At 37.7% G+C, this 144,179-nt stretch overlaps 1 protein-coding gene across 1 annotated transcript; it reads right to left on the reverse strand.

The window, feature by feature from the left end:
• Positions 1 to 22,222: 22,222 nt before the first annotated feature.
• Positions 22,223 to 114,061, reverse strand: INSC (INSC spindle orientation adaptor protein; the record flags this gene model as incomplete). Its single annotated transcript, XM_084264203.1, has 12 exons — positions 22,223 to 22,351; positions 24,345 to 24,421; positions 25,078 to 25,233; positions 28,064 to 28,130; positions 39,400 to 39,578; positions 41,626 to 41,797; positions 71,792 to 71,917; positions 81,897 to 82,010; positions 84,425 to 84,548; positions 86,191 to 86,243; positions 86,701 to 87,046; positions 114,009 to 114,061. 12 exons carry the CDS (start codon positions 114,059 to 114,061, stop codon positions 22,223 to 22,225), a joined length of 1,596 nt encoding a protein of 531 aa, XP_084120329.1.
• Between the last annotated feature and the right edge of the window lie 30,118 nt (positions 114,062 to 144,179).

Consider the following 144,179-nt stretch of genomic DNA (forward strand, 5'->3'; position numbering starts at 1 on the left):
GGAAAAAAATTGGCCAGGTGGCAAAACGTGCTCAGTACAACCCATGTCAGATATTGGCCAAACAAAATAGTCCAATAGAAGCTGATTTTGAAACGCTTTATTAACCCTTGATAGCCTATGGTGAAGTTTTTTCTAGGAGAATACACACTTATATTCCTGAAAAGAGGAATAGGCATTAGCACTATAGATGCATGTTTTCCTAAATACGGTGCCTTTGTCTATCTTGGATGCCTGTCCTTGCTATACTGCACATTTGTATCTCCAGTTCTGGTGATAGTCACAGCCCAGGGACAGAGGCACTGTTTGCCACCTGAGGTGTGAGAGTCTATCTGACATGACATCATTGTCAATGCAGAGTTTTAACCCCAGGCTTTTGACCATGCTCTAATTTAAAACCCTCTGTCATCCTCATTTAAAAATAACCTCCAATGAGGACTGGGGGAATTTCCAGTCTGGGTAAACTCGTAGTGATCCCTACTCACTTTCCATGAATGAGAGGACATTTTTCTGATGTTGGAGTAAGGGTTTACCCTTGAATTTAAAACCATGGCATGCATGGAATTACACAGGACAAGGGATATCTAGGAGGCTAACTCGGAGCTCAGTTGTTTGACCCCATATTTGCTTTCTTGATCTCTGTGGAGAGACTGAAAAACAGATTTCTAGTAGCTCATCAAACCTCAGCCACTCCCAGACTGTTTAGGCATCTTATACAGAAGAGCCCCTATATAACATAGGGTAGAAGGGCTAAAATTGGTTACATATAGCACATTGGAAACTATGTAAAGTCAAGATTAAAGTTGAGAGGTTTGCACTGTATCTGACCTTTCATCATCTTTTGTGACTTCAGTTAGGCACACCAGCAGAAAGACAGCAACCTTGGTGTCCATTACATCCTCATATCAGTCAGAGCAAAAGATGTATTTTGATTCAGCTTCTTGCTTCAGCCTCATGTGTTTCTTTTCTCCCATCTTATACTGCATTTCTGTCTTCACCGTACTCATGCCCACTCTGACAGCTTTTGGAAGCATTTTACAAGGTTACACAGAGAGACAGAACAATCTTTATCTCTTGCTGATACCACCCATGACTACAAATCCAACTATGCACACACAGCAGGTAACAAGCACGTCTTGCCACAAGTTGACTTGATAGTGTTCCTGTGTGCTGTGACCTATGTTGCTAAAAATCCCTGTGTTAGAAGAATGGCTCAGCCTCTCTCTAATTCCTGATCCATTTGCTTTTTGTGTGTCTACAGAATATTACCATCTTGAAATGCTCTCTTACCATCCACTGCTGAAGGTGGTCCAGTCATACTAGTGAAAACACATCTGGTGAAGCTATGTCAAGCATTAAATGTTTTTTTGACAAAGGGCTATATGGGAGGAAAAGGAGAGCTTTCAGATACTTAGTGTCTCCATCGGTCTAGCTGACAAAAGAGGGGCCAATGGGACAACAGTGGATTGAGCCCAACATGCATAGCCAAATGAAACTGCTGAAAGAATGTGTGTAGGTTAAAAAAAAAATTTAAAATCCAATTACCAGAGCTGGAATCAGGCCAGGACACCTTCACTAACACCTCTATTCATGAAAAAAGAAAAAAGAAAAAGTGATCCTTAATGACCACAAATGATCACAGCCTCTGTTTTACATCTCTTACAAAAGCCAGTGCATTCAGCAGTGTTACATTCCCCAGAGCTAGATGGATAAAGGGGGAAATAGGTGATTGATATTTTTTTTTCCCTCCCAGAAATTCATGATACTGTTTGCCATAATTTCAACAGTACTGAGATTTTCAAGAAGAGAATCAGTCCTGTTTAACCTGGACGCTGACAGTGTTAAAAACCTAAGGTGTCTCACTCCTTGCTTGCTTTTGCAGAGGTAATCAGGGTCTGCTTCTTTTCAACTAGTACATGTAAAAAGCCCCTTAACCTTTAGACTGTAACAGAATGAAACACTCAGCCTCTCTGGAGGTAGCCCGTAACCTCATTCCAATGAGACAATCATCGGTCTGTCCCAAAGCCCACTGAAGTAGGTGGAAGGGTTTCTGTGTGTCTCACTATGTTTTACAGCCAGGTATGGGCACACATAGAAAAGACTTTGAGCTTTTCATGTCCACTAATGAAGCACTATCAGTTTACATGAATGCTAACTGCTTTTAAGGGTCACGCCTTCATAGGGCTCTTCTGATATACATCATTCCATCTCAAAATTTTCCTATTTTATACTCAAACCATGCAACCTATTGATCAACCTGCTATTATTTACCAAAACTTTGTTCTCTATTACTGTTAACTATCTCTTGGTATTTTTTCCTGCGTTCAACCTCCCCCTTAGCTGTGCAAGAGAGATGCTCGATCAGGCTAAGCTCAGCCAAACAGGATTTGAATTACACAAAAATTTAGTGTTACAGAATTAGCAACAGCCCATAACATACAAAGGCACGGTGCAGTACCTGGCTGCTAGATACTTAGCGCTATGCAGTGTACACATATAAGGCACCAAAAGAATTCCAAGTTCTCTTCAGTATCCATGGGGATGTTTTACATCTTAGTATCTTCCAATCATTTGAGCCACCAAGCTGTGTGGACAGAATGGCATGGTACATGGCAGCAGGAGACAGAATTGAAGAAGCTCTGAAGAATGTGGCTATTTAGTGCTCCCTGTCCGCAAGATAGCTGGATTTTGTCCAGAAATGAGTTTATGAAGCTATTCATTAATTTGATAAATATTTTCTGAGCCAGCAAGGAAAGGAGGTTTTTTTTCAAGTAAGGAACAAAATGTACGTGGAGTTTTGTAACTAGATGCCTACATAACACTTCAAAAATCAATCTCAAGATATACTTCATTATTTCAATGAATAACAGAATCAATGGGATCTGTCAAAGTCAGAGTTTCTACTCATAATTTAGGAAAAGAGAAAGACTTTACTTGCAAGAAGAAAAGTCTTTTCTTTTTGTGAGAAAAGAGGGAACATAAAATTTACTCTTTCTAATATGTAGCTTATGCTGTACTTCAATTCATGTAAGTTCAACTTTAAGGTTTACTTATTAAGCAGCATAAATCTGAGGTTTAAAATACATATACAAATACCTAGTGTCAGATTCTGTCTTGGATTCGATAGCACTCTGTATCGACCTTCTCTTAATCACACACAAGCACAGAGATAGATCCCATTCTTCTCTGTATTTCTATTTATTCAATTCCTTGCCCCCTAAAGCTTGAATATGCAGGAGTAAGAAGGACAAACTTGCCTTTACTTACCTATCCTCTCCTGGAAAAGGAAGAGAAACAAAGAATTGCAAGATTCTTTTCCCCTCACACACTTGCTTGCTGATCATTAATTCTCATTGGGATTCGGTGTCTTGCAGGATAGTTCTTGGCATGACGTATTCTTTTCTCCAATAATTTGCTCATGCTGTCACTTACTAAAAATCTCACTTTTATTTTGCACAAAAATTACTGAATTGAAACTAAGAGAACAGCTCCCATGGATCTACACATATTCCTCAGATTATTTGTTCAAAGAGAATGATATATTTCTGTTGTCAAACTTACAGTTGGCTTAACATAACTTGAAGCCTATAGTATTGCTCCAACATGTGCTACTGGTAAAGTTTGCTCTTCCAAAATGTTATTTTTCACTGCCAAAGCACACACCAGTCTTGTGTTTAGCTATGGAAACTTAATGAATGAAAGGGGGCCATTTCTGAACTCTGAGGAATTTATTTCATATTCTTTTCTTACATTGGCTACCACTCTGAAACACTTCTGCCACTTTAATGGGCAATAAAAAAAGGCCAAAAATCGTTGCTGTCCTTAGACCTTGTGGTGATTAAATAAAACAAAACAATACCCCAGTCTATGTAATGAGAAGGAACAGAGAGACTCACTTCAGTTACAAAAAGAGAAGGGTTTTTGCTTTTGTGCTTGCAAAGGAAGGTAGTTGCCATACCATCATTGGCATTTGGGTTACTGGACGTTCTCTCATTTCTGGACTTGCCATTGTTTGGGAAAAAATCCCATCTCGAACACCCTGGGTCCGCAGGAGAAGTAAGAAGCATGGGATCTCTTGTCAAGTAATTGCTGATGGGGTGACATCTTGTTGCTGCTCTACCAGGATGAATCTGAGCAAAATACTGGTGAATTTTGAAGTGAAAATTGACTGGTGAATTTTGAAGTGAAAACTGAAATGAAGCCCCATTCAGCCCCTTTTAGGTGAGATAGGGTGCTCTAAGATTGAGGTTTTGCTTCATATTTATCTACTTTTGTTTCCTCTTTTGTCAAAGGAACAAACAGCAGCACTGACCAGATATTCTTGTCTCTGATAACATGATCTCTTCCTCACCCTTTATTTACTTACAGCTCTGAATTCTGAATTTCATCTAGCAAAAATTACGTGGATTTATGGTCCTGTAAGGTGCTCATGGTGTTGCTTTTTCCCCCCTTATTATATGCCATTCATGGCATCTACACAAACTTGCTGTTTCAGCCATGGAACAAATCCATAAGACACCACTGTAGATGCAAACCATGTACCCAAATGAGTTGATTTTGGCACCCAGACTGCTGATGAAATTTATGCTTCATTAACAGATGCCTAATGTATATAATACACATATTTTAGAGTTGACCTCAACCTGGCCAGGGAGGCTGGCTGACCCCATGAAAATACAATTACCTAATGAGAGATTAGAGAGTTTTGCTTATTGTATTTACTATTTCTAGGAAATTACTTTGTGTCCCTGTAGTTGTGTCAGCCTTCTTGCTTAAAGTGTGTTTTAATGTTATTAGAGCTTGCAAGCTAAACTAGTGGAAAGACAGGGAAAGGCAGCACAATTTCCTTTTAGATCGGAGCCAATGTTTCCCCAAAACCTTAGCAGGCTGGGTTTGCCATAAGATCAATGCAGCTGAACACTCCACCTGCAGAATGAGCTCACTGTCTGTGCATTACGCTAGCCCTCTGCCAGTCCAAGTAGTAAGACTCCTGGGGTTGGTCTTGAACCTGCTACTCCCCACACAGGAGTGCTAAGCTCTGCTGCCAAGACACCAGGCCAGGTATTAAATGCATTCTTGTTTCTGTTCCTTTCCAGCACTCAGAGGACCACATTAGAAAGCCCTGAAAACTTAATTGGAAAGCAAGGAGAATGCAGAATGCTTAAAGGCATTTTACAGACAGGAATACACTCAAAAAACCCCGCCAAACCAAAACAAAATAACTCCTCATGGATGTAAATATTCAGCTCACCTTTTCCTTACAGAGACATCAAAATGATCAATCCTATTTGAAACAAGCAAACAAACAAGAGAATCAGGACTAAGTTAATCTTTATCACCATATTACAATTTTATTTGACCTGTTTATTTCAGCAGTGTAAGGCTTCCATCTTTTGGAGAAGGGGACTTTATGGACACTGTAGCTGAAATCCATGTGTAGGAACCCAGGGGTATGAACCCATCAAGGACCTCCAGTTCAGTCTCATGCAGGACTTTGGACGGGGCTTGTGCGCCCCATGAAAACCTTGGAAACCACAGTGAAGGGCAGGAGTGTTGCTTTTAATCAGAGTAAAACTAGTGAACAGTAAAGTGGGGTTCTCATAAAAGCAATTTGGCAGGAGGGTTTACCTTAGGCTTTATAGCTCTTATAAGGGCAAAATGAAAAGTCCGCTTGTGGTTTTCTAGTTGTGATTATTGGAGTTAAAAACTCAAGCACCTCAGGTTTATTGTTGTATAGATTGTATGCATGGGAAACAATGCACAGTAGAATTCAAGCACTACATTAAGCCAAGATTCTCACTTACAGGTTTTCCTAAAATCAAGAGGGCAACAAGAAGTGATTCAAAGATTTGACATGCAGTGAGTAACTCAGAAGCACATAGGCACTAGGATATGGTTTTTTCAATAGCTAAATTCCAATGTAGTTAATTGCTTAAAAAATTAGTAATTTACTGCTTTCTGAATCAGAGCTAAATTTTGGTCTTTCATTGTTTCACAAGAATTCTACTTTTAAGTGTTCCATTACAAGGAGCTTCCCTATTAATTATGCTTTTTACTGTATTCATTCTGCTAGCCAAACTCTGGCAAAGAAGAAAAGGAAATCCTTCCATTTGTAGCTGTATGTCCCAAGAGAAATACTTCTAGCTGTTTTAAGCTTTCCTACACATGACACTAGTCATATAAGTTGGGGATAAAGTGGAAGCAGTATTATAAATTTCTGCAGTTCCACTATTTACAATGGGACTGCACTGAATCATCTCTTCTGAGATCTTTAAAGCTTAACTGTGTTTCTGGATATGGTCAGAGAGAATTCCAGTAAAAAATATTTAGCATGTAAATAATAAACCTCTGAGAAATATGTAAATCCCCATCAAAATACATCTCTACTTCAGCAAACAAGTTTTCCATGCCTTGATTTGGGAGAGTTCTCCATCTTGAACTAGAAATCATTAACGAAGAATAATTTAGATGATGTTTTTGACAGCTGCTATTTATGTTGATATACATTCTAGTCACAGCTTTCTTTTTGGTGGCATGGCAATAAGGTAGTGGATCTGCATCCAGACTGGAAGACAATCATGTCTCATCAGAGTCCCACAGCATTAGTCCTCAGTACAGAGGGGAACAGTAACTTAAAGAAGATGTTAACATTTTTTAATAACTTACTTGATAATAAAAAGCATATTGATGAAATTTTGCTATTAACCCTAAAATATCCATCACATTTAATTTGTGCAAGAGTAATGAATCTGCTTTCTTTCTGATTTGGCTAGGAACAATGCTAAAGCTAGGAGTGTTTGCACATTAGTGCAAGTAGAAGGTAGTAGAGCTTCTATACACATTTTTAGAAACTATATCGTGTAAAGGAATAGCTCTTAACAGGATTGTTACCCCTGACTCCCTGTGTAAGTAGGGAACTATCAAGCAAGATCACTACACCATCACTGTGGTTTTGTCCACATACATGATATTAGTGAGGTTTTCAGATTTTAAAAAAATAAAACAAAACAAACCAAACCACCAGAAAACAAAAAAAAAACCACAAAGTGAAGATATTGAAATTGTCAGTAAGTTTAAAAAAAGTGAGATCACAAGCAACAAGCATACAATGAGAAATATCAGAAGCTATAGCTTCTTTATTGCATCCCTGTCAAACTTGGGTACGGGCAGGAAAGCTCTCTGTTAATGTAAGGTTTTGGATGTAGTATGACAAGATTCCACAGCTGAAGATTAATGACAGCTTCCAGCTGAATGAAACCCACATTAGAAATACACTGTTTTTTTCCTTTTCTTAAATAAAGATTGACATAAACCACTGGAGCAAATTAAGAAAGCAATCAATTTACTGTTAACCCTATAGAAGTTCTGTCAAACTAGGAGGATCTGCCTCTAAGAAACAGATATTCACTCAGGAGCTATAGGTTGGATGCCATGTCACTTATCATCTTCAAGTGGGAAGCCAGACTGGATCATCCCAAAGAATCCCTCCAAAATCCATGAGGCAAACCAAGAAAAAATCAGTTTAAATCAGTGGAGCTATGAAGATGATGCCCTTCAGAAAAAAGAGGAGTATAATAATTAAAAAATAAATCAGTCACTGGTTTTTTGTACTTGTGAAAAGAGACCCTGAAAAATATTCGTAAGCCTATTTACTAGGCAAGGGACCTCCCCTCCTATTCCGAGTATTATAGTGTTTAGATGCTGACAAATAAATTACATTAATTGCATTCATTCTAGCAACCACTTAAACACCATTAGGGCTTATGCATACAATAACCGTGCCATTAGTCAAATCTGGATACCTCGCTGCTGGTAATCAACATTCTGTCTTCTTCTAGTATAACTGTCTTAATTTCTTTCTGCAAGGCTCCTTCACCACCATTCAGCTTTTGGAACATTAAATTAAGGACATTATAGTTTACCTTAATAGCATTACATGGTGTTCTCTCTCAGAGTTATAGTCTACTGGGCTACTTGCAATTACTTAACAGAGAAAAGCTGAGAAGGTTTGCAGCCTATGCTGCTATTTATTGCTGTGCTGCAAACACCTGCTGCAATACCATCCTTTATTACTGTTTTAATTGTTGCTTTGCTTCTTTCTTAGTCTGGGGAAGAAGTAAGACCCATTTTCTCTCCTATCCTTCTCCCAGGAGACTGATAACCTAGACCAGGAGTGACATGGAATGTGAGATACAGAGGACTAAAAATTGGGAAATTTGCCTACCCCTTGTAGCGACTTTGAAATAAGAGAAAGTAGAGGGTGGAAGGGGTGACTTCTTGAAATCTGTTTTCCTTCCCTGCTCTCCAGCTGGCTATAGGAACTGCCATCAAGCCCGCAGAGTCCAGAGGTTAGCAAGCCAATTGCTTGCCAAAGCTGCCTCTGCATGCTCTCCCAAGAGTTGATCCAGCTGTAGTCAGCAGTCCCAGAGTACCTTCTCTTTGTCATCACTATAGCTGCCTCTGCACATGAGAAGCAGGGGACTCTGAGCCTTCTTGCAAAAGTTTTGGAATTTCACCAGTCCTGTGGCAGTCCATGATCACAACAGTGAGAAGATTTACTTTTCATATTGACACCAAAAACTCTTCTGTGCACCTGGGAGAAATTCCTTGATTATTTGAGTTAGAGAACTCCATTATATAATTGGGGGGAAAAAAATTAAAAGGCAGGGTAGGAGGCTGATTATTCAGGTCACAGAGATCTCTATTTTTATAATTTCATTAGCATTTGTTTCTGTTTGATCAAGGCAAGAAAGAAAATGATGAGTATACTCAGCATGGTATTTTGCTACTTCGGAAGTGTGGTTTGTCCACAGCTTTAAGTGAAGCTTTGTAATAAATCAGCAGGTGAATATTAGGAACAGCATCTGTCCCTTAGCTCCAACTCATATTTCCACAAACAACACCTGGCAAAGATTCTTAAATTCAGCATTGATATGGCATTGTCCTAAATGTAACAGTTGTTCATTAAAATCAAGTTCTTTCATTTATGTTCATTCTCCCCCCTCTTGTGGTTCATTATAAAATCACAATTGTTGCTTTCAGAAATGTTCCATAGTTGGGCTTTCGTACAGAAAGGATAGAAAAGGATCCACAAAACCAAACCAGGCAGTGCTTCTAATAAGCTCAACAAAATGCAAATATAGTAAATAATGAGCTTGTTATTCAGGGTAATTCTCATCGCTAATTTAAATGTTCTCTGTAATCGCTGATTGAAAGCAAATCTTGCCACAAATGATACGGAATACATTTCAGACAGATTTACCATAACTATTAATTGGATATCATCTGCTATTGTCTGGGGAAGATTTTAGCACTTGCACCCTCCATCGTTTATTTTCTTACAAGCTTAACATTGAGTATTGTATCTATAATGTCTTCAGCCAGATCTTCATCTTGTGTAAGTGGGTGCAACACTAAAATACTATGAACTTGTGCCAGACAGTATGCCAGTTCCTTGTACAGGCAACTTTTAGCATTTGCAACACACAGACATGTTTCCCCACCAGGCTGAGCACCCTGACCTGATTCAGCAAAGCATAATTATAAAAAGTACTAATTATGGAAATATACAAAGACTTTGTGTGCAGATCTTGGATATTCAAATGTCTGCAGTAAGAGTAGGTTTTAGCTTTGAAAATGGTTAGAAATGGATGTGGATATGTATACAGACTCAGGGAATCTCTGTTTAATTAAAAATGTGTTATTTGTGTCATGATAAACCTAGACAAACTTGTGAGTAGCAAGCCAGCTAAATAAAGTTGATGGCTTGGCAGAAATTTGTCAGTCTAGCAAATCAGAGACACAATGCCGGAAAGACAACATGTACTAGCAAAATTTGTTTGGAGGATTAAAACTTATGAATAAAGTAAAAAAACCTGTCATATCAGAGTATCTCACCATAATGCTAACTGACAGCCAAATAGTTCCAGTTTTATGGTAGGTGAGTTTGACTATCACACTTATAATCTCTTCAACCAGGCAATCTTATTTCCAGAGCACACTGCTGAAGTGAAACAGCACCCTTTATTAGAAAAGCTGTTGTGATTGGGGATCTACTTTGAGTCACAAGACGCAAGTGAAGGCTGTAGGAATAGCATACTACAATAGCTCCTATGTTCACAAGTCCAAAAATCAACATAAAATCTCCATGTATCTGCAACTTTCAGAATTAGAAGTAAGACTGGTGGCAGAACTGCATTTTGATGAATGACAGCAGATAATTTTCTTTTGTTATACCATACTAACAAATCTCTAACAGTAGAACATCCTCAATGCCACCTTGATGGAAAGCCTTACAGAAAGTTTTTCACAGGTTAGACAATTTTTAATTAAAAGGATATAATAGATTAAAAAAAACCCAAAACCTGGCACAGTAATGTGAACCAGCTACATTTATTATTTGAAACAGCTCTTAGTAAGAATGAAGAATGATGGTGGGACTTCAAGGAGCATCATTCTCCTTTTCTCCTGGGTATCACTTGTGCCTGCTATTCAAAACATTGTAGAAAAATCTAACTGCTTCAGGGTCTACCAATGATTAGCTTTTCTACTAGGAAAATGAGATTTACTCCACTAGATAATTTTGAGTCAGACACTGAACAATCATTTAACATTACCTACCAGAAATCACACAAATTATTTAGTCCATTACATGCAAAGGCTGAAAATGCAAAGTACCATGTAAAAGAGGGAGTTGCTGATAGCCTGTGGGTCTACTTTGGACATTGATGATTTGCCTTTTAGTTTAAGATGAGCAAAAATTCCTACTCCTCACATTTCATGATTTTCAATTGCATGATTGAATCGCACTATACAATCCGGTCATAAACTTTGTAAAGTTATAAACTCTTTGGATTTTAAGGATTAAAGATTAGGCACAGACTGAAGAGGATGGGATAGGTAAGTTGCAATAGCACACACATAATATTGGAAATAACACCTCAACAGTAAATCTCAAAGGCCAGTTTATCCCCTACATCTTCCTTTTCCCAGAGAGAATTATTTATCACTGGTTCACATTAGTAAAATTTGGGGAAAACCTGACTCCCAGCCAAGACCCTCTTGTGCCAAGAGGATTGTTTCATCTTCTGAAATCCCATCCCCCTTCCCTTTCCCACTGCACACTCCCTCTGAGGGGGGAGAGGAAGCAGATGTATAACCCTGCGGCTCCTGCAAGCCCATTCCCAAGGTCCAAGTAACCTACATCAGGACGCAAGAAAAGCCTCCTCACTCTTATCAGGCATGCAGTACACATCACAATCTAGCCCCAAGAAATCTAGAGATTAATGTTAGAACATGGTTTAAATGGATCTGAGTGAATAATTTTTAATGAATGCATTTAATGATGGATGAGCTTCCTTCCTTCTTTACAGGATATGTGGGAAGTGGGTTGCAGTTTCCTTCACATATTCCTTTCTCATTGAATTTTTTTTTAATTTCTTTTAAAGTAAGGGGTTGCCACTTCAAGCACAAACTCACTGGTCAATTGCAGTTGGTCCCATAAATCAGTTAATATTGTTTCTGTCCTCCAGTCTAATGAACATAACTTATGGAATCAGCTTTGTGGTACACAGGCTCACAGAAAGCACATTAAAAATTCACTTTTCATAGTATTCCTGTGTGCGTTTAACATTTATTTTCTGCCAACAGTTATACAATTAAAGTTTAATATCTCTATGAGTGTGTACAGGAAATGATACTAAACCAGCTGCAAGATGGCTGAAAATTTGCTTCCAGATTTGCACAAATATAAGCAGAAATTGTTTCTGCATAATTCATCCAACTTTAGACCTAAACCAAATATGTCTCGCTAGCAGCCTTGGAAACATATGATGAAGTGTTTTAAAATTCCAGCAGATGTCACCACTTCTCCCCCAGCAAGTCCTCAAGTACATCTAAAAGAAGTTTTTGAAAACTCGCTTTGCACTACATCATGACTTGAGAAAGCAGAAACTCATTTTGCTTTGGGTTACATCTATGTGTTTTGACAGAAAAAGAATATATACATTTTTCTAATCTGTGTCAATGAATTAATGAGCCTAAAGAATTCATGCCACTATTGTAAACCAAATCACATGCAGATTAGCTGTCAATTGTGGTGTTGTTGCTAATACAAAACTGTATCAAGCATTGTATTAGCTTTTCCCATGCCGTTTGATACTTCAAAAACACCAAAGTTTCCAATGATAGTTTGATTACAATTATAGCCTTGACTGTGACTGCAGTTGGTCTTCCAGCTAGAGTGTTCATATCTAAACCCTGCAACATCTGTTTGCTTTAGTTTCCTGAGTTTAAACAAGCCCCAGTAGTTTATCCTTCATAAACACTTGGATTTAATTCTTTTCAACTTTCACTTGGGGTTATCCACCCCTCTCATGAAAAATGAGACCTCATGCTTCAGTTCACCTGGTTTTCATGGCTACATTTTTCTCCACTCCCGTTGGGAACAAGAGGCCCATGAGGCCTAGATTTCCCACATTATGGAAGAGGCCTTATAGTCCTGATGGCCAGCTACATCCAGGCAGAGATTCCTGGTACTTTCCCTTCCCATTTGCACACTAAGTCTCCATGGGTACACATAGCTTTTAATAAATATCAGATTAAATTCAGGGCCAGATAAAATCTGGATCTTTAAGGAAAAGGAACATCAGTAGATATTGTTTATGCTGACCTTAACTCCTTGCATCTGACAGTTGTAGTATTTTTCATTGTTCTCTATAAAATGAATAACTTTTCATCACTTTATATTTATCTGCATTATGGAATAAAACAAAAATTTACTTACTCTGCACTTTTAAAAGAAACTCAAATCAACAGAACATGATAATTTAAAAACAAACCTAAGAAAACCTTATTCCTCTACAGAAAAATTCTGTAGTCTAAACTTCATTTTCTGAAGAATTTTTTTTTTTTGAGAGACAAATTTTGCCTTTTTTTTTTTCCAGAATATTGAAAGACAAAATTAATCTTCATCAATTCCCAGGGCAAGAAAATGTTTTGTGTGGGTTTTTTTCATGTAACCAGGTGGTCCCAAGAGAAGCTGGCTTTCTGGCTACATTCATCCCTTAATACTTGGAAGAGAATTTGGATGCATAGCAGTGCATAATGATCATATATATATGATGAGTTGAACTGTGATTTAAAGACTTCAGAAAGGTTCATTTGCGGGTCTGTAGATGACTTAATCTTATTGAGATTTCACCCAGATTAAAACAGCCAAACTGACTAGAGCCATTAGAAATGTAAGAAAACTTGGCTCTTAAAGATTTTAGGAAGTGAGATAAGATTCAAATGCATCAGTAAGACTTTTTAAATGTCCCTATTCATGTGACAGGGTCACTCGAACAAGTTCAAAAACTATCAAGCACTTTTTAAGAATATTTAAAACATTATTGTCTAAATTCCTTTCCCACCCAGCTGTAAAGAGGCCTCTGGATTACTATATTGTCAATGGGATTTGTAGAATAGCAGCCAGAACTAACATGAAGCCGAACAATAGCAGCGTTGTACTCCTCAAGAAAAAATAAGAATGCAGCCTACGGTAAAACCTCGGGGTACTACACGAAGAACGACTCTTTTACAAGTTTCTTCTTCTTCATTTTTTTTTTAAGTTTTTTAAGTTTTTGAAATCACTTCCTTGTTTAAAAATAAGTTAAAATTGAATAAAGACTTTTAACTTGAATTACAAAAGGCAGTTCATTGATTTGACTAAAAATATGTAACTGCAGAAGGATGAGTGACTGTCCCTGTCAAAATTGGCTAATTATTAACATTAAGTATTCCAGGCAATGTTTCAGTATTGCTAAAATAATACTGTCTTTACAAAGAAATATATTTGCTGCGCACTGAGTTTGATTGCAGTTTTCTAGATTTCAGAAAAGCCTGTGACAAGCAAACAACCAGTAAGAAAGATAGCTCTTTAGTAGGCAAGAGTTACAAATAAAGCGGAAAAAAAGAGGTATGCAGACAGAATCAGAATTATCCACAGGGCTGCAGCTCTCAGCTGTCCTGATGAGAACAGAGAGTAGTTACCACTCAAGGGGCTTTTTGAAAAAGTAAACAAGTCCACAGGATACTGAATGAAGGCAATAGAAACCTGAACTCATTAGGGGCCATGGAGCATTCTTTAAATGAAGACAACTCAGTTGAATCTTCCACAGGAGAAGGACCTTGCCTCTTGCTTGTATGTCATACCTTTCCTGACTCGTGGCCTCCCACGGGAAACAGTCCTTCCATTTGCAGGGTGGGACTACAAAACTGCTGCAAGTAAAACTATGTGATGTTTGTTCACTTCCCTGTGACTGAAAAAGTAGCCCCTGGGTGAAACTAGATTTTCATTTGTCCGTTGACACTGGAGTGTGGGGGCTTAAGCTAAATCAGGACATACAACCTCCAAAAGAAAACAAGAGAACCCATTTGGTTAGATTTTATGCAAAGGCAAACAGATTATCTAGAACTGCAGAGAGTCACTGGACAGTGAAGATCAGTTTCAGGACCTTAGGACAGTTTGTTACTGACTTTATTCGACTAGTGCAGTCACTAGGCCTTAGAAGAACTAAATTGAAACTTACAAAAATAAATACTTCATATTTCTACAATTTTTACTTACCAGCAGACATAATTTATTCAACTGATTACAGCTAACACCTGGAAATAGTTTAATATTAGAAAAAGTGGCCTCAGAATCTTAATAAAATGCAGTTTGTCTGCTGACACCAGAGAATGACCTGGTATATTTATTCACAAGCATCAAAACCCTAGAAAACAAAGCAATGGTTAAAGAATTTTGGTTTGTATTGTGGCTCTTCTCTAAAATAAGTAGTTTTTCTTTTCTAGTTAGCTTTTTAAAATAGCAGTAAGGGTCTATTTATGTTTAATAGAAACATTTTTAATTAAAAATATAACCTATTTAAGAAATATTTTTAAAGAAAAATGTGTCCATACTTTAGTGAAAGGTGTTTGACCTCAAAGGTATCTAGGAACCAATTCAAAACACTTAAAGTCTGAGATCCTGATGTCAGTAACACCTCTGTACCAAAAACATGTTTAATGATTTAATTTTGAGCAGCTTTTACAATTATTGCCCCTGCCAATTTACAACATTTAAATTAGAATTAAAACAGCTACAAAATTTCTCGTTCCCCCATCACATTTGTCCTTTTTTTTTTGTCTTTTTTTTTTTTTTGTGTGTGAAACTAGGTTGGAGGGAAAGTTATCTAATAGGTGCTGCTCTCAAATAAAATTTGAGTTTCACACCCAATATTTTACTTATGTAATTTTTTTCTTGGTTCTTCACCGCCCCCTCAAGATCCTGCTAAAGAGACTTATCCTTCTTTCACCATTAATATTTTGCCTCCCTGACAGAGTAAAGCTCCTCCCCACTATTAATAAATCCATGGTGCATTAATATTTTTCTTCTGCTCACCGTGATTCTACTACATGTGTTCTAGTTTCATGGTTAGTCAGATAATGCATAGTTAATATATGAATAGCATACAGTCCATTTAATGTTTCACAGATCATTCACAATAAATCACAGACAACTGCAAGAACTAAGAGGTGAGCTAAAGTTCTAAACAAAAGGGGGGGGTTGGGAGAGTTCAATGTATTTTTGATGCTATTCAACTAAACCCAGATGAGCTTGTCTGCTCCAGATAGCAATGTGATGAAATAAGAGATCTAATCAGATTAGAAAGATGATAGACATGTAGCAAACTTTATAGAGAAAATTCTAAATTTCTCATTTACCAGGCTTCAGTTGCAATACCAGCACATTAGCTTTAGCGGGGCTTGTGTGGAAGCTGGACCTGAAATTGATAGGTGGACTTTAGCATATGAAGATCTTTTACATGATTGTCAACAAATAAGCCCTTCAATATGCTTTACCATGCATAAAAATCAAAACTGTGTCATCAGAAAAATGTCAGATCTGGGACATTTCCTTATTTCCATGCATAACAAGAAAAGTGAACAAATTATGAAGGCAATCAATGGATAAGTGAAAAAAGGCTAAACTTCAACTGAGCATGAGAAGCAGCAAAAGTATTGCCACATGAAAAGGGCACTCATGAGCTTGCAAACAATAGTTTATCAATAGAAAACATGTTTGAATTCAGCTTTATTAGGAAGCTGTTTAATCAAACTCTTGTTCCAATATGTTTTTATGCAGGAATGTATTTGCAAAGAAAAATGTCTTCAAGTATTTCAAGCTCTGGCTTTGTATCTTTTTAGTATTTGTTCTTAATTTTTTCATCCCTCATTTATCTAACACCATACTTAGAGCTAAATAATTTGAGTTTCAAGGGGGAAAAAAAGTAACAATAATTACCATGAGATCTTTAACACAAGTGAAATCAAAGAAGACAATTTGACGGGTAAATACAAGGTAATACTACTACAGGACCATTCTAAAACATAGTTGGAAATGTAAGAGGAATTTGGTTTTCTCCTTAGATTCAGCTTGTTACTTTTTGGGAAAGAAGAGAAGCTGGGTTTGAGGGGGGATTTGTTTGTTTGTTTGCTGGTGAGCAGTAGTTTTCCTGATATGTGTAATGTAATTTATTAGCTCAGTGGTGCTTTGTATATTGGCCAGGATAACTCACTTTGGAGATCATTCTGAGTTAGTGTACTGTGATCTGTTTCCTTTTGCCCTCTCTTTAAATGCATGAGATCTTTCTCTAATAAGAAATATATAATCTGGTGTAATATTCTAAACTGGATGAGTTGGTCCAGCTTTTCCTTGTTTTACAAAAACAGAATTAATCATTTAGTGCATACCACACAAGAAATCATGTCTCAGTAATTTCAAAGGGAGAGTCTGATGCTGCAAAAATTTCTGTTCTGAGGGGAATTGTATTTGATATGTAAACAGCACATGAACAGCCAACTGGAAAAGTGCCTTCCTTTTGTCTTCAGACTGAGTCTGGAATTCATCTCACATGATCTGAACTAATAGTTACCTGTCGAGGTGTTTAGACATCTCTTCCAAACAAATCATCATCACTTTTTTCCACAGCCACAGGAAAAAAAAAGGCGGCTCTGTGGCATTATGTATACTCCCTGTCTTGCGCAGTCATCCTCAAAGAGAAAGAATTGCCCACTTATTTCTGTGGCCTACAGAAAGTACCTAAATTACTAGTCTGGCCCATACTTAGAGAATTGGACTTCCAAAGTGATAAGAGTTCCCCCCTAGAGTAAAGCACTGGATAGATTTCTTCTACTCCAGATATTCTAAACCAAAAACTAGTCTATCTCATTCCACAAAGTTTGTAGCCTTCTAAGGATGTGACACTCATGCAATGCTTCACAGTATTTAATCACTTCCCTGTTTATCCATCCCTAAAGATGGGCTACACTTTTGAAATCACTGGTTTGTAATAATTGCTGCTCTGAAAAAAGTGTGGCATTTTTAATAATTAAGCAGTACAAAAGAGCCATGACAAAGGGCATTGCACCTTGCTTTGGAAGTGGAAGCAAGCATGTGTAAATAAGCACTTTGCTTAACAAAGTACAAAGCATACTTCTTAAAATTTCATTTGTCACAAAAATTTACAAGTCATTTATCCTTAGCTTCATATTGTGAGATTTTATTTTATATTAGATCTCTACACTAATTCTAGCAAGAATCATGAAACCTGGGTCCTAGCTCTTGTTTACTGCAGTGAAGGCACACTGATTTACTGTAGCTTCAAAGAAGGCTTTCCTAGATGATTCGGGCCCATTCCATAATAATTCTTTTAATGTAATTGAAAACACAGATGGTTGTTTCCAGATCTTTTTAGATATATTTTATTGATTTATCATAAACTTTGCCTTACCTGATTAGTATACTTAATGGACTTATCTTGTTAAGTATATTCTTCCAGAACTACTCAAAAAGAAGACTTTTACATTAAATGGTAGAATAAAAAAATATTTTTAAAAAAAAATCAGACTACATTTTTATATACACCAAAATCAGTAAGTTACTTTGTAGACATGTGCATCGATACATCACATTCTAAAGGAGGACAAGTATAAAAGCTAGTTAAAAGCCAGTGGTAATATACAGAACATTTGAAGAAAAGGGTACCAGCAGTGTACCTTTCAGTTAGATATTTGTAACACAAGTCATCACAACAGTGATAGAAAAAGTACCACATTAGACACACTTCCTTCTTCACACCATTTAAGCCTTTTGACCCCTTCTAATTTATCCCCAAAGCAAATTAGCAGTATTATCTACTTTTTTTTTTTTGCACTGTTTTCCCCTAGGTTCTTTGGGTTCTCGGTGCACTTGAATTATTAAATCAAAAAGTCACTGACAGGCTGCTGAAAAGGAAAGAGAAAAATCTTTGGTTTCCTGGTGTTTTGCGTGTAGGTCTAGTAGTCTTCTTTTATTACTTTGGATCAGTGATTATTTGGCAGCAGACTGATTCTTAATACTTAGCACATCCGTTTGTAAAAGTACAAATACTTGGAAGTAGACTATTATAGATATGTTTTTCTCAAGTATTCTGAAGGATATGCTGGTTCTATCACCCTGTTGTGGGAACAATAAACATTTCCTTTTGTTCTAGATCATCTAGAGTACATACATTTAACAGGCTATTTTTGTTACTTAGTTTCTCAGCAAAACTTATCAATATATTAGCTATTAGGACCAGACCTTGGAATTTAATTCTCTTCTATTCAGGTAACTAGAAGTGTTCTTTGTAAAATTGCTAAGAGACAGAAATTTGTCACAGCTAGAGAGAGAAAAATTCAGACCCAAGGGCAAACTAGAAAGACAAATCCAGACCCAAGAGCAGAAAGTAGAGATAAAGATTTCTGTAAAGCATGTAAGTATCTAAAGTAGATGACCCTGGGTTGTCCTTGTTCCTGGTTCTTTAGTCTCTCAAGGGCTGAAGCTATTCGCTCACCTCCTTCCCAGCTACATACTTCCAACTCAAATGAACAAATTCACTCTAGACCTATATTTCAATACTCAATGCCATCTTCTCTCCCTCCACTTAAAAATGAGAACACTAGTGAATAATTTACAGTGTCTAGAGTGTTAGTTTAAATATATAAAATTTAATAAAAATTTAAACTGAAAATCAAAGCAGATTTCTCAAAATACAAAAGCCAATATTATTTTAACTGTTCATTGCTGTTTTTTAAAATGATATGGTCAACATACGTATTTGGAACCAGCCATACGAGATACCCGAATCAGTCTTGTGTTAAGGCAATGTGACACCCTACAGACCAAATCACATCTTCCGGACACTAACAGGCAACCCCAATAAACAGGTAAGATGTCAAATTTACCAAGATATTATTTTATCCCTTGTAGATACAAACACTATTTTAAACAGAACAGGTCAGAAAACTAACATTCCACATAAATGTTTCATGTATTAAGCACACAATAAACTGAGAAAAAAAATTATTCTATAAATGAAACATCTGGGCCCAAAATATCTTTAAATAGTGAAACTAAAGCTGAAATTTGAGCACAATGTCCAAAGTCACTGGGGTGCAAATCAAAGTTACAAAGAATCCTGTAGTTCACTAAGCATTTGCCTTTGTCTAACATTTATAATCTCAAATGTTCAGAAAAAATTAAATGAAACTACAATATTCCTGACAGGCATAATATTTAGTTTCCAGAGTGATTAAGCTAATATCTAATCTACATGCAATCTCTAGAAGTCTGTGAGTTCACATATATGAATTGATATTTAAATGTACTACACATACTCTCTATCTTACTGTTTATGTATATACACAGGAAGTCCAAAGATTGATCCAACAAAAAAATGTTTTAGTGAAAATCTTATTATATGAAATATTTTGTTTCATTCTACATTGAAATTAAATATGGTTAATCTGTCTTAAACCGTTCCTTTTGTTTTGGTTTAGAAACTGTAAAGTCAATTACACAGCAAACATTTTTAATCCATAATTCATTCAGAAGTAATGAGAAAATAGTATTTCAGTATTTTTAATGACTTTTTATTTCAAAGTTAATTAAAAGGAAAGGAAGAAGTGTCATTTTTTTCTCATAAACTTCAGCATATACAAAAATAAAGTGGACAATTTTAGGTGAGAAATTCAAAGCTAGCACTTTGATGTCACTGAGGTGATAACAGGTTTGATCTGTCTCTTTCATATATAATTCAGATATAATTTTCTACTACAAATATGAGACACCTAAATGTATTCTGTTTCTGTAATGTGAACAGCTACATTCATAATATGAAAACATGTAAAAGGACAATCTGGGCCTAGAATTATGGCCACATAGTTTACATATTTAGAGTATCTGTATTAAAATCAGTCGATGTGGATTCACAGTAAAGCAATGGGACCTTATTGAGTTAATTTTTAATGAGATTTATGAATTTATTGTTTATACAAAGAACGTTGATTTTATTGTTTAAAGAATCCATGGTTTATACATGCATTTCTGCTTAGTGAGGAAAGTGTTAAAGTCCATCACTGCTATAACATTTTTAAAGCTGTAGAGTACCATACATCTTAAGGATCTTAAAAGTTTAAGAAGCTGTCTCAAAATAAGCAAACAAAGCAGAATTCATCTCTGCTCTTACTAGAAAATTACATCTGTGAAACATCTGATTCAATGCTTATCTTTGAGTAGTTTCTTATGACAGAGGTCATTGTGTGTTTTCTAATGTTTTAAAACTTCAGTCAAGTAGAGCTCATAGTTAAATGAAGAGATCACAAGGAAAAAATTTTAAGGCAGAGACTTCTTAATGTATATACTCAAGGAGAGAAGAAAGTAGCCACCTTTTATGACTGCTTGAAGCAGGACAGATTTCTCAGACACAGAAAATGTATAAGGCAATCACAGTTTAGCAATTTCCTGGTGCCTTTCATCTAAACACCACATAACACTAAATAAACATTAATGAATTAAGCTGCTTAACATATCTACAAAGTAAGTACAGTAAAGAAGAAATGTACTTACTCTTTTGGCAAATGTCCTAGTACCTTAAAGCAGCTGAACATAAAATGATCCAGAGCAATATTTGCATGCCATCAAGACAAAAAAACACACATACTTTCATAATCTACAGAGTGCTTTGTGAGAAGTTTGAGGGGAAAACATTCTCAAGATATTGCTGGTTGAGTAATTTTAAAGTTAATATGGTTTCTTGATGAAAAGAAAAAGACAAGTTTTAATAGGAATGTGCATGGAAAAAAATGTACATTTTAAAATCATCTTTATTTTTTATATAATCCAGCGGTGAAGTCTCCTTTTGTCAACTCCAAGAGCTCTTGAAAGTACCATTTCCCAGATGAGTTAGAAAAATGGAAAAATGGAAATTCAAGTTGCAATTAATTTATTTCTTCTGTTTATTTAGTGGATGCATCTGAACGTTTCACAAAAGTCATAGCTTGAATATTAAAAATATGTCTGGATATGCTCACTTCCAGTTCTTGTAACGCTTGGGAAGGATGGAAAATTATCAGTGTTTAATGGTCTTAAATCTCATATACCTTCACATTGATTATATTAGTTTGATTTCATAAAGATTTTTCTGGAATTCTCTCAATTTCTTTAGGAAGTTTCTGTAAATGTAAATAAAATCTTTGCCTGCAAGTGTGTATCCTCTAATGGACCACATATTTATAAGGTTTAAGATTGTCCTCTAACATAATTCCAAGCGAGTATTTGAAAATTTTCTGGAAAAAAAAATCTTAGCTAATCACAATTACCTATTTTCATAATTCTGTTTAAAAAATAACAACAGTTAAGAAATGGACTCAGGCTGTAACATTCCTTTCATTTCAAAGTATATACCTGCAATTTTAAGGATCATTTTTCTTCTAATGCAGCAGATACATGAGACTAAAGTGTTTCTTAAAAAACCTGTAAAATCTTCTAACTGTAGAAAAACATCAACAAATAAACATTATTAGAAACATTTGACATCAGAGCACCAAAATCCTGGCTTCTTTAACTTGATCCAACTATATTAAACAAGACAACAACATTTTGTTAGATTGCAGTGATAAGGTCTGTCTTGGCAAGAAAATAAAATAAAAAATTACCTTTCCAAATCACTGAAACAAGTTCACTCATTCTATTTCTTTGCATCTACAAAGTCCATATATGTGGCTTTAAAATAAATAAGTCATAAATAACAATAGGACTAAAACTAAATAAAATTGTATACATACTATCTTATTGTATACCTGTCATCTTGATTATTTTTAAAAGGTTTTTGGCTCACATTTATACAAAACTCTCTTCCATATTTGTGCACAGGAGAAAGGAATCCACAAGTCTGGGCTTTACTAGCTGCTGAAAATCTGAATCTTCAAGTCCATCAGGATTCATAACAGCTAGTCTCCGTAAGGCTGCCTAGAAAAACAAAGCAAAACAATTGTAATACTGAGAAGGATTGACAAAATTTTCATTGCAGGAATGCATTATAACTATGTCTAAATAAGACTCAAAACAGAGCTGTGCAGGTCTATGGACTCTTCTACCTGGCTAATGTCTCGTTATTGTCTTCATGTGTCAGATGAATCTCCTCAAATGCAGCTATTAAATGACAGTTTCTTTGGGCACATTATTCTCAGAGCTGAGCAGCAGGGACAGCATGGTGTTAAAGAACACAAGAGGTGAGAGTCAGAGCAAACCTGTCTCTGATCTGCTGCACATCTCATGCTTCCTCTTTGTACACTCAACTCTCCTTTCAGCTTTGTCTTATTTATGAGAACTATAAGCCATCGGATCCAGAAAACATTTCCTATTGAAGTTTTATGCAATGCCCATAAGAGAAATCTTAGATACTAGTGTAGTAGAAAACCATATGGGAACAAATAGTTCTAATTATGAGGCTGCACAATACAAACTGCATTGCTGTTACTATTACCTTCATGAACTGTTCCCTTCTAAGAAGTTACCTGTTTTTCTCACTGGAGAAAAATATAGAACAACTACATACCTTCTATAACCTGACATGACAGATGCAACTGGAAAGCAGGCTGGCTTTCCGCGAGAACAAAAAGTGACTTCTATTAGTAAGGTGTGATAGCTGTGATCAGTCTATCTCTGTACTGTTTGTCAATTCAGTACTAACACAATTGCCTGCTACAAAATATACAGATAGTAGAGAACCAACCTAACAATACCAAACACTACAGGCCCTCAGACATTACGGACAATACCTGTCAGAGCCTGAAGCAGCTTATGTCTCAAGGACAATATTTTTGCCACATTTATCAGAAAAGTGTCATCAGGCAGTTACTAAAGTATCAGGAGAAGCAGAATTGTTGAATTGCTGAGACAGACAGGCAGGCAACATCTTGAGCAATAGGCATGAATTCAAAGAATGGACAGCAAAAACATCAATGAGACAGAAAAATCACAGGCTGGGTCACTGCTGGCCTCTGCTCTAGTCTCACAAGATTAACAAGCCTTCTTGCCAGGTGTAAAGCATTTCTTGATGTTCACATTCATACTCTCTTCCTAATGAATGAGTCCTGCTTAAACAAATAAAACTTCTCAGATGCTGCTACAGAGCTAGCTGTTAATCAAAGCTGCAATAACCAAGCTTTACTTTTACATTTAAAATACATTAATAATAAAAAGCATTGTCAAACAATATTCTTCATTCTTCATTCATCAAGACCTATCTCCTAACCCAAGATCCCACATATTCCCAAACCACTTTCATAGAAAAGGCTGGGTGAAATTACTCAACTCCAGCAGTTGGCTGGGGCTCACAGCTGGGATCTTTCTCCTAAGGAGAGAAAGTGTTAACTTTCAGTTGGTCACTTCTTGGCTGGATCCTATATTGTCTTGGAAACTCAAATAGATTAAAATGGATTGTTGTGAAAGCAAGAAATCTTTCTTCTCTTTGGCCACTTCACATAAATATTTTTATGCATTCATATATATATGAATAAAATAAAGTAGGGAACCTGCTTTGGCGGGCAGGTTGGACCCGATCTCTGGCGGTGCCTTCCAACCCCTACAATTCTGTGGATCTGTGAATATGTGCGCAGATAAAGGGCTGCTGCCCCTGTGATTCAAGGCTCATTTCAGCAAACACAGACTAATCAGAGAATGGAATTTAAGAATTACTGAAACCTTAAATTCTGGAGTGTTCCAGTGAAATTTTTAGCGCTCATTAATGTGAAGATGAAGCCATTTTTCCTTATGTGCTAAATCTTCAATCAGAAGATAAATAATGGACACTGTACAGGATTGTGCTTAAGAGGAAAAGCAGAAGACCGTGGCATGAAATTAAAACATTCCTGAAATACTTATACATTTTGAACTCTAAAGGGCTGGTTTTTCTGTGTTTTTCAGGCTAAGCATGACAGAAAGATTAAAATGTACCTACCAGACATGCCACTAAAACAGAATCACTGTTATTTCTTTCAGTTGGTGATCTGCAAAGTTTAATTAGGCGAGGAATACCTGAATGCACAAAAGAGTATCAGGAGAAATAATTTAGAAAAACAAACTCCTTATTTTCAGTTGAGGTCTTTTTATTAGATATTTCATATTTATCTCCCTTAGTAGATATGGTCTCTAATGCAAAGATGATGTGCAAATACTTAAGGGACTGCCTGTGGAGCTATGCAGTTCACAGCAGTCATAATTAATAGTTGTAAAGCATAAATGCACAAATGCATTGTTTTTACCTACTATTGCTGTTTCTGACTGGAAATTGTGACTTTCGTTGATTCCCTATCTATCCTCTTACACACCCTTAAAAAACTCCAGCTTCCTGTTAGATTCACCACAGCTTAACCCACAGGGGTCCAAGTTTTCTGTCCACTGACAGACCCTGCATAAGGGTTTAAATAAAGGTATGTATGGAGGAGGCAGCACTGTCAGTTGGCACAGGCTGCCACAGCTACATGTTGAGTGGACACTGCACCTCAGGTTCCTCTGGGAAAGGAGCCAGAGATTCATTTAGCACCACCTCCTCAGTCAGTCTCTGGACAGACTGTACAGGGAACCTATTCCATAAAGTATACCTAGTGAGGCTGAAAATTGAAAAAAGCTTCTCTGACTGGCAGTTCCTCCCTCTTTTTCAGTCTGCCATTAAGTTAGTGATACATCCTTACAGCTGAGTTTTACGGCTGCTTCTGCCACCTCAGGATCTCGGCTGAGTCGTGCCAGTGTAACTGCAGATTTCTGTTGGACTCGCTCACAAGCGGCAACTTCTGCTGAATTTCCTGAAGATGGTCTTTCAAAGAGCATTTCCATTAAAAGTTGAACACCTAGAAGGATGTAAGAGCCATTAGCATCCTCTCTCCAACAAGAAACAGTCAAAACAAGTAGAGGGGAAAAAGCAAGTTAGGTAAATACAGACCAATCACTGCTCAAACAGGGCATGAAGAATGCATAAATGTGGGCTACAATTTGGTCGTCAGCAATCAGGCACATTTGATCTACGCATAAGTCTATCTTCACTAGGAAGCTACAGGAGCTAGCAAAATGCACTAACTTCTTCATTCTCCAATTTCTTGGCTCCTCCACAATTTGATATTTTAGATTTTGCAAGTTTATTTCAGTCAAAAAGCCATTCTTTCTTTACTTCTAAACTTACCTGAAGGCAATCACAAACCTAAAAACCCGTAGTCACATACTGCAAGTCTCTACGTGAAGTTCTGCTCTAAAGTAAAACTTCCCTTCCCCCCAGTTTCTCTGTCTTTAAGCAAGCCTTTTAAAGTTCCCATCTCAAACTGTTTAAAAGTATTTAGAATGGAGAATCCTTTAATGGGGCAAATGATTATCTTCTGCCTCTTGAAGTTTACTGCACAACTATTTTCTTCTTGAAAAGACAATGTCATCCATATTGAAATGGTTTCTTTAACATATTATTGCCTGTAGGAGTTAAAATTCTTATTGTAGCAACACAAAAACAGGTGAGGCACTGCTGATTTCTGTTTTCTAGATTATTTTAAATGTAAGGACAATTATGTGCTATTAGACTCCATATGCTATTAGGCATTCAGATTACTTTAGGTAGCATCAGAGGATTTTAACTGTTAGAACATTTGCATAAATAATTAAGAGAATTAGCATCAGAATCATGCAGCTAAATAATAATCAATCAACATACAAAAAAGTCTAAGTTGAGAAGAAAATGTATCTAAACTCTCCAGGATTCAAAGACCTGTCTCAATTTGTGAACCTCTCTTCTGACCAGACTCTGATCATTACATTAGGTAGAGAGAAAAAGCCTTTATACACAAGGCTTATATTACCTGGGAGAAAATGCTTCTGTGCAAACTTCCATTATGGAACATATACACAAACTTTACTTCATCACACTGTGCTTGACAAGTCACAATAACATCCCTACCTACTGTAGTAACTAATATGACTTAGGCCTAGTTGGTATAGCTGGTAGTATAATTTCATGAACTTGAGTCAGCTTTCTGCTGCAGTAGAAGTAGATGAAATATGATCAAATGCCTGACCCAAACAACAGAACAGGTTTTGGTGAGTACAAGGAAATAATAGCCAAACTACATAGCCAATCTGTTAATCATAAGACTGCCAAATCTTCCAGAGCATCTCTGGACTATTAGTGCTAACAATAGCAAATCAGAAAACAGCAGCACAAGTCAAAACAGATGAAGCACTGACAGGGTATTCTCTACCCAATCTTGTAATTCCAGATGCCTAGGGTCCTAAGAAATGTCAACATCTTACCAAGAGTTTCTAGAAAAGATCCTGGGTAGGGAAACTCTATGTGCCTGCACTGAGAGGTCTAAAAACACCTCTCCAACCTCCAGGAACACGGGGAATTTGGACCAGAAACATTGCAGGAGCCGCCACAGAGACCTGTTCAACCTCTCTACCATCCCTCCCCATGCAACAAGGAGGTTGTATAAGAAACAACCAGGCTACCCTGCCGTGCTAATCCCCTTCACTGCACTGTCTTCTGCATGGGACAAGGAAGTCATGTAATTTGAAAAAATCATACATTTGTATTTAAATTACTTCAGTATCCTGATCCATTCAACCTCCACATTGTCATTTGGTCTCAAACTTCAACACAAGGACATCAAATACACACTACCACTGTGCACAGATGGATCACATCAAACTAGTTGTGCCTGATCCTTGCCGGTAGTATTTCTGTGCACAGAGCTCAAATTTTCCACTGAAATGCAAGAAACTTCTAAATCCAGTATTACATAGGAATTGACGATTTCTATTTCAAGACCTACTTCTATGTAAATGCTTTTTTGAAACCCCTTCTCCCCCCTACAATCAGCCATGTCTGAGATTCAAATAGATCCAAACTCAAATCACTGCAGTCCAAACCTTAATTAAAAAGTACAGAAGGCATATTTGTAGGACAGAAAAAGCAATATATCCAAAGCTTCACTGTAATTTAATATCTCCCATGGGGGTGAAAAAAAAAAGGAAAAAAAAAAGCTGTCTTACTGTATTGCTTGGCCATGAATTTGCTGGTAGGTGTATTAAAAGGCACTTACGTCTTCCTGTAACCTTATCTACAGAATTATTAACCTAATTTCCCAGACTTCTTCTGGGCCTGTAACACCTAGGGTTTTTTCAATATAATGAATTTCTCATAATACGGTGTTTAAAGAAAAGTGTGGGGGGAAATGGCAACTGCTGTATAGTAATAAAATCATAATGCTTCAAAATTTATAATACTTCTGAATAGATGTGAAAAAAGTGACACAAAATGCAAGTATGCATGGCTCAGTATGAGATGATGTCTTTCAATGTGTAAGGAATTATAAAATGTAATTACCAGAATAAAGGTTGTTGAAATGCTTTGTACTACCTTGCTTTGTTCCTGTGAGTAAGTCACACACACAGAGGACATCAGCAATGTGGTCATACATGCAAAGTTTTCTAAAGCAGTGGTAATTTATTTCAGTTACACAGAACTATCCCAAGGGCCCGTTTTGCACCCTGCAGCAATGTGCAATATCCAGCAGACAGGATGCAAAATGAAATATTATTAGTGAATAATACTTTACCTTGTAACCACTCCTTTCCCATCTAATCATATTCTCCACAAATAAATACAGAGTATGAATATAATTCAGCTAAAATACATACCATTTCCTTGAATTATTTCTGAAGCACACTGGTCCAAGACAGACATGTTTGCCAATATTGTTACTACCTGTTATTAAAAAGAGAGGAAATATGGAGTATAGCCCCGTGATTAAGTAATATTAAGCAGTACAGTGGTTTATAAAATTAATATGGCAGAAGTATGGCAAACCCAATAAAATTAAAAAAGCATTCTTGTACTTGAACAGTCTATTCCCACCTTTGTGATTTCTTTATCTTACATATATGGCTTCCAGATAAGAAAAAAGTAAAACTGCTTTTTCTCATACTCTTACATTCCTATGTAAATGACTTTCATATAGAGCTGTATGCAGCAGATTTGTTCAGTGGTCAAATTGGTAGAAGAGGAAGATAGACATTTATAAAAACAACAAAGCAGAAAAAATGTGGAGTCCTACAAAGAATTCAGCCAGGAGCTGCCCACCCTCAGGAACCTATCGTGCAGTCACATTCCAGCTCAGGTAGAGATCACAGCAAAGGCTAAGAACTAGGAAATGGTGTATGTTCAAGTGGCACTAAGTTATTGCTGCCTTTCTAATTCAGGGTTCAGCTGAAATGTTGAGAAATCCTCTCAACAGATTTGGAGCTTTGAGGCTTTCTTCAAAGGAGTATTTAAGGAATACTCTTTAGTTTTAAGTCATTGTGTGCACGTCAAAGCACTTTCCCAAAAAGAGCTGGACTTAAAAATCTGTTTATGGCTTTCCTGAGCTAAGGCCAAGATTAAGTTTTGTACCAACAGAAGCACATTTTGAGATCCTGATTTACAGATTTTCTTATCCAAAACAGTGCTAACAAGTTCTCAAGACTGAGTGTAACGCAGCTTGCTTAAAGCGATGCAGCAAGCCATTGACAGAGACTGGATCTCATGGAGCTGTTGACTTTCAATCACTCAGTCCATATTTTGATATCATACCCTTTCTCTCATACATCCTGCATGATATTATTATTACTTTACCCTTAAAAAAGCTTTCTCTCTGCATGCAAATACATCTCAATATTAACAGCTTAACTGAGTGACCAAACCATAAATGGTTCATTAGAATACAAAATAGAAATAATATTATTTCTTAAGAAGTTTTTCTCTATTCTAGTTGAGAAAACCTGATCAGCCTTAGAAATAATGATCAATTTGAGATCTGATTATCAGCTTTTTAATGGTACTGTGTCAGTTCACAAACAAGCAAACTTCCTAGATGTAAGTAGGCATGAGATCAAATCACCGTTCTGATCTCACTTTGCCATTTTGATAACAAGGATGACTCATTTTTTGATGCTGTGACATAAAGGTCTTCTACTTTTGAAGGTAGTGTTACAGTGTCATCTCTCTGAATAAATACACTTACTTAGGATGCAAATGAGTTGCTGAAACTCTAAAGAGTGACAGGTAGAAATATGGTAACTCAGTATATGTCTATGTATTTATTCCATATTAATTATTAACTGTGTTTCAGGCAGACTGTATATGTTTTCTCATTCTAAATTATATCCTGTTAATGAAAATTGCTTCCTCTATGCAGAATCTCTACCCCATGTGGCTCTCTAAGCCACAGATGAAGAATTCAATTAACCACAATTTGAATACATGCCAATTATTCCACTGCTTCAAGTTATTTTGTCTAATAAGTATTTTCATACAGAAAAATATTTTGTGTATATCTTTTGACACCAAAAATTATTTGACGTTACATCTATACTTTGCATTGATTATGTGGCCCCCTACATTTTGCAGTGTGTTTATGAAGTAGCCTAATGGGTTTATATGCACCCTTCTCCAGAGGGGTTTATAAAAGACCCTTATCATGAGAAGCTGCCAAGTTCTACCTACATTATCTTTTAAAATCTGTGTAGTACTTGAAAGGCACTTAAACTACAGCTTAGCTCACTCCATATAGATAGACTTTTCTTTCCCCAAAAAGTGACATTTTTCTGTGATGTAAACAGTGAAATAGCATAATGTAAACACATAATAGGAAAAGCTGAATAAAGAGTTGACTTCTAATGCTCTATTTGCCCTAAACTTGCGTATTTTAAAATTCAGTATTGACATAGCTTACACAAAAATTCTCTGCGATACAGAACAAAACTCAAGGAAGTTTAATACTAAAGATGAACTCTCTAGAGGAAAACTCATAGACTCAGTCTGTTTTGAAAAGCAACACTTCCATGTGTGCTGATATTAAAGAAACCTCATTTCCCCTGGATTTAGAATTGATCACAAACCATTACCAAAACTTTTCCAGTGGCATCACTCCCACTGTAGATTTTTTTTTTTTGGTCCAATAATACATGGGTTCATGCTGCAGTCTTTATCTTGGCCTCTTTTTTTTCCACTTTCTCACTTCAAATTGCATAAAGCCTCAGGTAATCTCTCAAAAATAACTCTGAAGTCCTATTGAATCAGCAAACCATTTAGGATGTTGTTGTGAGACATGAAGCACACAAAAAAGTCCAGATAAAAGTGACTGCCTAAGCCTCATTTCCATCAGGAAAATAGATTAAAATTACTGAAAAAAGAAAAAATACCAAAACCTCTTTCAGTAATTTTGAAAGAATTTAAAGACACAGAATCTCTACTATTCAGCTGCAGAATTTAGTACAAATTTCATTAATTGCTCAAGACATTTCTTATCAAAAGATTACACTCCAAGATTGTAAAGGACTGGCACTTGAAACAATTTGTGATTCTTGCAATTTTTCTGGATTCCTAAGCTATGCAATGAAGCTCCAGTCAACTCAAAAATACAAAAAGAATATTGTGAAGACAGGACACACGAGCTCTGATCATCTGCCAGTGCTATAACAAATCCACTTATGCACAGATGCACAAAGATTGTGCTGAAGCCATGCATAAAATCTGGAATTCTAGTGATATCCTGATATGACAAAGATTTTCCCGGAAAAAAAATAAGTTGCTTCACCATATGCGTAATTTTTTAATGAAACATCAATCTCACATTGCCAGACCTAATGCAGGATTACAGTGGACTGTCTTAGATACCATGTGCTGCAAGAACTGAGCCAATCCAGCATAATTCCCTGCTTCAGCATCTGTGTATGTACTAGACAGATCTTTCTGGAACTAGATCTTGATCCATGCACCTCCAACATCTGTATTTTATCAGATCACTCCACTAGACTAACCCAGGATATCCCACACTCTGGTCTCTGTAATCCAGATCCATCAAATATTGCAGGTGCTTCTCTACAGCAGGAGTCTGACAAACCCGGTGGCTGCACGTGTCTCTGTGGACACTGGCACCCCTAAAGCTGCTGTAGTAATGAACACTACAGAAAAATTGACTTGGTCAACAAGTAATGAACTAATAAATTTGTTTCCCAACAGATGAAAACTGAATTATAATTCAGTGATTTACCTTGCTTAAAAAATCCCAGAGGAACAGGTCTTGGGTTTATCCCTACACTCACCACCTACCTGTTAATATTTGCTATGCACTGCACACCTAAACCACATACTAGTGAGACACAGTGAAATGCAAAATGCCAGGAAGGGAATTCTCAGATCAGCACATGCTTTAGCACCTTTGAAGAGGCACCAACTTATTGAAATATTAACACACTGGGACTAGTAATATTTTTGATAAGGTTGAACTGAGACTAGGGAGTTAATTTTAGAGTTTTAGAAACCATACCCAAAATCAAGAAGCTTTGAAAGTTCATCTTCAGATGATTCCTAGTGAACTGCATATGAATAGATACACAGCAGGCAGGGTTGGGGGGGGATTCCCTTTAGTTCCATGGAAAAATTTCCTATTTAATAAACAAACCCCCTCAAAAATAATAGAGATATTTAATACTTTTCAAAAGTCAGCACAGCACCATGTTGCTTCTGTAAAAATTGCCCTGGATATTAATCTAAAGCCTAACTAAAAATCTGTTTCTATAAGCAAAATAAGTAAACAGTGAAAATAGATACTGCTCTGTATTGACAATACCTTCCATTATTGTAAAATTGGCTGTGTTGATGTGATTGGTAACTCTATTAAATAAAATCTATTCTTATAATTTGAAAAGCATTTTTAGTTCCACATAGTTTCCCTCCACTCACCCAGCCTTTCACAGATACAGAATTTGAGTGATGAACTTTCCTTTTCAGTTCTGTGGTATGCTTTGCACTGAACCATAGAAATTTCAGGTGTCAAGATTGATTTCAGAAAACAGGATTAATTAAGAACCTTTATAATAGCTTTGTTCAAAACCTCTGGAAGAACAACAGCTTGAAAATTTTCTTGCTAAGAAAATGTAATTGCTAGCACTTTACTTGCCCTTCTAAACTAGCGCTCGTTACCAAGCACATAAAGGTACTGGACATTTGTTGCAAAAGTGAAAACTAAATGAAAATGCATTTTTATGAAATAAGGTACATACACTGACAGCATAAATCTCACATGCTTTGGTAACAAAGACATTTAAACCTATAGAGAACATAAGAAACAGAAGGCTTCTTTGATAACTTTCCTGTAATGGCAGATTTAGGATGATCTAAGAGAACTTCTCATTATTGTGAAAGGAGCCACTCATTTTAGCCTGTTAAAAAGGCAGTATCTTCTACATTCAAGGGTCACTTACTTCACTAGGGGGAGTGGGACATATCTACAGAAGAGATGTGATGCTAATATACCTTTATTGACAATAAAGGCACACTGTTCAATAAGCTTTTATTGACATTACCGACACAAATAGAAAGACGTAAGCTTAAAATGAGAACTAACAAGTAATTTAATCAAACAGCAAAGATAGATCAATATGGAATTCCTAATTTTCTTAGTTAATTACTACTTTAAGGCTGATTCATTGCTAAGTGAAATTATTTTTTGCTACAATTTATAAGTCTATGTGCAACTCATTCCAATAAATGACACGGGGATAAATCAGAGTACATCTGAAAAGTTTCAGATAACCATCTTCTATTAACTAATCTGAAGCAACACAGAGTCTTTGTTTCTGTGTGTAAATTAAAAGATCCAAACTTCAAGATTCAAGATCAATCCACAGGGAAACAGTACATACAGCAGGGGTCAAGAACAGGTATTACTATCAGGTCTAGATAGAAAAATCTTTCAGGATACTATACATTGAGAGAAAAGAAATTGCTAAGAATGTCTAGAAACTACCTCTGGGACATTATATTGCTTAAAGTATAAAACCTAATAGTTTCCCATTGCTTCTGATAGCCCTTTCTGTTGTTGGAAATTGTTGCCTTCCTTAAAATAAAGAAAAAAATATATAATCTGATGACTAGGTCTTTCTGTCACCTGATTGGTAGAGGCAAACATCCCTGTAAAATAACAGTAGCAGAGGCAGGATCTGCTTGCAAAGTTTAGGTCTACTCTAAGACTGTGTCAGGGAACTATAACCTTGGAATGCTGAGGCAGAGCAAGAGACTAAAACTAAATGATACATACCTTCAGAATGAAGGATGCCTACTGCATTTTTATTTTCTTCACATTGCTGACTAACCTAGCTAACGAGTAGACAGAATAACCAGATTCTTTTACACACTTATTTTAAAGCAGCACATAGGAATTGCATCCTGCATGGGACACATGGTGAGTGGGCATGTCTCATAAACCAGGTCATGTGACTCTAGATTAGTGGTGGAACTTGAGTGTCTCTTCCCTCACTTCTGAGGTCACAGTTTTCCATGTTGCAGATGAAAATCAGGGGATGGGGGTCAAATACTCATCCCTCAGACTTCCTCCATGGTATTATAAAGCTTCTTAGGTTTTGAAACTGAGTCAATCAGCAAGACACCTAAGATACCTGGTGTCCCTAGAGCAGAGCACAATTTAGCCCAAACCAAGGCAGTTGTAGGAAACCACTTTGTTTCTCAAGATGGTCTTACTAGAATCAAGTTTCCAGTATGTGGGAGGAAATGTCATTACTCCCAATTCAGAGCAGGCAGAAAGTGCAGAGAACTGGTTCAACTGCCACTACTTCAAGCAGAGTGGTCAGGAAGTTGTTTCTGGTGCCTATCCTAGAAGCTAATACAGTTTCTTCTTTCTTTTTCCTCTTCAAGTAGAAGACTAATCTGTAGAAACACTGTTTATGATCCTACCTGGTCAGAACCCAAGACTGAAATCATAACATTCACCTAGGCAGTGATTCTGTTTTGGAAAAAAATGTTCAGTGACAAAACCCAGAGGCTGATCAAAATCTGCAGTCTCATTTTCTGAAGAACTGAAGACAAGACAAGAAATTCAGCCAAATGCATGCATAACCATCCCTGACTTACAGCTTTATGATTGGTACAGCCCAGCACCAGCCTGATTGTACTGTGAACCTGGCAGGCAAGGGCAGAAAATACAAACTCTAATGAATTGTGCTGACATAGCATGTTTCCTCTAGAGAGACTTTACACTAAGTGCACTATCTGCCCAACTTTACAGATGATTAAACAAAAATGCAGAGAAGTTAAATTGCTTCTTCAAAATCAGAGTACCAGCAATATTAGGAATTGATCCCAGGAATAAAAAAACCCCACCACACCAAGGTAGCAAAGAGTAGCAGAGTTCTTCAATAGACCTGAGATTTTACTCTTCTAATTACTCTGCAAGTTGGAGCACTTTGTCTTATTCTGTATCAAATCTAAATGTGAAAGGCATTTTGTTTCCAAAAAAAATGTAGCGTTTAAGAAAGTCAGTGTTGGAGCCCTGGAGTAACAATCCATAAGACTCACTACATAATGCCGGTCAGTACTGTTACTTATATATTTAAATGTTTAAATATATGTGCAAAGGCAAAGATAACCAGTTAAAAAGAACAAAAGGACACCAGGGAAATTATTAGAATCTTACATAGAAAACTAATTAGGAGAGCAATGACATAATGGCATGGTTAAATTTCACATACAGTTATGTGATTTTTGGCCTATTTTTGTATCTGTTACTGGCAGTCTTGTTTCTTGTGTAATTTCTTAAGTTTGTTTGGGTTTTTTTAATAACTTAATTATGTATTTTATCACCTCTCTTTTTAGCTATACGAGTTGAAAACTTTTCTCAGTGTGAACTAGTCAACACTGGGAAGGTTTGCACAATTTTACTGTATAGTTTATGAACCACAGTTCACAGCCAGAACCCTGAGAGGAAAGACAATTCTAACCACACATCTAGTCATCATTATACTAGTGTCAGAGCTGGATATTAATAGAGACCTGTGCAAGAATACTCTGCAGATATCCTTTTATGAACTATTTGTCCTTGTTAAAGACTTAGCATTGCATTTTTACCCACATCAAACCTACACGAGTGGGCTGAACTGTAGAAAGGATGTGTGAGAATGCAGTCGAACCATTTGAGACTGTTAAAAATTACTTGCAGCTGATCTTGAAAATAATTTTCAAGGACTAGAGAGTAAACCTAGGTCTACTGAAGTCAGACCTGACAGAGGCAGACCAAGCTTTGCTCCTCACCCTGTCACTGTCTGCTTGTGTAACATGCCATAGGTGATTGAGTCCCAAGGTACCACATGCATCTCTTCTCTAAGAAAGACCAGCTGATGGCTCAGCAGTGGTATTCCTCTACTGATCCAACCGGGAGAGTCAGCTTCCCCTTCCATACTTCTTTTGCTCAAAGAAGAGAGCTTTAAAAAGTATAAATGATAACTTGTCATTAACTGCCTTTCCCTTGACAAGCAACGATTTTGTCTAAAATTTCTTGTCAGTTGTAAGGAAGCAAGGCATCTAACACTGGCTGCACTGCTCAAACTCTACTGGCTCCCTGTTTTTGTTTGTCCATACAGGCTTCTATACATATGGGAAAATTTGGACAGCAATTTAACCAAATGGAATCACTAATCTCACAGTCTCCACAACAATAAGCAAACACAAAAATCGGTTGGCAAGGAATAATAAATTCCCCATTATTCAAGAAACTCAGATTGAGAAGTAATACTTCCTTTCAACCAGGCAGGAATTTTCAAAAGAAGTCTAAAAGACCTGTTAATACTCTTCTGGATAAAAACATTGCTCTCAAAGTCTTTGACTGAGTGTCAGGCAACATTTAGAAATCAAAACTTCTTAATGTTTAAATCACATCTGTCTCTGCTCACCTTTTGACACTACAATCTCCCATGTAAAAGAAAAAAAGGGAGGGAACAGACAATAAAAGGAAAACACAAATGCCCTGAAAGAAATGGAAGAGCAGGGAAAAGGGTCTGGAACCTAGCATAAAAACAGCACTAAGAGTTTTAAATCTTAAACAAGACAGAAGGTATCAGCTTCAGAGCCTGCAACATCTCCCAGACACCAAGAAAACAGGAAATAATTTAGCAGGAAAAAACCAGCAACTATTTCCATTTTCACCTTCCATCTTAAAAGCCTTTCTCCACCTCAAACTTTTTTGAAACATAATTCACTGATTTTATACCTAGAAATAACCACTTTAAAATTGATGTGTTCACTGCACATTAATTCTTTGTCTGCCTGAATAAGAGAAGATCAGAAGCTGTTAGAATCTACCTGCACAACTTCACAGCTAAGGTGAGAATACTAGCAACATTGAACAGACAAGTGGGAATGCAGAGAGAAAAAATTTATTATACATAAGCATACTGTGCACAAACATCCATATTTCATGTTTTTCTTTGGAGAGTCTAAGATGATGATTAAAGTCAAGAAGCCCCTGAGTGATAAATGTTTGGGCTAAACCCTTCTTTTGACAGTGCCTAAACTACATTAAGACATCTGATTGTATACATTACACTCCTAAATTTAGGCGTGAACCCTTCTGAAAGGATATTTTGATGCTCCTTTGCAGAAAAAAATTTGCGATCCAGAAAATAAGTATCTGCAGCAAGAAAAAGAATCTGGCACATGAATATCCATTTTGATCCAAAACTACAGGGTAAGGTATCTGGAAATCACCACTTTCTCTGATCACTTAGACAAAGTATTTTGTAATAAAACTAAGCAATCTCAATGTAATACTGGTCACAGAAGCAATACAGGCTTCTATTAAATTGACAATGATTATCCTGTTTATCAGCACTCTGTTCTAGATTTGTTTTACCTGACCTAATAATGATAGTAATATATCAAACAAATGAAAGAGGCAGGAGGTTGGTTTTCAGATAGTGAAGGCAGAAAAAGTTTGTTATCACCTGAACTCAAAAGCTTTTTAGAAGTCAAAAGACAGTACACCTTTAGAGGTGCTTGAGCAGGAAAATACTTTCTGCAGGCAACACACAATGCATCTGACATCCAAATCCTGAGCACAGCGTTATTTATTTATAAGATCATAAAGGGTAACAGCTAACAAGTGCTAGCTGTCCTTGGAAAGGCTGCATAGGACATACTGTGACTTTACCATGAGATAAAATGGCACAAGTGAAAACAAAATTCACTGTTCCTTTCTTGTATTTCAGTTATCTTTCTCCCATTTTTGGCTTAAAGTGAGCATGCTTCAGTCTGTTTTAGCAAATTACAGTTTTCTTAAATCAGCAATAATGCTAAAGTAGTAATGTGTTTAGAAATATGGGGTAGCTTTCCATAGAATTGTGGTGGTAGCTAAATTAAAGCTCTGTATTAAAAATAGGGCATTTAAGTTTGAGTCCTTTTATAACATTTTATGATAATTAGAGTATATTTTGTTGTATTTGCTATAAGTCTTATTCTTATTTTGTTTAATTGGTTCAACATTTAGTATAACTTCACTCTAATTCATCTATTTTAATGCCTGGGACAACCTGATCATTTGGAATAGATATATTCCACTGTGGTTGCATATTCCAAAATAACCTACTCAACTATAATCTATGTGTCCTAATCTAATATCTACTGTCTGGGATATAATAATATATATAATGGGAAAAGTGAGTAGCAATATAATATACCTAAACAGAACAGAAGTTTATGTATCAAAAGCCAAAACGACAAGTTAGGAAGCCATTCAGTTCTCTGTTCCTCTAGCTAATGAGATGTCCTGCAAGCTGCAAAAGTCCAGGAACTGGTCTGCTACCTAATAAAGTCATACATATTTAAATGTCTGCCTTCCTCATACAAAGAAGAGGCTTGCTATGCTTCCCACAGAGCAAACTTCAAACTCACAGCTGACAGCAGAATTAAGAAGAGGGCATAAGTAAATAACAACATCAAAACTACAAGCACATACAGAAGGAATAAAAAAAGAACATGAAGAATTATATGTCTGTAATAATAGTATATGGCCATATCAAACACCACAGTTGATGTCCTTGACTTTACCTAAAGAGCAGTATAGTAATTATGGCTTAACTCCATCTTTTCATAAGCACTCCTGAGCTGGAAAATTACTGAATGCTTTCAATGTAAGCTAAAGGAGCCCTCATAACTGCTCTAGAACACCAGCAATCAGTTTCTAATGTAGCTTCTGCCTTGATTTACATGGCTTGGCTCCTGTGGAAGGCTACACAGATTTCTGTGGCACTGCAGATCCCATGTCTACCATAAATCATCTCTTGCTCACTTTGAACAGGAAAGGGATAGGCCTGTGAGGCCTGAATTATGGAATTTTAGTTATTATTCACAATATTTCATAAACAGAAGTGGGTTTACAGAGTTGACAAGCAACATATATCCTTTAGTAATAGATAATGAAACCTTCAAGCCTCATACTTGTTATTCTGCTAAGGTGAAATTCATGACTGAGATGCCAAATAAGATGCCTCTGAGACATCTCATTGCATGGCAGTCCCTGGGAGGATCAAAAGAAATCCCTCTAACTTATCTATGCATTAACACAAACCTTTAATTTTCTGTATCTCTTTACTAAAAATACTGATAAAAAAAAAGGGAAATGCAGAAGTACTTCAGATGTATTTGCCAGTAAAACTTACAAACCATCTACCAAACAGTTAGAACTTGATCCAAAGCCCAGCAACGTCAATGGGCAGAGGATCAGATCCTTATTCAGCTTTTGGAGCTAACTGTATATTTAGAGTGCAGTCTCCATATATATCTTGTTTGCCTCAAACCTCTGTACAGTCAAGTTTTTAATACTTCCACAGACAGGAGATTTCACAGCCTCTCTGGCCTCTTTGTCACTGTTTGACAATCTTCATGATGAAAAAAAAATACCTAGTGTCTTAGAAATGTGGAACTTTTTCTTTTTTTTTTTTTCTTCAAAATCACATTAAATGTTGTCATATTTCATCATGCTCATGATAAAAAGGAAAAAAAGCAGATAGCCACATATTGAAAAGAAACCAGAATGAGAGAGATAAAAACAACTTAGATTTAATTATGTCAAAACAGACATAGAGTGGAAACCTGTTGACTTTTACACAAATGTGCTCAGATAGCATGTTGTTGAGAAACTGCTCACCTGATCTCGGGAATATGGAGTATCCACTATGTGTTTATCTGAACACGCTGCTAGAAGAATCTTCATTGCATTTAACTGGAGCAATATTTCACAAGCCATGGTATCAAAGAAAGTAATATTGGCAAGAGCTGCTGAAGCCAGCAGGAAAACTTCACCAGATGAGGCTTCTTGGCACAGCTCTAGGAATGTAGAAAATAAGTTGAATAAAAGTAATTCCTTCCTTGCAAAAGCATGTTAGACTTTTCAAAGCAATATTTAATATCTGCAACTTGCATTAGCAATCATAGTATCTAAGGCCAAGTTCAGAATCATCAAGATAAAAAGCAAGGCAAAACTAAGAAAATAATCTTAATTTTTTAAATTATGTATGTCACATTGTTATGGTGCTTTATAAATGATACTAACATTAGGCACCATCATTTGAATCACAAAAGCAGGGAAAGAGGATAATTATGAGCCTAGCCACAAAGTGTTTCTAAAATTCATCTAATTAATCATATTATCTACCTAGTATACCATTCTATAAGTAATATTCCACTGAATGTTATTCAACAGAAAGCTTGATATAACTAAATAAAATGAAATACAGGAGGTGGAAGGCTAACAGTAACTGATCCATAAGAGAATAATTGTGCTATATATCCTATTTTTTAGAGCAAGGTATGTTGTTGCTTATTTCTAAACCTAATTCTCTATAGACGAAGATCAGCCTCCATATTTTCCAGCTTCAATAAGAAGTGCTGAAGATACATCTCCCTTTTAATTCCTTGCATACATGTATTTTAACTAGGATCTGAATCACCTGGCAATTGGATTAAAAATTAAACATATTACAGTAATTCAATTACTGAGTTATAAATATTAGAAGAAAAACGGTGTGTGATTACTGAAAGGGCTCTTCCAAAGTTATACATGTTCTATTTTTAATGTTCACATTTCTTCAGCAGAATATATACTACTAAAATTCCTGTGGAACTTAAACAGTGACAATTAGGGAAATGTTCCACCTGCTAATATCTTCTGGATAGGCTGTTCAGATTTTCCCCTGACTGCAGTACACTGTAATAATATGGAAAACCATCTTAAATAAGTCAGGTCAGATGCTTTTACCAGTCTAACTACAGCAAAACCAAGTTCAGCACCACTTAATTCCACCCAATAGATTCAGGGCAGGTTCAGGGAAGAAGCTTCTATATTTGTAGCTGGTCAGTCTGGTCATCAGGAATAAATTGTTTTCCTGATTTATGCCCGGATAGTTTTGTTTGGGCATATTGAAGAATGCCTAAATACACCTCAGGTAATTCCCAGCCATGGTAATTCCCATTCCCATTGAAGAATCCTCAGGCACTGTCTTTTCTTATTTTATTAAAAAAAAACAAAAACCACCAACAAATCTACAACCCACAAAAACAATCAAAACCTCCAACTAACCAAATCACAAACAAAACATGCATGAATATTGCAGTGCTGTAATTTAACTGTAAAAAAATATCCAGAGGTACTAATCTGTTATACAATAGAAATCAAAGTAGATGACCCAAACTGTACTTTTTGATATGAAGCTCTGGGAAAGTCTGCATTTCCACGAAAAGAGACTGAAAGCTTCTGGTATTTGAGAAGGAAGGAGCACACTGCCAGACATAAGAGATTCCTCTCTTTAGAATGTCATGAGAAATATTATCTTATTTTTCTGAAGTATCTTCTCTGGCACAGGTTAAGGAAAACATTGCTGTTACCTTTACCTCATTTTACCATGGATCAGAGACTTTGACAATAAAGACAAATCTTTTATTTTCTTGCCCATAGAGTACACTTCACTGTACTCTTCCTCCAAAATATTGTACAAATGCAGATGCAGTGGTGAGCTTGAGCTCCAGCAAGTACAGAAAATACAACTGGCATAAATGTCAGCATCCATTAGAAACTGCTTTTTTTCCAGACAAACATGGGACAAGAAAACATTTTGCTGAGTCTTTTCTATGGCCCTAATGGTAGAATTTTACACATATTATTTTGATAAATATGCATAAATTCTATTCAAATATGGACTAGAGCGAAAAAATATTATGCAAAAGCAAAATGCTCTGATTCAGAGTTAAACATGAATGAGTTTATCTGTTAAAGAAAGAATGGCAAACATTATTAAGGGAATATTTCCAATGAAAGAGTCCATCCCCAACCTGCTGTTTTAAGTGGAAATACTCAGAAGTCCCATTAAGAACTTACTGACAAGTGCTGTTACAATTTCTTCCATGTTTTCCAGAAAGCTGCTGAGATGCTGGGTGAAGGTTAGATGTGGAGACGTGATCTGTGCAATTACTGCTGCTGCTTCTGCATGAGTAGCTTCTGAATGGGTGTTATCAGTAAGAATGTCAGCCAGACACAGTATTCCATCAACCTATGGAAAAATAACAGGTATAGGTTGGAAAAACTCCAGAAAATACTTTCACAACCAAAGATGAGTTTACAGTTCTCTCTTCTTGGCTGTGGTTATTCTACTCATTTATTTGAAAAATTACCTAAACTCAGTGGCATTTATGACATAAGAAGCTTCAATTCAGCAAATAGAAATGAGCTCAGTCTAAAAATTTGTTGAACAGCAAAATGTCTGGCATTTCCTTCTCCCTTAATGTTTCTGCTGAACTGATTTTAGTCAAACAAACAAGTCTTTTCTGACAGAGATCTCAAGCATTAATCCAAAAATAAACTCTAACGGGCAAATGCTAACTCCTACTATGCTACAGCCTCATTTAAACTACTGTCTGTGTCCTACTGTGAGACTCAGGCCTGAATGTGCAGTAAGTTCTTCACAGACATATTTTTTGGTTAATGTTTCTGAATTTGTCACAAAGCCAATGCAGGATCAAAAAATACTACCCAAGAAGAGACAGTGGTGAAACTGCGCCTGATGAAGTTGCACAGCTCTCACCTAGGTCCATATATCCCTTGCTTACTTGGAAGAAAAACGGGAAAATTAGTAAAATGTACATAGATTTTGCTTTTAGAGTGTCTGAAGTGTTCTAAGCTCTTTCCTTACACAGTTTAGGCAGATACATCATATATCCACATCTTGCTCTGGATTATAACAGACATATCCTAAATAATTCATCAGACTATCAAGATGATAGGCAGATATACTTGGAGACAACAGAGCATGGAGATTTACGTTATTTATTATGGATATGTTTGTGTCAAATCCATATAAATTCACTAAAAGAAGTTTTTATATAAATTAATGTAACTATAAAGACGACTTAAATCATAAAGTGCTTTGGGTTAAAAGAGACCTCAAAGATCACCTAGTTCCAACTCCCCTGCCATGGGCAGGGACACCTTCCCCTAGATCAGGTTGCAAAAAGCCCCATCCAACCTGGCCTTGAACACTGCCAGGGAGGGGGTAGCCACAGCTTCTCTGGCCAACCTGTGTCAGGGCCTCACCATTGTCATAGTAAAGAATTTCTACCCTCCTTCAGTTTAAAGCCACTACCTATCACTCTATGCCCTTGTGAAAAGTCCCTCTCCATCTTTCCCGTAGGCCCCTTTCAAGTACTGGAAGACTGCTATATGGTCTCTGTGGAGCATTTTCTTCTCCTGGATGAGCAACTGCAACTGTCTTAGCTTGTCCTCATAGAAATGCTCCAGCCCTCTGATCACCTTTGTGGCCTTCCTCAGAACTCCATCCAACAGCTCCATATCCTTCTACTACTGGGCACCCCAGAGCTGGATTCAGTACTCCAAGTGGTGTCCCATCAGAGCCAAGCAGAAGGGAAGAATCACTTTTCTTGACCTGTTGGTCACACTTTGATACAGTCCAGCATACGGCTGGTTTTCTGGCTGAGTGGAGATTGCTGGGTCACATCTATCTTCTCATTCACCAGTACTCCCAAGTCCTTCCTCCTCAGGACTGCTCTCAATCCGTTCTCCCTCCAACCTGTAGTCAGGCTTGGGATTGCCCTCACCCATGTGCAGGACCTTGTATTTGACCTGGTTGAACTTCATAGTGTTCACACAGGCCCACCTCTCAAGCCTGTCAAGGTCCCTCTGGATAACATACCTTCCCTGCAGTGGTGGACCACACCACACACTTGGTGTCATTGGGAAACTTGCTGAGGGTACACTCAATCCAACTGTCTATGTCACTGACAAAGATGTGATACAGTGTTAGTCCCAATACCAACCCTGAGGAACACCACTCATCACTGATCTCCGCTTGGACATCAAGCCATTGACAGCAACTGTTTGAGTGTCACCATCCAGCCAGTTCTTTATCAACCAAGTGGTCCATCTGTGAAGTCCTTGTCTCTCCAATGTGGACACAAGAACGTTATGTGGGACAGTGTCAAATGTTTTACACAAGTCCAGGTAGATGACATCAGTCACACTTACCTTATCCACCAACACTGACAGAGGTTTTAGAAATTTCACTAAATATCTGTTTAAAAATTGGCCTTATTTATTTATTTATTTATTTGTTTGTTTCAAGGTGTGAAAAAATGTGGCATCAATTGCCTTATATGTTGCTTGGACACTTTATAGATAAAAAGAGGAGTTATGAAGACTTAACACTGAAATATACTTTAGCAGTCAAACAAAAACAAACCCACATTTGTGCTGTACGCTCACCAAGTCTCTTAGGTCTGTTGTTCAGACTGCATTCTCTGTCTATTCAAAGCTTTCTCAGAACTGGCACTTTAGGTACTATCCATTTTCTTCACAAAGGAGATTTAGTAAATCCCTTACTTGCATTTTTGTTATTTATTAACATAGAATGTATTCTTACAATGTATTAATATGGAATATAATTTTAATTACTTACTCTGCAATGGGCATGAATTAAATTATTTGATAAGCACTGACAATTACTGTATTTTACAAGAAAAGCTCTGAGATTGATGGGAACAAAAAATCACCTCCTAGAAGATTATTCATTGGGATGCAGTTTTTAAGAGGTAATAGACTATATCATTTGGACTCTAATAACATAGATAAATACAAAAGAAATTATTTCTCTATTTTTTTCTCAGATTGCAAATGGGATTTAGTATAGAAGCTCAAGAACTGGCAAGAAGAGGAAGAATAAATTTTCAACATTAAACTTTTTCTTGACAAGCTTTCAACATTAATCTACCTACAGCTAAATATTTCCTCCTAGTTATGGCAGAATTCTACAGCTTGAAACAGCAGATTCACATAACTCACTTGGCTTCAAGGTATATTAATAGATCTCAGTGTCAAGAATTAATATATGTCCTCACAAGATGATTCAGTAGCCAAAGTGTGCTAGACAATATCATATGCAAAACCCCCCAACTTTGTCACCTTGAAACCTCCCCAGATCACACCTTGTCTAGGGTCCAAAGGATGCTAATAACAACAGTCAGTATAAAAAAAAAGTTAAATATATTCCAAGGCATTCAAAAAATACTTCACAAGAAACTTCTAAGATCTTGTAAAAGGATACAGCACTCTTCAGTTCTAAATTTACTGGTTAAATTCACTTGGCCAACTCTTATTCAATGACCTCAACAAAATTACTTTAGAGTAGTTTTATGCTATTTCAGAACAAGTAATGGCTTATGAAAGACAATTACAAGCACATGGCGAGACTCTTCCATCACCACTGATTGTTTATATCTACACTACAAAATACAAGCTTCTAACAATACAAGGGATGTATTCAATTTTTAAATTACATATTTATTTTTTTTTAATTTGCTAAGTAATTGTTTTTGGAAATTGGGAGTTGCTGAATTGTAAACAGAAATGTATATATGTTTTTATTCAGCATAAATATAAAATACAAATTTTGGATCAATGAAAGCCAGCACTAGCTAGTCAGAATAATGTAAAATACTAAGAAATTCAACCTAAAATTTGCTCTACACGCTTTTGCCTCCCATCTCAAATATAGAAAATAAAAGAAAATGCTACTCCTACAGGCAACCCCATTTATAAGTGTCTAGCAATAAATTTTAAAATGACAGGGGAACAATCTAATAAAAGCACTTTAACATCCAAAAAGAAATTGCTGCTCAAAGCATTTTTATAATTAGCTTTCACACTGAAAGGAACTTTGGATGGCTGCCCTGTTTTCTGTTTAATTTTGGTGAAGTAATCAGCTAAATGTCAAATCTGTTCATCACCTTGGCAATACAAAAGAACCAGTTGGCCAGATAATGCAAACAAATGAATTCCATGAATGCAACAAGATGCTGTGGAGACCCTGCATTTGAGGAATGGTGTTCAGTAAATGCTTGATTGCTAATATTTCAGTATTGATAATTGGGGAAATGCCAGGAACTCACATAGCCCTGTTACAGAAACTTAATCCAAGTGACAAAATAAATACGTGACTGCTTTACTGCATAATCAAGTCTGCTGAAAGGAAATAATTTCTTTTCTCTGTAACAGAAATGAATGAGTTCTGGGGCAGCCCTCTTCTTTCTTCAGTATATCTGTTCTTACTCCTAAAAATGTTAAATGAAACTAGGCATCTGTTAAAGATACCAATGCAGAACTTGGGACGAATTGCATTAATGACTTAATAATTTGAAATATTAAACACACAACTACAGTCTTAACTCTCTGCTTTCCACGAGGAGGTTAAAGGCAGACTTTCCATGCCACTCTACCCACTCTTAACACTCAGATGTTCTCTACATGTTGGTAAACTTTCAAGGAGATTTTTTTTTTCATTCTCTAAATTGATCTCTCAAGTTATTTTGGTGAGTTTGGAAAGTCTTACAATCCATTGGCTGATTTCCCTCCATCAAAGCCATGGATAACACTATCAGGTACAACCGGCTGCTTCTGATAAGTGGCACCAGTAGATTCCATGGAAAGCAGATTAAAGGGGATTGCCTCATAAACATTGTCTCAAGCTTTCCAGAAGGCTAGAGAAAGAATTCAAAAGCAGAAGCTGCTCAAACAGTTCAAGAACTGACAGATCAGAATTGTGTTTGTTTTATCCTTTCACACATGCTGTGTCATAGCACCTCAGACTTGAAACTAGGACAGGTTAACTATGTATGTGAAGACATGAACATCTGCAGACTAAATAGAAACTGCACAGCTGGATAAAAACCCAAACACGTTAAAATTTATGGGATGAGGAAGAGGAGACAGAGAAGGAAGGGAAAATTATATTCAGAAAATTATTGAATCCCCTACTTAGTATTCTTTGAACACAATCTACTTCAATCTCCAGACCATCCCATAAACCATGGAGTCACTTCACTGTTCTGCAACTCCATTGAAAATGTCATCCAGCGGAATCCACATACTATTATTTTGATCACTTATGACTCATGAAATGAATTCTTGATCATCAAGGCTGAGGTATATCCTGTGTCATCTTCTGTAACTTATTCTACACTTGTAGCAGTTTTACAAGTCTTATTTAATTTCTAGGTTGAAAGGAAGGGAAAAGGACAAAAGTAGTCTGTCTTGCACACAATAATCTTTCATATTTGAACAGCTGCCCTGCCAAGTGCTCTGCGGATAAAAACTGCTTTAGCTCCACTGAGAACTGTGCTGGTTTATACCAGATTAAGATTTGGTCAGATACTTCTGAAGTGAGATGATATATTAATAGAGTGATGCCATTAAAAGGTCCACAAATACTATTCCAAGTAATCAGAGCTACTGCAGCAATTCCATGGCAGCAGCAGCAACCAGTGAACAAAACTACAATGCTTTGTATAACTACTGCTGTACAACAGTAGCCATGGGATGTAATTTATAAGCCATTTTTATAATCTACAGTATAGCGTGGAGCTGAATAAAGGTTGAATGGTTTACATCTCAGTAGGCTTAAAACTTCTATCAGAAACCTTAGCTTTGTATCTAAATTGGCTGCATGTGGTTTGATTCATGACAACTTCAACTAAAACTTCCCTTTTAAACTTCCCTCCTAGAGAATGTGGTTAAAGTAATATAGAGGTATTTTTTCTTCCCTATGTCTATCCATCAAAGGGCATTGTATGGCACAAAAAAAAAAAAGAAGAAATCCTAACCTTCTTAAAAAAAAAAAGATGCAGTTGGCAATGCCTAAGTAGCAATCTTGTAGCCATGCTGCAGGAAGAAACAAACTGCAGAGCAAGACGAGACACAAGTTCCTCATCCTGGGCTAACTAGGAGTGGAAGGATAAACTGTATGCAAACCTTTTCTCCCCACGAAACCTACAGAAAGCAGTCAAGCGGTGACATCACGATGCATGTTCTATGCTTTTAAACTGGTTGCAGATAAAGAGTACAACTTTATGTCAAATATGTAATAGATAATAAAGAAAGGATGGGCAAAATCAATAAAATCAACATCCAGACTTCTTTCTTGTCTTCAATTCAAGGATAAGGGAATAACTGGCTTTGAACTTTCTCAGTTTTAAGGACTGATATGAAAAGTATGATAGTCTTTTAGTATTGTTTCTGTAGCTCATAAAAGAAGACAGAAAATACACCATTATTAGCCTAGCAACTCATATATTTCCACTTCCATAAATTACAGCTTACATGGTTTCAAACTACCCTCTACAGTCATAGGTGAACCACCCCCAGTTGCATTCAGCTTTCTTGACCTACTCCTCACACGCCTCCAACTCTACTAAGTGGCTACAAAAGGCAGGAGGAGAAAAGACTGTAAAGGAGTTCACTTGAAGTTATGTAGAAGCCATTTATAGTGTAGATTCTTCTACTCTACCACTGTTGGTGTTTATAGAATTGGGATGCATTGATAGAATGAAAAGTGCTGAGCAGGAAGGAGTATGGTGGCTTTGAAGAAAAAGAAACATTCGCAATGACCTTCTCACTCAGCATTTTTTACGTTCTCTTTCTCTTATTCTGTCATAGCTAAAAACAATCACAATAATGACTGTGTTATCTGCAATCTCAGGAGCATATAAGAATGGAGGAGAACTATTTGTGTTCACATATGATAAATAGTTAGCTATTAAATCTTCAAGTTCCATGTCACATGACAGAAGCCAAAGGTTTCTCAGATTCTATTGCCCTACATTTTGGAGGGTTGGATATACTGGCTTGTTTTTAAGTTGCAGGAATCTATTCCTGTTTGTAGGATTTGCTTTCTATCTGCATTACAAATTCCAGAAAGTATATGCTTGTTTCTTTTAAATAATGGATAAGGCTTTATATATTATACTTTGGGGCCTGAATTTCATTAAACTGAAGCCACACAGACACAAAAAGGACTCAGCAACAAGATGAGAGGAACTGTCATGTGTTATATAAGAATGCTGAACAAGATACTGGGACCTGACATCTGAATTAGGGAATGACCATACATTAGTAGTTTTCACACAGCCCTCATTTTTATTTACCCTGGGGGACAACAGTCTGAGAAAAGGGGGGAAACAAAAAAAATCCACCCCACAAAGAAAAAAAAAAAAGCCCACACCAACCAAAATACCTCAACTATACCTATAAACAAACAGGGGCTCTGGGGTTATGCATAACAGGGCACTCCAGAAAATGAGATGTGCTCACTGAGAAAAACATGCTCCGATCATCTAGTTTTAAATAAATAATGTCACCGACATTTCATTGCATGAGGGCATATTCCCAAACACCTGGTGTCTGATATTTAAAAAGAAGAACACTCTTTCAACATGTTTGATTACTTTGTTTCATTTAGGTGTTGGAGTGATACCATAGATTTTATTTTCAAGACATGTCTGTTAGTGTACCACTTCATGAGGAAAAAAAATCCTATGCACACCACATTTTTAGAGAGCTCTCTTCATCTATTACAATAATGAGAAAGTGCCTCTATCTAAAAAGAGCAGCATGGAGGTCACAGCCAGAGAATCAGTCATTATCAGCTAATCTAACTCTTCATAGTGTCTTTCTTCTCTCAGGAAAAGTATCTTCTAGAATTCTGCATCTGTTTATGTCAATACTTTCAAACCTTAACATGACAATGCTAAAAATTTTAATAAAAGAGCTTACTGTCATTAATTATTACCGTAATTTCACATACAATTTCTCCTCTCATCAGATTACAATTCTTGAACAGGTCATTACGCCATGAAGTTGGAGTCAAACATAACCCTACCCTGTGCTAAAGTATGACTATGAAAACACCACTCGAGAGTTACAGTAGAAAGTTAGAAAGAGTGAGGTATGCAGATAGCACGCGCGGTTACTTTTTGCTGCTGGTATAAACACAAGATTCTTCCAATGCATTCATGAACAGATCTTTATGGAAACAATTTCAGTTCTATGGTGTCAGTTTATCTTGAAAATTATCCAGAGTCTCTGACATGAAAGCCCTCTACAGTATTTGAATCACGTACTCTAATTAAACGCATTGTGCAGTAGGACATTTACATAATAGAATGTATTGAATATATACAGCAACTTGTTCAGAAAATAATTTTTATGTCTAAATTCACGTAATTGGCAAAACTGACTCAGTGCTTCACCCATGTTGTTCTTTCTAGAACTTTTTGTTGCTTTTAAGAAAGCACTATAAGGCACCAAGCGTTGCTATAGCTACATTCATTGCTTCGCAATGGCTGTTGAATTAGTTTAATAAATTAATTTAAATAAATTAGCTCCAGAACTGACCTTATATGTGCCAGATTTTATTGGCAGAGAATTTTTACAAGCCAGTTATAGAGCTTTATGATAGCCATTTATAATGAAAACACTCACAGCACTTTAGCTATAAAACTTTTAGTGAGCAACTCAATATGAGTCCATTCCTGTTGTAATAACAACAGAGGAAATTGCTACCCTTATTCAAACAAAAATGTAAAAAAAGTAGCAGTTTTCATCTGTTGAAAATTGATGGAACTTTACCAGCTGCGGCATACTCAAGCTATTTGGTCCTAAGATTCCTCTCCTGACAGTTAGGAACATATCCTTGGGTCTCCTACAAACAGTGATTTATTTCTATGACTGCAGTGGCAATAAAATAATTTCAGAACTGCTTTAAGCATGAGAAATTCAAGTTTAAGATCAGCTGTTTGTATGGAATCTTTATGAGCAGTCAGAGGTCTACTATGAGACATCAGGTAAAATGATCTCAGAAGTTTTTCTCTCCGTTAACACCTCCCAGTAGTACTCTTTGGTCAAATTTAGTTCCTGTATTGATTCTATACTAGAAGAAATAAGGACAATGCTAAGAGGCTGAAAAAATTGAATACTTTTAAAACATGAATTTGTATTTTTCTTCCACTCAATATTTTTTGCTACCTTATCAGGTCTCAACATAAATAAGCACCCTTATTGAGGATTACAAACATATACACACATATTTAAAATAAAGCTAGTGTTTGAAGGCTGCCTTTAAGGAGGAACAAAGCCACATATTTGGTTACATCTTCAATAGAGATTATTTTTTCAGTGAGCAAAGAGAGTTACAACATAGCACTTCAATACAGGGGCAGTTCCAACCTGCATTCAAAATCATATTTGCAAGTCAGACTCACGTTCATAAACTGATTTCACACCAGAAAACCATGTTAGAACTCCCTGAAATTTTAATTTACCTAGTGACAATGTTCCAGGTTCAATAGCCCAGGATCTTCTCTGGAAAAACATGTAAGCATTATGTTATGACAAAGTTAACATGACCTCACCATATTTTAGCTAAGAAGCTGTGTATAACTGGAGAAATACGCATGTTGCTCAGGCAAGTCCCAAATTCTTCTCTGATTCTGCCATCCAGTCACTGTCTGTTTCTCTAGTAGTGTCCCTATGAGTTTGTTCATTTTTGGAATAATACTCACAAGAGATGTTATGGCAGAAGGAACCTAACAACTAGCAAGTAAAATTAGAATTCCCCTCTCAAGGTTCACTTCACATAAGCAGTAAAAACTCTCATTTCATATTCCAAGTTAACTTCAGCCTCCAGATCTGTAAAGTCCAGGTCTGGGCTAGAAATGTCACACGATCAAGCCTCATCCTGCCACCTGCCAGACTGTAAATAGCACAAGAGCCACTGCAGCTCTCCATAGAAAAGTTCAGGGCTTCCCCTGGCTCCTGCAGTGACTCCCAGGATTAGGACCTTATCTCTTCAGTTTCAGATGGAGCAGAGATAATCACAGAATCACAAGGTTGGAAAAGACCTTTGAAGATCATCAAGTCCAACCATTTCCATCCTATGCTAAACCATATCCCTAAGTAAAATGTCATGGGAAGAGACTGTATCTAGGAAGAGACACTAGAAAAGTATGACAGCTACAAACAGGGGTATAAACATGCCACTCTGAAATCAGAATTGCCAAAGCCTTGCAGCTGAAGAACATAACTTTAGATGAGTAGTATACAAAACTTCTAGAAAGAGTTAAATTTCTGTTAAAGATCAAAGGGTAAAGGAGAAAGTGCGTGCTGTTTTAAAGAGCAGTGCCTTGCCAGACCCTAGAATGAAATAGTGGCTTAGTGGCTTCTCTCCTGAGCCTTGCTTGCAGTGCACTGTCCCGTTCCAGCAGCACTAACAAACAGAATAAATGTCATTTGCTTGGGAATCTATTTTAGAATATTTCAGACTGTAAACAACATAGTAAAACATAAATATTTTTTACATTTTTTTTGCCACTACAGGTGACAAAGAACAAAAGGAACAAATAATTGTGAACGTGTTTCCATTTAGGTTAGGATTGGGAGCTCTTTCAGCCACTTTTCCCAGAACACTTGTGCTCACCTTTATTGGGTAGCAAGCAAGCAGAGCCCTGGTCACATTCTTCTCATGTTTGGGAAAGTGTTACAACAAGACCTAGCTAGCACTGTAAACAATGATAGCAACTGCTAGGGAAAAGCCATTGCAAAGTCTTTGTTATCACTCCTACTTTTTTTTTACAAAGAGATGAGTTCAGCATATTTTAGAAATTAACTTTGACTGATGTCTGATGAAGAAGGTAAACTGTACAAACAAGACTCAATGTAAATTAATTATGCCAAACTCAAAGCCAGCAAGGGTCCTGGGGAAGAAAATGATGAGTGCAAATAATATTTAAAAATAACACAAACATTTTATTCTTGCATATCACTCCATTAGTAGCCTCCAAAGCTAAAGTTCAGGTCAGCATCTCAGATATTTTCTTTTGTTTAGTACGTTACCTTAATTAGAAGAAGAGATGTTCTAGTGAGGGTCATTCAAAACTTTGTCTTGGACTATTCTGGTGTGAACCAGACCACTGTCTCACTTTCCACGAAGAAAGAGCATGCTATAGGCTTAGATTCGCAGAAAATGTGTGAAATGTGCCTTGCAATTCAGGCACAATAATCATATGACAAACAGAAGTCTTATTGTTCCCCAGTGAAGTTAGGTGTCATCAATACAAGTCTTTCCACAGGATCAAGACCTAGTTAAGCTAAGAACTGTTCCATATCCTATATTGTCCCAAATTTCACTATAGGTTTTTACAGTTATCAATACTCACAGCCTGCCTAGACACATAGATGTTCTGTTCACAGTGTCTGCCCTAAAGTTCTGTTTAATAACCTAAACAAGAGTTCCTAGATTGAGCAAATGGGATTTTGTTTTAATAATATTTATAGACTTGTCAGTTCCTGAAGAGACTGCATGTGTGTCCATATAATAGTTAGCATTTTAGGGTTTTGATCTGATACCCAAATCAAATACCAATAGTATTTATTTCCACATTGTTCCACATCAAAATAATTTTGATGTTGCCAACAGCAAAAATAAACCTACATTGTTGGAGTATTCTAATCAAATGCTTTCATTCAATGCCTGCTAGAAGTTCTTCCTGAAAGCAAAGGACAAAAATTTGCCTAAACAATGTGAAATTTCCTTAACTACAAGACCTATTAAATCTCATTACATTTACTAGATTTGCGTTCACAGCCCCAAAACAGCTAGGCTATGTACATGACATTGCCCTTAAATATATACTCACTTTATATGAGTTTCCACCCTGCTTTTCTTTCCAGGCTCAGTTCTGTCATTCTTGGAAGTTACAATTACTGGTTGACAATGTTAAAGAGCATGACTTTTACATTTAACATTCAGTCCCCAAAGTGAAACATGTATATTTATAACAGCACCCAGGCCAGCAGAACAATTGGGGCGGGGGAAAGGCAGGGCGAGGATGTTAAATCTTTTTCTAAAACACTTTTTAAACTGCTTTGTAAAGCATCTTTTATCATGCATCCAGGAAATTTTAGAAACAACTAATTTGCTTCTAAATAACTGTTGATTTCCATTCAAATATTCCCAGGTCCAAAACTCCATTCACTATGAATTCTGAAGATTTATTAATCAGATCACTGAGCAAAAGTACTTTTATAGCAAATTAGATCCCAACTACCTTCTAGATGGTCCCTGTCATGGCACAAAACTAAGGCTTATCACTCCTTATGCACAAAGCCTACAGGGTGTCTATCTCCATTCCTAGCCATTTAGAGATATTAGCTGAGATTTTATCAATGCCTATGGCTTAGATCCTTGTTTATCTTAGTGAAGAGCATCATTAACTACAGGTAAAATACAGAAGTAATTATAAACCAAAATGAATAGGCAGCGTAAAAAAAAGACAGTACCTACTATAAAGCCTGAAGAATTTTAAGGGAAAGTGCAATCATATTTCTGTTCAGAACAGCTGGTCACAAAACATTCTGCTTTAAAAAAAGGAAAAAAGTTTTATCGGTCATCTTTTAATAAGCTTGAACAACTGATCTTTCTTAAATTGCAAATTCTAATCCATGTTACTGAAAGGGTCTTTGATTATTACATCCTTTCCTATCTCGCTATTATTTTATCTTTCCCACAACTCCGAAATACCAATTATTGGTATAGGCTTACCCTGACTGGCTTCTTTTTAGTATTAGGAGTCAGCACTCCCAGTTTGTTTTAAAAACTAAGAGGGAAAAGAAGGAACGAAGCCATCATCATCTCTACTTAAAATTACTTATTTTTCCACTGTCACTTTCAGCAACTGACATATTTTGTGTGTGTGTGTTTGGTTGGTTTCTTTCTGTGAACAAAATCAATTGTAATTACATTCCTGCAATTACCCATTCTTTGGGGGGCTAAAATTCTTAATCTGGTTAACTGGACTTCTCTCTCCTCATGCCTTCTCCAGTGCCATAGGTCCTAGGTGCCTTACCTTCTCGATACATTTTGTGGTAGAGTCCTTCCTTTTTACTAGTTCATACAAGACAGAAATCCTTCCAGCAAAGAAGTGGTAAAACTGTGCCAAAAAATAGATGTGTCTTCAAAGGGAAGATGAAACAAAGAGGAACAGCACACAGATGTTTTACTCAGTAAAACAGAGTAAACTCATCAGCATCATTTGCAATACAACTTAGATGGCAAAGCCAGTACAGTAAAGATGTAGGATGGTATTCTTGACCTAATCTGACACAGCAACACAGAAGTGCCATGGGTGAGAGAGTTCAAACACTGCCTGTTCCCTGGGGCACAACTCTTCAAAAATGCTCTTCTAAGTAAGGGGAAAAAACAATTTGTTACAGCCTTTAAACACATACAATAAATTCCTCTAACAGGAGTGGCATGTTAGAAGATATATGGCTTCATCCATGAATATTCTTAGGTGAGACCCTGTGACTGGTAACCCAGTTCATCCAGCATATAGGATGAGAGGGGAGCAGTTTTCAGTGAGTAAAAAAAAAAAAAAGGTGTCATGTGGCTTTTAATATTTTTTTCTCAGAACAAATCAAGTATCTAGCTCAAAAATAAACTGCAAATCTAGTCTTATAGCTCTCATTTGCCTTCTCTTTCACTATAATTCCTTCCTCAACCTAGACAGTAACACAAGATCATGTTTGGATCAGCCATGAAGTTCACAACATGCACTTGAGGCAGCTTTTTACTCTTGAGCGAGTAAGAAGCTCTCACACCCTGTGCTATAAAACGAAAATCTCCTTACTTACCTTCAGATAATGCTTGGATAAATGCCACTGTAATGATGCTACCTATTACCATTAAAATGAGCAGTCATTTCTCCAGAAATTATGAGTGCATATCTTACCCTGAATAACAACCTAATCAACAGAAAATCCTGGTGACTTAATGGGATGGGATCGCTTACTGATCTGCTTACAGTGACAGAGCATGACCTTAAAAAGCAGCCTCTTCCACCTTATGTTTTTGCACCTATAAGAACAATTCTAAAATGTGTAAATAAACTGGTCCAGCTTGTCCTTCTCCCTTTCTTAAACTCTTGACTGCAAAGCACCAGTAACTTGAATATGCACCAGTTACTTGAATATGCTTTCCAGACTCTCCTTGCAGACCTAAAATAATTCCAGCATGGCCAAAATGTAAAGCATTGGGTGCTTAAAATGAACTTTAAAAATAAATGCAAAAGAAAGGCACAAAGGATATCGGACCAGTTAAAAATTAACATTTTCTCGGAACTCAGATCATCATCCTCATTAATCATATTTTTCTGATAATATGAGACACTGAGTAGGCATGCAGCCTAGAACTGAAATATGAGCTCAATAGCACTAGGTACACAGAAATGTTATTCTAATCCGTTGACTTTGGTACTACAGTCAGTTTACCCAGATGCCTGTTCATCACAACATTTTTAATAGATGGCTCCTGAGAAAACAATAAACAGAGGGTGGCACATATAGCCTCATTCCCTGGGAAGCAGTGTGTTGACCAGCCTCATAGTAAATGATATATTCTTTAGAGAAATCTGGTATGCTATGTCCATTGTAACATATCGAGGACTCCACAATATAGGCAGGGGATCTGACCTGCTTAAAGCTTATTGTTAATGTCCATTTATTTTTGGTGGTGCTACTGTTAGCATTGCCTGAATTTAAAACATTAAAATATGCTCCTTAGAGACTTCATCCCACCTACATGATATATACTTGGCATTCTTCCTCGCTTCTCTCTCACACACCTTAAAGTCTATTCAGACTATTGCATTTAAGCCCAGACTATGACTGAATCAGGAGCCATGTTTCCCTTTTGTTTGCCCTTGCCTCCATCCACGTGTGCTGATTTTCACTTTCTCTCCAAGCTTTTGAGGCTGATACTGTCACTATTTAAGCAGTACTTTCAGAGCAGTAGGGATAGAGGGTGGTTTTCCTCCCATCCCCAGCATGCTCTTGCATTAGATGTTGCTTAAGGTTTTAGACTAATGCAACTAAAGCTGAGGCTCTAACATGTAGGGAAAAGGTCCTCATACTATCCATTGTTTGTTGTGAATAGACAAATAAATGTTCAGCTAGCCTAAAGCTTTTCAAATTAAAATCAGGTAAGAATCCTTGATTTAGGAGAACATCTAAGCTGCGCATAGCTTCAGTCCTCATAGACTTACCTTCTTGAATCAGCACCTAAACTCGGTAGGTCTAGGCAAACCTTACCCAGCAGCAACAGAAACTTTGCTGTAATTCCAGCCTCCACTGGGTGCCACTATTGCATAACGCAATGTGTGGGTTGTACTGCATGAGTCAACAAATCTGCGAATCCGACTTTCAACTTGCGCTTCATTCTCGTGAAGTTTTCAAACCATATTCAGAAAGTTATTGCTCATTTTTTATGCCCTTAAAATGTCATACGATAATCCTTTTAGAGCCAGAGATACAAGAAGGATTTAATTCTGCCTAGATCACTACAGCTAAAAGGCTCAAATGCAGAAGCACATGGATTCTTTCCTGATTTTGTAACTGAATGAGCCTTTTAGCCCCATGAGTGGATCTGTTTTTCCATGTTGACTGCTAATCAATTTAGCAAGCTATTTTAGCCTATCTTTTCCAAATTCTGAAGGGACAATAACCATATCTCCATCTAAAGTGCTTTGATGACAGCTTAACTACCACAAGGGTTAAATCTTATCATGAACCCATAGACCGTAACACTCACATAGCTGTGTGCACATCAGAACTATGGCAGTAACCAAAAATAACATTATCGGCCCACCTTTGAATTTAATAGCAATTGAGTATTAGTTTTATGGAATGCATGTAATTTCCTTTAGATGGTCAGTGGATATCTACAACTTGCTAGATACTAAATTAAACTCTGGTGACTTAATTTGGAATCCAAAAATACTGAAGTTTAACGCAAAAACTCACTTTCAAAAATTCTGGCCAGACATTGTATGTACTTTCAGTCTGTGTATTTCACAACATCCCTGCTCTTTGATTTTGCTTTATTTCCTTTTACCAGGCCCTCAATTAATCAATCAATGAAATCACAGTTTGATTTCAGTATAAAAAGAAAATCTTTCACCTAATGAAAGATTTTGAGAGCTTACACTGATCATTAAAAATACAGGCAAAAGACTGTTATAAGATTTCATGCTATAATTCCATGCTGGAACCATCTGTCATACTATTCATTTGACAGAACTAACAGAACCACAATTGTGTCAAGTTGCAGAAGGAAGGGGAAGCAGTGTCTCAGTGTTTACAAAGCTTGCCTTTGCAACATCTGGTCTTTTCTCTCACTCCTCTCTACACTCTTGTCTGGTAGACAGTGGGATTGGTAAGCACAGAAGTTTTTATAGCCATTGATCTTTGAGAGGATCTTAGCCTTTTTCTAGCAGAAATCCAAAATCTTTCTTGAAATTCTGCTAGTCTGATACAAATTTTCTTGCAAGTAGAGACTTATGTGACACTGACAACATCTGTTGTCATGTCACAGAAATTGGCAAAAAAGAAGATGTAAGCACTTGTCTGGCAGTAAAGGCTCTTCTATGAAAAAGATACAGCAGGAAGAAAGAAAGAGACTATAGGATAAACCAGGGAAATTAACCGAAACAGTAGCAAGTAGACTTAATCTGACACACAGGTTTTTTACAGCACGTTCAGTCTCTGGTACCACGCTGCAAAAAAGATCTGTGATGCATCTCTGGTGGCAACAGACAAGCCCAGTGCCCTGAAATCTGGCCTGCATCACTGACAAACTTACAAGTGGCTGTTTGTGGCTACAGATCAGCAATGCATTTGGTAAGGTAAATTGCTATCTTTAAGAAATTCATCCAAGACAGCAAATGGAAGTACTTGCAAAAGAAGATCGAGACAGGGGCAGCATTTCACTTTACTACGACAGCCCTGCTAGGGCTCGCTTCTCAGCATGCTGCCTGCTGTTTCGTCAGACAGAGTCTGCGGGAATGATTCTTACATAGTTGCTCCCATTATGTCTACTCACTGAATCATATTAAAAACAGCAACTAGATAAAACAACTGTCTACCTGCTCTTTAAATTGATATGTGGCTATTAGACATACGTGTGTGGACGTAAAGGAAACGTCACAGATGGGAAGATCAGGTTTGTAAATCAATTTGTGCTATCGCAACACTGGAGAACCCCTTTCTTTCCATTAACAGCTGCACTGAAAAAATTGCAGTAGGAGAAAGGTCCAGAGTTACTTCCAGGAATCTAGAACATGTATATTCTTCCCTAGCAAAAAACAACTCATAATTCTTCAGTCTCTCTCATGTTCTTCTGGAATACGACATAGATCAGGCTACTGGCTCTGTGGCATGTAATAAACTGGGAAATGGGTTGCAGGTTGGGGCAACATATGAAATCTGTGGATTGTAGTGACAACAGTTTCTCAGGCATACAGCAGCAATGACAGTTGAAAATTAACCTTGTGGGACTACAGCCTGTTCTGCTGATCAGTTAACATTCAGGTCAGAGAAAGAAGGCATACTTTCTCCTTCAGCTTCCTGGTAACATGCGTGAATTGGGTTCATTTTCATAACTGGTAGCACACAAACATATATTTTTAGCAAAGTCAAAGAATCAGAAATGTTCAAGTGGAATAACACACTCCAAGATACCAGTGTCCAGAAAGCATGGACAAAGTGCTGCTGGCAACATCATGGTAAGTCATGACAAGACTGCATGAAAGAGGGCTTTGGGATTCCAGTCCAGGTAGATGACCTGACTCTTAGAATGGGAATGAAATTGATACAAGGAGATGAACACAGAGAAGTCTTCATCAGGAACAATGACAGTTTATGACCTCTTCCTTCACCATCCACTCCTGTCTGTGTTACTCAAGTCCTTTTGTGTTGCGCTTTCTCAGTGTGCCTGTTCCATCCAAATCACTGGCTTTTTGCTCTCTCAGTGCTGCATTTTCATTTTCTGATCCACAGACTGGTCCTCTGGGGTTGGCTCTTCTGCTTTGCTGTAGCTCTCAGAGTGGAATCCAGAGTTCTCTGATATGATGGCAGGATCATCATCCTGGTAACAATAGCAGCACTCCTCAATCTTTGTGATGAAAGTCCCTCTTCATTGACGCTAGTTACCTTGTCCTTTCGCTGCACTAAATCATGACCTCCCCTTCTCATGGTGAGATCAGGTAGCAGGGTTTCATTGCACAGATGCTCCTCATCTTCCATTCTTTCTGCCAGCTCTTCTGCAGAGGGCTGGCTCAGGTCAGGGTAATCTACAAGCATCTTGTTTGTGCTTGAAGCAATCAGAACTATCATAAACAAGAGTGTTTTCAGCAGTCTCTGATTTATTGACACCTGTATGATGAATTTAACAGCTTCCTGACAACAGTGTTCTTTCTTCATTGGATTTTGTGGATGCTCAGAATCTGCTAAAAGCAACCGCTTTACTAGTATAGCAGAGCTTGACGCTAGGAGCATGGGATAAGTGATGCCAGAACAACTAGGTTTGTTTTTACAGTGCCCACCAGAGCTTGTTGCTCAGAAAATAACCTGCCTTTCTCCTTTTCTTCTTCATTTATATCTGCCTGGATGTGGTGAGTGAGAGCCCCTTTCAGCCTTCACGCACACAGCCACCATATAAGAGAAAACACCTAACGGGTCACTTAGGGGCAGGTTTATTGCTAAGCAACGTCACCGTTACCTGCTGACTGCCACCCTGCTCTGTTACCGGGCAAGGCTCTCCCCGTGTGCCGCTTCCCAGCCGTGCACTTGTCCCCAGGCAGAGGACACTGCTGCAGAGACGCGCACCGAAGCTTAGCAAAGAAACCCTAGAGCTGAAGCCTTGGAGACGCAGCCCTCCTGATGCTGAAGAGGGAGCTCCTCCTGAAGGCAAAGAAAGGCACCTGTGGCTCTTTGTGTTATTTGAACTTTTCACACGTTTGCATTGCGCACGATCACGCTTTTCTCTTACGCTTGCGCTGTGTCGAGCCCACAGCCCAGAAAAGGGAAAAGCACAGACAAACAAGCTGTGTGCACAGATGTGGGGTACTCCAGCCTGCAGGCAAGGCAGCAGGACGTGCTGGGGAACTGCAGGGGGGGGATTTCCTGCCAGAGAATTAGCAGGCGGCTCGGCATCGCTGAGAGAGAGGCGCGGATTTCAGGATTCGTGCACAGGCCCTGATGTCACTGCTTATATTGTGCTGAGCTTTTCAAGGCCAGGTTGGATGGACTTTTGAAGAACCTGGTCTAATGGAGGGTGTGTCCCTACCCATGGCAGGGGGTTGGAACTAGATGATCTTTAGGGTCCCTTCCAACCAAAAAAAGTCTATTATTTTATTATTTAAACAAAGCAAACTATGCAGAATCAGGCAAAAGAGACAATCTTCAGGTCTCCAGACTACTTCCATGTTAAAAAAAATATCACTAAAAACCCAGGTTAAGTTTTCAGCTCAGGTTGGTATCAATCCTGATTAATATGTGGATTTTACCTATCTACCAAAACACAAACTGGATGGGGAAGCCTGCCATTCTATGGCATGCAGCAAAGTGTCTCTGAAAATTGACACTAATTTTGCACATCATTATGCCCTGATCCATACAAAAGCTTGCTTGTCCATTCCCAGGGGCAGCAAAGGAAAGCCCTCTGAAAAGTAAAAGCTCTAGATAGTACTGAAGGGGAAGAAACAGTGAAAGAGCTATTGTCTGGAATCTTAATCACAGGCAAGAGAAGATAGAGTAAATATATGAGCAATGCTATTAGATGTTTAGTTTTTCAAAAACAGGAATATCATCTTAAATGGATGAGATCGTTTTTCCAACAGCTCTTTAAGTGTTTTCAATGATGCTTTATGAAATATGAAAGTTTTAGTATAAATCAGGCAGAGTGCCAGATTTCTAAGTGGTTTCATGCAAACAAGCCTAAGCAAAAAAAAAATTATACTGACGCACAAACATGCCTCTACATCACCTGCCATTAATTATCATTTAACCTTCACTTTTTTTAAGAAATACACAGAGACTCCTACAAGCCATGGGCAAGCTTCAGCTAAGGCACATGGCAGATTTTAGCTCATTACTGACATGAGTTAAGTAAAAACATATACAAGTAAATTCCTTTGTGTTTGTTAGGAGCATATGCAGGATACTTTACCTGAATTATTCAATACTTCCAGTCCTGACTTAAAATGCATGTCACAAGGAAAGGATACTGAGTTTCAGCTAATTAGTCAATTAGCTTACACTGACTGATTTCCTCTTTCCAACTAGCTCTGCGGAAAAAACTCAACTCCATCAAGAGTTAGCATTTGGCCCATGTGACAAAATCACTTCTCAGACCAACACTGACAGGAAAAATCTGAGATAGTTTTGTGTCTGTATAATGCTGGTTTGGGGAGAAAGTTCAACTGCCAAGCACTCATTTAAACCAAGCAAATCTACTGATAGAAAGTTTAAGTAATAGTGGCCAGTGCAAGAACTGTGCTAGATCATAAATAGTTTCCTGTATGTATTTTTCCCTTCTTTTATAAAGTGTTTTCTCACATTGTTACAGTGATAGCTACTGGAGAGGAGGAAATAGAAAAGAGGATTTGAACTATGTACTTTGAACATAATTGTGGCAAACATTGGGTGAAAACAAACAAAAGCCACAAACAACTGTATATGTATAAAATGAGATACTGCAAAATACAACTTCGTGAATTTCCCTCTCAGTAACAATATCCAGAATTTATACATTTGGGAGCACTGCTGGGACCTGATTTGCAGTTAGAAAAGATTCCCAGATTACACCTGCACTGAACCCTGTGTCACAGCAGGACTGTTACAGCCTCACTGCCTAAGCAAGTGTGAACACTGATAAATGCTGTGATGCAAGAGGCATATTAACCCCATTGCTGAACCCTAGAAAGGGTAGTAACCCTCATGAAGTATAAGAATTATAAGAGTGGTTTTGGAAAAGAGCCAAGGTCTAAGTTGAGCATAAGCTGAGGTTTATGTATCTTGTCAGTTTGAACTACTGCAAAAAAAAAAAAAAAACCCAAAAACAAAAAACCAAAAAAAAAACCCACAAGCCCAAGGAAGTAGTCAAGCTGAAAAGCCAACTCAGAATATAGATGCTCTTATGAGGAAAAACAATTTTCTGCAGTGCTCTCAAGTCCTGACTCTCACACCCCAATAGATGGCCAATACTCGATACCATATCAAAGTAAGCTGGTCACTTTTGTCTACCAGACCCCATCATGTTATCCTCATGTATGACTGAGATCAGCTCATTTAAGGACAAGTTGAAAATGTCAGAGGATGTGACATACAGAGCTATCTGTTTCCATATCTATTTCCATGCCACAAAGAAAAAAAATATAAATCGCCTAGAACCAGGAGAAAAAAATTTTTTTGAGGGTTTTGGTCATTCAATGTTTCTTTAAGTGCAGTTCTGTATTAGTGAGGAGTTCCATAGCTATATTCTCTTTTGCTTTTAGTAGCGTGTGTCTGTGAGAGTTCAGGCCTTCAAAAGTAAATGTGTGTAAAAACTTGAAAGTCAATGTTATGTAACCAAGAGTAGATATACAAGAAACCATCTAGAGCAACAGGAAACTCCAAGAGTCATAGTTAATTCAGGAAGGAAAATAAATGTGGCAGAAGACTAAGAAAAAATAATGTTAGTACAGAATTCTCAGGCTCCAAAGGCATTTATATAAATTTTTTTTATTGTTTAACAAAATCTGTGTCAATATACTTTTCCAGAAGCAATGTCTGAAATCAGTGGAGTTTTTAGGCAAGCTCAAAGTTCAGCCAAACAAGAAATAGAGGCTCTGAACAGTAAACTCTCTGGACTTGTCTAATGAGTCACAAAAACCATCAACAATACTGAGTCATGAAGTCTGCAGCAGGATGGGTCAGTTAGACTAACGTATCTAATTTCAGCTGAGATGGGGGAGCTATCTAATGTGTCTGTCTCATTTAATAAGTATTTTCACCCCATCTCTCCTCACACTTTATCATGGCTACAGCTAAGCTCTTTAATACGTAACACATAGGCACATTCAGGATGTGTATTTACATATGGATAGAAATTCAGACATGTGATGCAACGGTTTCCTGCAGTGTGAGAAGAAAAGAATTAAGAAAGCTACTCAGCTGATAGGTCTTTCTGTAAGACCACATCTTTCCCATTTCTTTTCTACTTCTATTCAGGGACAAGAGGAATATTTGAAGTCCAAAATAGCTCTCTCTCTGCACTCTTTTTAAATGCTTCAATTGATTCTCATTAATCTCTGCCTTAGGTTTAGGAGCTGACTAAGCTGCTTCTTTCATCTTAAAATTAAATTTGCTTGATATATTATTATTATTAGGTGGGGAAAACCCACCTGTCTTTTGATGCGTTGGCTTCTATTCCTTTAGACGTCATTCGTGGATCATTTGCTGCCCTGATCATGGTCATCACTTTAAGCAATATTTTAAATCATTACAGAAAAATCATCATCTGGTGATTTCCAAATTATTTTTCATTTATAAAATTCTCTTAACAACCTGGCTTTTGAAACATAAATCTAGAGCTATTTGGAGTGCTTTAAATAAAATACTTAGTGAAATATAAAATCAATATATAGCATAAAATACTAACATAACTGACTGCAAAACCCATGTGTAAATTATATAGGAGCCAAACAAGTGCAGAGTGGTAACTTGGCACCAGCTCAATTTTTCAAAATTAAGTTGGAGGGAATGGCAATCCACAGGCATTGCGCCAATTTGATCTTGCACATTGAAGCATACACCTCCATAACATGGCATAGTCTCAGCACTTTTCAGCTTTCAAAATCTGTTTCAATGAAATTTACCTGTTTAAAACCAAAAGAAATAATCTGAAGAGTCTCTCTTCTGGTCCTCAGCTAAAAAAAAAAAAAGAGCGGCCTAAAAGAGAGCTGAGGGATAGATGTGCAGAGATATTGTTCCTCCTACAGTGACTGCATGAGATAAGGGAACCAACTGCCAAGATATACTTAATCCTATCAGCTCTCACTCTGCACGAATGCTGCTCTGGAGCCATGAAAAAATACAACAGAGCAGTGGCAAGATTAACTCTCAGCACATCACACCTGACGGCCCCTGCAATGCCCTCTCCTGATCAGGTCTTAGTGAAACACGACAAAATCCAAATAAAACAGGGCTGCTTTGACTCTTGTGAAATTTTTGTATATGGGCATATTATCAGAGATCCATGCTTAAGCAAAGCCCACTTTACAAAGGGAAGAAAAGCATAAATCTATGGGTGACGCGTCTTAAAGTGTTCATTGTTAGGTTGATAAAAAAGCATGAGCTGTCTTCTAATGTATTGATAGATTTATATATAGATTCATAGATTCTCTGCTCTGCTTCTATTAAAAATACAGACAAAGTTTATCAGGAAGGTTTTGTACCTATTTGATCTGACTCTCTAAGTTTTGCTTTGTTCCCCAGCACTATGCATTTAGTGCTCGCCAAATTATTATCTACATTGTGAAATTTATTGTAGCCTGAAATCTCGGTCATGAACGGACCAGCAGACGTGCATCTCTGTTGACATTTTTAACAGGTAGTTTTTACTCTTTTTTTTAAATGAAATTAGTTGCATGTTTAAGGCTAAGTGCATGTTTGCAGAGTCTAGTCCGAGCCTGATATCGAAATAAGGATTTACTGATAAACAGTAGAATACGTGTCCTCCAAAGGCAGATATTCACCAACTCCTTAGCTAAGTCTCACATTGTCCTACTTCACCAGTGCTATCAAAATGTTTATCTTTAGTGCTACGTTTGCTGGCTCCTTTCTCCCTCTTCTAAAATCTATAATATGATTAAAGTGAAGCAAGGTTTGTAAAGAGAGGTAATATCTTTTATTAGAGCAACTGATACCTATCTCCTTAGACCATCAGTGCTACGACAACACAACCACTATAATTTAATTAGTCATTTTAACAGAATTGGAATAATGGCAGTGACCTCAGCCAAAGCATTTTGTGTATACTTTTTTCCCTACAGAGATCTAGCAATATCCCATAATCCTGCACTGACATGTCTGTCTTTATTCAATTCCATGTCTCTTGAATAAGTCCATCAAAAAAAACCCTTTTCTTTTTCTCTTTGCATGCTAAAGTGGGTACTATCATAAAGCAAACAAATTTTAGTCTGCTGTGCAAATGGCAGAAGGTTTTCACCAGATCAAATGACACTGCAGAGATTCATTTTGGTGTTTGGGGTTTTTTTGCTGTGTTTTTGGGGGGTGGGGAGATGGGAATAAGGTTTACTGTTTGGAAAGTAAATGTGCATGGGCAGGGGGAGTTAAACATGTTTTCACACTGGTTTTCAGTATTGAGAAACGTGTCCATCCCATGCTTTCCAAAGCATTTTGGCTAACAGCTGCAGCCTGTCACATGTGAATGTGGTCTGCCACAACTGAAAAATTCCTGATACCTTGCCTGGGATTGTACTGCAAGAAGCTGCATTTGCTAATTATGTATACATAACTGTATAATCAGGAGGTAAAATTTGAAACACCACCTAATATATATGAAGCCAGCAGTTGAGGAAGGGCAGTTCCTGCACTCTCAGATATGATTTAATGAATCTTGCTGGGGCTTTGACAGAAATGTAATTTGCCAAACCCAGCACATTTTTCACTGCCAATTAATTAAACAGCCTTACTGAGAAGAAGTGTCCAGTAAATTAAAGAGCTGCAAGCCTAGAACCTTACATTATCTAATTGTACCACAAACTCAGCTACTGAAATAGATTTGCCTGGTTATCCAAAATGCTATGTGAAAAGCAGCTTTAGAAAATGGTTGTTCCCCACATCATTCCTTTAGGTTGACATATTTCTGTCTCATTGCAGCTCTTTATCCTGTGACCTATGCAATTACTTGGTGACAACAGAGAGAGACAGTCCCTAGCTCCAGCTGTCAATGACACCAAGTTCCAGTGTGATGTGTACTGCATGTCAAAAGTTGCCTGAATTAATTTTTAAAAAGTTATTCTCCTCTCTCACAATTCAGAACAGAAATCTCTCTACCCATTCCTGCTTACTGTTTGTTACTTCACAAGTGTGATTTCAAAGCCTGGCTACAAAAGGCCATGGAAGATTAGCCAAAACATGCTCAGTTGGAAACAGTGCCTTATGTAAAGCAGAAGAGTTGACTCTCCAGCCAAAGGACCTCAACACTTGAACTCTTTCTATCTAAATCGTTGCACGTTCTCATAGCACACAAGCCTGTGTTCCATGGTTTTATGCATACAGAAAGTTTTCAGTCTCTTCCCAACCATGAAGCTTCAGGTGTTTTTCCTGAAAACAAGCACTACTTCAGGGAACAAATAAGAATTATGTTCCCCTACAATAAAATGCAGTTGACAAAGTGTTTGTCAACATGACCCATAAAAAACTGGGAAAGGGCTATGACTTTGCAAGTTACCCTGGTTTTGTGGGAAAGAGGACGGAGAAGGGCCCCTTAACAACTTCCCACCTTCTAATGACTTCTAAAAGTTCTTTATATTGCTATTAATACCCACCCTTGCCATATCTTGCTCAGGAGACAGAAAAACATGAAATTTTACATTCTGTGAATGTAAGCTAAATTTTGAGAGCCATGAGATTTTCTAAAATATTTTACTTTAAAAAGGAAATTTATGCTCTTGAATTCAACAGATTTTAGAATAAAATAGCTATCCAATTTTTATCATTTTATAGCTCATCTAATCACTTGTCCTAAAATGAACTGGGTACAAAGCCATTGAAATAAGGTATAAGAGTTTTCTTATATTCACCAGAAGAAAAAAAAATTAAAAAACAAAGAAAAAAATTTAACACAAAGCTCTTCTCTGAGAAGTGAGAGAGGCTAACTGGCTGAGGCATACCTCTGCACTTCCTGAGATTTTCTCATTGCTGGATGTCCTCTGAATAAGACACTGCTTGCCATAATGAAAATCAACATTTCTCTGCTTCTTAGAAAGGTCCACACTACTCTTGTCCACCTTAAGAGAAGCAAACAGCCTGCAGGCATGCTTTTAAATGTAGCAACCTATGAGTCTCTCCTTCCTAATCACTGGAAATCTCACACACCTTTTCTAGGAGACCATTACTAATTTTTTGCTTCCCCTATTATTTTGAATTTGGGATAGTCAAATATGAAGACAGCTAGAGAATTCATTCAGATCAGGCAAATGTGAAATTTCTTCTATGGTACAAATTATTTCCATCGTGTACCAGGTTTTATGAAAAAAACAACCTTTGTGACTGTGGAGCATTCATATGCTGTGGCAAAAAAATCCATGGGCCACCAGCAAGCTTTTGTGTTCAAATTTTAGATGTGGTGGCTATGCCCTCATTACCAGATCATCCAAGCTCTCATAATCAAACATCGCTCCATAATTCTATCACATCCTACAGCTTCATGAACCTTAGTGGGTTTAGAGGCTGAGATTTAAGGTAACATATACACTCTATCTGAAACAAATTTAGTCCCTGGTTTTGACTGACATTAATGTTTGAAACAAATTTCAAAGTGATAGAGCTGAATGAAGCGATCAGCAAATGCTATGCTCATGCAAAAGCTATGAATGAACTGTAGTTGTAGGTTCTGTAACAAACATTTCATTTAATTCCCACCATAAGCTTGTTTTTATATATACCACTGCAGACTACATCCCCATCATGCAGATATTATTATGTTTAAAATCATGGTTATTCTTAAAAATCAGACTGTTTTCACAGTGAACAACAGATTTTAGGTCGCTCATGTTTAAGAGGTCTTTGTAAAATTCATAGTTTCCAAAACACAACAATTGTACCTATTGTACTTGCTTCCCCCTTCTTCAAATTCTATTTTTCAAGAGGCAAGGAATTTGATGTATCGTGCTTTAAATGAAGGATTTATAATCTATACTTAGGCAATTTTGCTTAAAGCACAGTGATAAAAAGCTGTGTCATTTTTTAAAAGAGGTTTTATTAATTAAAGTAACAATTGTTGTCACCAGTCTCTCTGGAATATCTTCTCTTAATGAATTGATTCCAGGTGTCTTACTTTCTGGAGTAGTTTAAATAGTGTAAGTAAATATATACTGCACAGGGTTAATATTTAGGCAGCTGCTTAAATGACTATTTGTATTAAACATTATGGTTTTGTGGCAGCTGAGCCTTGATCTAGGCCCCAGTTGAGTTGCAGTTTTTTAATGTAATAATGTTCCACATGCATGGTAAAACTGTGGTGCATTACACTGTTTGCTATTTATTTCTAAACTAAAGCTGCAGTTCTTTTATTGCAGCAGGACATTCACCTCAGTGAAAAGGACACAACTGAACCTCAGTAAGGGGTAAAAATTGGAAAGCCGTACCTTCTAGCACCACTCAGCATGCATTCACAGAATTACAGAACATTAGGGGTTGGAAGGCACCTCAAAAGATCATCTAGTCCAACGCCCCTGCCAGAGCAGGATCACCTGGACTAAATCACACATCCAGCCAGGTTTTCAATGTCTCCAGAGATGGAGACTCCACAACCTCCCTGGGCAGCCTGTTCCAGTGCTTTGTCACCCTCACCTATCATTACAGAAGTTAGGACTTTTTATCTGACAGAAAGGGTGGCTTCTATTATCCAACTAAGTACCAGGATGGTGGTAAAGCATTTAATTTGCTCTGATGTGAAAATTGTTATGCCACTCTTACTTTCAAATTCAGTTAAGTACTTGCAAGTGAAATAATAACTATTCTAAAACTGGTGTTTTAACCAACTGATTTCGCATCGTGGTACACACAGCCAACCAGATTCACCTAAAAGAGTAAAAGCTAGTCAAAAGCAACAACTACTGATGAACATCATTCACATTAAATTTGCACTAATTATAAAGAAAGCCAAATATTCAGATATCTCAAAACCCAAGAAAAATGTTAAAATACTCTCTACTTGGATTGTATTCTGTTAACTGTTGACTTCCTTGCTTGCTTTGTGAGTCACTACTTACATTAACACATATGTTCATATTACTTTCCCATGCTGCTACTTAATTGGCAAGGTCAAAGAGTATTGGATAAATAAACAATATTCTAACGTCTTTAGTAATTATGCACTGCTATTATTGCAGAAGTTATATGACCCCCTTTTAGTTTACCTCCCAAATGTTCCATTAGAAAATGTCAGCTCTTGCTGCTTTATCTTAAGTGGTCTTTTAAACTCCTTATTCATAGGGAAATCTATTTGAAAAATAGAGGAGGGTGAGCTTTGTTTGAGTTTTGGGTTGTTTGTTGGGGTTTGTTTGGTTGGGGTTTTTTTAAATCTTTAATACGCTAATCTGAATTATTTGGAGGCCAAGTTTAATTGTTTGAATTAAGTTTCTGCCATTAAAAGTTGAGTTCAAATGCACCTTTGTTTTAATACAGAAGCAAATTAAATGTTTCACCACCATTCTGGAACTTAGTTGGATAATAGAAGCCGCCCTTTCTGTCAGATAAAAAATCCTAACTTCTGTAACAATAGAAATGTGAATAATGTTAACCTCCTTTTTTGTTCTTTGCAAGAGTACTCCAAATTTTAAAAGAAAAAAAAAAAACATTCTTATTTAAAGAAGACAATATAAACAGAGTACTGTGTTCACATCAAACAATTGATTATCCAACACATGCACTTTCCATTCATTCCCTGTGGTCAGAATATCTTGTTGCTTCTAAACAGGTATATAAGAAGGTTGAAAAATTTGTTTACTGTCCTTTCTCAGCTCTATAAATTGGCAAACCTTGGCTGTCATTAGCTGATAGATTATCTACATATGACAGCACTGTACTGGCCTATGTTGTTTAACCTCCATTAGCACTTGGAGGCATATTCACCTCCTTGTTGGGGAATTTTCTCTTTTTCTTTTAATACATGAAATATCCCCTTCTTCCCCACCACAAACCCAGGTGTATATCCACATAATATATGGTTCCACAGCAACATATTTTTAGGCGAAGAAGTTGGCAAAATTATAACCAAATAAAAACCTGTCTGCTCAGTCATGTAAGTAAGATTAATGCCCAGCCCCTCATGTTGCAGACTTAGGTTTTGCCAAAATTTGATTTAAGAATTGAAGGCCCAGGTGGAAAATGAACTACCAGAAGCAGTGGTAGGGGTTAAAAATCCTTTAAATGCTACTCCAATTCTAATTGTGACAAAGTTTTCCCTGAGCAATTTTACTTATGACCAACTTTAAAGTAAATCAAAAACGTAGAAGATTGGGAGTTAACACTTTTTCTAGGACTCCTGTTTTATCAGCTTTGATATGGGCCACATGAAATGCATGTTCACACTGCCAGGAATTGGACCAGGTGAGTTGAATCAATCTTTTCTATTTCTAACTATTAATTCCACTATTATAGTGAACATAATGAGAGAACCTTTTAAACTTATTCTGGTGTCCACCTGAACCAGCATTATGTCAAAAAAAATTTAAGTCATCTTCATTTACTGTAAGCTCAGAGACTTGCTTTTTTGCTGCAGATGTTCTGTCATGGTTTGCTTGAATCCTGAGCAGTAAATTACAAGATACATCAATGTAAAGTGGCACTGAAATCATTTATCATTAACTTGAAGAGGCCATTATTCAGCTGTGGAAGATGACTGTTTTATGAAATACAAAGGATGAGATCATGATTTAGTGACAAGAAGTGTTCATTTTCCAAAACACAACAGTGTGTAGTGAGAGTCAGAAAGCAATGGAGCCTAAGCAGTTGATATAATTTTATCTGGATAATGTTTTGATGTTTGCCATTCCCGGTAAAATTGGATTTTTGGAGACTTGTTGCTGATTAGAAGACACATTTTTTCCTATTGGCTAGCTGCTATATGTGTCCCAGTTCTTTTGGTGAAATTACAACCCTCACAAGTTACTGTAGTACCACAAGCAGGTGTCCTACCTCAGTGTTCAGGAAAGAATTTAAAGAGGTATAAAGCCTTCAGTCCTTTAAGGGTGATTCAAAACATTGGAGTTTCTGAGTCTATCTCTCTTCAGAGTCTGCAGAAATCATAATTTCCATAGGCTTTGGGGTTTTTTTGACATAGTCACTAACGTATTTACTTGTTTTATGAAAATTATCCCCACTTAGAGAAAGCTGATTTGTGCAAATAACTGAATATTGCTGGGACTAATTTTGTAATGATTGAAGATGTGTTGAGCACAGAGAAAGCGAGCAGAGTATGGAGTACTGTATCACCCACCAAGTTACCAATTCCCAGAACAGATTAAAGACAAGACTTCTCTGTGTTATGATGCAGTTGACGGAGTGCTGAAGTACCCACCTTTTCCAGCTGGTGCATCCCTTCCTCTACGCAGCAAATGGATGCCAATGTTCTGAGAGTCTGGGGATAAAGGCACCTGAAACAGTCCTGGCGACAGATCTTAAAGAGAGCAGCTACACCTCCTTCCTACGGGGAAAAAGCAAAAATCAGAATAGCAGTACGGTATGTTTCCCTAGCTTTTAACTAAGATTGGGATGAGGGGCAGATTCCTTTAGCAATTTATCTAAATTAGCTATTATGAAAACACCAACAAAGAGGATGTTAAGCTCACACAGAGAACTCAAGTTGATTAATGCTTATACACTAAGTGATGAAAAAGTAATACAGCCTCAGTGGGAGGTGTGCTTAAGCTATTGACTTTTACCAATTACAAGTACAACTTAAATTACATTTGACATTCATGTGAAAATTACAAAGAATTATCAATAGGTAGCAATTGGAGGTACATTTTAAGTAACAGCTCAACCACAGGCCATTAGTTTAAAACTGATTTTTGTTAGCATATATTTCCCATTCCTCTACATTTCTGAGCTCCATACAGTATTTCTTAGTGCTAAAATATGAAAGAGAAGGATATTCAGTAGCTGAAGAACTACTAAAAATAATGTGGAAATAGATGTCAAGTGCTCCACAGATACAATCCATGCATTCATCACCTAACACAAAGTTTGCATTCTTAAACTTTTTTCTTTAAATATGGCAATAAGGAGAAAGGTTTGAGTACATATGCATCCTTACAGCAGCTATCCTTCATTATTTCCAACACAGCTTGTAAACGTATGTTACCAAAGTTCCCATAATACATGGAAAGATATAAATACATGCAGCTAATATATGCACTGTATATGGTGGGGTCTTTTCGGATTGTCCTACATTTCAAAAATATTATGCCATCAGGTATAAGATGCCTTATATAATGTAAGAGCAGACATATAATGAAGGAACAGAGAATTTAAAATATTAATAACAGACAAAAGATCTACAATTAAAGTATTCTTTTTACACTAGTACATTGAAAATTGTAGGAAACACAGTCCAAGTGTAACATGCACTCTTCTTTTTCAGCCTGTTGCAATAACTTCTATATAAAAATATTTTTCAGATTCTCAAAAATTTTCTTCTTCCCCTCAAGCATTTATTATTTGAAAGCTCAACAGGTTATACTGACATAAAAACTACAGACTACAATAACAATCTTCACTCATTTTCAGAATTCTACATTTTTGTACTAGTTCTGCTGGAATATAGTAAAGAATAATAGAGCAAGCAAAGCTATCTGTTCAGTCTTACAAAAATATATACCAATTTATAAGAAAATTAGAATTAGGCAAATTAACACCTCAATATATTTTCAAGATAGAAAATGTATATCATGTCTTTGCACATGTCTATTAATTTGTGAGATCAGGATAAAGAGTCTTACTGAGATTTGCTAAGAGTAAAATATATTTCTGGAACTGTAAAAAGTGCACCTGTATCTGTATGAGTTATTTTATATCTAGTACTGCTAAATATAGCCTACTGTGGAAAGACATTTCCGAGCCTTTAAAATAAAAAAGGCAGGACTCTAACAAAAAAAGGTTTCAGTTATATTTTTTCCTTCCACAAAAGGATATTGATGTGGCACTGAAGCAGTAATTACATTCTCCATGAAAAATATGGGGGGGGCAGGGGGAAGGAAAGCCATGACAGTGTTGTCCTCAAAACTAAGGTAATTGGAATTTTTAAAATTTTATTATCTGTTTAAAAGTCCCCATAGTTCAATGGAATCATAGATGATCTGATCCTCTGCTTAGGTTATAATAAGCAGAAGTTTGTGGACAACACTAGTAAAGTCACGTTGGCACATTTGCTTCAAGCTTTCTGTATGATAAATGGGTGCCCTGCTTTTGCCTCTGATGGACAGGAAGTGATTTATCACTACATTTGTCAGGAGGAGATCTAAACTGTTTATTATGTGCCCTGTGTGCCATTACGAAGCTGTAAAATATTGATCACAAGTAATGAACACAGAGAGCTGAAAGTGAAATATGGAATAGGTAGGAAATACTGAACCTGATTCTATGGCTTGTCAAACATACTCCCCTCACTGGGATATCAGCATTTCCCATTCACCTTTTCCAAGGATTTCCCCCTGTATCTTTTGCAATGACGACAAAATTATTCCATTTGACTGGGATACACCTAAGTTGGTCAAATGGATAAACAGCACCATTCAGGCAAAGAACCAGCACTGAGCTTTACTTGCTTTGGGGATTAACTTGCACCTTTCCAAAAAGCTCCTGATAATTCTAAGCATACTTTTATTTATCATTGCAGACCTTTGGTGAATTGCCAAAATCACACATGAAATGCTGCTCTTGCTGTAAATAAAGTTTCATCTGGGGCAGGCTTCACATAGTCTGTGAAGCAGTATCTGAGAGAGAGAACTTGCTTTATCACTTAATGACTCACTTCTCTCCGACATAGGATTAATAGGAATTCAATTTCATGGACACATCCCTGAGATGCTGTTCAGAAGTGTTAGCAGTAGAATACAAAGTCACCTGGAATACAATCATTAAAAGTACGTAAAGGAGGTCATGAGTATAAAAAGCTTCCTTGTGCATAGTGACTTGAGTGAATAAAAAAGGGAGAGAAAATAAGGTGCCATATTTTGCAATTTCAACCTGAAATGACTCAAAGTTCAGTGAATTCTCATCAGGTCTTTCCTCATGATGGAGAATGACATTGATAATTACCTTGAAAGACAGACTCCAAAGAAATCTTCATAGCAAATACTTGCTAGAAAGGGAACTAAGAAGGTAGGCCAAGATGTATTAGAAGCTTCTCAGAGGAAGTGATTTGCTGCGTATCTTTATGGAAGCCAAAATAATCAAGCATTCTCTAAAGAGTGTGATAAGCAGGTGTGGCTATTCTTGTTATCTTCATTTTTGACTGTTTCTCTTACAGAAGACTATTATTATAGCATCCAGGTAGATACAGTTGGCATTAAACTATCATCAATTAAATGGATTTATTTACAAAGACTTTTTTTTTAATATCCTGTGTCACAGCACTTATATATTGTAACCCTGGCACTGATTTTTACTGATGCTTCTAGCTGTCAAGAAGCCAAATCAATTTAGATCAAGTCTACTTCATGTAATACTAATTATTGACAGTTGCTCAAGTCCAATCAAAATTTAGATTTTTTTAGTGTTTCCTTATGCTCTTGGAACATGAAGCTAGAATTTCAACAACCAAAAATAATTTATAATTTTGAATAAGAAAGATCCCAGAATTAAAACCTAATGGCCGTAATAAAAAATATTTTTAGGAAAAACTTCTTCACTAAAAGGGTTGTCAAGTATGGAAACAGGCTACCCAGAGAGATGGTAGACTCACTGTCCCTGTAGGTGTTCAAAAACATGTTGACATGGCACTTCAGGATGTGGTTTAGTAGATAATGGTGGTACTGGGTTGAAGATTGCTCTTTATAATCCTAGAGGTTTTTTCCAACCTTAAAGAGTCTATAATGTTTTGTGAATACATTTTTGTGAATACAGTGAAAACTCAGACATGTTAGTCATATTGTCGGATAGTTAAGCATGCGCCACAAGAATTGATAGAGAAGTATTTTAAAAACACTTGGTTCCAAATGTAGGAAACAAATCTAAGACAGAAACCTGACTAAAACTTCTCCCTGCTAGTTGCAACAAATGGTCTACTTGGCTCTTCCTTTCCTTATTTTCTCTTTTTGCTTTTAAAATTATTTAAACTTGTGAAGTTTCCATTGTGCTGCCACCACTGTAGTTGAGCGTAGATGAATACTACATATTTTGGTTTGAAACTCACAGATCAGCATTGTTTCTTCTATTAGCTCAGAATTTAATTATTTTAATTATTATTATTTAGGCTTTCTTCCTTCATTTCTTATCTTGTCCTTGCAACTACTCATTTGTGATAGAGATCTTAGTCTTTATAATTCTGACAGGTAGTGAGAATGACTGGCTACCAGGGTGAGTCAGCAACATGACTCTTTCACAGCAGATTACAAAAATATATGCAAAAAAAAAAGTTGAAGAATGCTTCCAGGTGGAATAAAATCATAGGTGAGACTTCAGCATAGAGAGTTAGCATTTCAAAGCCTTTTAAATTTTGGTGAAATATTATCAGGGAGGGAAAGGGAAGGAGAGAGAGGAATGAAATGCTTACCAAAATGTAAAGTGAGAAAACACAGTGCCTATTATATTATAGCTTTACAATATTATTATGGTATTTTGTTTGCATGTCCAAGATTTTTATGTGCTTTAGAGTTGTAATTTGTAGCTTAGGACAGGGGAGGGAAAAAAAACCCCGTTACAGTGTTCCACAAGATCACACACTGTCATGAAGAGGAAGATTTCAATGTTATATTAACAAATTTGCAGAACTCTGCTTTCACTGTAAACAAATATTCCATCTCTCCAACTAGCTTTTGCCAAAGATAATATGGCAACACTCAAGGGAACTCAGGTTTCTATGAGAGGAATCTATGTGTTTTTTCAGTGAGTGAGCATAGTTCCAGAACTTTTTTTTCCCCAAAATTACCATGTCATAGCTAACTACAGTGACTGAATTCAAAGTTCTGATCTGTTAGGATTGCTACCTTTCTCCCCAATGCAGACAACTGAGACAAGAGAGGATGAAGGATTATGGTGAATTGGGACACAGTGCACAGAGGAAGCAATCACGACTATAATTTTGCAACCAAATGCCACTTAGGGTTCTTTACATAAAGGGAAGCATTTCCTTTACTTGTAAAACTGTGATATACCCAAGTTTTAGCAATAATTAATGTAGTGATTTATGGAAGGTCAGGCTTCACTTCTGCTAAATTAAACTGTTATGGAATTCACACAATGACAAAAAGCACAAGACCAAGTTACCTCAATTTGTTAGTTCTACTCTTCCTTTATACTCAACATTTTAACATTGGTTTTGGATACCACTGAGTGGAGCTCAAATACCAATTTAGAAAAAAAATTAAGCCTGTTAGGCTGTTGTCAGGATGCACTACACATTTCCGAATCTACCTCGTTTGTGGCCTTCGGAACAGAGCAGTACCTTTGTGGAGCAAACATACATCTAAGGGCAGATCAGAAGTAAAATTAATTAAATGCTGCTGTGTAACCTCATGTCTGAGCAGGGAAAGGGATTGTCACACCGCTCAGTAAGTAGAAGCTTGTGAGAGGAGGTTTTCTTGTTTCTGTATACAGTGCAGTTGTGATCATTCTATTCTCCACCTCACACAATTCCCTGCCTTTCTCACTTTTTTAAAATCCAAATGTCCTCAAAGGTGCAAACTCTGCAGGGATTGCCAGTATCACTGATCTTGTGAGAATAATTCATTTATACAAAAAGTTAGCAACAACTACCCAGTAAAAGAGAACTCACACTGCCAGAAGTAGCTGCAATTATTACATTCCTCTAAAGAGAAAAAAAATGGTTGCAAAGTATTCCTAAAATTACATCTTGAATAATATCTCTAAACTGCTCTGTACACACAGCAGAAGAGGTGTTGCTGTTTCTCTGAATAGTCAGTAATACGCATAGAATGGTTTAGGTTGGGAAGGACCTTAAATATCATCTACTTCAATCCCCCCTGCTCTGGGCAGTGACACCCTACACTAGACCAACTTGACCAAAGCCCCATCCAACCTGGCATCAAACACTTCCAGGGAGGGTGCATCCACAGCTTCTCTGGGCAACCTGTGCCAGCATCTCATCAACCTTACGGTAAAGATTTTCTTCCTAATATCTATTTTAAATCTACCCCCCTTCAGGTTAAGGCCATTACCTCATAACCTATCACTCCATGCCCTTGTAAACAGCTGCCTCTCCATCTTTCCCATGTGTCTCCTTCAGGTAGTGAAAGGCTGCTATAATATCCCCAGAGCCTTCTCCAGGCTGAACAACCCCAACTCTCTCTGGTTATCCTTATAGGAAAGGTGAATAGTAAGAGGATGACCAGGGATAATGTGGGTCCCTTGCTGAACGAGGTGGGTGTCCTGGTAACGGGGGATGCTAAGAAGGTGGAGATACTGAATGCTGCCTTTGCTTCGGTCTTCACTTCAAAGGCCCCTCGAGACCCACAGACACTGGAAGTAGGAGAGTTTGGGAAATGAAGAGCTTCCCTCTGGTTGAGGTGGGGGTGGCCCAGGAGTGTCTCAAAGGGATTAACACACATAAATCCATGGGTCCGGATGGGATGCATCCACGTGTCCTGAGGGAGCTGGTGGAGGTGATTGCTGAGCCGCTCTCTATCATCTTCGACAGGTCTTGGAGAACAGAAGTGCCTGAAGACTGGAGGAGAGCCAATGTCACCCCGGTCTTTAAAAAGGGCAAGAAGGAGGATCCCAGCAACTATAGGCCAGTCAGCCTCACTTCTGTCCCTGGAAACTTGATGTAACAGCTTGTTCTGGATGCCATCTCCAAGCAGTTGGAAGAGAAGAAGGTAATGTGGAGTAGTCAGCATGGATTCACCAAGGGGAGATTGTGCTCAACCAATCTCACAGCCTTCTATGATCTCATCACCAGCTGGGTAGATGTAGGCAGATCAGTGGTTGTCATCTACCTTGACTTCAGCAAGACTTTCAATACTGTCTCCCATGACATCCTGATAGCAAAGCTGAGAGAGCATGGGATAGATGAGTGGACAGTGAGGTGGGTTGAGAATTGGCTGTTGGACCGAGCTCAGAGGGTGGTGATCAGTGGAACAGAATCTGACTGGAGACTAGACTAGTATTGTGTCCAGTTCTGGGCTCCCTGGTATCAAAAAGACAGGGATCTCCTGGAGAGAGTCCAGAGAAGGGCTACAAAGATGATTAAGGGCCTGGAGCATCTCCTGTGTGAGGAAAGGCTGAGTGAGCTGGGACTGTTCAGCCTAAAGAAAAGAAGACTAAGGGGGGACCTAATTAAAGTCTATAAATATCTCAAGCATGGGATGCAGGGGGAATAAGCCAGCCCCTTTTCAGTGGTCTGTGGAGACAGGACAAGGGGCAATGGCTGGAAGTCGGAGCACAGGAAGTTCCGCACCAACATGCAGAAGAACTTTTTCACAGTGAGGGTGACAGAGCCCTGGGACAGGCTGCCCAGGGAGGTGGTGGAGTCTCCATCTCTGGAGATATTCAAAACCCATCTGGATGCCTATCTGTGCAATATGAGCTAGGGAGCTGCTCTGGCAGGGGGGTTGGACCCGATGATCTCTGGAGGTCCCTTCCAACCCCTATGATTCTATGATTCTATGATATGGGGGCCCCAGAGCTGAACACAGTACACTATATGGTGTCTTATCAGAGCAGAGAGGGACAATCACCTCTCTTGACCTGCTGGTCATGCTTCTTTTGATGTGGCGCACAATACAGTTGGCTTTATGGCTGTGAGCATGCATTACCAGTTCATGTTGAGCTTTTCATCAACCAACACCCCCAAGTCTTTTTCCTCGGGGCTACTTTTAATCCATTTTCCACCCAGCCTGTAGTTAAGCTTGGGATTGCCCTCATCCACGTGCAGGACCTTGCACTTGGCCATGTGGAATTTCACAATGTTTGCACAGGCTCATTTCTCAAGCCTGTCAAGGTCCCTCTGAATGGTATACCTTCCCACTGCACCACACAGATTGGTGTCATTGGCAAACTTGTTGAGGGTGTGCTCAATACAACCATCCATGTCAGTGAAAAAGATGTTAAAAAGAGCTGGTCCCAATACCAACCCCTGAGAAACACCAGTGTCCACTAAGATATCAAGCCATTGACCACAACAGTTTGAGTGTGACTGTCCAGCCAATTCCTTGTCCACTGAGTATTCCATCCAATTCAGAGACAACGATGTCATGTGGGACAGTGTCAAATGCTTTGCACAAGTCTAGGTAGATGACATCAGCCACATTTCCCTTATCCATCAACACTTTAACCATGTCACAGAAGGTCACCAACTATTTTAGGTATGATTTGCTCTTCGTGAAGCAAGACTAGTTGTCACCAATCACCACTTTTTTTTTTTTTTTCCCATGCCTGAGCATAGTTTCTAGAAGGATCTACTCAATCATCTTGCTGGGCACAGAGATGCCAGATACAATCAGCCTATAGTTCCCAGGGTCTTCCTTTTTTTCCGTTTTTAAAAATGGTGGTTATGTTTTCGCTTTTCCAGTCAGTGGGAACTTCACCAGACTGCCATGACTTCTCAAATGTGATGAAGAGTGGCTTAGCCATTTCACCCACCAGTTCCCTCAGGACCCACAGATGCATCGCATCAGGGACTGTGGTCTTGAACCGGTTGCTCTCCTACAGTGGGTGGTTCTTCATTCTCCCAATCCCTGCCTTTGCATTCAATGTCCTGGATGGTATGGCTACAACACTTTCAGGTGATGACTAAGGCAAAAAAAAAATCATGAAGTACCTTCTCCATATCCCAGGTAACCAAGTCTCCCATTTAATTCTGGAGGGGGCCCACATTTTCCCTTGTCTTCCTTTTAGCACTGACATACTTTTAAAGACACTTTTCTTATCCTTAACATCTCTGTTCATGTTTAATTCTATCAGGGCTTTAGCTTTCCTAACCTGATCCTTAGAATCATAGAATCATAGACTCATAGAATGGTCTGGGTTGGAAGGGACCCCAAGGATCATAGAGCTCCAACCCCTCTGCCACAGGCAGGGCCACCAACCTCAGGCCTGGATCTACACAAGGTTGCCCAGGGCCCCATCCAACCTGGCCTTGAACACTTCCAGGGACGGGGCATCCACCACTTCTCTGGGCAGCCTGTTCCAGCACCTCACCACTCTTTCTGTAAAAAACTTTCCCCTAATATCTAATCTAAACCTTCCTTCCTCTAGTTTTAATCCATTCCTCCTTGTCCTGCCATTGTCTATCCTTTGAAAAAGTTGAATCCCCTCCTGCTTATAAGCTCCAACAGTTCCACATCTTTCTTGTATTGGGGGCCCCAGATCTGGACACAGTGCTCCAGGTGGGACCTCATGAGGGCAGAGTAGAGAGGGACAATCACCTCCCTGTCCCTGCTGGCCACCCCTCTTCTAATTGAGCCCAGAATACCATTGGCCTTGCGAGCTGCAAGAGCACACTGCTGGCTCATGTTAAGTTTCTCATCCACCAGAATCTGCTCGAATAGTTTCTCTGTATTTCTCCCAGGCTACTAGTCCTTGCTTCCACCCTCTGTAGGCTTCCTTCTTGTTCATCCATGCAAGGCCTCTGGACATTTCTGCATTGCTTCGTCCTTGTTGGTATGCATTGCTCCTGAGCCAGAAGGAGGGGTTTGTGTGTGTGTGTGTGTGTGTGTGTGTGTGTGTGTGTGTGTGTGTATATCTATCTTTGAATACTAACCAGATTTCTTGGCTCCCCTTCCCTCCAGATCTTTAAGTCATGGTCCTCAACCAAGTAGGTCCCTGAAGAGGTCAACATCTGCTTTCCTGAGGTCCAGGAAAGCATGTGTGCATTCTTCTCACTGCCATAAAGATCTCAAAATCTACCATTTCATGGCCACTGCAGCCAAGGCTGCCCTTAATCTTCATATTCCACATCAGTCCCTCCTTGGTGAGAACAAGGTCCAGCATGGCACCTGTCTTCATGGGCTTCTTTATCACTCTATATGCGTGTCCAATTGTAAAGTTTCTCTTCACTTACGTGGCTTGAACTTTAAAAGTATTGTGAGGAAAGACATTAAAAAGATGCCCAAGATGCTGAAAGGAGTGAAAGTATCTTATATGGCACAATGACAACTGCAGTTGAACCAAGGGCCAGAAACCTATTGAAGTTTACCATCCTATTGCAGTTTCTTGCACAGGCATTGAACTTTATTACATATTTGGGGGGCTTCGCCCCTTTTATTAAAAAATCTAAATGACATTTTGGTAACAAAGTAACTCTGCAGAGTAAGGTTTGCAAAAGCAGCAAAAGAAGAAAAAGTTTCTGATATTTTGTTGTTCTTTAACCTAGATTGTCTCCTGAAATTTAGAATTTTATCTTGTACTTTACATTTCAAAACTCACAACCACTACTGTGTTAAGTAAAATAATGCACTTATTTTACTAGTTTACTTTGTATTAATCCACATACCTCCTCTTACCTTAGCTATGATACGGCACAGACGAGCACCTTCCTGGGTAAGGCTGAATAAACTACTAATCGCTGACTCAGTTATGTACACACTATCCGACAATTCTATTTGTCTCAACAGGTTCTGTGTGACATAAGACAATAAACATAATTTATTTCCAATTAAAAATGTTATTGCTATATTTAAAGATGAGATGGAATAGAAAGTCTAGTTCACCAATCCATATCACCTTGCTTTTCACTCCAAGAAAAAAACCCAACCAACCATGGGCAGGAGTCAGACTGGTAACACTGTAACACATTTATAGTTGCACTTGAATAGATATAACCAAGAATAGCTACATTTTAAAAGAAATATGAATAGAGTAAGAGAACAGGTACATGTGTGAGAACGTTCAATAAAGAACTCTTCAGCTACTTAGTGAATTATCATTTCATTTGTCCTGGGACTGAAATAAAATTTTCAGAAGTCAACTAACTATCATAGTGTAGAAGCCCTATCACAAGGTGACACAAGATTATTTATAAGTAATATTTATATTATTTATAAGTAACATTGCTATACCCTTTCTAACACTTATTTTACAAGAGTCTGGGCTGAGTCTACACAGAAAATATCATTGACCAATACAGGGAATATTTTATTACTACAGTGTATGAAATCGATTAAAGATTTTTATCTTTTAAATAGTTATCTTGCTTTTTCATGTGTGCCATTGCAGCTTCTTGGAGAAACACACCTGTCAGAAGAACATGAACTTTATTTAATTTAATTTTACTCTTTTTTAAAGTATGTACAATCATTAGAAGAATAATTAATTGTATTTGCTTGGAGGAAGAAAGTAAGCATCTTTATATTTAATCCAATTCTGAAAGAAGTGCAAGGAAATATCACACATTTTACACTGTTACTTGTACAAAATTCAATTAGCTTCCCTTTAAAGAGGTTGTGCTTTCTCACCTTTAGCATTAGAAAAATATTCCATAAAAGACATAACAAGTTTGTATTAAAAACTGAATTGATATCTTGAATAGAATCCTGATACACTGATTAGAAAAGAAAGATCTTCACTACACAATTTAAGCTGAAAATTCTGACCTCTCACACAAATGCTTGCTGTGTTTCAGGGCAGCAAACTACTCATAGTGTGGTTGTATGGCAGAAGCAGGCACACAGCCTGAATAGCTCAGAGAACTCTTCTTAAAAGTGGTTTTATTAATGACCTCTAATCCACATCTTCAGCCACAAAAATACACACAGGAAGATGCAGAGTAATTAATTTCACTCCCTTAAAAGAAAAAGGAACTAGGATTTTAGGTGTATCAGTAGGTGCCAAAGTGCCCAAAGAGAGACATTTCAGCAATAAAGAACTTCTCTGCAGATTAAAGAGAATAAGTATCAAAACAACTGCAATCTACTCACCGAAATTTGCAAGGAGTCTGTATTTACAGACTTCAACTCACATTTGGTATTTCATATCATTTCCATAAATCCTAACAAAGGGCATTCATTAGCGAGTAGTTTTAAGCTTGACTGAAATTCTGCAAGTGTATTCCCGAGATTCTCACCTCCTTGCAATAATATTTTAAAATTATAAGGGTTATTTCAGAGAGCCACAATATTTTTTGCTATCTTAATGCATCAAGGTATGTCAGAAATATAACCAATACCATGCATTAGTTTTAACACTGTAGTAAATGCTATTTAACTATGTCCCTTTCACTAAGCTGCTCATGTCTTCTTTTTCTGTAGCAACAACACAAAATTTCAGTATAAATCACCTCTACAATATGGAAAAATTAATTGATCATAATTGCACTTAGGGTTTTTTATTTGAGGAAGATTAGAGGGTGCAGAGGGATTTCTAATGAGATCTCAATAAAGCAACCAGTGTAAGTCAAGATAGATTGGTTAGAATTGCAAGCTGTTGCTATTTCAAGAACGGTCATTTGTAGTCTCAGCCTAATTACTCCATGTGTTTAATCTGCATTTAATCACCACTGGGAAATCATATAGCATGCCTGCGATGATACAGCACTGTTTCTGGAAGGGTACACACACATATAACCTGTACACAACACTGTATCTTATCACTACTTCCTCGAGTCTAAGGCATGCACTGGTTAAAATGTGTGCTGTAATAATATACTTATAATAGGTACATCTTAAAAGTTTAGCTTTTAATGAGAATCATTGAGAGCGAGAGAGACTTGTCAAGGCTTCTAAAGTAAAGTAGTGCCTGCATGAAAGGAAAACAAAACGTCCAGAAATCAGATGCAATAAAGGAGGCTCATCAGGAAAAATAACATAGCCATAAGATCATTTTGTTTGGGCTTTGAGGTTATTGGAGAAGCTAAGAACACAAACCCCTAAAGATCTTTGAATGGTATTTGAATTTTTTAATTACTTTTCATAACTGCTAAAAATTGAGAGCTGTAATTCTAATCTCTTTCTTACTGGATGGTCTCCCTCAGGATTCAATGATTTTGAAAAATTAAAAAAAAAAAAAACCAAACCCCAAACAACCATGAACTAACCTGTGCCTCATGTGTTAAAACCAGCTCAATCAACTGGCCAAAATACTGAGCAACAGTAGTGAGCGTTTTATGAATAGAAGATTTCATGGACTTCAGTATCTGTTCATCTTCGGTTTGTATGCACCTGAGAAGAGAGAGGAAAGGAAAGAAGATGCCACAGACAGCTACTGCTTTATCAAGCTAATACTCACATGCTACATGTTTGTGTTAATAGCAGACATATAAAGGGAATTCAGCTATTCACATGAGAACAGTCTTAGTGCTGTTCGCATCACACCAGACTTAAATCAAAGCTTTTTCTACACCCAGTAAGTTTACCATCAAAGGACAACAGTGGACACTAATGAATACATTTTGGATCACAATTTACTTCACAGACTGCAGGCCAAATTTTGCTGCAGACACTGTATTTATACCAGCATAACTCTGCTATTTTCCACTTATGCTTATAGCTACAATCAATCTAAGATACCTGCATTTCAACTGCAGCTGTGTATACCCATCCATTTTTCATGACCAAAGAACTGCATCTGATAATTTTCTTTACCTTCTCTGCCATAGTTTAATGACAGCAGGATAAGGACCCAAAATGGATGTGTTCCCAGAAAAGTAAACTTCATTTAAGTTGAAACAGCATACTCAAAAATAAAATTTGGCTTTCTATGCAGAAAGATTACATACAGCAGCTTCCTGAGTCAGTGTAACTATCCTGTAACCAGTGATACTTCTCTGTAACTGAGGAAATGCGATAAAGATGGAAAACTTCATACAATTCAAATGAAATAACTAATACTTCCTCACAGAAACATATTCATTTAAATTGTCAAAATTTATTCCACCCAGGCAGGTCATGGTAACGGAAGATACAGCCTGGTTGATCAGCATCTCCACCTACACAGTAGGTCACTCTTTTCAGCTTTACCTGACTTTCACCCACCAATATCAACTTTTTATCAAACAGACAAGGAGAGGGCTGGTTTGAAGCAGATGCTATGAAATCAGAACTCTCATTAAATCATTGTTTCTTGTATCAGAATATAAACGTAAAATCTGAGCTGTGTGGGTTTGGCGAAAAGCAACAGTGCTCAATAAGTGTTCTTTCCTGATAATTAGATGGCGTCTTTTTCCCTGATGATCCCCTAAGCAGAATGACTTGTGGTGTTTAAAGTAAATAAAAAAGGACTGATTGAACTGTACTAGAAGAAACATGCTAACTTATATTAGGCAGGGGAAACAGCATGAGAAGAATTATAAAGAGATTCCTATCTTCAAGTCTCACTATTCTGGAGTGCATGGAGCTGAGTAAACCTACAACTGCAATTTAAAGAAATGTGTATTTATTTCACTTTGATTTACTACTGCATTGGTATGTGCATACAAGAACATGAAGTATGACAGTCTTGCAATATTAAGTTTTCACAGCAGCTGAAATCTTTGCTCCACAGAACTTGAAAAGAACTTTGTCATTGATATCATTACAGCCAGACTTTCTCCCTTGATGTCTAAAAGCCCCGCAAAGTCCACTTGCATAGAGCTTTGTATCTATTCCAGGCTCTTTGTGCAACAGCAGATCCCATCTTTCATTAGGGTGCAGTTTAGATAAAGCAACTCACTGCACCCACCAGAGGCTAACATTTAGAAAGCTGCTCAGAGCTGCATGGGCCTAGTTCAAACATTGGAGGGTGTTAGTGGATTTGTACATCTCATTAGAAATTCTACAACATAAAAGAGCAAAATGAGGATTTCAACTAGAAAATTTAAATTACCTTTCTGTAAATGCTGTAAATTCTGAACACTTGTCTACTAAAAGGTTTTCAAACTGCAGAGAAACAGAACAGGCTTTTAAAGCAATATCCACATAAACAATTGTTCTTAAAAATAAATAACATTTGCCTCAATTATTACATGAAAACTCTCCAGAAACAATATTTCATATAGACTCCTTTTTTCTACTTTTCTAAATAAAATTAGTGGAGATAAAACTGAGGTTAACAAAAAGGTAGTGTTTCTGCATCATAAACGCAAAGGAACCCACAGATGGGCCTTTTAATTACTTTAGTCCAGTAGTCCTCAAAATCAAATTATTTTTAATGTAATTTATGAACATTAGTAACATTCAGAATGAGGCCTATGATAAAATAGGATCCACTGCTAAAAAGGGGTTAGTTTTAAAGGGACCAGTATCAGTATGTAAGCATTTCTTCCAAATTGTTTAAAGTAGGTTACAGCAAAAAAAATTTAACAAGACAAACATGACATCTGGTAAGACATCCTACCTGGTGCATTTCTTCTGAAGAATTCCTGGCAAATGCATTGTATTCATTTATCATTGACCGCACATGGCAGTTGACTCTTACTGTGATGCTGTGCACTCTCTGCCATCTATTCTTCTCCAGCTTTTGAGCAATCCTGGTCAATTCTGTGCTTATGATCCAAGCTCTTTTTAATAGCAGCTGCAAGTTATCACATGTGCTATATTGTGAGGAAAGCATAAGTTCATTTTGTTCATCCCTCTCAGTGCTGATTGGCTTGGACTGGAGAATACACATACATTCACAGTCTGTCATCAACTTCAAATCTTCCATCCATCGCTGAACAGAGTCCACCTGAATTAAGTGCATGCTAGAAGGCAGAAAAAGAAAAGGAAGAATGAAGTAGAGCAAAACAACTTTAGAATAACCACCAGCAATACCATACGGTTGCATCTGAAGGACAAAAGGCAACCAGCTGAACAAACATTTTGCTTTTAGTAACACAGAAACATGCTTTAGCTTTATATTCCAAATGTTGGTTTTCTTATCACCTTTACACCACATACCCTGCTATAATATTATTTGTGAAAAATCAATAGAGATTAGAGATAAGTTAACAGGAGAAGTTTAGACTACACATTTTTAGGGAAATGTTTCTTGTATGTTTAAAGTTATGGGTATGTTTGCTTCTTGTTTATGGGACTGTACTTTCAGCTTTAGCTAAACACTTTTCCTATTAGACATTTAAAGACTTACCTTGTATCATCTCTCCCAAAGCCTTTCTGCCCACACTGACACAGCCAGTCAACCAAAGATACTGTCAGCAGTATCTGTTTCTGCTATATCATGCATCCTTAAACCTCGGCTGGATTCTACTTCTTGACCAGTCCTTTACCTTCCCCCTTAATTCCTCACTGTTTTCTCTATGGTTTGCACACCTGCTTCCAAAGAAGATTTTTGCACTGCAAAATATGATGTGAATCAGCGAGGCTGAAATAAACTCCTCTAAGAGTATACCCTGACACAAGGGTAAGCAGCCTGCATTTTGTGCCCTTAAACCCTCCAGATATTAAAATGTGGTACCCAAGGCAGCAGGTGTACTGAGCTGCTCTGAGCTCATATTTGTGAGGGATACCAAGTTCCCTAGAGCCTTAAGGTAAGTTACCTTGATTTTTTTCTTCTGATTAGTGAGGCACCCCAATCCTAATAAAACACCCTTAATACTCACCCCAACCATGCCTACTTACAGATCCAGGTTTTATATGACTATGACTAATGTTCTATCTAACAGTATATGAAGGTCAGGTATAGGACCCAAGAACAGCAGGACCAAAGTTCTGCATTCATCAAAGGACTGTGTTCATCCTTAGCTACTTGATCTTTACAGACAGGCTATGGTTTTTGCTTTCATTTGATTTAGCTCACGGAATTCCTTAGCGGCAGCATTCTGATGGAAAATTTGCTCTCTCTGAGACCTGCCTGGCACCTCGCTGCTTCCTGCCATCTTTCAAACCATCTACAGGAAATGTAGGCTCCTAGCTTTGTATTTTGACTCTCAGCTACCACATCTAAGGCTGAACATATGCTTCATTTTGCAGGAGGGAGCTTCACAAGGAAGGAGCATCACCTCTGCCAAGGTGTCCATCTGACCCTTGCTTCCAAACCACGGACAGAGCAGACACCATCTCCGGAAATTATCTGTTCAAAATATTTTCAAGTTTAACAGCAAAATCACATTACTCCTGTTTATATTTCCCCTCCCAATCCTCACAAGAGACCAGTTCCTCTAGTAAATATATATAAAAAAAAATCAATATCAATGTAAAAAACATCAATGTAAATGGGACATAGAGCTAAATGACAATGAAGAAAATTAAAACGAAGAGTTATTGTTAAAAAGAAAGCCATATTGCATTTCCAAATTACTTACATTTTCCCTACCTTAACACAAAAGCTTGTAAGACTCTCAATGTCAGTTGCTGAAATTAACTGTGGTTGCAATGGTTAAGACTGACTTGTATCAATATCTGTCTCCCACTGGGCCCATTATATCCCCTTTCAATACAACATTGATAATTCATGATTTTTCACTCATAATAAGGCAAGGCAGGAGGCCAAGTGTTCAAAGAATCACTGCAAGTCTTCATGGCCTAGGAGATTTTGATTTTCTTATGTCTGAAACAGTTTCTGCAGAATTTATGAACATAAGTATGACCAACAAATGTAATATTTGCATACACAACACACTTCCAAAATGGGCTCTTTACTCAGCAAGAATTTCAGACTTCTGATCTACAATGAATAATTTTTTTCTGATGGTTTCAATCAGCTTAAGACTCAGTCTTAATTTTTGTCAAAACTTAACATGAAAGACTTCAAAATTTGAGTATCTCTTCCTCTAGTGAAAGTTGGATTCATACTAAAAGATTGTGAAAAAATCAAGATGAAAGGCAAAGAAAAAATGAAATTCAGTGAAAGCAAGAGAAACAGGGCTTAATTATTTTTTCCAAATTTCTATAGCTAGTCTGACAGTAGATTTCTGACAGCCTTCTGGATACATGCTGCAGTTCTATATGATGCTATACCACAAAGGACAAAAAGAAAGTTTGTATTATAGGTCCCATTCTTTTGGTCCAGATACTGATCTATTGCAACTCGACATCACAGCAATGATACTTTCTACTGTTACATAAAGTCTTTACTGTTAGAACAAAATCTGCAATTACATTAGTCGAATTAAGGATGACCAAATAGGTATTTTTAATTCTTGTGTTTCCATTTAGATACTGAGCACCAACTGAACTCAAGAAAAGTCCTTCCAGACCACTGAAGTAATATGCCACAAATGACTAAAATTTATTAACATACAAATGAAATAAGGAGGCTAACCTCAAGTATCGTTTCATATAAATCAAAAGCAAAGATAGAAGAGACCAGGTTCCTTGATCCAATCCCCTTTCTCATCATATACCATGAAACTACTTTTAAGCTTTACACGCGACTGCTACTTAAGGTCTTTATTTCACTCAGCTTTGAATATTTTGTAATTACATTTCATGATCAATTGCAGCTCTCTTTCTTCTTGGTATGTATAGTGTCCTTATTGCCTTTTTGGATCTGAAGCAAGGTTTCCTAATAAACAAAAATAACAACTTCAGAAGTTTGAGACCATGATTTATAACAATGTGTATAGTTTGCATGCAGCACAGGACAAACATTTGACACAGAGTAATGTATTTTTCAGTTCTAAAGTGCACTATGATAATGGATTAAATCTCTTTTTAGTAAGTACAAGTAACTCCTACACTATAAATTGAACAGAAAAAAATCTCTAGAGTAGAAGGTTAGTCAGGAAAAAACAAAACAGCAAAAAAAAAACCCCAAAATAGTTCATCTTTCCTTTAATCCCAAAAGCCAATCTTCGCTGTGAGGAGAAAAAAAAAGGTTATAAAGTTGTACAAAAAGGTACAGATGTTAAAGAAACTGTCTTTCCTTGTTTCTGTTCCTAATTGCTTGAAGTACAACTGTAGAATTTAGGATTAGTATTCCTTAACTCAGAATAGCAAAAATAATACAGTGCACCTCGTTTCAGAAAGAACCACAGAAAACTCCCCCTGCTCAATGTCAGCTTTTATGACACATTATTTTTCACATATAATGATTACTCAAGTGAAATAAATAAATGATTCACCTAAATCCACATCTCCCTGTATTTAGAGAAAATCTTCCAAAGCATTTAGCAGGTGAATTTGTAGACTAACTTTTTATATATTACAATAAGGAAAGCAAAAATTGTGATGATTCCTAACTAGCTTTTAAGAATCATATTTCAGGTAACATTTAGTGAACACCAAAACCAAGTTGAAAATTTCCATTTTGTCTCTGCATTATTGAAAAGAAACCTACGCCTACAAAATAAAAAGAGCCATAATGGGTCAGACCAAAAAATCTGTCTAGCCCATTATCTTTCTCCCAACATGACCATTAGGAGATGCATAAGGAAAGATTATAAGAGGCATGGCAAGAGCTGAGCAACCCCTCCTTCCCATCTTCTGGCAATTAGTGGTTTAGGAAATTCTGAAGCCAAAAGTTGTGTCTGAGCAGGATGTTTTTTACAGTTCATGAAACAAAACTAGCCATTAATCCCTTTTTGAACTCAGTTAAACTTTTGGCCTTTACAACATCTAGTGACAGTGTCTGACATTGATTATTTTTTTGTATTAAAAAAATGTTCCTTATTGTTTGTTTTAAACTTGCTGCCTGGACATATTAACAGAAGCTCTTTAGTACTTGGATGCTAAGACATACTACAATGATCATTCTGCATTCACTTCTTCATGCAATCTATGATTTTATTTGCTCTACCCTATCCTCTCTGTTATCTCATTTACAACATAGAGAAACAGTCTAACTATTCGGTCACCATACAGAAGTGATTCCACTCTTCTAATCATCCACTTTCCTCACTTTTTCAAAAAGCCTTTTCTGTTTTTCCTATGGGGTGGCAAGAACAGCATACAAGATGTCCAAGATTCAGGTAAATTATGGATTTGTGCATTTGACTTACATTTTCTGTGCTGTCTTTATTTTCTTTTTAAATTTCTCTTCTACTCAAGTATTCTCCACAGAGATGCTTCATTTTTACCTTCCAGAAAATCTACTTATTTCTATTTCATTCACTTTTCCATCACTGATAATCACAGAACGGCTTGGGTTGGAAAGGACCCTAAAAATCACCTAGTTCCAACACCCTGCCCCGGGCAGACGCAACCTCCACTAGACCAGGTTGCTCAGAGCCCCATCCAACCTGGCCTTGAACATTGCCAAAGAAGGGGCATAATATGTAAATTTACTAATCTGTATATATGCTGAAAGACATTGTTCTTTCATTCTGTTCCCTTCCCCTCCTCACATGCACTACTTTATGTTCATTTGCATATAATTTCTTCTGGCATTTTACGTTTCAGTGACTCAGTAATGTGAGACTTTTTGTGGTTGCACATTATTTTAAATTAACATGAGCAATTTTGCATCAGCAGAACACATTGTTATCCTGCTATAATAACTATTTTTCAGGTCATTAAATACATTAGGGAAGATTGCTTCAAGCATAAGGGACCTTAGTGGTGTGATTTCCCCCAGTTCCATTTAATAGAGCAACAGTAGCTGGGTAACTGGCAGAGATCCCAAAGTATATAGATAGAAGCTCCCCACCAGTTAGAATTTCTGAATTTAGTATGTCATGGCATATTGACAAAAAAGCAATTTATCTAGACTCTACACTATAAAAGCAGCATTTCATGTAAAAATAGTAGTAAAAATAATTCAGTGCAAAATAAAAAAATCAAGATAAAGTCTCCAGCATTTCTTCAAAGTCATCCTATTTTAATTGAGGCTGTAAAATATTTGATGAATTTTTCAAGAGCACTCAACTGAACTTGAGTAACTAGCAATTTGAATACTCTGCATTCTAGTGCACTTGCCAAAAAACAGAGTCTTTTAAAAATCGTGTTATTTTGCAAAAATCATTTGGTGTCACTGGCTGTAACAACTTAGAGCAACAGCATGTTAAAAGTATATTGATTCAAAAGATCCTTAGACCTTTTTTCATACAGATGTTTCTGCACTATATAACACATTGCAGGTAAATTTAATCCTGGAGAAAGACACATAAGAAAAAAACCAGCTTATCTTCAATTTCTATAAGGAGCTATATCATATTCAGAATTCTGCTACCAGCATTTGTCTTCTTTCTTACTATTTTCTATCATCCTGTAAGTAGTTTGGTAACTAATAAATCACAAAATCTTTAGGACAGGTAAGATGGATTGACATCTAAAGGACTGATCTATCTCATGTTGGTGCTAGATGAATACAAGAGTGAAGAATTAATAATTAGATCATTTGTTTAAGACTTCCAGCTTGAAGCTCTCTACTATAATTTTACTGGCAGCACATCTTTCCCTTTTTTTTTTTTTTAAATTACAAGTGTTATAATGAAAAAGAGTTATACTACCTTCATTTTAGCAGTGACTTTCACTAAGACTTTTGTGTTTCATAACATTGTGGTAAAGTCTGAGCTGATCAATTCCTGTTAATAATTCCTGTGGTGAAATTTATAAAGACTTCTGCTCAGTCAAATTATGTTTTCAAGGCTTCATAGCCTTTTTATACATTGTCACCTATTATGACAGATTTATTACCAATCCTAATGATAGCATGTAGTACAGCTTCCAGATAAATCTACAGTGAAAGTCAATGCCAAGCCTTACAACTGTGCTCAAATTTATTATTCTAATTAGCTATACGTAATTAATTGGCAACAAACAACTTCTTGAATGGATTTAGCCCCCTCTTTGAACATAAATAATCTCTAATTTTTTTCTAATTCATCTTTTCAAAATTATTCATAGGTACCAAATATACCAAGGGCCAGTTTCTACATCAATACAGTGGACAGCGGAGCTCAAGTCTCAGTGGAAGGATTTAGTGAAGAGACACAGATGGCTCTTACTTATCCTCAAGTTGCTTTACACCATAGTAATTCTATAAAAGAACCTTGCAAATATTTTATTTGCAATGGTTTTAGAGAAATGTAGAGGTAGGTAGAGAGCTAGCTTGGAAGATACAGAATAGTTTACAGTAGCTGAAAATAAGATTCCTGATGCTTTAAGTGAACACTTTTGCTTTGTGGACCATTCCTAAGGTAATACAGGTTTATGAATATTTGGTATTTGTTATTGATGATTAGCCAGCTTATTTTCACTGTGTTCTTTTTTCTCCTTGATTGTATGTGCTTTGTCAGTAGGACATCAGCAATCCAACTTCACTGGAGAAAAGATGAGTTCAGTATTAATTATTTAAACCATAGAAAACCCAGATAAAACCAAATTATTTCCTAGATTTCAAAAGAGTAAACAGGCTACATTAAAATGGAGTTTTAATTTGCCTCATTACTCAATCCTTATAGCTACTAAAGTCTAACAGTTTCCCCCAAATGAAGTCATAATGCAAACTACAGCCCTGAAACATTTCTCAAAACAGCTTAAGGAAAGGTGCACCATAGTCAGCCAGGTATCCTGAAATATATTGTGGGAAGTAGAACTCTGTGGAAGGCAGAACTCTGTTAGCCAGCATTGATCACCCTTCTACATTCTAAGATTTACATTTAATTTAGGGGTAGGTTTAAACGACAACAAGATACAGCAGAAGCAATAGAGGCATTGCCATTGGTTTTAAGAAGCTACATGACAATAGGCAGAATAAATAAATATTGATAACAAAACAAGAATTATTCAAAGACCACAACTAGCATACAAATATATTGGAGTAGTGGTAATAAGTTAACTGGTTTGTTGACTAGGGACTCCTCAACATTGCTACCTTTGTGGTGACTGATATCTATATGTCTCTTCACCTGACTTGAAACCAACAATGGTCCCTCCCTGCCATTTACTGAAACTTCAGTACCACAAAATTCAGTCTAGCATCTTCACCCTGGGGTTATAGAGTTACACAAACCACCAGCTTCCTCACAGTCATTGTTACTATAGAGAAAATATGTTAAAACCACAAACAGTTTGTGCCTTGTTAATCATCTAACTTCCACAGGGGGATTAAATGAAGATCAGCTTGTGATGCTTACCACTGAACGTTTGTGGTTAGGCTACTGCATTTTGTGAAATGTTATACACTCACCAATATAGAAATGTCTATAAGGAAAGGAAAAACATTATAAACACTTATAACATATAAGGTATGATGTGTAAATTAACTACAGTTTCATCACACCTATTTAAAAGGCCACATAAATCATTTAGAGTTAAGTGCTGCACCAATGTTCTTCTCAGATCTTTATGTTTTTCTGAGAAATCCTCGCTGCAAGTTGTCCCTCTAAAAATGTCTGGAAATATTATACCATCCCAGAATTACTGGCACACTATAGAACATAAGGAAAGCGCAATATAAAATCACAGACCATATCAGTTTCCTAATTAGCTTATGTAAAATCTAGGATGAACTTATATATATTAATTTTCTTCACATGGTTAGAGTTTAAGTAGGGCCAGACCCTTTCCAGCCTCTGTCAACTGAGCAGATAGTCAGAAGGGAAAAGGAATAGTTCAAACTGGTTTTCCGGACTCTTACTTTGTGCCTGGTACATTAAATTGCTAACACGGTAGCTGCCTTAATAAGTACATAAGCCACTGAGTTCACAGAAAGTAAAGGCAGCAGTAAAAGAGAATATAATTTCTTGACAGAAAGGAGGAAGATGCTAAATAAACCCAGCTATCAGCCAGCTGATAACAGTATAAGGCTGTTCAGTTTTGCCTGTAAGCAGGCCAATCAACAAACAGTATGTTAACATTGTCACAATTATCACCAACTAAAATGTCTGCTTAATTTATATTTGCATGGTATTATTAATTTACACTTGCAATGAATACTTAGTGTCATTATAAACTAGTAAACTGGCTAACATTTCCAAAACAAATTATCTTGGCATATTCAGACTTTGTAAACTGTTACCAACTCAGATCAGGCTTGACAGACTTTAATCCAATTTGAGGAATCCACTAGACTTAGAAGAAGTCTATTTCAGCCACTTCACAATTAGGACAAGATGGCAGACAGGGGGAAGTGGGGCTGGAGGACTGCTTACATTTTTTTTAATCTCCATTTGACAACTGGTAAAATTAGAACTGAAGATGAACTTATCACATTCTGCAAGTGGAACTCTGATGGAGCACGTTTCTTTTTTTTCCTTTTCAATATTGGCATTTTTATTCTGTCTAGACATAAGAGTCTATTATTCATTTAAGGTCAAAGATAACCCATTTGTAACAGGACACTGATCATCTAAACTCTGCTTTCCTCTGCAAATTCCTTTCAGTAGTAGTACATGCTCCATCAGCTACACACACCTTGGTGTTCTCTGGGCTGAGATTTCTCTCTTAGCCAGACCTGCCAACCCATTAGGTAGTATTTTGCTTTGCACAAAATAAGAAAGAAGTTACAATAATACTCTAAGCTAAGATCAGCTCCTGTTCATTTTTTATTATATTTACAAATATCAGTGTGAGATAGACAGAGGGTATGCATTAATTAATTTTATTTAAATAATAATAATCCACTGCCCAAGTTTTGTAAAGGTTATTGGTTCCTCTGTTTAGCATGTTACTTGATCATTTGCTCCGCAGTAAGTAGGAGGTTTCCTTCATTCCTAAGGCAAATTGCTCATTAGCGAGCTGGATGAAGTAGCTATACCCTCCATTTGAGGTTAGGTCCTGAAATAAGAAATTATTCTCCAATACACACACACAAGAGAGACAAGATCCCACCACCCTTCTCCTCACAAATGACAGCCTGGGTCTTGCAAAAACATCCCAGCTCACTGCTTCCTGATGTACAGGCTACACTTGTAATTGCAGAGGACAATATTCCTCATAGCCTTATAAAAAGCAATATGTTGTAAGAGGGAAGTCCTTGTAAACACCTAACAGAGAGGGAGAAACAGAAATGAAAGACAGGAGAACAATGACACTGGAAATAATTTGGGGCCATAGATCATGGAAATTCTCAAACACAATCACAAACAAGGACTAATTTGGAGACTAACATAAGAGTCCATGAAAATAGTGTCAGTGCCTCACTGAGCATTTTTTTCTTCTTCTTCCAAATCTGCCTTAATTTGTAGTTTAATAACGAACAGTACAGCGCTCTGCCTTCCCTTTTCAAAGGAGTTATGACATGCATTATGAGCAGCACCATTAGCCTTTCACCTGTTACTATTTACTCATATAAGGTCCTAACCCCACTGATTAAGTAAAGCCTGGATTACTTAATGAAGGTTTTACATGGAGTTATGAGATCAGTATCGCTTAGGAAACTACAGAAATTTGGGGGCTCTCAGTCACAGCTATAGCACAGCAGCTCTAACTAAAACTGTCAAAAAAGGGGTAAGAAAAGGATAGCCTGGTGCTGGCTTTTCTAAGATCCACATTAGAACATTAGTCCTTCAAAAGACAATTTTAAAAGGTTAACAATAGCAACCCAGTGTCACAAATACTGGAATGAGTTGGTAAAAACACCTTGAATAGTCTCATTCAAATAAGAGAGCAGATTTAATCAACTGAATTCAATGTTTATGCACATGATTAAATACTTCTACAGAAGTCAGAGGACTGACAGGGAAATTTTGCCGTCCGCTCTTCTGATACCAGAAGCAAGACCACCAGGTAACTTGTTCATAAATGGCTTAAAAATCCACTCTAAAATAATTTATTTATTGTGGGCTCAAAAGTCTTCTGTTAAGTGATTATTCTAGAATCGTACTGCTCCAATGGTTAGAACTTTCTTATTTATACTGTAAATTTGTTAACAGCCAGCTCATTCTCATGTGGCTTCATCTTTCCTTTTAAATAAGAATTTATTTTCCAGTGCATTTCTAGAAAGCAAACACATGTTCTCAGCTTCTGTTTTGCAAGACCTAACAAACAAAATTCTTACGGTTCCTTCAATGAAGCTAGCGAATTACCACATGTGTACTCTTTGCTGAATTTCATTAGTTAAAAGGAAAAATAGGGAAAACAAAATTATCCTATTAGAGAATGATAGCAGATTATTCAGTACAAAGCATCTTCGGCAGATTCGTGTTCCGGCATCCCATTTCCTGCTTAATCCTCAACCTTTAGCTACTCTTTACAAAAATTTCTTTCCTGAGTTTCTCCATTCTTCCTTTTTGACATCTCTTATTCCACCCACTCATGGTCCTTAGATATAAGTGTTATGTTTTGCCACTTTCTACTTGAAATCACTACATAATTTTGCTAGCAAGTTCAGCAGCTAATTAGAGTCATTTTTCTGCCTTCTGTGTATTAAAGTTGTGTTTTGCTTCTCCCTCAGATATGTTTTCTTTCTCTTTCCACGCACTTGAAAAAGTCAAAACTTGATAGTTAATGTTCCTGACCCTACTGAAAACTGTCTTTCTTCAGGAAGTGTATTATGACTGCGTTTAATATCTATTCTTTACTAATTGCATAAAACAAGCATTTCTTATGTTCCTTTCTTTTTATCTGCACTGCTATTGAATTCAGATAGTATTCCTACATATTAAATTGCTTTCCTGCATAAAATTCACATTGGAAGAAGTATAAACTGACATTATATGCTAGAGAATTGTCCTATTCGGTCAAAAGGCCATTTAATAAACACAGACCTGTTGTGTTAGTCTGCCCACTTAGACCCTTCCTTATGCTCTATATCAGGGTACAATAACACCAATTACACTGTGTATACATGTGTGTGTGTGCGCAGATGTGTATGACATTTCCCTTCTCTACACACCACATCTCTCACACAAGACGTATCATGCCTAAGGCTCTGATCTAATCAGAAAAGATGCTGTTTCACTCCTGCCTTTTGAATGTAATTCAAAATTGTGATTTCTCTTCCTTTTCCTTCCTTCTGCTGATACTACTATTTTATTCTTTCTGCTTATGTTGCCAGAGACCCCTGAGCCAGCAGATGCAGGAGATATTTGCACTCTATTTGCTGCACACAGCCAGACTTGTATTTTTTGAATTACTTAAACCTTGTGGGACCCTCCAACCACAATAAATCTACTCAGAGCAGCAAAGTGATCTGGTGGATAGACTGCTTGAGTAGAAATTCAAGAAGTTAAGCTCCACTCTTTGCTTTCCTACTAATGTTCTGCCAAGTTTTATCACCTCCTGCCACCCTTCTCCCCTGTTAGACTCTGTCTCTCCTCTGCTTAGCCTATGAAGTGACACTTTCCTGCTTCTGAACTGAGCATTGTGTGCAGGGTTCTGATCTTGATTGGAGATTCCAGGTGCTACTCTAACACATGCAGTGGAGAAAACCAAAAATCTAAGTTTTTCAAAGCAATCCTGAGTGGAGTTCTGAAGGCTGAATAGAAAAAGGAGAAATGAAACGAGCAGTTATTTTTACTACCATAAAGTTGCTTTTGAATGAGGGATGAGGGACAACAGCTGAAGTGCAAAGAATGCCTGAGCTAGAACAGTCTCATTAAAATCTAAAATCCAAAGTGAGTGGATTCCAAGACCTGAAAAAGACAAGAGTTCATGAGGGTTCTTCAAAATGCTGAATGAGGTGAGGAAACAACCCCAGCCTGGTTTTCTGGTGAAAGTAAAGATGAGTGGGGTTAGGAGTTCCACAGGCTGCTCATTCATTAGTGAGGACTTTTCACCTTACTGCTGTTCACAGCAACTCCGGTAATCTCAGATGTAAGAGAGGAGCAAGGGAGAGAACAAATCTTGCTGACAAGAGCCCCATTGCACAGGTGTCAATCTCCATCTTCAGAAGGGAATGGGTGAAAAGAATTACATACCATGGAGGATAGAACCAGGTGGCTTTTATGGGAACTGAGAGAATATTACAAATGATGACAAGAGAAGGCAGGAAAAAAGATCTCTTTTTTCCTCCTTCTTAGTAAGTAGGATGAAACAGCATATCTATTTATTCCTCTTCATTTAGCAAGAGGAGGGTTTGGGTCACTGTCAGCGAATCTCTGGTAAATGAGCTATCCATGATTCATAAGGGTATGCAGGCTCCACATTCTGCAGTGCATTACAAACAGAACAATACTGTTTTCCAGAAAAAAAAAAAAAGCATCATTCTGGTATCATTGCACAAAAAGTAAGTCAATTATCCCTTCTTAATTATTTATTTAGCATTAATAAACTCTTACTGGCCGTGAAAGGAACCCAGGAAACCGCTAACAGGAGTGAAAGAGTGTAGTGAACACCATTGTTTTGCAATAATACATCTCAGGTTTACTGAATTAGCCTCTAGCACCATATATAAACAAATGGATACTTTATGCAAGTACAGTATTTTGCATTAAAAAACAATTAGAGAATAAGTGGAACTAGGTTTTTGTCCTGCTATAATGCCTTATGAAACCTCACAGTAGAACCATCAAATTGGATGTGAAAACGTATCAGAAATGGAAGCAAGGAAATACTCCATTAATACTGTTTGTTATCGTTACCAGCCTTACCTAGAGAAACTTATGTCATATAAATTACTGTGGGAAAAATAACTTCCTCAAAAATGGATAATACATGTCTAATACACCCCCCAAAAATGGCTTATTAAATTTTCTCTTTTACTTTCTCCTTTTCAGTCTCTGAGTGCAAAGTCTTCAGAGGAAGGAAAATAGCCCATCACTCTCTGTATTTATCAAGTGCCTGATTAACAATCCTTTCCTTCTGCCATCATGTAACCAGAAAATAAGATAACTGACTTCACTGTATAAAGAAGCAAATACAAATAGATCCAGTTTTCTATGTGATTTTTATGTTCAACTGCTTTCTAGACTGCATGAATAAATAAGTCAATTTAGCTTTATTAAAGGATTTTTATCACTTAATAAAATTTTCAAAGCACACCCTCAATAGTTACTCAAAGTCTATCTGTTCTCAGTCAGAATGTACTTTTCTGTAGCTGCCACTGGTATAAAAATTCAGGCAGAAATCTCAGCACTAATTTGGCACACTAACTGCAAGAAAAAGGCTGTACAATTCAGTCTACCTCTCACTTTACACCTGTTTCTGAAAGAACTCAAACAATGCCCAGAAGCCCAGAACCTAAACCTGAAACATTTTTAACAGGATCAAAATTATTTGAGCCATCTCTAACTTGAAGGGAAATGGAGTTTCTCTCTCCAGTTTCCGCCTCCCTCAAAAGTCCCACTTAACTAAATTCATTATTAGACTGGAGATCATACATAAAAGGAAAGCAACCAAACCTTCCTCCTGAAATCAGGACAGAACCAATTGTGCAATTCCCATTTTTGAGAAAATACAGGCTTTTTCTTCATATATTCCAGAAATTAATAATTTAAATAGATGTGCTCTTCAAAAGGCATTAACAGGTAACTTTGCTCTCTGTTAATAAATAGGCATACCCCCAACCCGCCCTGCATCAACCAAACAACAAAGTGGTCATGCTTCTCACTACTGCTATGCACAAAAGGTGAAGACAACCCTTTTCCAGTGGACAGCAGAAAAGAAATGCCATTGAATGTATTTAAGGCTGGTCAAAAAAAACAGGCATTAGAAATAGCGCAAAGAAGGCGCAAGCAAACCAGTAACAGGCCAACACGATTTCCCACCTTTAAATTCCATTGAATTCTTTATGTAGAAGGGGTGGGGGAAATCAGTGCTGCAAACTTACTCCTGTAATTGAGACAGTGTACACAACATTAAAGATCTTCTGTCTGTATTTTGACAGATGTGTACTGACAACCGTCGTGTGCTATGTCTTTGCTTTTCCCTTCCCTCCTCGCCGTTTCCCACCACCTCAACCCTCCAGACATCTGACCTGAACTCAGAAGTTGAGGACTTGAGATACTCCACACTATACTATTCAGGTCAAAGTGTGATAGAAAGGCTTTGTAGAGAATGCAGATTGGCCCTACTGAAATTGAGGAGGGATGGAACAGTATTCTCTTCTGTACTCAGAAGATAATCTCACTGTATCCTTGATCTATTAAATATATGGTTGGATTTTCTATCCAGTATAACCTTACTCTTCTTTTTGTAGTTCACAGCTGCCTGGAAAGATGGCTGGCCATAACAGGAGTGAAACCTTGACTGCTTACTTGTAGAAAAACACAGTTTAAAACAAATGCCATATTTCATACGAATAAAAAAAGATCCATGGTACTACAAATCAAATATCAAAAAGTTTTTTAATACATCACACCAACAGTAGCTGGCCATTTTCTGAGCAATTGTTTTGTTTTTTTCTCTTTATCCCCCCCCACTTCTGCTTTTTTGCCAGATCAGTTTTTATGTACCAGACTTAACTTGCAGTCATAATGAAGAGTGCAACTCATGCTAGTCAAAAACCCAGCACCTGTGGGTTAATAATAGGCCAGGCATCTCCTCAGTCAGACCACAAAGTGGTTTCTTCAACAAATTTTGACTTCATGTTCTATCTGCTAGCTATTTGCCGTTCTAACATTAGTCTTGTATGACAGATTCTGCTGGAACCATTTGCCTGTCAATACGCATATCCAGAAAATCATTAGGGCATTTATACTGATCTTAGGCTCAAGTCTTCAGTTCAAGGGATATTTTTAGGAAATAGAAAGAGAGAAGAGATCTTTCTCTGCTGTTTCCAAATACATGAGTGAAATACACAAGAAATGCTATCTTTACACAGAAGTAGAACAAATACATTTGCAATCTCAAACATTCAATCCATGGAGAAGAATTATTTCTCAGACAACTATATTCAGAAATGCTGTCAATTTGTTGCACAGCTTCAGCTTTGAAGAAAACAAGTACAAAGACTTCACAGTCTTACAAACACCCTTCATCTTATTTGCAGACCTAAGCCATGTGAAATAATCATCTTACACCTGCATATAAGATTAATTCAACTTTCTGCCTTGATATTTCTTGAGAAAGAAGTTCTCAAAGGAATTCTCTAGGTCATGTTAACTAATCTCTGTGTCACACTAATATTAACTAGGATACCCTTGGACCACCTCTTAACCAGCACGCAGCTCAGTGTACCACTTGCCTACCCCTTGCACAGGTGCCTAGTAGTGACTGCATTCTGGGTACCACAGCTCCACAGACATCCAGAAAAAAAAAAAAGGGGGGGTTGGAGAACAGCATTAAGGCATTTTGCTGCCTATTAGCAAAAGGTTTAACTGTATCTGACATAAAAGAATGCCTGAAATCATAACATGTTTTCTTTTATATAACTGTAGTAAATTAGCTAATCTGTACCACATTCATCTGCTTGAAGTAGGAAAACTTGCCCTAACAAGCTGCCAAGATCTCTGATGATAATGGATTGTTTTCACTGTTAAAGCTCTTTGAGACATAAAATGTAACTAAGCTCACTTCTAGTTATAGATTACTTAAGGACCTAATTGGGGAAGGAGCACTGCACTGCTGTGCAAGAGTGATTGGAGGCTATATATTTATATATGTTCAAATAAAGCTGAGGTTAATATACCTTCAGAAAGCACGTATGATTTCTGTATTACATTTATGAAATATTTTGCACATTCTTACTTACCAGTTTTATTTTTCCTGATTTATTTAATGCCTAGGTGATCATATTTGCTAAAAGCATTTCTTCAGATTATGAAAAATGTAATCAGTATGGGGCCACATGAAAGGCGTTAAGGGGGACTTCACGTGTTCTTCATATGAGCCTCCATGCAAACATGCTTGTACAACAACGTGGGCATATGTCTCTGTACAAACACACACAGAAGTCCAGACAATGTGTAGCAGTTCACTCAGTTGGTCTGTCTTCACACTTTACCAAGAAAAAGAAACTTTTTCAACATTACTAAGGTCAACCTCTCACCCAGGAGTTAAGCCACAGAGGGCAGTCAGCGTGATTCCAGCCTTTTGGAGCAGAACAAAATATTGGGGCTAGGAGGTGGGAGGGGGGGCATGTGTGGAAGGTGTGCAATTATTTTTCCCTGGCAGCAGCACATTGATTTATTTTCAGGTTGTTCCTGGTACTTTAACTAAAAGTAACATGGGATTAGACTCTCTGCCAGCAAAACCAGGACTGTTCCAATCTAATCACTTCCTAATTCATTCTCACTGCATAAACACAGCCCTTACTCCTACACATGAGGAATATGCCTCAGGAAGTAGACAGGCTTAAGAAAAGATTGTTTACTTTTAAATGAGATGGAAAAATTATTGAGAGAACTTCCTGTCAAAAGAACATTAAAAAAATTTATGAAGAGATACTACTCTGCCATATTTCTCGATCCTGACTTCCCACCAGTTGCAGTGGACTACAAGAAAGTGTTTAACAATAGTAGCATACAAATCATGTTACTTGAAGTCTGGAAGCCCGAGGACTTCAATGGTATTCTCAAGATAGTTAACCTAAACTTAAATGCCTGTGAATAAAGGACTCTTAACTGCTGCGGTATGGATGCTTGTAACATTCACCAGGTCACTGGCAAGTTCTCTTCCTTTAAGCGAGACCATCATGTCAGAGTTTATTCTGAAAATTTTAGTAATTGGATTTAAATGAATTAGTTTTGAAAGTGGCTTTTTTAAAAAAAGTTCACAAAATAAAGGAAAAAACGCATTAATTTACACACCTTTAAATGATCCCACAAAATTTAAATTTTTAATTTAAACGCCTGCTGTGACATGAGAAGCAGGGATGTTGCTTGTCTTTTGCTCCAGCTCCTTAGTTTGAGTTATATCAGTGGCACAAAACACAGAAATCTCTGAAGCCATGTGCTCAGAATTCAAGCCTGTCCTGTAAGTAAGCTTGCACACAACTATAGGTCCCTTACTTCATGATCCTGAAAAATTAAAATAACAATCTGAATAGGTATCATTAGCTGATTTTACTGCATCCCAATTTCAGTGCTTTCCTGTTACTTGCTTTTTTTATCACACACCCTCTACATTTATCCCAGAAGCAAATTGGCTAACACATACTTCAAAATCAATTTGACCAAAGTTTGGAAAATCAGTGTAACATTAAAAAAAAGCAAAAAACTCAAACAACCAACACCAAAAATAAGAAACAGAAAAAGATAGCCTGCTGCAAGCACAAGATGAAACTATATTTCATGAGATTCTTTCCAAACCAAATTATTGCCTGATTCTACAATTTATATAAACCTCAGAAGTCAAAGGTGAATTAGTGAACTTTCCATGAAACAGCAATTTCTCATGCTGAAAAAAACCTAAACCACTCACCCTCTCCACATAGAAACTGTTTCCCCTCAATAAAGAAGATACAGCTCTAATTCCAATCTAATAAAAAATCTAATGATACTCACATGATTAAAAAAATTTACACACAAAAAAAAGGGGGACATTCTGGCTACCTTTTCAAAGCTTCACAGCTATTCTACAGGGGGAAAGAAATCTTTTGCGATGAGAATATCTGAGGCTCTCTAGGCATAAGCCGGCAGTCCTCTCAGCAAAGTCATATACCGCTCTGTCCTTTGCCAGTGTAGTGACTTCACTGGCAGGCATAGGTGCTGGGAAACCTCGAACACTGTTAAAAGTTGCCATTTAGTTCTGCCAGTTATCAGTACACTTTGTGCTGTGAACTCAGCAGTGTATTTTAAAATGAAAAAATTGATACAATATCATACTGTGAATGTCTGCTTCCTGGCTTGTTAGAAACCATAGATTCATAATCAGGTAGCATCCCTTTTCATTTTATTTATTTTTAAACTACAGATAAACTAAATTAATTTACCTTTCTTGTGTAAGTAGTATAAAAAAACCTTAATTGTCATAGCAAAGTAATGTGTTGCCTCATGTTTCAAATTGTATCCACAAAGTCCACTGGAAAACACTAAGTAGGTAAATTTAATAATCAAACATTTGTGAGCACACAGCTGATCATGAATAAGACATTTTTACTTTGTAGCATTTCCAAAAAGGTTGCTTGTGACTATTGTGCCATCTCTTGAATACCCTCAATCTACTTCAATACAATTTCCTGGTTCTCTTCTTTTTCCTGTGATAATTTTTTCCAGTTTTCCCATTTTGCTCCGGTCTAATCTTTATTCTGAGCTCAGTCCTGCTACCATTTAAGATACTGGAAAAAAATATTTCCATTAACTGTATTTGGATAGAATATTATGTTCCTGACGTAGATGATTTCTGTATTTCCATTGTACTTCTGGAATAACTTCAATAAAGTGTGCTGTTCACAAAAGGAAAGATATAAAAATCAAATACCTGAAGAATAGTCCACACAAGCAACATAGTAATTTTTTTTCTTTAAAAACAAGTAAAAGATTGTATATCTATAGCCCTTTAGGCATAGTGCCCTAAATATATAATATATATATATACACAAACACTTGGCATTCTCTAAAATACTGTAAGGAGCAAGAAGAATCAGCTGGCACTGTTAATAGTCACATTTCAGCTTAATATTAAACTCCTGTACGCAATTCACTCCATCACTCCAAATCCCTCAGGGTTAATATGAGCTCAGAAATGCAACCACTAACAGATACCAGCAAATTTAATGAGACTAGAAATGGGGTCAGACCAGCACGTTTCTTAAGATCACTATACTATTTGTCAAAAAGGGGAAAAAGCAAAAAACCATTTACTGACTTGTAGCATTGTTCTGCTAGCTTTCTTAAATTTGCTCATTACAGGTTACTGAACAACTGATTACAAGATCCTCCCACCATCCTCAGGCAGCAGTGAACCAGAGAGACTGGGCAATTAAGTAAGGAAGAAATTCCCAGGAAATGTGAACTGGAATGACAAATTTTGTATTTAACACAATGTGGTACTAGTATTGCTAATAAATAGCTGAGAAGAGAAGTCATAACAAGATCATGAAAGTATCATTAATGAAGTGATATAATTTTTAAAATCAGACTGTGGGAAAACATCTCATAAATAACAAGGCATAGATAGTTCATCATCATGCTCTGTTATAGCCAGGTTTATAAAGAGAGTTTAGCAAACTTGCTTGTCTGGCAATACCACTGTGAAAATGATGTTAAAATATAACACATTGAAGGAACAAGTTATTTTTTGTTAACAGAAACATGCTCTTTGCATTTACTGAAAGCTTTTAGGTAGTATTCAACATTGCCAACCTGCCACAGTGTAATAGGTTGATACACACACATCAGGCATAACAAGGCATATGAGGTCATAACATAACATGCTGTAAGTATCATTAAAATAGGAACTTGTCAAAATAGCCTAATAAGGGCTTGCATTGTGTTTCCCCAGCTGAAGCGGAGGAAGGAAAGACACGGGAAAGCAAAGTGGTTTGCTTAAGGCAAGAGTATTAACCAGCATTACAACCAGGGTAGAATCAGGAAGGGTGGGCTTCTGGGACACCATCCATAAACTATAAGAAAGACTCTTAATGCTAAAGCAGGTATAAAATATGTCATTATAATAATAGGCAGACAATGCTGAGATAATAGTTTGAGTGAAAAATCTAAAATAATATAAATACATTTACTTTACAATTAAAAGTTTTCCATGACCTTCTCCTAGTACAGTTAATGGATCCCAAACTTCCAAGAACCCATCTATGTTTACCAGAAGGCTTTATATAGCAGATAAGTATGAAATTTCAATAAAATCATTTGGGAGGTTAAAAGAAATCAAAGAATTTCTGTCATTTAATGCATGGTTCACATTGTTAGATTCACGAACTAAGATGACATCTCACACGTGCAAGATAAAAACCTTAAACACAGAAATGACCAGGAAGACTGCCATCTGAAAAAAAGACAGACATCCATCAGGAGTCCTAGAATATGAGTAAACCTGATCATCATCTCTTATGAAATGTGCTACAGAAAAAGCAGGCATGATGAAGATTTGAATGCAAGTAAACATAACTGACCACGAACAACTGATAAATTATTTGGAAAGTTCTTCCTAGAAAATCTGCAAAAAAGTACAAACTGTGGAGGTAAAACCATTTTAAAAATGGCTGGAAGAACTAGCTACAGGGTATAAACTGATTTATCAATTTGATGTCACAATAAAAATGTCATGGGATAGTTGTGAAGATACAGCAAGAAAGCTTCATCGGTGACCAGCAGATATGGTAACCTAACATTCAGGCAAATTCTGTTTCTGTTATTCCAAATACATTAATTTGAGGGTCCTCTGTGAAAAGAATGCCAAGTCCCAAAAAAAGAGATAGTCATTGTGCAGATGGTGATTGCTACATCTCTAACACACAGAGAAGAATCTTTTCATAGACACCTACATTTCAAAAACTGTCATTCTGAAAATAAGCAGCCAAATTTCTTCTATGACAAAAGCTATACTGGCACTAGGTTGACCTCTTTACTATTCTTGTGGGCTACATACTATGAAACATGCTACTGACCCTGGCAAGGAAGATTCAGGATAAATTATTCACTGTTTCTAAGGATGAAAGACAGTTCCAAACTAACACCAAGACACAACTATGAAATATCAACTTTAATGAAGAAAGGTCTAGTGAGGCCACTTGAGCAGATTGTTTAAATTCATCAATTTGTTCGCATTTTAAAGTCACCATAACTTCAGAATTATTATAAAGGACAAACTCAAATTTCCTTCAGGTTAAAAGCCAAAAATTTTTTGTGACTTCTACAGTTCAACATAAAATATTTTACAGCATAGCTCTGGGAAGTAATATAATATGTTTCTACAGCATGTTATACAACTGAATATAAAGATATAGTGATAAAACCATTGGAATGAAAAGGTTAGGAAAAATCTTGCATTCTAGCAGACTTGCACACCCCAAAAATGCATAAAGTACAAGTGAAATGCAATTATTTTTACTGCCTGTGAGCTAAACTGCTGACCTACATTTTAACATCCGTAATATAGGAACAGAGATATTTTACCCACCAATTCAAAGAAAAAAAAAATCTGTTGAGTTCATATTCCTTGTGAATGCCACCAAATGATGGCAAATCAATAGTTGCTACTTTACTAACATCATCCTTGGATCCGGTCAACTACCATATCTGAAAATCCTTCCCAGAAGAACCATATGGATACACAAATCTATTTGAACTACCACCACCAAAACTCCCACAAACAACCCAACGTTCAGTTTGGTTGCAAGTGGCTTGAAAATCACTAAAAATACAAATACTTCACAGCAAGTTAAGTTTCCCTTTCTGAAACTATAAAATTCTTTTCAGAACTGTTATAGGGTAGCTGAGTGAAATGAAAAGAATGCAAGGTGCCTGGGTTTCAGCTGACAGAGTTAATTTTCATCCTATCAGCTGGTATAGTGCTGCATTTTGGATTTAGAATGAGAATAATTCACTGATGGTTTAGTTGTTGTCAAGCAGTCAAGGACTTTTCAGTTTCTCATACTGCCTTACCAACAAGGCGATGAGGGAAAACCAAGATAGGAAAGAAAACAGCCAGGATAATGGACCCAAACAGATTAAAGGGATATTCCCTACCATGACATACTTGGTATATAACTGAGGGGTGGGCTGGAAGGTGGTGCAGCTCAGGAACTAGCTGAGCATTAGCTCTGGGTAGCAAGCAATTTTGTTGTGCACCACTTTTTTTGCATATTCTTTTACAATAATAATAATAATAGTCTTCCTTTTCTGTCCAATTAAACTGTCTTTACCTCAACCCTTGAGTTTTACCTTTATCATTTTGATTCTCTCTTCAATCCCACCGGGGAGGAGTTAACAAATGGCTGTACAGTTCCTTCAGCTGCATGATTAAATCACAACACAAGGTCATTTAGTGAGGCATCGTTAGTGCCTAGACCTAAGCAAGGACTGAATTTATTCCCTGTCACCAGAAGGTAACTTTATTGCATTATTGGCAGAGCACCTTCCTTTCTTCTGTAGTACTCTATTTGTACATCTTACCACAAAAAGAGATTTTGCTAAAAACATTTTCAATTCCCAGACACGCATTCCATTCTTGGGTTTTAAAAATTCATAGACAGCATTTCATAGAGCCATGTGAGCACACTGAACTTTTAAAATCTTCAGCTCTAGCTCTTTTATTACAGATAACACTTTTTTTTTCTCTAGAGTTTCTTACAGTCTTTATCTGAATGCTTTAAAGAACTACATCTGACATCATCCAAATAAGACTGATTATAATGAATATAGGATTCAAACTAGCAGGGAAAAATCTAGGCACAAGTAGCCTGTAAAATACAAGAAGGAAATACAAATTTTGTTTTCTACGTTGCATGGAGTGTTTGTCAGACAGGAAGTTCTGTTTGCAGATGTAGCTGGGGAAAGGCAGAAACACAGAACAAGCCATTGATTATCAGCACCAGACATGGTAGGAAACCACAACATAGAAAGATTTCAACACTGATAAATAATGTCTAAAAAGTGTAAGGACACATACAATCACTGATTAGACAAAGCATTTGTACTTAAACATGATTTTATGATTAACTATGAACTTAAGCATAGTAAGACTTGGGGATGATCGCAAATGAGAGGCAGAACTTGCAAGGATAGGCACTAATAATATGAGTGGAAACGAAGTGGAGAAGCCATGCAGATATGAATAGAAAGGTAACAAGAATCAAGACGGTTAAAAACACCCCACTTTCCTCGTGTTCAGATGGAACCACTGAAGAGTCTGACCCCATACTCTTTACACCTGCCTTTTAGATATTTATAAACTTCTCAGTCTTCTCCCCTCCGAGCTAAAACAGACCCAGCTCTCAGCCTTACCTCGTACAAGAGATGCTCCATTCCCAATTATCTTTGTTGCCCTCTGCTGGACTCCCAATAGTAGTTCCTTGTCTCTTGAATTAGGGAGCCCGTTCTCCCTCCACCTGCTGGCCATATTCTCCATGTCAGTGAAAACCATTGGCTTTCTCGGCCACAAGGGCACACTACTGGCTTAATGGAGAACTTGTCCGTCAGGATTCACAGGTCCTTCTCCAGAGACCTGCTTTCCAACAAGTCAACCCCTAGCCTTTTCTTGTGTTGTCCATCTGCCCAGCCAGGCATATTATTACAGAAGGTTATCGGATTGGTCAGGCATCATTTCCCATTGGTAAATCCATGTTGACCACTCCTGAGATAACTTTCTTTTCCTCCACATGCTTAGAGATAACACTCAGAATCAACCGTCCAACACACTTACAGAGATACAGGTAAGGCTGACTGGCTTGATCCTTATTCTTGTCCTTTTTGAGGACTAGAGTGATGCCTTTCCTCCAGTCCTCAGGCACCTCTCCTGTTCTTCACGACCTTTCAAAGATGATGGAGAGTGGCTTAGCAGTAACAACTGCCAGCTGCTTCAGCACTCATGGGTGCATCCTATTGGGGTCCATGGATTTGTGAATGTTAATTTTGCCTAAATGATGTCTAACACAACCCTACTTGATCAAGGAGTCTTCCTTTCTCCAGCAGTAAGGATTGAATCAAAGGCAGTACTTGGAAATTCCACCTTCTCTGTGTCCTCTGTTACCAGGGCACCCATCTCATTAAGCAGCACATCCACATTTGTCTTAGTCTTCCCTTTTGCTACTCATACACTTACAGAAACCCTTGTTGTCCTTTGATATCCATGGACAGATGTAATTCCAAGTCAGCCTTGGGCTTCCTTCTTGCATCCCTGCATACTCTGATAATGTTCCTATAATCCTCTCAAGTGACTTTTTCCACATTCTTTAAACTTCCTTCTTCTATTTGAGCTTTTCCAGAAGCTACTTGATCATCCATGCAGGGCTCCTACCTCCTTTGTTTGATTTCTTACTCATGGGATGTATGGATTTTGAGCTAGGAGGAAGCGGTGCTTGAATCTTAGCCAGTTCCCTTGGACCTTCCTATCTTTGAGAGCCCTAAACCATTCCATCCCTAGGCGGAGCTCCATATATTCCAGTTGCTCTCTCACATAACCAGTTACTCCACCACCTCGCCTTGTTGGCCTGTCTTTCCTAAGCAGTACGTAACCATCCATGATAACATTCCAGTTATGCAAGCTATCCCACCACATCTCTAATTGCAATGAGGCCATGGCCCTTTGACCACATACAGATCTTTAGTTCTTCCTGTTTAATTCCTATGCTGTGTACACTGGTATATGGACACTTCAGAGAGCTAATCAAGAATGCAGGTTTCCCTGGAGAGGTACAAGAGGATCCACCATAGCTACACACACCCCTGAGGTGGGTGGCCTTCTGTTTCTCATCTTGGGAGCCAGCTGAGGAACATTTGTCACTGCTCTGGTTGGCCTGGCTTATTCTGCAGTGTGAAATGCTATGGTATTCCAGTTCATAACATCTGCTGAGAAAATAAAGATTTAGGTTCTCTTTCACTGTAGATTACTTAAATCTTTTACTATTGCACCTGGATTTTGAAAATAATCAACAAATTCTCATCTTTCACTGCAACTCCTCACGTGTCAGTTCCAGAGACACACATTCCCTCCCCAAGTCACCACCAACTCCTCTGGATCTAAGGGGACAAACACATTATAAATTTCCAAATACCCGTTTTATCTGTCTTTATACATATCCAGACAAGGAAGCACAAACACAGAACAATATTTTTTCCTCAGAATCAAGCCAAGGATCTCAAAATTTTATACTATGAAATTTAGTGTGTCCTCTACATTATTGCTCTCTGTACCTTAAGCTACTAATTCAAGGGCCATCACAGTATGGGCCTTGCAATAGGTCTGTTGCTATCTCAGCTATATGCAGGCTTCTCACAGGAGCTTCTAAAGCCCTGCTCATTACACATTTCATAGCAAAATTATTTCTTAGGAAAAGGTTTCAAATACAACTTAAAGAACACACTGATTTATGTGTATGCCTGGTAAATACCAACTCCCAGGTTTTATTTGGTATTTTTCTTAACTACTGCATTTATTTCAATAAACTTGAGCTTGAGGCAAGATGATGACAATTCTACCTGGACTTAAAAGGCATACATTTTTTACATTAGCCATGCCCCTGCTTCCACTGTAAAGTTGTTCCTATAACAGGATTTTTTTCATAAAATCTTTTATGAATCTTCTTTCCTCAGTAATTTCCATCCTAACTTTCATAGTCTACAGATCACATGTAGTCACTACAGCTTGTACAGCTCCTTTCACCAGAGAGAGCATTAATGCACAACGAACAGATACCAGCTACCACATTGCCCACATTGCAGAAATACAAAAATAGCACTGCAAGAAATAAAAAACTTAAGACGAATAAGAATTAGGCAAAAAAAGCAATCAAAAAGGCTTACTGGAGGAAACTTGGGTTTCTTATAGTTGATACATACTCTAACACACTGATGTGCTTAATAACAAAGGGCACATTAGTTTTAATTTATATAACAGGACACCTAAACAGATTCTCTAGAGATGAATACAGACCACCTGCAGATATATAGTATATTTTAAAGAGCAATGCAAAGCTATAAATATGCATGGTGTGACCTCATTCATATTGTTCTTTCATAGGACTCAGATGTTGGGTTCAACAGAAAAAGGAAGAAAGCAACAAAAGGAGGAAGGACTGTCTTTTGGTCAAGAGCTAGGAGACAGGAAACCTGGATACTATTTTTGGCTCTACCACAGAAATCCCACATGGCAAATTTTTTCCAGCTTCAGGTTGTCAAATGAAGGAAATTCTTTTGAGAGATTAAATGCTACAAAGCACTTAACCACAAAAACCTAGACGTGAAGGGCACATCTACTTTCTATGCCTCACCTCCACCTGAGCAGTGACAAAAATTCTCATTTATTTCCCAATGGTACTGTAAACTTCCAAAAGAAAACAACAGAGTTATAGTATCAAAATCAGGAAAAAGAAACAGTAGACAGTATAGACAACTCTTGGGTTTATCCTTCCTGGTCTTCATACTCAAGTAGTTACCTTTATGTAAAATATAAACAAACACCTTTATAAACAAAAAAACAACCAACAAAAAAGGTGCCAAACTATGTTCCTTCACATAACATTTCTTCCAGAAGACAATATACTCATGTGGTCTTATGACTGTGAGGTTAATGGTATTATCAAAGTATCTTCTGGAAAACTTTACGTACGGAAAGGTAAAGAAATATCAAATTCTTTATGAAGCATTGCATTTTGAGGTTATCATAATCAACTGGCTGTTGACACGCAAAACTTGCAATCTGACCTAAAGACAGACAACTAGGACAAATACTAAAATTTTAATCCTTTTTATTTCCCCCCCAAAAAAAATCCAAACCATTTTGCCACATGTCAAGCTACAGTTCAATAAGAATTGCAAAAGGTTATTGTACTCATTATTGATTTATTTTCTTTTCATGGAACCTCCATTATGCTAGAAGTTAAACTATATTACATAGACACATAGATACCAACTAACAGCCAGATTTTAAAAAGCTGTTGATTAGTAGTCATGAACATCTCCAGGGCACCACAGACTGTCATTACCATAGGTGCACCTGAAAAAGGTCAACCAGGTTAAAAAAATATTATATTTATTATTTTCAGTATTACTCAGAGTGCAGAGATTTCTAGTGATTTCCATCATGACAAAGAACTGATCCAGTAAATAATCACACCTCTACTGCAAACACAATCATCCATTTTAAATGATGACTGCATATTCTCTGCCATGATTTGCCAGACTGCAGGTATACAAATTCACGAATGCCTTGAAAAATGCATCCCAGATTGCCACATTAATTCTCAACATTTTGTATTAACATTACCTAAAGCCAACATTAAAAATTACTTTTTAAGCAACTTTGGATTCTCCAAGGAAAATGCAGCTGCAGCCTTAGAGGCATTTAATCACTCAAGTCTGGATGACAGAGTGCACCACTTACCGCTGAACAGGTAATGGAAGGGAATCTAAGTGGTCCTCACACTTAAAAGCCATATTTATCCTATTCTTACATGCACTTCTCCATAGGCCGGAATCTAGAAAGGAAACAAACAGTCTTTCAGTATGCTGAGGGAAACTTAGGCCTCTTGAGTCCAGGACAATACAGCATTCTCCTACTGAGTAGTGGAACTAAAACACTGAGAACAATTGAAAGGCTTATTTTCCTCAGACTGCCACACAACTCCAGTGGGTAGTTAAGGCCATTAAGTACATTACATGTCATAGGCAACACTGAATTTACATGTTCCTGAACATCCTGGACTGCTGTACAAGTCAGAGTCATCAGGGTTGAACATTTCTGAGTTGATATCAAGTTATTATTTAGCCTTAATTATTTTGAATTAACTTGAACTCTAGAGGAAATCAATTTAGTATGATTGTAATTCTTCAGGTTATTTTGACAGAGATTGCAAGCAAAAGCAAGTGTACACTCATGTGATTACAGGATTATTTAGAACTATTTTTACAAAAAGGCCCTTGATGTCCAAGTTACTGAAGTATTGGATCCTTCTATGTTAAACATTTTCATTTTTCTATTGGTTTGAAAGGTTCTACTCATCTTTTCTTTCCACCTCTTCCTTTATACTTGGTGACCAAGAGACACATTCAAACACTAGAAAGAGGCAAGAAAGGACAAAGAAAGCCTCCACATTTGCACAAAAGGAGGGGTGTTGTGTCCCTCTTCTTTTAGTTAGCTCCATCTTATGGCATCAATTACCAAAGACCAACGCACATTCTCAAGAAAAGCCAGGGAGGATTTAGTCTACCAAATAGGTGAAGTCTTTTCCACTCACCTATACGGCTAGAGGAAGAACTGGTGCAAAATACTTAAAGGAAAAGATTAATCCACAAGTCAAGAAGAACAAGGAGGAGATGAATGGATTTGGAGGAGACAGGAAGAGTGGGGAAATGATGCTTTCTGAGGTGCAAAGAAAAAAATGGGATCAATGGCTCTCAATCTTGAAGAAAATACTTTACACAGGAAATTAATGTTGTTTGTGTAACCAGTTGAGGCAGAACAGTTTTGATGTAGCCACTTGTGCAATTCCACCATTTGGTTATTGGCTGCATTCTGCAAGATGAGTCAGGCAGCATTTAAGATATTTGCCACTCCAAATTGCTCTTAATTGACACAGAGTGGTCTTCCGCGTCTTTCCTAGCAAACTGATCTCATTGCTAATGTATGTCCTTGCTTTTTTTCCAAGATCCCACAAACATTGTCCTGAGTACATAAAAGTATTACAACCAGAGTAATGCATTCACACACTGTCCACTATTTGTGCCAGATGGCATTGGTAATGGTGTAGTCCTGTGTTCCTCCCCACCTCTTGAATTTTCCTGGAAAAAACAAACTTTGTCTTCTTAGTTCATGCATTTAATGAAGGCATATATTAAAATATTTTTTGTTTGGGTTTTTTGGGGTGGGCTTTTTTGGTATTATTGGTTTTGGTTGATGTTTTTTGTTTAGGGTTTGGTTTTGGGTTTTTTTTTTTTTGGGGGGGGGGGGTTAATAATAGACAGTTTATGTGTTCCTGAATTCCTGATTTAACAAAATTGCAACTATCACATATTTGATAGACTGTGCCTGGAAATTCATGCCTGAGAATAAAAATATTAGTATGTGTCCTTCTGCTCCTATGACACACCAAGATTTGAAAAACAAGCTTACTGATGCTTTTTTAAAAGAATTTAGCATATGATACATAGACGTCACAAACAATTGGAATAATTCAGCAATCTTCATTTATTTTACTGGTAGAATTTTTTTATATCTCAGTCAAAGAAATTTAAGATTACCAAATACAAATACTCATATAATCATATTTACTGGAAATAGTCAATTATCACGATCATCACTATCTTCATTTGAGAAGGTACTCATTCAATGCTGAACATGTCTGCATAAAGACTTAATATCTAATTATGAAGTTCCCTCTCCTAAATCCTATTATGTAAAGGACTGAGAAGGAGTCAGCCTGCAGAAGTGCAGGCTTTATGCTTATCTCCTGCTCAGCAAACACAGGATTTACCTTCTTATGCTACCAACACAAAATCAACAGCTTCTCTCTGGCAAGCTAAAGCTACCTCCCCAGCCCACTAACAATTTTTACACGTACAAATCAAAGTATCTGCTTGTACTCCATTACTTCTGATTTGTGATATAATATACATAGACATAAATTAGATTATTGCATGTCATTGTTCCCTATAAATTAGAAACCTGACAAAACCACAGGTTTTTTATATGCTGTCTTCCCACAAAACACACATTTATTTTATGGCTGAAAGCCTTTAATAACATGATCAACTCCTACTTAGAGGTCACTTACACTCCAGGAACAAAATGCCACACCAAAATCTTAATCAAGCTGTTTGTCTCAAGACTGTGATTGGATATTAACTCAAATCTTTAAGCCCAACTTAACGTGACAGTATGAGGAAACGCTCTCCCAGAGGACCAAATGTACCCCCGTCACAGCAAACTATCACACTAGCCCACCTAAACCCATGACTATGAGAGAGGTCAGAGACTCAGTGGCCAATATGGTACAGGCTTCTGGTCCTGCTCAGAGTGGTTACTCCATACACTGGGCAATAGGGTGCTCAACGGCAGACACTGTTCAGTTTTCAGTATCTTCATTCTCCTTTCTGGGTAGGACCAAGACAACTGCACTTCCTAGCAAAGACTGACACAGGACTGATGAATCCTTCTGTTTAGTTGATGGTGTTGTTTATTAAAGGCCACAATACAGTGTTGAGCTCTAGTCAGCATTTGTAAAAGGAAGATCTCCTACTATAGAGTCATCTAAGCACCTCAAGGCAAAGCAAGAAGCTTTTCAAATATCAAATGTTTCATCTTACACGAAAAACCATCCTACTTTGAGCTTCTTTACTCTGGCAAATACAGGACAACACCCATGGAAGAACAGAAACACACCATTACTAACAGAAACATATGCTAGGAACCTCTCCAAAGCTTTTTTTCTGAAGGACTGAAACCTGGGTAGGATCATGTGCACAGCCTCTGCTGCAACCCCTGTCTGTGCCTCTGTGCACAGGCGCCAACAAGTTCAATAGCTTTCCCATAATGCTGTTCTGGTTTTTAGCTAGGATAGAATTAATTTTTCACAAGAAGCTAGGAGGGGAGACAGGCAGGACTGCCAACCCAAATTAACCAAAGGGATGCTCTGTACTATATGGCATCAGGCACAGTATATAAAGGGAGGAGGTGAGGCAGGGGGAATTGGCCAGAGAGGAGGGATTGCTGCTCAAGAATGGCTCTGGGTAATGAACAAATTGTATTGCATGTCACCCAGTTTCTATATTCTTTTATTATTACTGTTGTTGTTTTCTTCTCCCTTTGCTGTCCTAGCAAGCTGTCATCCCAATGCACAGGTTTTCTCTTTTTCTTCCCATTCTCCTCCCCATCCCACCTGGGAGGGAGGAGTGAGCAGCCACATGGTGCTTAGTTCACAGCTGCGACTAAACCACAACAAATGGCTACACACAACTGAAATTGGCAGCATGCCCGTGAGCATGCACACATATGCCTACGTGCCTCAATCTTTCCTGCTAGCCACTGCCTCAGAGATGGTGGAGACTGTGGCAGCAAGCACAGCGACAGATCTAAAAATGGTGCCTGAAGTCAGAGACATCTCTCCTAATGGCCATTTTTTAAATGTCTGACATAAAAATTCATTAAAAGCATATAAATATATGTCGGGCATTTATAGATACACACACATTAACATTTATTAAGTATATACATACTAATAGGCAACATTAGGAGAGTTACACAGAAGAGACATTTTTTCCACTGTCTTCAGTGGCCACTGATCAGGCTCACCATTGGTCAGAGATGCTGTCTAGGTAAATCTGATAAAAAAGCTAATGCTCCTTGTAGTTTGCAATACCAGTCATTTTGATATAAGCCTGAGTGACACAACAATTTGAATATTTCAGCATTCTGAGACTATTATAAGGCAAATTTTTAAATAGCACATATTTTAAATACCTCAATTTTTAAATACTTCAAATTTTAAATACCTCATTTTTACATAAATGTCTGCACATAGACTTGTATCATGATTATAAATAAGAACTTACAATCAGTTTAATTCTTTGGGTAGATAGCAGCGTGTGCATGTGGAAATAGATGTACTCAAAGCAGCAGCCTCTCCTTGTGCCCTTCATCTTTCTCTTTGTCATGTCAACACTGAATTAGATATTAAGATGTTATTTCCTCATGCTTACTAGATAAGCAGACCACAAAACACATTTCATTCCCATTGAGGACAGTCTACCAAAAGTTTCTTTCAGACAGCTACTACACAAGAAGAAAAAAATGCATTACACTTGAAACAGCCTGTAAGAATTGCTCACAGAAAAAAGTGTCAGCAGAGGATGAGACCTTCATGCCCAAAAAACCCCACACCACCAGGAAGAGGTAACCTCCTTATATTCAAGCACCATGCTCTGAGGCTGGCAACCAACACAGAGAACTAAAAATGGCTTCAAAATTTGTCAAACTAGGTCACCCATAAGTTCAAGGAGGAGTCTCATCCTAGTTTACACCAGGCTTGGCAGCACCTGTAAAACCTGGGCAATGCCTCTTAGCAGAGCGGTACAGCTGGGAGCTGCCAAACCACTGGTTCCACAGTAGCAAACTCCTCCTGCCTTACAGGGACTCCCTGCTGGGACCCTCCTCTTGCTCAAGTCTGTTTAGCATTAGAGAGCAGCTTTGACAGTACGGCATGGCTTTCAGCATCCTACAAGAGATTATAGTTCAGATAGGAAAAAAATTGTATCCTGTAAAATCTCCAATTTAAATTTCTTCTACCTCGTTCAATATGTTATCTTCTATTTAACAAGATAGAAGTTGGGAAGATTTTAGTACTCAGGTATTCTGTTAGAAACACATCCACGTCCAAAAATATCACAGTAACAGCACATGTTCAAGGTGAAATAAGCGTGACTCATTTTCTCCTACTACTGATGGCCCTAAGGAATTTCACCATCACAAAATGATGTCCTGAATAATTAAGCTCTGAAACTCACACAATTAAATTCACATTTCTGAGCTCATTCACTGCACACATGTCCACCCTTGTAAAGGCTTAAATCAAAAGGCAAATCATTGAACTTTTGTCACCTCATTTCTAACCCCTAACATCATAATTTCAACACCAGGAGCATCTTAAAATAAGGTCAGTCAAGAGCATCATTTCTCTTTCTGAAAGACAGGGATCCATACATCTAGCCTTGGATTAAGAATAATTATCAAAATTAGAGAAGCATGTTACATATCAGTAATATGGTTAACCTGAGAATAAAAAGTCATTAGCTAAAAGTCATTTCAAACTAGATATCATTTGATTAATATGAACAGTTCCTGTCTGTAGTAAAGTACAACCTCTGCTGTGCCAAACAGTGCCTGCCCTTATTTTACAGTTCTGGGAGTCTGGGAATCATTAGTTATTATTCTCCTGGTACACAGAATAACTGTTAATGGAATGCCACAAATCAAATTAAGAGCAAAATTCTGACAGCATTTATGTGATAGGTCAGAAAGTAAATACATACGCCCTGTCCTTCGGCAACATGTCTGGTCCATCAGAAGTTTTTCACACGAACCATTTGAGGACTCGGGATCCTGTTGTCATTTTGCATTATAACAAGCTTATACAGACATGAATTAATTACAAGAGTAAGAGCCAACTCAGAATTAAGCTAGGTATCACAAATCTAAGAAGCCATAAAACCAGGGGCAAGAAATAACGAAGAGTCCTTCAAGTGATGCATTAAAATGGGCTGTATTAGCATGGGACCATATAAACAGATCTATGTACACACCCCCAGAATGCAAAATTAAAACTAGAGGGAGGGGAGGTGGGAACAGGAATTACCTGTAACTTTCTTTCATGGCAGCTGCTCTTGCAGAGCAAATAATCAAAATACTGCTGAGTAGTTTATGCCTTACACTGCAAGTACAAACATGCATAAATGCATTTTCACTCACACAGGGGTTTATTTTTAATGTATATTTCTTTTTATCTTTTCTCTCTATTTTCTGCAGAGAGAGGATCTCATTTTGAATAAACCTCTATCTTTGACACTATCCCTTTTTATATAATCATATAATCACAGGATGGTTTGGGTTGGATGGGACCTTAATGACCATCTACTTCCCATGCCCCACCATGGGTAGGGACACACACCTCATCCAACCTGGCCTTGAATATATGTGTATATTTATAAAATACTTTTTTTTTATAATATAGTATGTGTTTATATAACATTTAAATATATTATTGTATCACATTTTGCAAAAAGAGAAAATAATATATTTTCTATTTTCTAATTAATTTATATTATTTATATTAAATATTTATAATGTATCGTTATACATTTAATATAAGAAAAGGGGTATAGTGTGCCTATACCTATTTAATGTAGCGGTTCATGCAAACTGAAGCTTGTGCTACTTCTGAATTTTTCTTAGCCTTAGTGCACACATCTATACCTTAGATATATAGAAAAAAAATTAAAATCCTCCGGAAACTGCAGTTAAGGACCATTATTTTGTAGATTTTAAGCTAGCACATGCTAGCTTAAACTAGCCACACTGCCAACTGCAAATATCAAGGTGGGTATGTAGAAAACTGAAGCCCATCCTTTAAGACATGGTCTCATTCATCTGCATATAGAGTTTGATTCACTCATTCAGCTTTGTGGTCTTACAGCCTTCAGGATGTCCTCCCTGAACATATGTGTTTGTCATCACCACAATGCAAAAGTCTGCTTTTAAAACAAAGTCTCTTGATTTGTTTGTTCCATCTATTTATTTTAACAATTGGATCATATAGAAACACATCAATATCTGCAATGCAACCAGAAGATCTGATTGCACTGGGAGGAGAAACATAGACCCATGCTACCCAGGCAATCCAGCTTTATCCATGACAAAGCACACACACAACCAGAGAGGTTAGGAATGCCTCTACAAAAGGACTCACTGAAGTGCATGCAATGTCCCTTTAGCAAAATTTCCCATTTAAATATAAAATCTCTAGAAAAAGATTGAGTTTACACAATTACTGACTACACTATGAAAAATAGTATGGCATAGCAGATTTTAAGATTTTTTTTCCTTCCCCCTCCACCCTACCCCCCTAAAATATTTTGGGCAAGGAGCCACTGGGCTAATCACTTAGTTGGCACCTTTTTTTTTAATCTTGTCAGTGAAAGCCTTTAAAAATCTCTCCTTCTGGAAGAGGCATACCAATTTATATAGATAGCTGTATTATGGGAGCAAACTGATTAGTGGTCACATTTCTAGCAATTAGCATTTTAGAGGCAGTTTTGCTGGAAAAGAATTTGCTTTTGAGGTTCAGGATCTGAATAATAGGTGGCAAGCTGGTGCACTCTGGAACGATATTTTATCTTTTATGTGATGCAGAATAATCACCGTATAAAAATGTTTATCGGTTCTCAGAGCAGTATTAATGCAACTTACTACCGTAAAATGCTGAGACATACAACTCCTCTGTATTAATGCTTCCCTTGCTTTCTGACAGACTGCATATTGCTTTCCCCCTCCCTTCTTGAAATCAACCAAACAGCTAATTTGGCATCACCTGCACCAATAGCAGTCTCAATCCAAACACTCGATATAGGGGCATTCCTGTTCCTGGCCATGGCCTCTTGGTTTCAAAAGTATTTCTGAAGAGACAGATAAACAGGGTTTAACCAGAGCACCTCTCTTCCCTGTGGATCACCCTCAGACACAGCAACACCTTCATGAACGGCCCCCATATGGTGTGAGGGCTTTGTCTTCAGAGACACCCAGGTGCTCTGAGACCAAAGAACAGCTTCCATTTTGGTTTTCTTTGGGTGTTTTTTTTTTCACCCCTACAATCTCCTCCCCACAGATATAAGGCAGCAATCAGGGACACAGCAGCTGTAAATGTAGTACCTCACAGGTATGACTCTGAGGGCCCATATACCACCTGTGAAGAGAACCCCCCAGACACCACCCACCGTTTGGAACTGGTTGCAGCCAGTCCTGAGGTAGTGAAAAGCCCCGTGGCAGAATCCCGCAACAGCTCAAAGCCTGCTGCCAGGGCAGAGGCCTGTGGGGAGAAGGTGCCTCAGCCACTCTGAAGGGGGCTGCAAGGAAACTGCTGCCACCACCACCTCAGGCTCCCAGGTCTGCCTGAAAATAAGTAAGGACAGCTGAGGTCAGGTTGGGGGCTGCCACACACTTCCCCCACCATCTCTATTAGAAGTCAGAGGTTTGTTGATTGGCAATAAATTACAGTGAAATTCCCCTGCTTTCTTCAGATTTACCCTCAACACCATATTCCTTAAATAAGGACCTGCATGAGTTATTCATTTGCTGCAAGCAAAGATAGCAATAATATTGTTGACATCTCCATATAAAACATTTTCTGTAGTGGAAGGATTTAATCTTACTATCTATTCCAGTTAGACAGGCAGCCTGAAAGACATCTTCACTTACATTGATATTGCTCTAAAGAAAAAAAAAATCTGACATTTTAACAGAGATGAGCAAAACAATATTATTAATTCAGGTTACAGCCCACACTAGCCAAGTCTTTATTGGAAGTATTGCAAGGTATTACATGGTAAACAGTGTTGGTATTTTCACAGTATTTGCCAGCAGTCATCAATTTTTTTCATTTCATGGAGTTAATATCCAGTTGCTCTTTTTTGTCATAACTCCAAATACCTTAAAACGAGCTTTAGACCAGTACAGATAAACACATTTACCTAAAAAGTTAACACAAATACAGAAGGCCAAGAATAGTACTCTCTAGTCTTTTCTATTTGAGCTACCAATAAACTTGTTACTTCTATGACTAAAGTTTATTACCTTTTTTTTTTCCACCTTTCCTATACACATTGGGGAAACATTGAAAAGGACAAAGAGTGCTATACTAAAGTTAAAATTAAATAAGATAAGAAATATTAAAGTTATTGGCTGTTAATAAGGTATCTCAACAGAATGCAAGAACAGGAGATCTTGTTTAGTGACAAGCAAATGAGATGAGCTAACACACACCAAGGAACATGTAAAGCAAGCGCGACTGACCAATGTACTTTCAAGGATCACAGCTCTCTGAACAGTGATTCTCCTCTTCTAAGCTATCTTCCTACTAATTGCAGCCTCTAACTTTAGGCATGTCTTTTCTAGAGAGAGACAACAAATCCAGTAAATGAACACAAACTTCTTACGAACTGGAAAAAAAGAAAATCACAATCTGTTTGTGAAACTATATATACAGAAAAAATGTGAATGTCTCTGCTACAGCAACACTTAAGAGTTGTTTCTATTTCTTACTTTTTCCTTTAGTCAGTCAAATTAACACCTCCAGACAGCCTGTCCACAGAACTATGTTACTTGGTCATTATAATTCTACATAAAGGTCAAGTAATAAAGAAGCAATGAGCTTTTTTCTCTTTTAAAGAAGAAAATACTGTATTTATATTTTTGACCCACTGCCAAAGAGTCTCCAATCATCAGACATTTTCTTCTCCCTGTCCTTTGCACAAAACAACATGAAGGAGCCAAAAAGCTGTAATGATGCAGGTAGGGAATCCTCAGCAGGACAAGAGACAGAACTGCTCTGTAGGCTCCTTCACATATTCACCAGCTCAGACAGGTATGACATGACCAAAGCACATCTGGAAATCCCTAGTAAATTTCAAGGTTTGAAGGGATTTTACAGCATATATGCATTAGATTAGACATACACCAGAGATCACACTATGTCTTGGGAACAGCTTAAGAACAGAAAATACAAAGTCTGCTTCAAGTCACAATGCTGGACTGTCTCTTCATGTCAAGAGCATTCCGGAGTCTCTCACTGCAGAGCTCCAAGTGAAAATTTCAAATTGTATTATTATTTGATGTAGTGGCACAGCTTTCTTGGGGTTTTGTGTTTAGGGGCCTTTTTGGTGAGATTTTTTGTTATGCTGGTTTTGGTTTTCAATGTTTCTCCTCCATGCCCACTCTCTCCCTCCCTCTCTGAAGTTTTAGCATGGAAGGGCCAAGGAGGAGAGCACAGGCAAGGCACACACAAGGAGAGGAACATAGTTATCAAGTACAGTTTGGATGTTGATGGATGAGCATATAAAGAACTATGCCGCAATTGAGCACTTGCAACATTACAAACCCTGACAGAACAAAAATGGATGCCCTTTTCCAGAATTGTGTCCAACAGTGAAGTTTGCATCACTAGGGCTTTAGTAAAAATGGGAAAGAGTAAGCTTCAAGGGTTTGTTATTTACACTCACCACAAGGATGAAAACATTAGTATAGTGCAAAAAAGACTTCATGCTAGGCCTTTGGATTGCAGGCTTTTTTTCTTTCACTTAAAATGCCAGCTGTGCTATAGAATCAACACAGTATCCTCCATCAGCTGCCCCAATATTGAGTAACATACATAACTTTATATTATACATTAACTTTCCTACAAACATTGTAGCTCAGAAGGGCTACTATCTGCATGTCATATTACTTTTATTTAGTAAAGCCCCAAATTTGGAAGGAATAGAAGTTATGACCTATATCTTCTTTCTTATTATTAACACCCAGACACATAGCAAGTTACCGGAGTCCAGCAACTTCGGATCTATCAGCTGAACTACTGTAACTGACTGCTCCTCAGCTGGCATTCGGTAACCTATTATACAAAGGAATTGGCACGCAAGTTTTTAGTACACAATGATCTACCTCACAGTCTGTTCCAGGATGGCTGTATTATTTGTTCTCATTATTTTCTAAAGAGTGATATTGAATGAAGAAAAAAAAAATCTTTTAAACATTAAAAGTCTCATTGCACAAGAGGACTAATATTTTGATAAATATTTCTCATTATTAACATGACTTTTAATACTTCGTGATAGCACAAATAAGAGACACTACATCAGAATTAGTTGGAAGTAAAGGTCCCAGAGCAAAGCTTTTGCTATCAGCAGCCAAATTCAGTGAATTCCTAATCATTAAGCTTAGGAGTGCTCACATTCTAGACTTTATTTTTCCTCCTGAAAGAAAAGCATAACTGTGACTTTGTGGGTTTTATCTACAATTTTGGCTTGAGCCTTGCAGGGGTTTTTTTATGCCCGTGCCACAGAACTCACTCGTTAATACTTCACTGAAAGTCAAACAGACAGATACACGTCAGATTCACTTTTGGAAAACAGTCTGTTCACTCCCTTCCAATGCAAACCCATGCCCTACTAATCCTCCAGGCACATGGGACTAGTAAGACCAGAGTAAGCGTGAAAGTCCTCCATGAACTTCCATTCCCAGAAATCTGGTGTTGACCACTGCAAGTGCAAATGCACCAAAACCAAAAGAGGTCACTGAGATGATCCACTGCCCTGAAAACAACAATCTTCAGGCTTGTTTCTGCTGTAGGCTATGGAGCAGATCATCTCCCATGTGCAAGAACAGGACAAGAATAGGAACCATGAACTCCAAATCTCTCCAGAGAGCTCATTTCATTATTAAAATATCAGCATTTTTCCATCTACCACCTCTACAAAGAGCATTTCACATTTAAGAGTTTCATGCATCTCCATTTTTCATGATTAGCCTCAGAGAACTCTGCTTGTCTCCAAGCACCCATTATCTGCCAACATTTCCAGTGCAATTGAAGCCAATATTTGGCCTCAGCAAGAAGACAGACATGGTCCCAACCCCTCATGGGGACAGAATATGTATTCCACCTGAAAATACAGCTTTCATTATTTTCAGGGTGCCTAAGCTTAGAGATTCTATCAATAATCTGACATTTACATTATCTGGATCCAAAGAACTGCCTGTGCCAACTACACTTCTACCAGTAAACACCTGAGGGCCAGGCATATCCAATAACTTGATAGGTATTACAAGTGACCATCTACAGAAGTGGTGGAATCCACCATCCCTGAAGATATTTAAAAGATATGTAGATGTGGCGCTTCGGGATATGGCTTAGTGATGGACTTAGTAGTGTTAGATATATAAATGGACTCAATTTTAAAGATCTTTTCCAACCTAAATGACTCTACGATTCTACATTCGATTCCCACAACTTGAATGTCACATCGGTAACCCGAATCATGTGTATATGGGCCAGCTTCACTAGCTGTTGTCAACACAGATCTCAGTGAAAAAAACCCTAAAAGCAGAATCAATCCTTATATAGTAGTCCCAAACATTGAAATGTTTTTATTTCAAGATGGAGAACAATGACCATTGTCACGTACATTCAAAGAAAAAAAGTGAAATCCTTAAACTGGAGGAAAAATTTAAATTACTGTAGTAGTAAATGTGAATCAGTTATGAGACCAAGCCACCTTATTGTCCATTAAGATACCAAAAAAACAGATCCTTTTAATTTAATAGTCTTCTACAAGAGTACCCAAGAAAATGCTAAACATTACTCATGGTGGAACTACAGGGCAGATCTTTCAGCTCATGACTCATCCAATAAAAGTGAAAGCAGTTCATAAGCAGATTCTGAAGTTTCAAAGCACAAGATGAATTTACCTTTAAAAAATTTCAGGAAGAATTAAAAAAAAAATCAGTTACAGGAACCATAGGGCTGTGGTTACAGCTAGGGAATGAGAATAAGGAAATCATCCTGCTTTCCGCAAGGTTTGTCTTCAACTTCCTCCCAAGAATTGAAGAGTTCATACATATGGCAGTGGAATGCCTAGTGCACAAAAAAAATTCTAAAAAGTGAAATGGTTGACCATGGACAGGACATGATTAAAAGGGAATCATTAGGGAAAGATTATGTTGGGAGACTTAACACCCTAGGACCCCAATGGATCAGAAAAATAAACCCAAGCAAATTCAAAACTTGGAAGGGAAGTGGGTTTTTTTGTTAAGAACGTCTTCAAAAAGGAACATTTTTATGAGTATTAGAAACTACCAAAGTTACAATTAATTAAAATAATGTTGAAATTAAGTCTCACATTGCAAGACAGTCACTTCTTATACTGCATCCCTCTCATAAGATGCCATTGCAAGTTTGGCTTAACTGAAGACCAGCCTTTTCCAGGATAACAGGGAACTGAATAGAAGAGCTAGATGGAGTCAATGAGATGAAAAGACTTCTTAAAGCACCCAACAGCCCTGTCACTAACTTCAGTGATGAAATAAGCCAAAAATATATTGTACATTTAGGAGGTAGCTTGACTGGGACCTCTCTAAAATTACAAATACAAAACACAAACTTCTGCAAATAATTATCAAGCCATATGCCTATAAAAGTCAAGAAAAGATATTTTATTACTTGCTCATCTTATTTACAGAATAAAGCCAGTATTAGTCAGCACAAGTAGCTCCTTGCAAGTAAGATGACTTCAATCAGTAAGGAAAGGAAGTAATTAAAATGAGGGAAATCCAAACCACAATTATACCTACCAATGATGTCGCCTAAATTGTACTATTTTATTCATTTAAAATAAAGCTTTGAAGCAAGGATTCCATATTTTATGCAAGTTCTTGATTACCTTTCTGCCGAGGGAGCATGTAATTTACAAGAAAGAGAACTTAAAGCTTTAAGTGCCTCTGACTTAATTCAGCATGCTGTATTGATGGTCCCATTTAGATGATTCCATTTTAGGCCCCTCTAGCGCATTAAAGGCATGACTTACTCACATCCATTTGGCTAATGATCCCCTACTGCTCTAAAGTAAATGACAGCTATTTACAGTAAATTATTCAATTAGATAGAGGGAAGTGCAGAATTCATTTTATATTGTTTGACACGGCAAAACAGAAGTGTGCAAGAAGGCAGGTGGGGCATTTTAATCTTTCAGAATCAATTGTTTAATCTACAGCAAGAGAATAAATATACTCCACAATACCTATCAGCATCAGATTTTTATTGTAAACATTCTAAGAAAGACTGAAGCATTGCAACTCTAGATAACATAATTCTGCCTAATTCAGAAGTCATCATATAGTCCAAGGAGTGATAGCAACTGGCATCTCACAGAACTGCTTTATTTTAAGCACAATTACAGGTAACGTACAAAGTGACTTTTTTTTTAATCACATGTTAGTAGGAGACTAAATTTATATATTTTTTTTTTCAAAAGGAAAACTAAATTAGGCATGAATTCTGAATCCTATTTATTTGTAATGGGATTTATACTAAGTACCTACCTCACTTTCAGAAACGGGACTGAATCTCCCAAGACATTTGGATAGTGGGATACTTTTGATTCATGAAATCCCAGGAAAGGACAGCTCAGGTGCCCTCATAAATTAGGAGGGCGATTCAGAAGAATAATCAAAAAAAAGACAAGCTAGACGAGTGCAGATTGGGCTAAAACACAAACTAGAAGGAAGAATGATCTCACCACCACAACTCAAAAATAATCTCAAAGTTGAAGAGCTCTTCATATGTTCTTCTATTCTTCAGATGATGAAAGGCATGCTGTCATGCATAAGCACAGACACATGTTACAGTGTCTGTACACATGCTAGTATGGCCACCACAACTGGAAAAATGCTGAAGAAGTGAATTTGATGTGGCCTGTCAAACCTCTGTCTCATAAAAGAGAAAATAAATTATTCCTAATATGAGTACAAACAATAAACTCCAAGGTGCAGCTACAGCTATTGTTCATTGTGAGCCAGTGACCATTTTCTCAGGCCTCCTAGCATTTAATATAGAGGGGAGGAAGGAAGAGGCAATTTGACTGAGCCCTCCTGGCTAGCCTTGATTTTGGAGAATTTCTCTCTTCTGTGAGGTCAGAGTGCCTCAGAACAAGTGCCGAGCACCCCAAATAGGAGAACACTTTCCTTTGGCTACTCTGCCAACGCATTTAATTTTCTCCAGGCAGAGGGCCAAGTTTGGCAAGCACAGCTCCGGCGAAGCTTAATGGGAGATGCACTTGCCTGTGCCAGGAAGTGAAGCTTACTGGGGGACTGCAAGCAACCCTCTACAGAAAAATATCACTGTAGCCAGCATCTGCATTCAAAGGATACATCTGAATGGACTAATTTTTTCTTATTGTTTCAGTCCTTCTAAAGCTGCTGGCACTTTACCTACTCTTAGTGTATGTTCACTCATTTCCATGAGCAAAGATTCCAGACTGGCTGAAATGATTAATTTTATCAAAAGACCCGCTTACCACAACTACACTATCGTGAATTTAGCTGTCATTTGGTGCCTACATTCCCAAAAGTGCTGGCTACATCATTCAGACCTGCTATACACATGGCTCACGAGTTCCTAAGGAAAGTCTGTGTTTTAGTTTCCAGAGCTTGCTTTCTGAAACTTGATACTTCTTGCTTATTTTGCTAGCTAGTTCACCCCTCTTATGAAAGATTTGTATGAATTTAATTTCTAGCTCTACCAGAACCAAATATACTAAGCAAATTTTAGTCCAGAAACTCAGTGGCTCTAAGCTATAGTTGCTATGCCAATTTTTATTAGGCAGATTAGATTATTATTAGCAGAAACTCAAAAATCCCCTCCCTTTGAAATACCTTTTAGAGACTATAGTAATAAAAGTAAAAGCAATTAGAACAATTTTAGACCCTAGCAAGCAATATTCTGGTCTCTCAGTGTATAGTGACTATCTCTGCTTGACCTACACTTCTTCTACAAAGTCTTCCTTGTCTGCCCTCCTGCTCTCAGACTAAACGTACTTACATCTGCTGACATCCCCCCGGTGCACAAGGAAGCTGCTCGGACTTACATTCTTTAAGCATATGATGATCCTCTAAAATGTTCCACAGTTAATTTCCATTGAAAAATTACCTGCCTGAGAGGCACTGAGTTAAACCAGATTCTAAGCTAATCTTTCATCTAGTAAAAAGTTCAGAATAGCAAAAACAGTTCGCGTGGCACTTGAAGTCACCCAGTAAACCCAAAATAGAAAACCTCATAGATTTAAAAAACCAAAGATAATGTGAATTTTAAATAATTTATTTCACTAAAAGAGACTTCTCTACACCAAATAATTGACATTTATACTTTTCTAGTTCTGAAATATCCCCAGAGAGCTGAACAGGAAAGTTCAGAGCAACTGAGACATTCAAGATAGTTGCCAGTAAAGCTGCTACACATCATGGCAACAGTAAGCAGTACTGAAAATGAAATATTGAGTGTATAGAATAGCACACATTTCTGAACAGCTGCTTAGAATAGGCTGCTTGGACTGGTGAGAGTTAGAAGACACTGAAGTGAAGGCGGCAAGAGAAGTCAATATTGCACTTCAGTATTCCCTGAGTTCTTCACAGACAAGTCCTTCCTTCCCAGGGGACAGACAATGATGGGTGCATTAGCTGCCGACACAGCTGATGGGAGCACAGTTCAGTGGGACACTCACACCAGTGGTGACAACATGGCAAACTTGTCCTAAGAACGTGGCTAGTACTGTTGCCAAGAGAATATAAGAGCAACTACTGAAAGGCCTTGGATGAGTCACTTGACATCGTCTCCTCTGACAGTAGAGACACGAGTGTTGAGGTCCAGGGACTCCCAGGTCCTCCCCATTTACTGCCAATCCCTGCTGTCCTGAACAAGAGCCCTGCCCCTATTATGCACAAATTTCTCCAAAACAGGAAGATGAACTGCTTCAAATGGACACATTTTACAAGTATTATTTAGAAGGCACCCAAACATCCCTCGTCCAGAGGCACCATAATAAAACAATACCAAAATACAGTACAGTTTTCCTCCACCTTATGCAGGTGTGCTGCAGTTCCATTCATATTACAATTAACAGACATCACAGGTCAGGCACACACATCAGCTAGAAAATGACACGATGATTAGTTAGCCCAACCCTGCTCACACAGCATCAAGCTTTACTTAGTTTTGAGACATTTTCCCCCCCAAAACCCTTGACATGGCCAATGGTAATACTTAGATAAATAATTGGCTATGGTAATACTTAGATAAATAAAACAACAGGCAACATTTCCACAGGATATGTATGCCACCCTATAATGGCCCCTCTCCATAATTTCATAATTCATACATGTTTAGACTAAAAAAGTATACACAGAGTATTTTTAATAGAACCAAGCACAAGGTAGCATGATTCCCTGAGGCTTTCCATGTCTTTCACAATGTCAGCAGCTGTTTAATACACCTCTGTAGAAGTGGAAGCCCATCGCTTTTTCTTTTAACACATTTTCTTTCTCAGCAGCCAGAGGTCACCTTCTTCTCACAAGTCCTATGAACAATCCCCTAAGTCATATACATAGGAGCATGAAACAGAGTAGAGAAGCAAGAGGACTAAAGCACACAAAGGATGTAAGAAAATACACATAAAACAAAAATCTGTTGTAGGGGCACACTTGCACTCAAAAGGACTGACCTGGTCTGAAAAATAAACAAAGAATATAGACCATGAAAAAATTCTCATTGCATCCTATGCTTCTAGTTTAGCACATCAGTCTGTGTTGGAGACAGTAAGTCCCTGGCATGGGTCAATGCTTCAGCAATGAGGAGAACACATTTCAAGCACAGTACTGTGTTATACTTTACTCATGAATCCTTCAACCAGACAATCCATGTTGGCTACATTTTTCTTTTGTAAATCAACATAATTTGTCTCTATTAAAATTCCTTATACTTTTCCTTCATTTAATGATTTCTCCAGAAGTGCTTAAAATCAAGGACATTGAGAACTAAATTACAAAATCTGGCATATGAAGACACAAACTTCTATAAATAGATGAATATCCCACTTTCTGGAATTCCAATCAGCTTCTGCTTTTTATTTCATCCCCATTAGATGGCAATCTAATAGGGGATTTTTAAGACTGCTGAATATTCATTCCTCCTTTTTCCTTTAAAGGAAATCTATTGATCGACTAATTTTTAACTCACATCAAAGTACAGGTCCCAGGAGAAAAAAAAGTAAAATGGATATAAAAGTACTAAAGCCTATACCTTCTAAGGCAGAAAGATAACCGAATTCCTATGGCAAACCTCTTTTATTTGAGAGACGATTCTAAAGCTCTGAACCTCCCTGACTACGCACTGGTGTCTGACAGTGCTGCGCAGCATGGCCACATTCTAACATTTCTAGAGAAATCCAGCTCTGAATATATCTCCCTCAGGATCACAGATGACCTACATCCTCAGAATAAGAACCTATACCAATATCAAATTGCTTTAGTAACTCAGGGCTAGCAAGATCTCTTTGATGGTTTTCATGGACATTCTGAGGAAGCAGGGGGCTCTGAGTGTAACATCACTTTTCAGTCTCCTGGTTTTTGTCTCCCACTCCACTGCCAGCAATTGCTGCTCTGACCTCTTCCAGCTGTCAAACCCACTGACTAACACTGGAATGGGATCGGTAAGTGCAGCATCTGGCTTCTGTCTGCCCAGACACCACAGCAGCCCCATCAGAGAGCTGAGCAGTACCGAGCCACAGCTGAAGGCAGCACTGGGAGCCCTGTCCCATGCGTAACTGTTAAAGCATACACCTACCTTTGCAGTTCTGAGTCCATGCAAAAATGCTTTCTTTTGTTCACAGCCACATTCCTAAGAGCACCTTATATAAAAAGCAAGGGAGGAAAAGATGCCACACAGCACATACCTAAAGTAACCTTACTTCAGCTGCACTTTGCCAAAAAGCCTAAGCAGCAACAAGACTTTTTCCCTTTAGCTAGCAAACAGATCCTATTTCCCTTTTTTCCAGGGACCACACCCGTACAGTCAACTATAGTTTTGGTATCAGCATTTATAGTTTTCATATGGTTACCATTTCTAAGGAAACCACTTCCTTAGTAGACACAGTTAGTATATTTTCACATTTTCATGTTCTTCTGGATTTGGCAGAATAATTGTAGAGTATGGGAGAGAGGGAAGGAAAGACAGACTGGGAAAAAAAATCAAAGGTAAGTGTGTTTAAGACACAACAGATCAAATGTGCAAAGCTCACTGAAATAATGACTCAAGTTCACTTTCTGCCTTTCTCAGTATAGCTATTGCAACCATTCAGATCTTTCCTGATGGTATTTCATGTAAATGCACAAGCATGGTGTGTAGAGGGACTAAAGCAGCCAGAACACCATTGTCGCAGTTTTGCATAGCTGTGCTGCAAGGCCAAAGTTGCTGCTGACCAGGACGAGCCAACTGGTTATGGTCACAGCACCTCTGGGAATCACATACAGGAGAAAAAAAACTGTAGGCAGATGCATTTTGCCACCCGAGAAGGGGTGCTTTAAGCCCTGGCTGCACTTACTACCAACTCTGGTTCACTGGGTGTGTAGTTGTAGTAGTAATAAATTAGTTCTCTTTCTTTTATTCTGTGTTGAGTCTGTTTTGCCCATTGCACTAAAAGTGTCCTTATCTGGAATCCTAACCCCCCAACATAGATTTTCTCCCTTTTTCGGCTGAAAAGGGGAGTGTGCAAGCGGCTTGGTGGACATTTGGCCTCTAGCCAGGGCCAAACCACCACAACCATCTTCACTACTACTATTTGCCTAGGTGCATCTAGCTCTGCTTTCCCAGGGAGCCCAGCACAAAACAGTGACTTTGCTCACCCATACTGTCTTGGATATGGCATGATCATCACAGTGTCAGCAGAAAACTCCAAGCACTTATGTAAGTGCAGTCTCCAGCACATCTACACCTCGTAGCAGTACATCGTGGTGGATAACTAACAAAAGCCCAAAAGGAAACCAAAGTATTCAGCACAGTTTGGTATTCATCAATCTTCATTTTCTTTCTGTTCTAAACAGCTTTCAAACTAACAAAAATTAATGCCTGTTCCACCAGGCAAGGAGTAAATTTGTTCTTGCAACACTAAGTTTTGAAACAGCAGTTCTAGAATCTAATATATGTCAACCCTTCAAGCTCCAAGAAAAAGACTGGCATTGAATAACATGACTTTTAGAGAAAAATATAACCCCAGTCCTCAGTTTGCCCAGGTATTAATGGCTATGGCCTCCCAGGAACAGGTGTTTGCCTGCTCTAACAGGGTCAACACATTAAAATGATACTGATGAAGACAAGCCCAAGAAACTCAAGAACACGTGTTTCTGTCTGCCACTGCTCTGACAGAGATCGGTGGCAATGGATTCAGCCAAGAGAGTTGATTTTCATCCTATCAGCTGGTATAGTGCTGTGTTTTTTATTTAGAATGAGAACAACATTGATAACACTAATGATTTAGTCATTACCAAGCAGTCAGGGACTTTCCAGCTTCTCATACTGACCTGCCAACAAGGCAGCACGGAGCAGCCAAGCAGCTGAGAGTGGACACAGCCAGGACAGCTGACCCAAACTGTCCAAAGGGATGTTCCATACCATGTGATGTTGTCATGCTTTGCACATAACTGGGGGAGTGGACCAGGAGGCAGCGTGACTCAGGATCTAGCTGGCTCTTTGTAGTGAGCAATTGTGCTCTGCATCACTTGCTTTGTATGTTCATTTCTCATTACTATTATTGTCTTCCTTTTCTGTCCTATTAAATTGCTTTTATCTCAAGCCACAAGTTTTACTTTTTTTTCCCCTTTTCAGTTGTCTTCCATCCCATGGGGAGGAGAGGGAGCAAAGGCTGTGCAGTTTTAGCAGCCTGCTGAGTTAAACCACAATACAGTGCAGCTGCTTGCCCATCACACAATACCAGAATGATTTTTTGGACACATAATAAATACTGCCTTAAAAAAAAAAAACAAACCAGCCAACCATCTTGAAACATCTCACCTGGCCTGTAACAAAGAAGAGTCAGAAAAAATGAAATACCAAAAGGTCAATCCAATAATGGTACAATCAATGCCTTCAAACTCTCTTGCATTTGAGATGAAAAAGACAAGTTTAAATCTTACATGCAGTGTGTGCTTGACAGTATAGTTCCTTCATAGGAAGGAAGTTGACATTTGCAAATCACTTGGATCCTGATCTTTTAGAAAAAGTTGACCTAGTTTATTTCTTCCCGTGCCTGACTCTTTGAACAGGTTTGATTTCCCAGCTGTAATGCCTGGGAGAGTATATAGCCCAGACAGCCTCAAAGAGTGCTCCCTACAATATTTTGTAATGGTTTCTTCCTGGTAACAGCAAAGTTTTTGCATCTATATTTTCTACTTGTTTAATCTGTTGGTGGTACTCCAGCTGTCTCCTGAAGAAAGCTAATGATCAACAGGCCATTTGGTCCCAGTGAAGAAATTCAAATTATTTTTTTCTCCAAATGAATGTAGATCTCAAAGCAGATCTGGAAGAACAAAGTCTCTCAAGGAATCAAATCAAATTTTTAAATAAAACAAAAAAAAACATAAAAATCAGAAATCCTTTCTAAATTTAATGAACACTCATTTTCTGGGTCCAATTTATGGATTCTAGTATTACACACATCTGATATATGAATCAGAAAGTTACTTTTGTGACGCAAAATACAATTAATATGTATTTTTTAGGAACAAAGTCTACAGTGAATGTACAGCATCTGTTTTACTGAAGGACAGCCTGGATGCCAACAAGAGATGGCAATCAGGGAACAGTGCCAGGCTACACCAGTTAAAAATATGGCTCGTTCCACCTGCCATAGAAAGCTAGAATCTAAGAATACTATGACATGACCCAGGTTTATTAAGGTATAGTTCCAACTACTGTACTTTCTCTTACATTTTTTAATACACTGTGCTGAAGTGTGCAATGAACTAGAATTCAGCACATGCAATGCAACAAACCAGCCCTGGGGGAACGCAGCATCTCTGGGTACCACTTCAACACAGAAAGTTCAGTTGTAAAGACTACACTTCCATTCTCTCATATACTGGTCCTATCTTGCAGCATAGGGCCAGCAAGTGGAAACAAAAAGCTGCTTTTCTGTAGGAGCAGCACACAGGCTTAAGTTATATAATTTAAAAGTCCTCTTCAGCAGAGATAATTCAAAAGTTTGTTAATATATTTATTGTTTAAACTGGCTCGATGTTGATAATCATTTGTTACCCCTTAACTAGAGTGTATGAAGAAAAATTAGTGTGGGCTGTGTGCTACAAAGAGTTTTGATCACATCCAACTAATAAATCAATTAACATTTCATGATTAGTAAAATACCATAAAAGTTGCTACCATAATTAAAATAGCCTGACTTAAAGAAAATTAAAACAAGGTATCCTAATCCCTATGAAGGCAGGCAACGTTCATTTCCAGCCAAAGACTGAGATTTTGGTTCTGGTGTTCAGCTCATCTTGTAACAGTTGCAAGCATGTTTAAGTCTATGAAATTTAAAAGTAATCGGATGACTCAAGAAGTTAATAGGAAGAAATCCTTCCTCTTAAAAGCGTAAATTGTTCTATTGGATTAAGTGACACGAAAGTGCTCAAATTAAGGTTTAAAAGTAGTTTCCAAAACTGTAACTCAAGAACAAAGCCAGCCAGCATACTAATGTAACAAGTTTCATTCGGTTCTCACAGTTTAGTGCTTTGACATGCATTTCCATTCCTCTCTTGTCCTAATGAACAAGCAGACATTTATCCTACAAGCTACCTTTTCAAGTTAGCTACGGTAGCATATGTTGAGTGCATTTCTGCCTGCTGCAGGCATGCAGCATGGAGAGCAGCGAATGCTTTGACCTGCATGGACACATTGCATCTCTATTCTGCATTGAGAACAGGTGTACTCCTACAAGAAAACTAAAAATCTACATATTGCCCAAGTAACTGCCACATTTCGGCATGCTCCCCTCTTCAATTACCTTTACAAAGGCAAACTAGCAGAGCTAAGGTCAAAGAATGTCTCTCAGAGCAATTTACCACCAATTTAAAGGTTTACCAGGAAGGGGATGAATGGTGCATGCCTCTAGTTATTTTATAGCCTACCTGCTAGTTTGGATACCACTGGAGTATCAGATATTATTAAATCAAAGTCTTGCCTAGCAACTGAAATAATGCAGTAAGTAGATTCAATTCCTTTCACTTCCTCTGGAGCAAGGAATGAAAGCAGAGATCAGGATTCGTTACCAAAATGGAATTTTTAGAAGAGAAAGTAAGGGGCAAATTCAGCCCTTTTTAAAATCTACACAACCTCAAAATAATAGTCTTGCCTGTGGTGCGATTAGGGCAACTAGTATCACATTTTGGGTGCCAACTCATTGGGTATGCTTTTAAAATTACAGGTTTGCATCCACCCAGCTGGAGAAACAGCAGTCATGGTGCTTATTTCCAAAAGATCAGCATTTAATTGTTAAAAAGATTTCTTTTTCTTTTAATTAAGTAAAATTGTTTCTGAAGTCATATCCTCTTTGGAGTCTTCCTTGGCCCAGTTTTCAGTACTGGAAGCTGCTGAAGACCATCTATCTTGGACAGGCTCATTAGATGCAAAGACAGAGTACCTAAAGCTGGAACAAGACTCCTCTGCCCAAATAGTTTTCCTCTGCATTAAAAAAAAACCCTGATGCATTCTCCCTCCCTTCAGGCCAAAGGAGACCCTCAATCAATGTGTAAAAATGTGATTTAGAAGAACAGGAAGTCTGCATGATACAACAGCACAAACTGGGCAGGCACGGCCCAGCTCCTGCTGTCTGAATCATGACAGCTCTCCCAGCCTTGGTTCAGCTTTCTTCTCATCAGCCAGACGGGACATAGGTGGTTCTGTGTTGAGAAGTCATTTGGTGGTTATTAGCATTTAATTTAACTAGCTCATGCTAACAACTAACGCCTGTTGAAAAATTCATTGCAGTGTTTGCCATCCAGCCTCACAATTCCTTCTTCAATAATAAATAAAAAAAGGCATGAAGAAAGTTTACAAAAGGAGACAGGTATCGCCACCAAAGAGAGAGCGGGGTGTGTAATGCAATCATGAAACGTAAGCAGAATCAAGCTCAACAGCGTTCATTTTCTAGTATAACTGATACATCATTTATGATGGCTTACTGCTAGCTGTGAGTTCTTACCTGAATACATTTTGTCCCAAAGGAAAGGCACAAGCTCAGCTCTTGATAGATGGGCTTTATCTTTGGCTTCATGCTAAGTGCAAATACAGCTCTCAAACTCACCTCTTTTTTTTTTGCAGGCCAGATCACAAATAATTCCTCCTCTGAGATGACTTATTTGACAAGATTGCAATTCTCTCTATGGACAACCTTACAGCTCCAGAAGGGGAGTACTTTCTCTTGGGTTTAGTTTTGAGGTTTCTGTTCTGTAGAATTTTTAAAATTATAAAATCTAATAAGCTATTTCAAGCACAAAAAGATGCAAGAACAACCAAAAGAGAAATAGCATACCTATGCTAAATAAATTAAGGAAAAGCTGCAAACCCAAATAAATTCTTGCTTTAACTGACACTGCTTAAGTTGCAGAGATATCCAGGGGTTTGGTCCCACCAGGATCCCAATCTAGCAGAGTACTTTGGAATGTTCACAGGAACCAATATGAAAAACCTCATATGTTTAAAACCTGACACCTGCTTAAGTGCTTTGCTATGTTAGGGCCAGCAACCTCAGCACTTCGCAGCTAAGCTGCTTGTGAATCTTCACTGAAATGAATTGTATTGTCCTTCAGCACTCGCCTTTAACCTCTCCAAATGCCCCTGGGGTTAGAGCACGGGCCACCTGAGGCTTGCCTCAGCACAGCTGCTGTCTTTCCATTACAACACATACAGTAAACATGGTTTCTAAGCCTTCGACATAGCTCTTGAAGACCTTGAAGAGAAACCCATTACAGAAACTCTCAGCAAGAATACTACAGAAAAGAATATGCTCCCCATGCAACTGCTTAGACTCAAAACATTCCCTTTTATAACGCCTGATAGGTATTTGGATGCAGCTGCCCCTAGCAGTTCATTTGGAAGTGACAGACTTGGTGTTACAATTAGAGCACCAACCCAATTCTGTCCCTGGTTCTCATGGGGCCCAGTGAGTCACACCCTAACTCAGCAAAATGCACATCTAGCTAGGAAGACAGAGAGCATATGCTTAAGGACAATTTATTTCATTAAGATTCGAGCATGTTCTTTGCCAAATAAAGCAAATGCCTGCCTTGTTGGACTAAAGGCTTATGTTACTTTCTACCATCAGAAAATGGAAACCACAAAGGGCTGTTCTTCCCTTTCACTCACCTTTCTGTCCTGCCTATTTAGTTGACAAGCTATGCAGAAGTGAAGCTTCCTTGGGCTGCCCCTTCCTATTTAGTACAGTGAAGTGGTTTTCAATACAAGTTTCTCAGCACTATTATGGGATCCACCTTCACGCTGAATGCATGCATTAGGCAGCAGTGTTTAGTTATGAAGTATGTCCTTAAATACATAAGGGCTTGGTTTGGGATGGTTTGGGGTTTTTTGTTTGGTTTGGGTTGTTTTGAGGGGGTGGGGTTTATATGAAGAAGTCAAGAACAGAATTACAGCACCTGGAAGTTTTGGGTTCCACTCAAGCTCCAAGGCAATAACTGTGCTGTATTATCTAGCAGGGGACTGTTGCTGAACAGATAGAGAAGTTTGCTTCCCCTGAGGTGCCTCAGCACAGTTATTCTTTTGACATGTTTTCACTTGGACACAAGCTGGTTGTCCAGCCCTCCAATCACTCTACATTAGAAATAATCACATTCTTCTCGTCATTTCTTGCTTTATACTATTACTTCATCTTCCAGTAGCCTCAACGAATTTAGCTGCTGGTTGCCAGATTTGACAGGTATATGGGACACACTGAGAAACCTGTATTTTCTGGACTGGATGGGAACTCATCAAGTTCCAAAATTTAATAGCTCTGAGAAAAATTTTCAGTCTATTTTATCCTCCATTGTTTGAACATAACTCTCAGTTAAAGGCCATTAGGGTAAATTGAATAACTCTAAGATGTGCAAATTTGGCCAACACATTTTCTTAGACAAATTAAATATACACAGACTGTAGCTGGCAATCTATTTCAAATGATAAAATGAGAGACACAGCAATATGCTGAACAGACTTCCACAGCTTTCATAGCAGAAACACAACGTGCAGCAACCAAGTCTTTAGATGTATGTTACAATAGATAGTATCAACAATACGTAGTTGTAGGCAAGTGATGGTATCACAAATGACCATACAGATTCATGCAGGAAAAAAATACCACATGAGTAGGGCAGATCTTGTGCATGAGGAGATGAACATAGGACAATGATCTTGTGGCTCTCGAGCTCAGATAAAAATTAGTTTATCATTTAGAAAAAAAAAAAAATAAGGGATGGCAAAATGAGGTTGCTTTTGGTTATATGACTGTTTATCCACTCTTTACCAATACCCTAACAAGTCTCTCCACATACGTCCCTTTTCGTAACAAGGGATGATGCAAGGGCTACACATCTGTCAGGAGGACAATGTCTGGACATATGAATGAGGTGACAGCACACCACGCGGATGATGCAGCGTGATGGCTAACAAGCATCTAATTTTCTCTTTCAGCATGTGGTCCCTGAAATACTACCCTGTACAGAAATTATTTGCACAAACAAGTATTATTTTGAACATCAAACAGGAAAATTCATACTATCAGTAGAAAGCCAGGTTACTGGGGAAGAAAAAACAAAGCCATATGAAAGTATATGAAGTTATGTCCCACCTCTTTATAAAAACAAGCAAAAACTCGTCTTGCCCGCATAGACAGGTATGCCTCTGTGACATCAGCTCACTGAGACACACTACTCAAGACTCCCAGATTCTATTACCAGCCCACCACACCTACTCTTCACCTGGTAACAAAAATTCAAAGCCCACATGGGACCAGGTTCCCCACATGCACAGCAGGAAGTCACTGTGCACTTGAGGAATCAATGCGCACTTCCACACTGAGGAATCCTTCCATTAATCTGGGATCTCCCCAACAGGCAGTAAGCCTATTACTACAGGAGACATCCCAATACTGTTTGTTGGTCACGTACCATGTATCAGCAATACTGGAAATGCAGTGTATCTCTACTGTGCATACAGTAGCTCTGGTAGCGAAGCATACTTCCTGCAGAGACACGGCCACAGCCGCAGTCCAGCACTTCTGCAAGTGCACAGAACACCATGAGTATGTGCATCCGGCCATGAAATCCCACATGGGCATACATTACTCATTTATCTACCCAACAAGAAGCATCTCTTCCATTTCACTATGATGGTATATGCCATCACAAACAAGGGATGGCATTTCCACTGGGGCAGCCAGCACTGCAATGCACAAAGAGAACTTAATCTCACGCTCTCATCCCAAAGGTAAGGTCTCTCCAGAATAAATACAATAGTCTACTACTGTGAGCCGTATTTATCAAGTAAACCCACTAACTTCTTGTCAGCACAAGCACTTCTTTTCATCAAAGGTTTGTCAGAACAGAGATTATTATTTTGATACCGCAATATCAAAAAAAGTCCCACATACCATACATTTGGTCTCATTATACTACTGCCTCAATTTCTAGTGGCACTTTAAAGTCTGGAATTCTCTGTGATAGCACTGTAATAAACTAGTTATATGCAGTGAGGCCTAACAGATTTTATAGCAGTATCTTAAACTTTCTTTTAGCAATACCTTGGTTTTCTTCATGCCATAAGCAAGGACTGCAGTATACCAGTATTGACAGGAATCCATCATAATTTCATGCTGATCAACAGAGCTGGCTTCTGCTGGAGTTTGATGAGCAGCAGAGCAATTTCCATGGAGTTCTTTTCTAAGATGCATCACATGTTGTGGACAAACCATGAATATCTCAAAAGTTTGTTCTCTCACTGTTTGTATTTTAACATATTCGTGTAATGGGTTTGATACATTTGCACAGTATTTGAGAGCAATCTTATACAACTGTGCTCACAGTGTGAGGAGGGACTGCAGACAGCTAACCCTGAATCAGAGTTACATCTAACTGTTCTGTTTCAAAGGTGGTATGAGAATGGGCAAAGCTGCTACTTTGGCTAAAGGCAATTCCCCCTCTTGCTTAGCAAACTTTATAAACAAAGTAGGAAGCAGAGGGGTGCTTTCTTCATTCTATGCACACTGTGTATTTATACTGATTTTATTAGTAACACCTTGGAGGTTTCTGGCCTCCCTGGTGCCACATTTCACTTCTCAGACAAGAAAACTTACTGTAAAACTGATAAATTTAGCTCAAAAATGTCTGCTGTATCAAGCATAACATCTTTCAGGTGGTTCTAAGCGTGCTTTTAAGCATCCAAGAGATTAAAGAGGTGACAGACATTTCTACAGAACTGAATCTTCTTTCACTCTTAATTAACAGATTTCTACTATGTAACCTTTCATCTATTATCTATTAACTACCCATCCACTGAATTTTTATAAACATATTCAGAAACCACTTCAAGTTTAACCTTTTTTCATATGAACATATACATACAATTAACTGTATAAATTTTCAGAGCAATTCATTTTTCTCTCTCCCACCTTTCAAAGCAACACTAAAGCCATTATAAAATACAAGCTTTAAATTGCATCCTGTTCTTCTCTCATTGGTATTAGACAGGCACACACAGTACTAACACACTATAAAACCACCAGTGAGACAAAATAAGCAGTGAGTTCTTAAGAGTCTGACATGGGTGGCTGCCTTATAGGAACTGTTGCAGCAGAAACCACATAAAATACCATGTGTGGTCTTCAGGAGAGAAGGGCATAGAATCATAGAATGGTATGGGTTGGAAGGGACCCCATAGATCATACAGTTCCAACCCCACTGCCACAGGCAGGGACACCAACCTCCAGGCCTGGATCTACACAAGGTTGCCCAGGGCCCCATCCAATCTGTTCTTGAACATCTCCAGGGACGAGGCATCCACCCACCTCTCTGGGCAGCCTGTTCCAGCACCTCACCACTCTCTCTGTAAAAAACTTCCCCCTAATAAATAATTTAAACTTCCCCTCCTTTAGTTTTAATCCATTCCCTCACAAGGGCAGAGTAGAGAGGGACAATCACCTTCCTGTCCCTGATGGCCACCCCTCTTCTGATTGAGCCCAGGATACCATTGGCCTTGCAAGCTGCAAGAGCACACTGCTGGCTCATGTCAAGTTTCTCATCCACCATGACACCCAGATCCTTCTCAGCAGGGCTACTCTCAAGGTGCTCTTCTCTCAGCCTGTATCTATGACTGGGATTCTTCCAGCCCAGGTGTAAGACCTTACACTTCGCAGAGTTGAACCTCATTAGATTTACCCGGGCCCACCTTTCCAGCCTGTCAAGATCCCTCTGGATGGCTTCTTTCCTTCTACTGTGTCCTTGGTAGTGGTGCCGCTGTGGGATGGTGACACAGCCTCCCCTCCCCCAGGCAAGACACAAGCATGAGCAAAGCCACAGAATGGACTGAGACAAATGTAAACAGCTCATGAAACCACTACAGACCCAGGAAAACACACTGAGCCCAAGATAGGCACAACCTGAACTCCAGAGGACTTTGAGGAAGAGATGACTTCCTGTATTAGATAAGCTGCCAAACGGTGGTCACAGCCGGGCTTCAGGATTTCACTTACACGTTGCTTCTAGCCTCTTCTTCCCCAAATCAACACTAGATCATTCAACAATACATACAGCTGATTCCACCCTTACATGGAATGGAGAAAGTGTTTACTAGCTGTCCCAAAACCATGAAAGGCTCTGTCATGAAAGAGCAAAAAGAAAGCGTTGGAGCCTTTGGCTGTCCCAGTGTAGCAAGCTAACAAAGCATTTGAACATAGTTATTGTTACATCTCTGTTAACATTAAAAAAATATGCCAGCAATAATTTTGTACTACAATTATATAACCACCTATTAATCAACAACCCTACACAAAATTTGTCTATTAAAAAAAAATAATAAAAAGAGCCTAACAAATTAGCTCTACAAGAGCAGAAAGTTACCAGACTTGAAAGGCTGTACTGCAGTTCTTGCCTACAGCTTCTGGCAAGGGAGACTGAGAAAACTTTTCAACATCCCTAGTTAATTCATTGGCAAAAGGCAAAAGAATTTATACACCTTTTACGTAAGGTTATGTTAAAATTGCATCTATTTTTGCAGAAGATCTTACACATCCAAATCCATCTGTAAATATCTCTCAGCTTCCATGAGACTGAAGCTATCCGGAGCCCAGCGTATCCAAGATCAGTCAGTGACAAAACCCCTGTCTTCCCACTTGCAGTGTGTCATATGCAGATCGTGTATTGCCTGAAAAA

Source organism: Gallinula chloropus (genome assembly GCF_964237585.1).
Source record: "Gallinula chloropus genome assembly, chromosome: 4".
Classification (NCBI taxonomy): Eukaryota; Metazoa; Chordata; class Aves; order Gruiformes; family Rallidae; genus Gallinula; species Gallinula chloropus.